Below are 144,179 nucleotides of genomic sequence, written 5' to 3' on the forward strand. Positions count from 1 at the left end.
CAATGCACTGCGATCTCGCAGTGCATTGAAGATCTTGCAGTGCATTATGGGGTGTTTACGCGGGCGCTTGAATTTCCCACAAACGCCCTATAATGTTCTAAATTCGATGAATGGGCAAACACCCAACTGGAACATTGGTCTCATCCCTAATCCCAAAGGCTGTTTTATTTTGAACATGTGACCAGCAGCAGAGGACTAGACACTCCTCCTGCTTATGTTTACCTGCAGACAGACTGGGAAGATCTGGGTCATATCACAGCTGTATATTGATTAGGTAAAAGGTATATATATATATATATATTATTTTTTTTTTTATTAAAATAATTACAGTGCCATCATTCATATACAGAAATAGAAGGGACAATGTGCATTAAATAGTGTGCATTTAGTATTACTTTAAGTTCTATTTACACGGTGTTGGGATGTGGCAGTTTCTGTAGCAAGCTGCTGTGCTGAAAAAAAGTAGTGCATGAACTACTTTTTTCAGCACACACTACCACAAAGTAATGGTGTGAACTGACATTCTAGGACAGTGTTTCATAACCTTTTTCCAGTCAAGGCACCCTTTAAAATTGTGCACAATTTCAAGGCACCCCACTCCAAAATTTAAAAAACAAAACTAGTTTTATATAATGCACCAACATCCACACGCGTAAGACACCCAACATTATTCTTACAAAGAATAACACTGGTACTGACTAGTATTCCAGCATTTCTTCTCCACCACACAGTGAATGTGACCAATGCTGGGGGGCAGGCCCATTGCAACAGGACAGGCAAACCAAACAATTGCTTGAGGCCCCAAGCTGGCCTGGGGCCCCATCAGGGCGGCCCTTGCCGCACAGCCACTTCCTATAAATGCTCCCTGTAGCATGGCAGAGCTCCTGTTCCTTCCTCCTGCAGTGTGGTACAGGAGATTCAGTTTCCTGTTCCAGGCCGGACTGACAGAAAGTGCACACACTGAGTGCTCACTTCCTTTCAGTCCAGCCAGCCGGGAACAGCTAACTCAATCTACTGGCGCGCTGTACGTGGTGGGGGGGGTAAAAAGAACACGGGGGGGCAGTCATCAAGACCTGTTGCTGCTGTTAGAAATCATGAGGCCCCGTACAGCCTTCCTGACAGGGCTTCCCAACCCCGCCTACACCCTCCCCCATCCCAGTGGAACAGCAGCACTGTTGACTTTATCCGCCTACACCCCAAAAATGAAAGCAAAATTCCCTCTTATGTTCTCACCTCCTGAGCCCCTCTGTTCACCTGATCACACTTTGAATGACAATTACTCAGTCATACAACACTGTACCCAAACAACATTTTTATAATTTTTTTCACACAAATAGAGCTTTCTTTTGGTGGTATTTAGTCGCCACTGAGTTTTTTTATTTCTTGCGATATAAGCACTCCACTTCATGGCCAACACTTCCTCGTTTCCCATAAATGCAGATTCCCCATCTTGTAGATTTTTTGTTATTACATTTTGTGGGAAGCCCTTCCTGTTTTTTTTTTTTTTTTAAGGTACCGCAGGCCACTGTTTTTTTTTACGGTACAGGTGATGAAAAAGGAGCCAAGCTGGTATAATAATTGTCCACATATAAATGATATACTTTTTTAAACAGGGGGTATGCCAGCTTCGAGACAATTTTCCCACTGGTTCCAATATATGTGGGGCACTCAGGGGGCTGGAGCTGGGGTTCTTTGCCTTCATAAATGCGAAAGGTGTACATTTATCCAATGGCTCTATCACAAAGTTTGTTTAGTTTTAACCCCTACTTGGCTCTCTTAATGGGAATATACTGTTTGAAGTGCAGCCGGCCAGTAAAGTGGATAAGGGATTCGTCCACACAAATGTTTTGGTCTGGGACAAACACTTCAGCAAATCTCTGGGAAAAAGAATTTATTAGGGGGCTTATTTTGTACAATTTGTTGTGGTTGGGAGGATCTCAGAGAGGACACTGCGAGTTATCATTAAAATGTAGGAAACGCATAATCATGTCATAGAATGTCCTGGACATGAAAGTAGAACAGGCATTGGCATGTGGTAAATAGGGTTGGTGGACCAGCACATTTGTAAGCCCCATATTAAAAGTAAGGCCCAAAAACAATTTGAATTAGTCTAGTGTGAGACATCGCCAATGGAACATACGGGCGAGGGTATATTGGGGTTGGAGGTAATAAATTGCTCTGCATAGAGATTTATTTGGTCCACCATATACTGCAGCAAATCTTCAGAGAAAAACAAATAAAAAGAATGTAATTGGGAAAAATTTGTAGCATTGGGCTGCACTCCTGGCTGAGCTGTGTAAGCCCTTGTACACACGGTCGGAGAATCTGTCGGAATGAGTCTTATCAGACCATGTCGTCAGATAATCCGACTGTGTGTGGTATGCATCGTACTGATTCCGTCCGAATCTCCGTCCGACCCAATTTTCCAACATGTTGGAAATATTTCCCGACCAACTGGGCCGGACGGACCTAATCCGATCATGTGTAGAGCATTTTGATCGGACCAAGTGCCACGCATGCTCAGATCAAATTCCTACATCAAAGCCATTGGCTACTAGCCTGAATGTAGTCCCATCGTAATGAAATTATGTCATCACGTTCTGAAAGATCCTATTTTTCGCCAACTTGGCCCGACCGTGTGTATGCAACAGTTTCGGACAAAATCCATCGGACTAAATCCGACGGGCAAAATCTGACGGGTTTGGTTGCCAAAATCTCCGACCGCGTGTACGTGGGCTAAGGGGGGATTATAGCGGACCATAAGCTGGCAGACAACCATAAGGGGTTTGCCAGGGCATCGGGAAGGTGTGACTGGGCCCGGATTCTTTGTGTTGGGTGTGTAATTCCAGTACTGGTAGACATGTGCATTCGTTTTCGTCCGAATGCATTTTCGTCTGAATTTCAGCTATTTTAGTTTTCGTTTTGACAAACGATAACGAAAGCACAAAATCCGAAAAACGAAAGATCCGACATAAATAAATGCTTTATTTTCGTTTTCATTGTTACAACAGTTCGATATAGAATAGGAGATTCGACATGACTCTGACAACAATCTGTGTCTATAGAACCTGTGGTCGAATGTGCTTAACCTTACCTCTATTAGTCCAAGATTATATAGAGAAAATATTCGACAGAGAAAAAAGATTTGACAGAGAGAAAAGATTCTGCAAGTTACTGTCCTAAAAAGTGTTTGGGGACCCGGGTCCTGCCCCAGGGGACATGTATCAATGCAAAAAAAAGTTTTAAAAACGGCAGTTTTTTCAGGAGCAGTGATTTTAATAATGATTAAAGTGAAACAATAAAAGTGTAATATTCCTTTAAATTTCGTAGGGGGGGTTGTCTATAGTATGCCTGTGAAGGGGCACATGTTTCCCGTGCTTAGAACTGTCCCTGCACAAAGTGTCATTTATGCAGGAAAAAAAGTCCTTTAAAATCACTCGCAGCTATTATGAATTGTCGGCTCCGTAATACAGAGAACACTCATTGAAAGTCATTGATAAATAAATAAATAAATAAATAAATAAAAAAGCGTGGGGGTCCCCCAAATTCAATTACCAGGCCCTTCAGGTCTGGTATGGATATTAAGGGGAACCCTGCCTCAAATTTAAGAAAAAATTTGACGTGGGGTTCCCCCTAAATATCCATAACCAGACCCTTCAGGTCTGGTATGGATATTAAGGGGAACCCCGCATCAAATAAAAAAAAAAATTGACGTGGGGTTCCCCCTAAAAATCCATACCAGACCCTTTATCCGAGCACGCAACCTGGCAGGCCGCAGGAAAAGAGGGGGGACGAGAGAGCGGCCCCCCCTCCCTCCTGAACCGTACCAGGCCACATGCCCTCAACATTGGGAGGATGCTTTGGGGGTCTGTGACCCCTCAAAGCACCTTGCCCCCATGTTGATGAGGACAAGGGCCTCATCCCCACAACCCTGGCCGGTGGTTGTGGAGGTCTGCGGGCGGGGGGCTTATCAGAATCTGGAAGCCCCCTTTAACAAGGGGACCCCCAGATCCCGCCCCCCCCCTGTTTGAAATGGTAAGGGGGTACAAAAGTACCCCTACCATTTCACAAAGAAAGTGTAAAAAATGGTTAAATAAAACAAACACACTTTTGAAAAATTCCTTTATTAAAAATAAAAAATAAAAAAAAGATTCCAGCGGCGGTAATCCACTCTTGCTATCCAGCGACGGACGGTCATCTCTCCAGCGATGTCTCATGTCATCCAGCGCAGCGAATCCTCCATCCTTCTTCTGTCTCCTCCACTGAGACGCTGCAGGCATTCCGGCGGCTGACGTTTCTTATATACGGAGGGCGGGGCCACCCGTCACCTGACCCCGCCCCCCTCTGACGCAAGGGGAAACCCGGGGTTCCCTGTGACGTAGGGGTGACCCGCACCCCTCTGATGTAACACAGGCAGGTTTCCGTTACATCAGAGGGGGGCGGGGTCACCCATACGTCACGGGGAACCCCGGGTTTCCCCTTGCGTCAGAGGGGGGCGGGGTCAGGTGACGGGTGGCCCTGCCCTCCGTATATAAGAAACGTCAGCCGCCGGAATGCCTGCAGTGTCTCCGTGGAGGAGACAGAAGAAGGATGGAGGATCGCTGCGCTGGATGAGATGAGACATCGCTGGAGAGATGATCGTCTGTCGCTGGACAGCAAGAGTGGATTACCGCCGCTGGAATCTTTTTTTTATTTTTTTATTTTTAATAAAGGAATTTTTCAAAAGTGTGTTTGTTTTATTTAACCATTTTTTACACTTTCTTTGTGAAATGGTAGGGGTACTTTTGTACCCCCTTACCATTTCAAACAGGGGGGGGGCGGGATCTGGGGGTCCCCTTGTTAAAGGGGGCTTCCAGATTCTGATAAGCCCCCCACCCGCAGACCTCCACAACCACCGGCCAGGGTTGTGGGGATGAGGCCCTTGTCCTCATCAACATGGGGACAAGGTGCTTTGAGGGGTCACGGACCCCCAAAGCATCCTCCCAATGTTGAGGGCATGTGGCCTGGTACGGTTCAGGAGGGAGGGGGGGCCGCTCTCTCGTCCCCCCCTCTTTTCCTGCGGCCTGCCAGGTTGCGTGCTCGGATAAAGGGTCTGGTATGGATTTTTAGGGGGAACCCCACGTCAATTTTTTTTTTAATTTGACGCGGGGTTCCCCTTAATATCCATACCAGACCTGAAGGGTCTGGTTATGGATATTTAGGGGGAACCCCGCGTCAAATTTTTTCTTAAATTTGAGGCAGCGTTCCCCTTAATATCCATACCAGACCTGAAGGGCCTGGTAATTGAATTTGGGGGACCCCCACGCTTTTTTTTTAATTTATTTATTAATTTTTTTATCAATGACTTTCAATGAGTGTGCTCTGTATTACGGAGCCGACAATTCATAATAGCTGCGAGTGATTTTAAAGGACTTTTTTTCCTGCATAAATGACACTTTGTGCAGGGACAGTTCTAAGCACGGGAAACATGTGCCCCTTCACAGGCATACTATAGACAACCCCCCCCTACGAAATTTAAAGGAATATTACACTTTTATTGTTTCACTTTAATCATTATTAAAATAACTGCTCCCGAAAAAATAGCCGTTTTTAAAACTTTTTTTTGCATTGATACATGTCCCCTGGGGCAGGACCCGGGTCCCCAAACACTTTTTAGGACAGTAACTTGCAAATTAGCCTTTAAAATTAGCACTTTAGATTTTGAACGTTGGAGTCCCATAGACTTTAATAGGGTTCCAAAGTATGCTATATAGTTAGCTCCGTCGAATCTTCTTTATACATTCGACAGACACCATAAGCCTTCCAAGACAGATTCGACCATAATTCATGTGGATTTTCGGACGAATGCAATTTTTGAACGAAAAACGAAATAAATAAAAACGAATTTCGGGAGTAACTAAATAAATTAAGTTTTCGGACGAAAACGAAATTCCGAAACAAAATATTTTACTCTGCACATGTCTAAGTACTGGTACTGGACTCCTCTCCTGGGGTCTGGCGCTGCTGGTGGTAGGCAGGTCTTGTGCTCTTGGTCCTGATCTCCTTATTTTTTTTAGTAGGGACAGTTTCCTCCGCTGTCTTGGACTCCACTACCCTCTACTGGCTTGTATTCCGAACCAGAATGGTACTGCTGGTATATGCCTCCTCAGGTGTGTAAATTATTTTGCCAATGATGACGGTACTGATGGCAGGCCTGTATGACGGTACTGATGGCAGTACTGATGGCGGGCCTGTGTGATGGTACTGCTGGTGGTACTGATAGGTCACTGATGGTGGGCCTGTGTGCTGGTACTGATGGCAGTACTGATGGCTGGCCTGTGTGACAGTACTGCTGCTGGTACTCACAGGTCTCTGATGGCGGGCCTGGGTGACTCTACTGATAGCAGTACTGATGGCGGGCCTGTGTGATGGTATTGTTGGTGGTACTGACAGGTCACTGATGGTGGGCCTGTGTGCCAGTACTGATGGCAGTACTGATGGAGGGCCTATGTGACAGTACTGCTGGTGGTACCCACAGGTCACTGATGGCGGGCCTTGGTGACTGTACTGAAGGCATTACTGATGGCGGGCCTGTGTGATGGTATTGCTGGTGGTACTGACAGGTCACTGATGGTGGGCCTGTGTGATGGTAATGATGGCAGTACTGATGATGGGCCTGTGTGGCAGATCCAGATGGGCTGTGACAGATCCAGATTGGCTGTGTGATAGCATACCTCCCAACATTTTGAGATGGGAATGAGGGACACCTACTAGCAAATGTATGTAGGCATAGGACACGCCCCCTGCCACACCCCCTTAAAGCAGAATTAAACAAAAAAAAGGTTAATTAAATACACAAGTGCTTTTTTTACCACTACTATTTCCTTATATTGGCTTTTAAAATGTATAAGTGCAGCAATTTAGAAATTGGATGAAAGGTTTAGCACTAGAAAACACTTTTTGAAAGATAAAAAGTGCATTTTATATACAACTATGTAGATCAAACCAAAATGAGGGACAAATGAGGAGGAATGAGGGACAGAGGGACATTGCTCCAAATCAGGGACAGTCCCTCGAATTCAGGGACAGTTAGGAGGTATGTGATAGTACTATGGTGATAGGTTCTCTTTAGGGGGCGTGTGGTGCACAATAAGGTGTAAAACGCTCAGACAGACAGTAATCACTCACTGATCTCCTGCTCTCTCCTCACACGATCGTTGTGTGAGGAGAAGAAGCAGGGATCAGATAGTAACCGATGTCTTGTTTACATTTGTGACCTGCTGTGATTGGACACAGCCGGTCAGATGGTAAACAGCCAATTTCATTGGCTGTTTACTGTGATCGGGATGGGCTATGTCTGAGGGACACGTGCCGTTCCAGATTGCCACGCTAGAAACGTATCCTGCTGGACATAATATGACGCCCAGTCAGGATAACGCAACCACTTCCCGCCCGTTATTTTGCTATATGGGGGGATTGGGGGGACATGAGGGGAATTTGGAGGGGGAGGGGATTTATGCTAGAAAGGGTGATTTGGAGGGGGAATTTGTACTAGGAGAGATTTGATAGAGGTAGATTTGTGTTAGGACAGGGGATTGGAGGGGGGGAGGGATTTGTGTTTGTAGGGGTGATTGGGGGATTTGTGCTAGGAAGGGAAGTTTTGGGGGGGGGGGGGTAGTGCTAGGAGAGGGGATATAGGGGGAATTTTTGCTGGGAGAGGGGAATTTGGAGGGGGGGGGGGATTTATGCTCAGAGGGAAAATTTGAGGGGTAGAAGATTTGTGCTAGAAGGAATGATTGGGGGGATTGATTTGTACTAGGAGGGTTAGATTTGTGTTAGGAAGAGGTTTGGGGTGGAATTTGTGGTAGTGGGGATGATTGGGGGATTTTTGCTAGGAAGGGAAGTTGGAGGGGGGTAGTGCTAGGAGAGGGGATATGGGGGGAATTTTAGCTGGGAGAGGGGGGATTTGGGGGGGGGGATTTATGCTCAGAGGGAAAATTTGAGGGGTAGAGGATTTGTGCTAGAAGAGGTGATTTGGAGGGGGAATTTGTACTAGGAGGGTAGATTTGTGTTAGGACAGGGATTGGAGGGGGGGTTTGTGTTTGTAGGAGCCGCTGCAGTTTTACTGTGGCAAGATGGCTCCCCTGTGCGAAACCACGTAACTATACATGGGCTCCTGGGGTCCGGATAGCGGGCGTGCGTGCCCACTGCACAGTGGAGGTGCCGATGCTCATGGCAAATGGTCGCAATGATCGCCGGCCACGAGCGATCGTGAGCTGGAGACACAGAACAGGGATGAGTGTGTGTAAACACACACTTCCCTGTTCTGTTTTGACAGGAGTAACAGATTGTGTGTTCTTATTAGCTAGGAACTACGATCTGTCACTTTCTGTAGTTAGTCCCTCCCCCTTCAGTTAGAATCACCTCCCAGGGAACACAGTTAAATCCTTCACCATTCCCTAGTGTTAACCCCTTCACTGGCAGTGACATTTTTACAGTAATCAATGCATTTTTAATCGCACTGATCGCTGTATTAATGCCAATGGTTCCAAACATGTGTCAAAATTGTCCGATGTGTCCGCCATAATTTCGCAGTCATGATAAAAATCTGAGATTGACGGCATTACTTGTAAAAGAAATATATATTAATAAAAATGCCATAAAGCTATTCCCTATTTTGTAAACGCTATAACTTTTGCGCAAACCAATCAATAATCGCTTATTGCAATTTTTTACCAAAAATATGTAGAAGAATACGTATCGGCCTAAACTAAAGAAAAAAGTTGCTTTTTTATATATTTTTGGGGGATATTTATCATAGCAAAAAGTAAAAAAATAATGTGATTTTTTTTGAATTGTCGCTCTTTTTTTGTTTATAGTGAAAAAAAAAAACCCGCAGAGGAGATTAAATACCACCAAAAGAAAGCTCTATTTGTGGGAAAAAAAGGACGTCAATTTTGTTTGGGTACAACGTCGCACGGCCACGCAATTGTCAGTTAAAGCGACGCAGTGCCGAATCACAAAAAGTGCTCTGGTCAGGAAGGGGGGAAAATTCTTCCGGGGCTGAAGTTGGTTAATGCTGGGAGATGGAAATTTGGGGAGGGAGAGGATTTGTGCTGGGAGGAGGGATCTGTACTGGGCCCCCAAAAAGCCTGGATCTTGTGATGCTCATTCAGAATTATTAGCCCCAAGTTCCAAGGCCTGGCGTTTGCTGGGAACTTGGGGCTATAAAGGGCCGGACTGCCCTGAGGCTGCTTTTTGGGGCTGATCCTGGGGGGCACGAGCTGTCTCTGAAGGGAAGGGGTGAGCGCTGCCGGTTTACACAGAGCAGGGAGCCCCTGCTTACCCAGCATCACACTGGTCCAATGCTGGGACGTGTGACGTCCATCATAGGAGCCAGTCCAGGAGGCAGGACTTTGTGTGACTGTGAACACTGGGTAAGTGGGATTTCCCTGCTCTGTGTAAACCAGTGGCTCTCCTCGCCCCATGTACTGGCAAGGCTGTGCTGATGGGCACTGGCAAGGCTGCGCTGATGGGCACAGGTATGAGGCTGCGTTGATGGGCACTGGTGAGGCTGCATTGATAGGCACTGGTGAGGCTGAGCTGATGGACACTGATCAGGCTGCTTTGATGGGCACAGATAAGGCTGAGCTGGTGTGCACAGTTTAGGCTGCATTGATAGAACTGATCAGGCTGCATTGATGGGCACTGATAAGGCTGTGTTGATGGGCATGGGTGAGGCTAAGCTAATGGGCACTGATCAGACTGCATTGATGGAGACAATTAAGGCTGATCTGATGGGCACTGATGAGGCTGCATTGATGGGCACTGGTGAGGCTGCATTGATGGGCATTGGTGAGGCTGTACTGATGGGAACTGATGAAGCTGCATTTATGGGCACTGATCAGGCTGCATTGATGGGCACAGGTAAGGCCGCACTGATGGGCACTGATCAGGCTGCATGGATGGGCACAGGTAAGGCTGAGCTGATGGGCACTTACTGATCAGGCTACATTGATGGGCACTGGTGAGTCTGCATTGATGGGCATTGGTGAGGCTGAGCTGATGGTCACTGATGAGGCTGCATTGATTGGCTCTGGTGAGGCTGAGCTGATGGGCACTGATCAGGCTGCATTGATGGGCACTAATAAAGCTGCATTGATGGACATTGGTGAGGCTGAGGTGAAGGGCACTGATGAGGCTGCATTGATGGGCTCTGGTGAGGCTGAGCTGATGGGAACTGATAAAGATGCATTGATGTGCATTGGTGAGCCAGGCAGCAACCAGCAAGTAAGCCTACCCAAGCCTACCCCCCCAGCTTGGGCTGGACTTACTTTAAAATCCAGCCCAAGCTGAAGGGCTGAAGCCCCTGGTCTTTTTCCCGCCTAGCAACACCCCTGGGGGAAAGTGTGAAGATTAGCGCTCACATTTTTTTGGAGGGGGTTTTTGCTGACATAATGCTCATACATTTTGAGGGAACATCTTCACCCTGGTCACTAGTTGACCTTGTCCCGGCACTGCATATGGTATAATTGGACCATTCAGCTCACGGGGGGGGGGGGTGCCCTTTCGACTATTTGCCTTGGGCGCTGAAGGACCTTGTCCTGCACTGCATAGAGTATGAACGGACCCTGCAGCCCATGGAGGAGCGCACCCTTTGGACTGTTCACCTTGGACGCTGAAGGACCCTTGTCTCGGCACTGCATACAGTATGAACAGACCATTCAGTCCATGAGGGGGGGGGGGGGTGCCCTTTGAACTGTTCAACTTGAACGCTAAAGGACCTTGTACCAGCACTGCATATGGTATGATTGGACCCTATAGCTCATAGGGGGGAGTGCGCCCTTTGGACTGCTCGCCTTGGACGCTAAAGGACCTTGACCCAGCCATCTGCTGGTAAGAAGTCAATGTTGTATTTCGGAGCTCCCCGCAGGAATTGGATAATATCATATTAACCTAGATTGGAGACATCAGACATTATCCATGAATATTTGTAAATCATGTAGGACATCCATACCTTGACCTGACACAGAAAAATGTGGAATAAACAGAACCGGCAATGATGTGCCATGAAAAGTGCTGGGAGTACATGTTTATTATGTGTGTGCAGGACTGGGTGCCCCCATGTGTACATATGTGTTCTATATATGACAGGAACATACACGCATCATTCTTCTCTTCCAGCCTAAAGACTCATTCAGTTTGTGCTGAGCAGCCGACTGATCCATTCCTCACGACAGGGGGGTGCAATGTTTCCTTCCCCGTGCAGTGTGATGTCATGATGCCGGAGATTGTAGATCTCCCCCTCCTATGGTAAAATAAATGAGGTGGGGGGAGTCGGGAGGTGCAGTGGGCGTCCTGGGAGGATTCCCCTGATATTAGTGTGTAGGCAGACAGTAGGGATCCCCCCGCCATCTGCACAGTGCCGAGTCCCGGCCAGTCTGTAAGCTGTACAATCCGCTCAACTGCTCCAGGGAAGAGATCTACACGGAGAGATAACGGGGCTGCAATCGGGACCGGCTGAGCGGGGGACTGGCACTCAGTGACAGCTCGGGATCACAGGCAGACCATTGTGTGTGTGTGTGTGTGCGGCATTGGAAGATCACACCTTGATCCGAGCACAGGACACAGCGATCAGGTAATCTAGAGGTAGGCATGGATCTGTCTGCTTCCTTATGACTAATCCACCACGGGGAATAGATCCCAGCACTTCTGTACGATCATTATCACCATCGTCATCAATGTGTGTGTGTGTGCGGGGATCTGGTGATGGATCCGATCACACTGTATACAGGTGAGGGCTGTCCAAGCCTCTCCCCAGCACCTGTCTGATCAGACCACTGAGTAGAGGGATAGCCAGCCTTCAACTCACCTGGGGCTCTGCATGACAAGGGTGTACTCCATTCTCCATCCTCTACCCATGGGATCATCCTGCATGCACATCTTATATAACATGAATTATGTAATATATAAATAAATAATATCTCATATCTCCATATGCATTAGGAAAAAAACAAACAAAAGAGGATTGCAATTTTTTTGGTGATATGCCAAGCCATGTATACGTCACCATTGAACCATGGATGCGGAAACGATATATGGCAATTGGCTTTTTTTTGATTGCATGTAGTACATTAGCAAAGGGAAGATCAGAAATTATTTGGAGAGGGGGGTGACGTCAATTATTTTATTTTTTTTGAAGGTAAGGGTTAATTGGTGAAATCTAGTGTTCAACCCTAACCAAGAATGAGTCATGACTGTCAGGTCTCCCCCCCCCCCTCCCCCACAGGATCCCCCTTTTTCCCGAAAGGGTCACATCTGCTGAGTTTGGTGTCCAGAGATAGTCTGCACATGCCAGCTGTGCTGAACAGCTGTACCAGACCTTGGGATAATCCGAGATCAGCCAGCCGGTAATGAGTTCTCCATCACACACAGGGAGGAGGTGACATGCCTGTGTTCAACACACCAGTATCTCAGGAGCAGGGGCTCATGCCCTATATCATGACCATGCCACCCTATATGTGACATCCCGCCCTTCTGATCAGGGTATGCCAAGGTTTAGAGGTTTGGTTTCCATGTGTAATATTTGGGAAGCTAGGCTTTTGTGTATATTTTGAGTCCTCCGCTTCCTTTTTAACATGGAACTGTAAAAAACACTCCATAGTCATAATCTCGATGAGTCCTCTACTTCATTTTTAACATGGAACTTTAAGAAAACTCCATAGTCATAATTTTGATGAGTCCTCTAGTTCGTTTTTAACATGGAACTATAAGAAAACTCCATAGTCATAATCTTGATGAGTCCTCTACTTTCCTTTTAACATGGACCTATAAGAAACCCTCCATAGTAATAATCTTGATGAGCCCTCTACTTCCTTTTTATCCATGTAACTGTAAGAAACACTCCATTAGTCATTGTCCTAGATCTGCATTTTTGATCACCAACAATGGTTAATTGAATGAAAGTTTCCAGACCACTTTTCCCAAAATGCTTGTATCTCTAAAGGTTGGTTAGGGCTTTTTCCCATTGTGGGGCTCCAGGTTCTCTTGTGTTATGTGACATGTTCTTGCTCTATATTGGTTTAGAAAGAAAACTCGATTTAAGTATGTTTTGTTAACTAAAAAATGTCCCTTGTATTACACTCAGCCTCCTCCAAATACATTTTTTTGCTGCTGTGATCTGACTTCTTGTTAGAGGGTGACTACATTGATTCTACATGGTCCCACTGTATGTATGAACGTAGCCACCCTCTCCTCCTTGTTTGATCCTCAATTGATGGACTACATGTCCACATGTACAACATGATCACAACTAACATGCACCGCTTGTTCCAAAAAAAGGGGGGGGGGAAGGGGTTTAGGAGCTCAAAGAGGCAGAAAAACACTGTATGGCTCAATGCACAGTTTAAAATCGCTGCTTCTACAGGAGTTTTGTATTTTTCCTGTAGAAGCAACTCAATGTTATCATATGTGTCCATACACATTAGGACGTTAAGAGGCATATTTTGAGTTCAACGTTTAGAGGCAGAAAAAAAACGTTCTGGTTTGCGTTTCTGATTGGAGCTTTCTAGCAAAAACACCTAACACCTAAAGAATAAAATGGCGGTCGTTGCAATACTTTCTATCACACTGTATTTGCGCAGCGGTCTTACAAGCACACTTTTTTTGGAAGAAATACACTTTTTTGAATTAAAAAATAAGACAACAGTAAAGTTAGGCCATTTTTTTAATATTGTGAAAGATAATGTTATGCCGCGTAAATTCATACCCAACATGTCACGCTTCAAAATTACGCCCTCTCATGGAATGTCACGGACAAATTTTTACCCTTAAAAATCTCCATAGGTGACATTTAAACAAACTCTACAGGTTTCATGTTTTGAGTTACAGAGGAGCTCTGGGGTTAGAATTATTGCTCTCACTCTACCTATCGTGGCCATACCTCACATGTGTGGTTTGAACACCGTTTTTATATGCGGGCGCTATTCACGTATGCGTTCGCTTTTGAAACGAGAGCTCGGCAGGACGGAGAGGTTTTTAAAAAAAAATAAAAAATTTCCCTATTTATTTTACCTTTTATTTTTACACTTCTTTTTTTTAAAAACAAAAATTCACTTTTATTCCTATTACAAGGAATGTAAACATCCCTTGTAATAAAGAAAAAGCTTGACAGGACCTCTTAAATATGAGATCTCAGACCTCATATTTACACTAAAATGCAAAAATATATAAATAATTGTAATTGAAAAAAATTAAAATAAATAAAAATGTCCCTTTAAGAGCTATGGGCAGAAGTGAAGTTTTGATGTCGCTTCCACCCTACAATGATATGCAATGCGTCTCCATACCAAGCCAGCAAGAGGACACGATCGCCTCCGCCGCTACCGATGGTTCCAGTAAGTGGCGGAGGGCATCGGAGCGTAGCGGGAGATAAAAGTGATTTTGCGGTGAATCCGCTGCAGAGACCACTTTTATCTTGAAGCGGACTGCCCGCTGAAGAAGAGGATACCAGAGTTATGGCAGCTAGCTACTGCCATAACAACGATATTCCTCTTCAAAATAGCGAAGTAAGGGCTGGTGGTCTGTAAGTGGTTAAAGAGACCCTGTCAGCATACCTCCCAACTGTCCCTGTCCCGGAGTCCAGGCAAATCAGGGCTGAATCCCGGAATGCCCGCAGCATGTGCGGGGTGTCCCAGTTCCGGTCAGGTCTCTAAAAGAGATCAGACCATCAAATCCCTGGCAGAAAGAAGCCATTATACTTACCTTTCCAGTGAAACTTGTGTCCTATCTCCTTCAGACAAGCTTTGCAAACTCTGTCAGGGTCTTCAGCATTAGAAACTTTCTGTTGGACGCCTATGTTCTTTATCATGTGACAATTTTCCATCCTCTGAGGGCCAGTTCACACCAGATGCAGTCCAGTGTGTTCATTTCTGCATCAGAAACACATAGACAGTAGGTTATATGTGTTCCAATGGCATAGCGAGCTCCCCACCAGGAAACCTTGGGAAAGAAACGTACTAGTTTTAGTAAACCAACCTCACAGGCTGCTGGAGATGATAGTATAACGGCTGTGCTCTACGGAACTGATGGCTTCTTTGTAGAGCTTACAGTCCCTAGAGCACTGGTGAATTTATTTCCTGCTAACACTAAACAACATTTGTTACAGGACACTATATTGACCATCAAGTGTAATGGTGACCATACACACTTCTATTTTATTATTCCATCGATATGCAATTTGATTAAAACTATTAAATCAGCAAACAGTTGAATAGACATAAATTCCTTTCCAATCAAGTTAGACTCAATTTAAAGCGGATTCAATCAAACTGTGTCCAAAGCCAGGGCAGGAAATGATTGATTGTTCTTCTTTGATCGGCATCACTGGGATGCTCCATTCATGAATTTGGTTGAAATTTGATCAATCAGATCATGAGATTGCACAGTGACAATAAAGATGTGATGGATAACTTACAATGGTATCTTTTAATTAACATTCAAAATCCACATCCTCGAGTGCGACATATCGATTGAATGGCTTGTCCACTATAGATCGGTTATTCCCAGGGCTCAGATAATAGGTTCAGGAACTCCCACCTTCTGAGTCAGCCTTCGTTTCTGCCCCCTACTTATCTCTGAGCTCTGTCCCTTGCTTCCACCTCCTACCTCCCAGTACCACCCCTTTTAGAGAATACAGAACCAACTTTGTGCTGCTAAATGATTTGCATAGCATTTGTTAATGACAACAAGGAAGACAGTAAAATAGATCCCCTTTTGTGAGCAATAATAGACCCCACCCCAGCAACAATAGACCACCAAGAAACAATAGAGCCCGCCCCAGCAACAATAGATCCCCGTATGCAACATTAGCTTACACCCCCCACACAACAAATAGACATCTCCCTCAACAATAGATCCCTCCCAGCAACAATAGACCACCCATGCAAAAATAGATGCCCATCAGCATCAACAGAACCTCCAGCACTCCTTTTCATTACATACATTTGTTGCTAGAAGTGCAGGAACGGCATTCCCCCCACATTCCTGCTAAAAAAAAAAAAAAGCCCTGATTATTCTTAACATCTAAATGTCTGTGTTTCTTTTTTTCTGGACATTATTATTTTAATACAAATGGTTTTGTTTTATAGAGCAGCGGTGTGTTAAAAAAAATAGATGTTAGATTCTGTAGCTATTGCTACATTCCTTGTTCTTTTATTTAAAACATTTCACAAATTGCTGATCATAATAATGTATCATGAGTTGTAGAAATAGTCTTTTTTAGCAGGGGTTCATTAAAATCCATAAAATGAATTTAAGAGTTGCTCTGGGGTTAAAAAGTAGAGATGAGCTTGGGCATCCTCAAAACTCACTGTGAAAATCTGATTCACACCCATGCAGGTTGCAGGTTGAAGTTTGCATATTCCAGATGCATTTTGCATTTTTCAATACACATTTTTGATCCATTGAAGTCTATGGAATCAAAAAAAAAACACAACCCGCTGGTCCCTGGCCCTTTCCATAAAACCCATAGGAAACCATGTTAAATAGACTGTAGTATGTTTCTGCAAAACTGAAAACGCACTAAAAAATGCATAGGTGTGAACAAGGCCCAAATGCATATCCCCCAACATATTTTTTTTTTCCAAATGCAGATCTCCCAACATTTTGAGATGGGAATGAGGGACACCTACTAGCAAACGTATGGAGGCATAGGACACACCCCCGTCACACCCCCTTAAAGGAAAATTAACCAAAAAAAAAAAAGGTTAATTAAAGAGGGAGTCCGCCGGGAGTCCGCGTTTTTTTTTTTTTTTAAAAGCCAGCAGCTACAAATACTGCAGCTGCTGACTTTTAAAATAGTGACACTTACCTGTCCAGCGCACCCACGATGTCGGCACCCGAAGCAGATCTCTCGATCGTCTCTCTGGTAATCAGGAAGTGGAGCCTTTCGGCTTCATTTCCCAGTTCCCTACTGCGCATGCGCGAGTCGCGCTGCGCAATAATGATGGACCCGCTGCCTATGGGATCTGTGTGTTTCCCAGCAGGAAGCGGGGGACTTTCGGAAAGGGGCGTAATCTACGCCCCTTTCCGCAGAGAGCTATCCTGGAAGTGGGTGCAGATACCTGTACTGTACAGGTACCTGCACCCCCCTCCCCCTGAAAGGTGCCAATTGTGGCGCCGGAGGGGGGGAGGATTCCAATGAGCGGAAGGTCCACTTTAGGGTGGACCTCCGCTTTAACCACTTCCTGCCCAGCCTATAACAGATTGACGGACGGGAAGTGGTTCTGTTATCCTAACTGGGCATCATATGAGGTTCAGTAGGATAACATATCGGCGCATGCCAATTGTGAGTGCGGAGTGTCAGTCTGACACAACGCATCTCCGATCGTGATAAGAAGCCTCTGACAGAGGCTTCTTATTACGTGATCAGCTGTGACCAATCACAGCTGATCATCGCGTGAACCAGGAAGTGCCGGTAAACTGTATTCCTCGGTTCGCGCTAACAGGGAGAGCCGATCAGCGGCTCTCCCTGTCAGAGGGGGGGGGGGGGTCTGTGCTGATAATTAGCACACTGATTATCAGCACAGCCCCCATTAAAGCCAATCGGTGCCCAGTCAGTGCCCCATCATAACCCCCGGCCAGTGCCCAATAAAGTTCCAGTCAGTGCCCATCATAGTGCCAGTCAATGTCCATCATTGTGCCAATCAGTACCCAGCATAAACACCTGTCAGTGCCACCTATCAGTGCTGCCTTCAGTGCCCATAAGTTGTTGCCTGTCAGTGTCCATCAGTGCTGCATATCAGTGCCACCTATCAGTACCCATCAATGCTGCATATCGGTGCTGCCTATCAGTGCCCATCAGTGCCACCTCATCAGTGCCGACTCGTCAGTGAAGGAGAAAACAACATTTTATAACAGAAACAATGAAAAACGTTTTTTCTTTCAAAAATGTTGGTCTTTTTTAGTTTGTTTAGCAAAAAATAAAAACGACCAAAAGAAAGCTCTATTTGTTGGAATAAAATGCTACAAATTTAGTTTGGGTACAGTGTTACATGACTGCGCAATTGTCATTCAAAGTGCGACAGCGCTGAAAGCTCAAAATTGTCCTGGCCAGGAAGGGGCGAAAGTGCCTGGTATTGAAGTGCTTAAATCCACAAGGGCTTTATTTTTACCACTACTATTCCTTTTTATATTGGCTTTTAAAATGTACAAATGCAGCAATTTGGAAGTTGGATGGAAGGTTTAGCACTGGGAAACACTTTTTGAAAGATAAAAAGTGCATTTTATACACAGCTATATAGATCAAACCAAAATGAGGGACAAATTAGGGGGACAGAGGGACATTGCCCCAAATCAGAGACAGTCCCTCAAAATCAGGGACAGTTGGGAGCTATGCAAATGGGAAATCCAGCAATTGTATTGAAAGGATCCAAAGATAAACACATCACAGTCCACAAAGACAAGAACAGACTAAAGCCCCATACACACTATCAGATTTTCTGATGATTTTTTTTCCTTCAGATTTACCAAAACCATTTAGTGCAAGGGCCTGCCTGATTGCATACAAATTGAAGCTCCTAAGGTTTGACCTCATATTATATGGTTTTGGTAAATCTGAAGGAAAAAATCAGCAGAAAATCTGATAGTGTGTATGGGGCTTAAGAAGCATTTCACGCTGATGGCTCTTAGGCCTGATTCACACCTATGCATTTTTAGTGCTTTTTGCCTTGATTTGCCTTGATTTGCACTGCAGTCAATTTAACATGGTTTCCTATGGAACACGTTCTGTAGTGCAAATATGCAAAAAGCACTAAAAATGCATAGGTGTGAATCCAGCCTAAAAGAGGAGCTCCAGCCTGGGTTCCCCCTAAGGCTGGATTCACACCTATGCATTTTTAGTGCTTTTTGCATTTTGCAGATTTGCACTACAGTCCATTTAACATGGTTTCCTATGGAACACGTTCTGTAGTGCAAATCTGCAAAATGCAAAAAGCACTAAAAATGCATAGGTGTGAATCCAGCCTAAAAGTAAAATACAGCAGCCACAAATACTGTAGCTGCTGACTTTTAATATTAGGGCACTTACTTGTCCAGGCATCCAGCGTTGTCTTCACTAGAGCCGATTCTTCAAACAGCTATCGGGGGCTGGCGCTGCCATCTTGGCACAGTAGCCGGTTTCATTTTGCGCATGCGAGAAGTGCGTTGTGCTTTGTGAATGGTCCACAGTCTTCTGGGACCTGTGAAGAGTCCCTGAAGGCTGTGGGTAAAGGAGCTGGGGCCGAACTTCTGGCTCAATTTTCCGGAGCGAATTGAGCTGGAAGTGGAAGCGGGTACTTGTCAAAATCAGGTTCCTCCCCCCCCCCCCCCACCACAAAAGGTTCCAAATGTGGCAGTGGAGAGTGGAGGTGGGGAGGCAGACAAGCGGAGGCTTGTCTGCCTCCCCTTTTAAGCTCCGCTTAAAGCCAGCCATAGATGGTTTGAATCTTGAAAGAACTTGGATACAAGCAGCTTGCTGGAGTGTTCTCCCAGCGGGGACAGCCTCCCACACCCCCTGTGTGTGTTGATGGGGGGAATCAAGCAAGGAACGAAATTTGCTCCATCTATGGCTGGATTTAGTCATAACAAATGATCCCATTGAGTGTGAAACCTTGAGCACCTTTAGCATAAAATGTGTCAACGTTTGCACTTGTCTTTGTGGGCTGTGATTTTTTTTATCTTTGGATCCTTTCAATAAAATTTATGGATTTCAGATTCAACAGTGTGCGATTGTCCACTCTCCTTTCCTGTCATTTCTATCTGAATTCCAAACTCGCCCTCCTCTTTTTTTTTTTTTTTTTTTTTTACTCCAATGAGCTGCAGGCTTTGTCATTCCTACATCACAGCTCACATAAACAAAGATGCAGCCTGCAGGCATGACATGACCTTTGGTTAGAGATGAGTTCAGAGGATGTCCAACCTCACCTCTACTAAAGTGGTTGAGAAAGCCTGTCTTAGACTCGATTCACATCTATGCATGTTGCTTTTGAGCGTTTTTCCGCAGTGGTTTTTGCTTTGTTTTCTCAGTGTTTGTAACCACGTTTTTCTGTGATTGCATTTTGCGATTTGTGTGTTTTTTTATTTTTTTTATTTACTGTATACAGCTGGTTGCTAAGAAGCAGGTTGGGAAGCTGGCTGCCACGTCCTTAACAACCTGCTGACAGCTGAATGTATGAAAAAAAAAAATTGCCTGCTAAAACAATTCACAAAAAAATGGTGTTGGGCCCCTCAACCGCATGCCCTCAACATGGGAGTGTGGGTGCTTTTGGGCAGAGGGGGGGGCCTCTTCTTGACAACCCTTGGCTGATGGCGGTCGGGGTCTGAGGGTGGGAGGCTTTTCGGAATCTGTAAGCCCCCTTTAACAAGGGGGGCCCTGAGATACCGCCCCCCCCCATGTGAATGGGTAGGGGTACATTGTATCCCTACCCATTCACCAAAAAAGCAGTGAAATGTAAAAAAACAAGAGCCGGTTTTTGACAAGTCCTTTATTTTAAAAAATAGCTCTGTCTTCACACGCCGCCGGCTTCTTCTGGTGCTGTCTCCTCCTGCAACGCTATCATCTTCCACACCGCCGGATACCCAATAAAAACAAAAAAGTCCGCTGTTGTCATATGTTGTCTTTCTCCATTGTGACGTTCCCCACTGTCTGACATCTCTTATGTAGTCATGGGGCGTGGCCATCCGATGATGTCACTGGAGAGCCCTCCCCCCTGTGACAGCAGCGGAGGAAGACGGCACAAGGAGAGACAGCGGCGGGAGAAGAAGGCTCGGGGAGAAGACAGAGCTATTTTTTTAATAAAGGACTTGTGAAAAACCGACTCTTGTTTTTTTTTTTTTTTTTTTTACATTTCACTGCTTTTTTGGTCACAGAAAGGGGGGCCAGGATCTGGGGGCCCCCTTGTTAAAGGGGGCTTCCAGATTCCGATAAGCCTCCTACCTGCAGACCCCAACAACCACTGGCAAGGGTTGTCGGGAAGAGGCCCTTGTCCCCATCAATATGGGGGCAAGGTGCTGTGGGGTGGGGAGAGTGCAGAGCTCGCCCTGCACCAGAGCACCCAACACCCCCATGCGGAGGGCATGCAGTCTCTTATGGTACCCCTCCCTTTCCTGACCTGCCGGCTTGCATGCTCGGATAAGGGCCTGGTATGGATTGGAGGGGGGGGGGGCACGCCAATTAAAAAAAATAATTGGTTTCCCCTCCAAATCCATACCAGACCGAAGCCATTTGTTTTGTTTTTTTGTTTTTTTTAGCACTTGCAGATTGCAACTGCACTTTGCAAAGTACACAGTCTATTTGCCCTCAGTAAATCAACTGCAACGTCTTAGTATGTCTGCACACTCACCTTTGGACAGCAGCATTGGCAATCTGGGAAGAGAGTAGTGTTAGATGGACTAGCAGAGTTATATGGACTTGACTAAAGCTGGCCATACACCATACAATTTTCTTATTCAATTTCCTTTAGATTTACCTTCAACTGTGTAGTACAAGGGCCTGCCTGATTGCACACAAACTGAAAGTGTTCAGATTTGACCTCATATTATATGGTTTTGGTAAATTTAAAGGAAATCTATAGAAGAAAATTGTATAATGTATGGCCAGCCTAAGACATTAAGCCCAGGTTCACACTGAGCTACGGGAATGAAGCCATGCGATTTCTGCTGAACTCGCACGATTTCACTCCTGCATGTCAGTCTCGATATCGGCCGCGATTTCAGAGACATCTCTGCAGGTTTCTACACAGATGTCAATGTAAATCGCATGCAGCCTGAAATCGCAAAAAAGTAGTACAGAAACTTCCTTTTGAAATTGGCGCAGCACCGCAGATGCGGCGTCGCAGCGATTAGGACGTTGCCATTGATGGCAATTGCTGCAGATTTGACATGTCAAATCTCTCCAGTGTGAACCAGGGCTAAATCTTAACTCCAGCTAGCACTTTGTGAGCAGTTAGGCTTGGTTCACACTTCTGTGATACGAGAGCCCTGCAAATCCACTGTGGGTTCCTGCATCGCACCCGACGCTCACGACAGTTCAAACTGCCATATGCGAACTGCGGGGAGTGTCAATACATTGTTAATGACACCCTCATTTCAGCTTGCAGATGCAAACTGACAGTTCAGACATGAATCGGATTGCGTAGGTGTGAACACCCATGCGATCCAATTCTGGTGCGGACCAAAAAAGGGTCCTGTGCGAGTTTGGTCCGAATGCGATGCAATTTCAGACATACTATCTGTGTGATCTATGTGATCTTGTACCACGCAGCAGTGTGAACCGGCCCTTACAGCTACAGTTTTCCTTTTTGGGATAAAGGTTTTTCTTGGAAGAATAAAGGTAATCATTGTAACTGATTATAACTGTAACTGGTACTTTTGCTGGACAGCTTAGTCTGGTAAAGGAAAAATAAGTCTTACGGATTGAATCAGCAAGTGAAAATAAAAGAAAATAAAATTTACTGCAGCCACCACATTTACGAATTGGTAAGCTGCAATATATTACGCTTTTTGGGGTTTAACACTGCTTTGAAAGAGTTGTAAAGGTAGAAGGTTTTTTATCTTAATGCATACTATGCATTAAGATAAAAAGCCCTCTGTTTGCAGCAGCCCCCCAACGCGTATCAGAGGTTTCTCTGTCCAGTGATGTCCACGAGTGTCTCAGCCATCCCAGATTCTTTTTCCTGACACAGCAGTGGCACCATTGGCTCCCGCTGCTGTCAATCAAAATCAGCTAGCCAATCAGAGAAGAGATGGGGCTGGGCCGGATCGGGGCTCTGTGTCTGAATGGCCACAGGGAGATGTGCCCCCATAGCAAGCTGCTTGTTGTGGGGGCACTGAATGGGGGGAGGGGCCAGGAGCACAAAAGAGGGACCTGAGAAGAGGAGGATCAGGGCTGCTCTGTGCAAATTCACTGCAACAGAGCAGGTAAGTTTAACAGTTTATTATTTTTTCTAAAAACGAGACTTTACAATCACTTTAAGGCTTCATATACATCTGCACATTCATGAAACGCACAAAAAGCAAACGTTGCACTCGTGGTGCCATTTATTGTTAACGGGGGGGGGGGGGGTTGGGTTGGGGGGAATCCTCCCTGCTGTGGTCATAGTATTCTGACAGTGGGAAGATGGGGAGACTCCTCCTGCTGTCAGAATACATACAGTTGTGCTCATAAGTTTACATACCCTGGCAGAATTTGATTTCTTGGCCATTTTTCAGAGAATATGAATAATAACACAAAAACATTTCTTTCACTCATGGTTGGTGTTTGGCTGAAGCCATTTATTATCAATCAATGGTGTTTACTTTTTTTAAATCATAATGGCAACAGAAACTACCCAAATTACCCTAATCAAAAGTTTACACACCCTGGTGATTTTGGCCTGATAACATGCACACAAGTTGCCACAAAGGGGTTTAAATGGCTATTAAAAAGTAACCATCCTTACCTGTGATCTGTTTGCTTGCAATTAGTGTGTGTATAAAAGGTCAATGAGTTTCTGGCAGACCCTTGCATCTTTCATCCAGTGCTGCACTGACGTTTCTGGATTCTGAGTCATGGGGGAAAGCAAAAGAATTGTCAAAGGATCTGCAGGGAAAAGGTAGTTGAACTGTATAAACCAGGAAAGGGATATAACAACATATCCAAGGAATTGGAAAATGAAGGGTTCTGTTGAAACCAAACCAAGGTCAGGTAGACCAACTAAAATTTCAGCCACAACTGCCAGGAAAATTTTTCTGGATGTAAAGAAAAACCCACAAATAACTTCAGGTGAAATACAGGACTCTCTGAAAACATGTGTTGTGGCTGTTTCAAGATGTACAATAAGAGGCACTTGAAGAAAGATGGGCTGCATGGTTGAGTCACCAGAAGAAAGCCATTACTGCGCAAATGCCACAATGTATCCTGCTTACAATACGGCAAACAGCACAGAGAGAAGCCTGAAGCATTCTGGCACAAAGTCATTTGGAGTGATGAGACCAAAATTTAGCTTTTTGGCAACAACCATAAACGCTACATTTGGAGAGGAGTAAACAAGGCCTATGATGAAAGGTACACCATTCCTACTGTGAAACACAGAGGTGGTTCGCTGATGTTTTGGGGATGTGTGAGCTACAAAGGCACAGGAACTTTGGTCAAAATTGATGTCAAGATGAATGCAGTATGTTATCAAAAAATACTGGAGGAACATTTGCATTCATCAGCCAGGAAAACTGCATGGGACGTGCTTGGACATTCTAACATGACAATGATCCAAAACAAAAGGGCCAAGTCGACCTGTCATTGGCTACAGCAGAATAAAGTGAAGGTTCTGGAGTGACCATCTCAGTCTCCTGACCTCCATATCATTGAGCCCCTCTGGGGAGATCTCAAATGTACAGTTCATTCAAGACAGCCAAAGAATTTACAGGAACTGGAGGCTTTTTGCCAAGAGGAATGGACAGCTTTACCATCTGAGAAGATAAAGAGCCTCATCCACAAATACCACAAAAGACTTCAAGCTATCATTGATGTTAAAGGGGGCAATACACGGTATTAAGAACTGGGGTATGCAAACTTTTGATCAGGGTCAGTTGGGTCGTTTCTGTTGCCATTATGGTTTAAAAAGAGTAAACACAGTTGATTGATAATAAATGGCTTAAGCCAAACACTAACTATGAGTGAAAGAAATGTTTTGTTTTATCATTCATATTCTCTGAAAATGGCCAAGAAATCATAAATTCTGCCAGGGTATATAAGCTGATTGAATGGCTAAAATCAGAAAGGGCAGTCAAACCGAAGTTGATCGGTAGATCAACCTCTGTTTAACGGCAGTGGTCCCTTTCACGCAGACGGACCATTTGTCTATTTTAAATCCGGATAAAAAACAGACAGCAGTGCATGTCTATGGACAAACGGATATAAAAGGATGATCATCTGTTTACTTCATCATCTGTCTGCATATGTTAAGGTCTATTTTTTTAAAAACAGATCATAGCTCTATTTTGGCTGTTAATTTGAGTCTTGTTTTTTTTTGTTTCTTTTTTTTTGTTTTGCAATAAGCAGCTAATAGAAGAAAAGTATGCTATGGGTAACCGATAAATGCTTCAGCACACAATGTAGTATGAATATACTCCATGGGATAATGAAGAGAAATCTAGTTAAAAATGATTTGTGGAATGGATGCCTTTTCTACCCCCTCCCCTGTAATTACAGCTTAGAACAATGCACACATTATCCACTAGGTGCTGTTTTGCGCATAATGCATTCAATTACTACAATTAACATTTGCTGAGCCTGTAGGGGATTACAGAGAAATGCTACGTTTTTTTTTTTTTTTTTTTTCTTTTTTAGATGTGCAGGTTAGTCAGTGTGTTTTATGTTTGTGTGTTTATCCAAATCTCTAATTGATGTCACGTAAAAAATTTTTTTACATTTCTGACAGCACAGCAATTAACATGTTTTAACTTGTCAATCTGCAGTTAACTTTCCATTTGTGCAGCCTAATGAGTATAGTTTGTCACATAGCTTATTATAGCTTTATCTGCTGCTGCTTTACATCAAAGACTGATCCCACTCTATTGGCATGGTAGTCTGATTCTGTGTGGAGTAAACATGATCATCTCAACAGATGTTCTATGAGAATCAGGGTTGGCGGCTTGGAAATTATTGTCCAGTCCTCCAGTGCAGTTTCTCAACTCCAGTCCTTGAGTACCCCCAACAGGTCATGTTTTAAGGCTTCCCATTATTTTTGCACAGTTTCACTACCGCAAATCCTGAAAACATGACCTGTTGGGGGTACTCCATTGGACACAGTGAAGACTAGTCTTTATTCAGCTTATACCCCCCCCCCTTTTTTTTTTTTTTTTTTTTTTTTTTTTTTTTTTTTAGTGGGGGGAGGGGAGAACTCTCATTGACAGTTTGCTGGTATGATTGAACCTCAACTAAGGTGGTCTCTGATACAACGGGAGTATTTATGTCTTGCTAAAGCTGCTAAAAAATTGATTTTGGAAAAGCATTTGGTGTTTCTAGCATCTGGACAGCTGCTGCTTATTATTTATCTTGGTTTCCATTCTGCATCTGATGCATTGCGAAAAAAAAAAAAAACCTTTTAAGCTCTATGAACACACAAAAAAAAAAAAAGAAAAGCTAGTTCACTTGGCAGAAAAAAAATGCTCATAAAGAGTGTTTTTGTAAATAGTTTAGGATAATTTAGCATTTTTTTCTGCCAGAAAGCTCCAATCAGTAACGCAAATCAGATGTTTTTTTTGTGCCTCTAAGGCAGGGATATGCAATTAGCAGACCTCCAGCTGTTGCAAAACTACAAGTGCCATCATGCCTCTGCCTCTGGGTGTCATGCTTGTGACTGTCAGAGTCTTGCTATGTCTCATGGAACTTGTAGTTCTGCAACAGCTGGAGGTCCACTAATTGCTCTAAGGCCTCATGCACACTGGACGTTATAAAAACGCCATTAGCAGTGAGTTTTTCAACATTTTTGCTATAACGTTTTTTAGCGTTAGTGCTGTTAATCGTTTTTTTTTGTTAATGGGATCAAAAACATTAAACGCTGGTGAGACACGTTTTTGAGCGCTGATCTGTGTTTTTTGACATTAGAGCGTCTCTACAGCTTAAAAACTCCTCTCAGAACCCAGTAGTCTTGGGTGTTTTTTACAACCAAAAATGCCCTAGCCAAAAACAGTTGATAACATGCATGGACACATAGGATAACATGCTGGCGAGTTCATTGACTGTAGAAAAAAAATGTCTGAAGCCAAAAACAGCAGCTGTAAAAATGTCCAGTGTGCATGGGCCCTAAACGTTGAGCTAAAATCTGCCTGTAATCATCCTAATGTGCATGGACACATAGGATAGCATTGAGCTGCTTCTACAAGCAGAACACAAATCTCATGTAGAAGCATCGATTCTTAAGCCAGTGTGCGCGGAACATTAAGACCCCTTTCACACTGGGGCGTCAGCAGTTAAGCAACACTAGTTTTAGCGGCGCTTTACCGCTGTTATAGTGGCACTTTTAACCCCCCCCAGAAGGGGTTAAAAAGAGTTTAAAAGCACCCGCTTGGTGCTGCTTTCAAACCGCTTTTCCCTTATATTCACCGACTAACACAGCTCCTCTCTTAGACCATTGGGTTGTTATGCCATCTTCAGGACAGGACTAGGCATTACATGTTAACTTGTGATAATAAAAACTAGAACTTTCTAGTTTTCTAGTTTTAGCAGTCCCTTAGGTAACAACCCCCCAGCTTGCCGTGCAGCCTCAGTTTTATTTTGCCTAGTGAAGAAGGACCTAGGAACCCTGCGGGCCCATTGGTCAGTGTTTTTTCTGCAGAAGCTTTGCTTTTTACGCAAGACTAAAGATCCTGTGATCTGCTATCAACAGCTGGCTGGGTGACAGGCTGGATACCCTTATCCTTGTAGACTCCCCAGCCTGGCCAGCGAGCATGTGCAGAGCAGAGCTACGCGCTGGGTCGGTCATGACATACCTCAGCTCCAGAGGTGGTCGGTGGGCTTTGATGCTCCGGGGCCCACATATGACCGGGCTACTAATGTCTGCGTCACAGTGTGCTGGGTCAACAGCCACCCCATGCTGATCGGAGAGTGGATCTGTGATAGAATGTCTCCCAGCTCTGCAGGACTGGTAAGTACAGCTCTCCCTGCCTCGGTGGGGCTGAGCAGCTGGGCATTCCCTGGGAGGTCGATTCGGGGGGCCCTTCGCTTCCCTCTCTTCTCTCCCTGTCCCTATCTTCCCTCCCCCTCCCTGTGAGGGATGCTGCTGAGCGGTGTGTGTGCCGTAGACAGGGGCTCTCACCTGGGGGGGACTGCACTGGCTGGCTGTGCCCTGATGTGTGTGTGTTTTTCTCCCTGGGGGGTGTCTGGTGGCTGTGTCTGTCAATCGCTGCAGCGATGTTCACCGCCATTTCTCTGTCACTGTCCCTCATGGTATACAGTGTTCGGCAGCCATCTTAGGTGAGGGCAGGAGCAGCATGCTCTCCTGTAGCTCGGCGGCCATTTTCCCTGTGTTTATGTCCTTTATACTGGACGCTCGGCAGCCATTTTCTTGAAGCCTGAGCAAGTTTTTGGTCAGTCCTAAGGAGCCGCATGCTTTCCTGTAGCTCGGCGGCCATTTTCCCTGTGTTTATGTCTTTCATATTGGACGCTCGGTGGCACTACTAGTTGGACAGCGCAGAACCAGTCAGGCTGGCGAGTCCTGCGGGAAAGAGCCCCTCGGCCAGCAGCTGATAGGAGGGTGGGACCATCACTGTCCTAAGTCCCCATCTGGTGGCAGACAGGGTAGGATCAGCATGGCTTCAGAAACTGGTGTTTCTTCCCCCCGAAATACAGGCAATTGCAACCGGTTCACATGCAGACTGTGCAGTGCCTCTGGACGCTTTGTCGGCGGTCCTCAATTTGTTCGTTGCCAAGAGGCGGTGCGTGGGTGCAAGGTGCTAAAAAGCGCCCCCTGCCCACATGTCATCCGGGGAGAGCTCTGACGCAGACACAGGCCCTGCTGAAGATATACTGATGATAGGGGTGCTAGAGCAAATATAAATATAAAAAAAAATGTGAAAATTTGATAATCAAATGGTATCTAAAATAATACACACCATATTACAAAACTGCAATAAACAACAAATTACAACCAAAATATAGTGAAAAAACAATAATAAATAAAGTCCCAGTTGGGTGATGACACTAAAAGGAAACAAAAAGACTTAAATAAATATAACTCCAAAGTCCAAAAACAGTGATTTTTTTCAGTGAAAAACTCCATCTGAATCCATAAATCAAAAGACTGCTGGAATCTTCTATAACGTAATGAAACGTCCCTTCACCAAAAACTTATGGACATAGAAACAACACCCCACTTGTGAAGATAAAGATGTCTTCTTACCAGATGCTGTTGACTACTTTAATTAAAAAGATAGTCAAATAGGCTTATGCAGGTTGATTCCCTGCTCACATGGAATAAGGTGGACCTCGTATGGACAGAAGCTTCTCCTCGTAGACAGATGCTGTTGACTACTTTAATTAAAAAGATAGTCAAATAGGCTTATGCAAGTTGATTCCCTGCTCACATGGAATAAGGTGGACCTCGTATGGACAGAAGCTTCTCCTCATAGACTCAGATAGGTCATAAAAAAAGCCAAACAAAAATCCATAGCGTAACACCGTTTAATAATAAAAATAAATTTAAAAAACATAAGGCCAAATGGCTGCTTACATATGTCGGTGCCCAACCTGGCACTGGGGCTGCTTGCTTAAAACAAACGTTTCGTAATGGATACGTAGTTCCTTGTGGTATAGGCGTGCGTTCCACCAAAGGACAGCCGATAACCAAGGACGACCGGAACTAAACGTAAACGAACGTGACTGGATACCGCCTCGACGTACGTTTCGTGTCAAACGAAACGTACGTCGAGGCGGTATCCAGTCACGTTCGTTTACGTTTAGTTCCGGTCGTCCTTGGTTATCGGCTGTCCTTTGGTGGAACGCACGCCTATACCACGAGGAACTACGTATCCATTACGAAACGTTTGTTTTAAGCAAGCAGCCCCAGTGCCAGGTTGGGCACCGACATATGTAAGCAGCCATTTGGCCTTATGTTTTTTAAATTTATTTTTATTATTAAACGGTGTTACGCTATGGATTTTTGTTTGGCTTTTTTTTATGACCTATCTGAGTCTATGAGGAGAAGCTTCTGTCCATACGAGGTCCACCTTATTCCATGTGAGCAGGGAATCAACCTGCATAAGCCTATTTGACTATCTTTTTAATTAAAGTAGTCAACAGCATCTGTCTATGAGGAGAAGCTTCTGTCCATACGAGGTCCACCTTATTCCATGTGAGCAGGGAATCAACCTGCATAAGCCTATTTGACTATCTTTTTAATTAAAGTAGTCAACAGCATCTGGTAAGAAGACATCTTTATCTTCACAAGTGGGGTGTTGTTTCTATGTCTATAAGTTTTTGGTGAAGGGACGTTTTCATTACGTTATAGAAGATTCCAGCAGTCTTTTGATTTATGGATTCAGAAGGAGTTTTTCACTGAAAAAATCACTGTTTTTGGACTTTGGAGTTATATTTATTTAAGTCTTTTTGTTTCCTTTTGATGTCATCACCCAACTGGGACTTTATTTATTATTGTTTTTTCACTATATTTTGGTTGTAATTTGTTGTTTATTGCAGTTTTGTAATATGGTGTGTATTATTATAGATACCATTTGATTATCAAATTTTCACTTTTTTTTTTGATATTTATATTTGCTCTAGCGCCCCTATCATCAGTATATCTTCAGCATGACAAGTTTTTTTCTTGTTCTTTTAGGGAGCAGCTATTAGTTGTTTGATTCAACATATTTGATTCACTGACTATTGGTCAATTTGATATCTTTTTTATTATTTTTTGTGGCGCGGAGTTTATTAGTTGCTGTGTATCAGCTACTTTTTTTCACAGGCCCTGCTGAGGCTGGTGACCCCCGCTCTGTCGTTGCAGATGACGCTGACCAGGACTGTTCTGATGGTGAGGATGAGTCCTTGCCCGGGTCTGTGCGCGACAAATCGCTTGTTGGAGCACTTATCACAGCCGTGTGTGATACCCTGAAGATTCAGGAGCCAGCAGATCCCTCTGCTGATGTAACGGCCCCTTTTGAGTCCCGTAAGCCAGCCGTTCATCTAAGGTGTTCCCCTATCTGACTTCTTTTGATAAGTTAATTTACAAGGAATGGGGTCGATTCTAAATGGACCTTTTCGGTCCCCAAGTACATGGCAGTGCGCTACCCCTTGAGGAGAGCCTTTTCAAAAAACGGTTGGCTCCTCCAGTCGTGGACCCCCAGTATCCAGGTTAAACTAAATAACCTTGATCCTGGTTGAGGGGACTCCTGCATTCAAGGACCCCACGGACAGGAAGGCCGAGGCAGTGGCTTGTTCCTTGTTTATGGTTGTGGGGTCAACCAGTGCGACCAGTACTGGCATTCGCACTTGTGTCGCAGACACTAACTGTGTGGGCAAACCTGTTGCACCGCGAATTGGGAGAACAGGCTTCTCCTGTCTGCGTGGGACTAGCAGACCAACTAGTGCAAGGCCTTAAGTATGTTTGTGACGCAGCCTTGGATACCCTCCCTCTGTTATCCAGGGCTTCAGTGTCAGCAGTGGTGCCGAGGCGCTTGATTTGGTTAAAATGCTGGTCTGCTGAGCAGGCATCCAAAAAAGCCCTGACGGATCTTCCCTTCCTTGGCGACCGGCTCTTTGGAGCCTCTTTGGATGACATTATTAAAAATGCCACAGGTGGTAAGAGTACTCTACTCCCACAGGCCAGGAAGGCTAAGGAGCCACACCATAGGCAATGGCCCTCCTTTTTCTACTCACAAACGGCTTTTTCGTCTGCCCGGGGCTTCGACCAAGCGCCCCCAGCCCGACAGGACAACTTCTGAAGGACCAAAGCGTCCCTGGAGCCTGCGAGCAAAAGTGCTACCGCATGAAGGTTTGCCCCCACCCGCAAAATGGGTGGGGGTTGCCTTCGGGAGTTTGCAGCCCGGTGGACCTCTCGGATGTCCGACCAATGGGTCTACGATCTGATTTCCTCCGGCTACAAGATAGAGTTTCTCTCTTGGCCGCAAAACAGATTCTTCCCCTCCAGCATACCCGTTCTCCCGGCTCGCCGGGTGGCCCTATTGGGTGCAGTAAAGGACCTGCTGAGTCACGGGGTGATTGTACCTGTTCCGGGTTCGGAACGCTTCCAGGGGTTCTACTCAAACCTAAGAGCCCTCAATCACTTTGTGAAAGTGCAGAGGTTCAGAATGGAATCAGTTCACTCAGTAGTCGCTGCACTCCATCAAGGGGACTCCGTGGCGTCCTTAGACATCCAGGATGCGTAACTGCACATAACCATATGACTTCGGCATCAGAGGTTTCTGCGATTTGCAGTTGGGGAAGCCCACTACCAGTTTGTGGCTCTCCCCTTTGGTTTGGCATCAGCCCCCCCGAGTCTTTACCAAGGTATTGGCTCCTGTTTTGGCGTTGCGACGGCAACGCTGGATCGCGATCGTGGGTTACCTAGACAATCTCCTCCTGAGAGCATATTCCATCTCAGAGTTAGAGGAGGATGTGGAGATCACCATGCAGACCCTGCAGGAATTTGGGTGGCTGTTGAACCTAAAAAAATTGGTGATCGTACCGACTCAGGGTTTGGAGTACCTAGACTTGCTGCTGGACTCCATGGAAGCGAGAGTGTTTCTCCCTTCAGACAAGCTGCAGACTCTCAGAGCCGTGGTAAAACTGTTGATGAACCGCAGGTGGTCGACGCTATGCTTCTGCATGCGAGTTCTGGGACTCATGGTGACCTCCTTCAAGGCAGTACCGTATGCCCAGTTTTACACCAGAGTCCTGCAGAAGGAGATTTTGACAAAATGGGACAAATCTCCGTTGTCCCTGGATTGGCAGATTCAGGTGAGCCAGTTAGTCAGGGATTCCCTGATCTGGTGGCTGAGGTCCCTGGCATTTCGGTCCAGAAAGTCTTTCCTACCTCTGAAATGGACAGTGATCACAACGGACGCCAGCCTGACCGGCTGGGGTGGAGTAATGGAAGTTCAGCCGACCCAGGGCCTCTGGGCGGGGGAGGAATCCAAGTTGCTGATCAATCTGCTCGAGCTGAGAGCGATCAGGATATGCCTCTCCACATCCTGTCAGACAACATCACGGATGTGGCATACGTCAATCACGTCGCTCACATCCTTCAGTGGGCTGAGTGACATGTACCGGCCCTGTCGGCCTTTTACATCCCCGGAGTGGAGAACTGGCAGGCGGACTATCTAAGTCACTAGTTGCTGGACCCAGGAGAATGGGCGTTGCATCCGGAGGTGTTAAGTCTACTGTGCTTGCAATGGGGCACACCAGACGTGGATCTTCTGGCCTCCCATCTCAATTGGAAGGTACCGAGATTCGTGATCAGGACGAGATCCATGGGCAGACGCGTCAGACACGCTGGTGGCTCCGTAGGAGCAGTACCAGATGATCTATGCCTTTCCTCTGCTGAAACTGTTACCACGTCTGCTCTGCAGAGTGGAGGCCGGGAGATCCCAGTAATACTAATTACCCCAGATTGGCCCCAACATCCCTGGTACGCAGACCTAGTGTGCCTGGTTGCGGACGCCCCATGGCGATTGCCATTAAGAGAAGACCTGTCTCAAGGTCGATTCTCCATCCTGTTTTACCATCGCTGATTTTAACAGCATGGCTATTGAGAGCCAGGTGTTGAGGAACCGGGGTCTTTCTGACTCGGTGATCCCAAATATGCTGAGAGCATGGAAATCTTCTTCTCGGAAGATATATCATCGTACCTGGAAGGTCTACATCTCCATGTGTGAGGAGAAAGGAAAATAGGTAATAGGTAATCTATTTTTATGATACATGTAAAGTGTGGACACTAAAGTACAGCCCGTATCAGAGAACGCAGAGTTAGGAGCAGGGCTGTCATGAGACTAGGGGACTGCAGAGATTGGCTGGAGCAGCTGGGGGCGGGGTCAGCACGAGGATGTGTGCGTGCTCTATGCCCCAGCATCAGTCGGAGAAAGAAAGTTACTGAGGAAGGATGGCGTCGTCACTGGGGGAGCTTGTGCACCAGCTACGGGCCGCGGCGGCGGCGAACGGGGAGCGGTGGCTACACGAACAGGTAGTGGCGGCTCTCGGGGAGGACCGGGACACCACGAGGACTGCGAGGGAAGGATCAGCCTGGGTGCGGAGCTCCCGCCCGCCGGCCCGATTCTCCCCTGAATCCCCCAGGGCTCCACCCATTCGCCATGTGGGGAACGCTGGCTCCGCCCCCACGAGCCGCCCGCGAAATGGCCAGCCAGGAGGGCAGAGGAGGCCTCTGGGCGCGGATGGGGGGGTGGGCGCAGCTCCGATAGGCCGGTCTGCCGCGAAGAGGATCCGGGCCCTTTGGCTGGTCCGGCGACGGCCTCTACCAGCACGGCGGTCTGCCGCGAAGAGGATCAGGGCCCTTCTAGTAGCGCAGCCGATGCGGGGGTGGGGCCACACCAGCGGAGGCAGAACGCAGATGCTGCAGGGACTGCGCACGTTGTGGATGACATGACTCTTGTGGGGCGGCGGCCGCCGCACCACAGTCTGCCAGCAGCTGAGGAGGCGGGAGCAAAAGGCCGGGGGAAGGTGGCGCAGAAGTCGGCGGCGGGGCGGAGAAGAGGACAGCCCAAGCGCACCTCGCCAGCAGCCCAGGCGGGGCCCCGTGGACGGATGTCGCCAGGGGATGTTGCAGCGACCCCGGACCGGTCGGAAGGCGAACTGTCGTCATCAGAGGAGGGGGGACCGAGTGGCGTTCCGTCAGCGGTCGGTGAAGGTTCGGCGGCTGGAGGTGATTCTTCCAGGTGGCCCAGTAAGTCAGCTTTTATTCAGGGGTCCTTGGGGCGGGTTGGTTGGGGGGGTCGGGTAGTGAGGGGGAGGAGGGTGCACTGGGGGTTGCCCGCGGCGGGGGGGACGCTGCCCCGTTTGCCCCGTTTGCCCCGCATCTGGCCCAGCGGGGGAGGGACCACATCCCGGCGGATGGGGGGCTAGCGGGCCTCCTGGTGGGACTCAAGGAACTAGTCGGCAGACTGGAGGCTGGGGGGGGCCAGGGATGGCGTGGGCCGCTCCGGGGGACCATGCCCAGGGTCCGGCGGGGCCTGCGGGCGCGCCACCGACAGTGGATGGGGGGGTGACAGCTGGGGCGACCCCGCCGGCTGCATCCGGGGCGGTCACGGTTCCAGGCGCGGGGGACCAGGTGGTGGCCGCCACACCGGCGGCACCATCGGGGGCCAAGGGGGAAAAAGCAGGGGACGCGGGCAAAAAACAGGACCTGGTCAGATTAGCGGACGCGGCGCGATGTGAGGTGTATGTGTGTTTTGAGGGGCCGCTGGGTGCGCATTTGAAACAAGAGGTTAGGGAAAAAATATGGAAAGGGGAATACGTGGAGATATTTTCACTGCTGCCCCTGGAAAAGTTCAATCTCGATAGGGTCAAGCCGGAGGACAACAAAGAGGACGAGGAGAAGAGACGGTACCGGTTGATCCCTCGGACCTTCCCGAATTGGCTGCAGGCGTTTGCGATTCTCGCCAGCGTGATAGGAGAGAAGAATCCGGAGCATTGTTCAGCTCTGTTTTGCTACTTTGCTACTACGTGATCGGGGAAGCGCACAGAGTCTACAGGGGATTGGCTTGCCTGCGGTATGATGAGCAGTTTCGGCAACGGAGGGCGATTTGACCTACTCTTCGCTGGGATCATAAGGATATCAGTTTGTGGATGTGCCTTATGTCGTCGGCGAGAACTACGAGTCAGTTTTTTCAGGGGGGGGCGGTGGATTAGGGGCTTCCAGTCAATCGGCTGCTAGAAAGAAGGGAGTCTGCTGGCAGTATAATGAAGGTAGTTGTAGGTTCGCAGGAAATTGTAAGTACAAGCACGAGTGCTCGGGTTGTGGGGGAGCACACCCAGTGTCTCACTGCTTCAAACAAGGAAAAGGCAGGGCTGGGGAGCCTTCAAACAAGAGGGAAGATGCCGGTGAGGCTGGAAAGGATGCGTCCTTTTCTAGATCGATATCCAGATAGGGAGGCAGCAGCGATCCTGGATTTGGGGTTTGCAGAGGGTTTTCGTATTCCGGCAGTCCTCGGGACGACCCCCCCCCCGGTGTCCAAGAATTTGTGGTCCGCCATGCTACATCCTGAAGTGGTTTCGGGGAAGCTGCGGAAGGAGGTGACATTGGGGAGGATCGAAGGCCCTTTCTCGGATATGCCCATGCCGGACCTTGTGGTATCGCCTTTGGGGGTGGTTCCTAAGAAGGAACCGGGTAAGTATCGTTTAATCCACCATCTGTCCTACCCGAAAGGGGGTTCAGTGAATGATCCCATCGACCCCCGGCTGAGCGCGGTTTCCTACATGTCCTTTGCGGCGGTGTTTTGGGTGAGGCGGTATGGCCGGGGGGCTTTGATGGCAAAAACGGATATTGAGGTGGCCTTTCGCTTGCTTCCGGTGCACTCCGAGAGTTTTCGGCTTTTGGGCTGCCGATGGCGGGAGGAGTACTATGTGGACCGGTGCCTGCCCATGGGATGCTCCATCTCGTGTGCGCTGTTCGAAAAATTCAGTTCTTTCGTGAAATGGGTGGTCAGAGACGTCACGGGAGTGAATTTGGTCATCCACTATCTCGATGATTTTTCTGTGCGTGGGTCCGGCCTTGTCGGCAATGTGCGCAGTACTTTTGACAACGCTGGAGTGGGTGGCATGGAGTTTCGGTATCCCACTGGCCCTGGAGAAGACCGAAAGGCCGACGACGGTGATCAGTTTTTTAGGCATCGTATTGGATTCGGAGGCGATGGAGTGTCGCTTGCCGGAGGACAAGTTGGAAGCGCTGAAGGCGGAGATACGTGGGTTGGTGGGCCTGCGGAAGGTGCAGCTCAGGACTCTTCAGTCTGTGCTGGGAAAATTGATTTTGCATGCAGGATAATACCCATGGGTAGGGTCTTCAGTAGGAGGCTAGTGGCCAGTACAGGGGGGGGGGGGTGGATTCCCCGAGACACTTTGTGAGTCTGTCGAGGGATCATCGGGAGGATTTACGGATTTGGCATGTGTTCTTAGAACGTTTCAACGGTCGGGCACTATGGATGGCCAGGCCGGTGAGCAACTTTGATTTGGAACTTTACACGGATGCGGCGGGGTCCACGGGTTTCGGGGCCTATTTCCAAGGAAAGTGGAGTGCGGGCCCATGGCCCGCTTCATGGAAAGGTGGAGGGTTGCTGCAGAACATGGTGCTGTTGGAGCTCTTTCCAGTGGTACTGGCGGTGGAACTTTGGGGGGAATTCTTCCGGGATCGGAAGGTTCGCTTCCATGGGGACAATTTGGGTGTGGTGCAGGTCCTTAACCGGGTGTCGGCGGCGTCGCCGCCGGTGGTTAGACTGCTGAGACATTTGGTACTGCGATGCATGCAATTGAACATCTTTATACATGCGGTGCACTTACCTGGGGTGGAGAATGTTGTGGCTGACGCACTGTCTCGCTTTCAGTGGGACAGGTTCCGGGAGCTGGCGCCGTCGGCGGACGCTCATGGGGCACCCTGCCCAGAGGAATTGTGGAGGATTGCGTTGGACAAGCCTCCGACTGGATCAGACGGTCGGTGAGTGGGGGCACTTGGTCGGCGTATGAGAAAACATGGGCGGAATGGGAGGCTTTGGGGTTACAGGTGGGGGCGGACGTGCGAGACAGGCGGCTGATGGTGATGTATTTTGTGTCCCGGAACATGGAGCAGGGGGTTTCAGTTCCCCGAATGGGGCAGAAATTGGCCGGTTTGGCTTTTTGGTTAAAACTGAAAGGGGAGCAAGACTTCACCAAAGATTTTTGGGTAAGGCAGGCTATGAAGGGCTATAGGAAGGGGAGACAGATGAAGGATGACAGGAGACCGGTGTCTTTCGAGTTGTTGGGTAGACTTTGTAGTCGGTTGGGGGTCGTGTGTTTTTCGGATTACGAAAGAGTGTTATTCAAGGCCGCGTTTGTGTTGGCGTTTTTTGGTGCTTTTCGGATAGGGGAATTGGTCAGCCCTTCTAAGAAAGGGCCGGGGGGTTTGTTTTTTGATGAGGTATACTGTGGGGATGACCGAGTGCGCATGCGGATACGGAGATCAAAGACTGATCAGGAGGGCAAAGGGAAGGAAGTTGTGGTGTTCACGATTCCTGAGTGCAAGCTTTGCCCGGTCTTGGTTTTGAGGGAATTTTTGAACTCTCGGCCGGATAGTCCGGGCCCATTGTTGATACATGGGAATGGGGAGTTTGTATCGAGATACCAGTTTATAGGGGTTTTTCGGAAGTGCCTGAAGGCATTGGGTTTGGAAGGGGAAAGGTTTTCCTCACACTCTTTCAGGATTGGGGCTGCAACGGAGGCGGTAAGGTGGGGTTTGGACGAGGAGGCGGTTAAGAGGATTGGCCACTGGGAGTCTCGGAGGTTTAAATCTTATGTGAGGCCTGAGTTGGTGGGTGTTTAGCCAGGGGGCTAGGGGACGTGTTGGCATGGGTTTGTGTGACACATGTACAGTTACTGTGTTTTACTTTCTTTCAGGTGCAGCGCCAGGCTTGGTCTGGAATCATGGGCCATTTATACGTCTGCTGGGGAGCCAGGAGGGGTGATGTTAGGCCAGAGGGCAGACAGTTGGGGATATCCAGACTTGAGGCGTGTGTGAAATGGTTTGGGTTTCCAGGCATGCTATGGAGCAGGATGGTGCACGAAGTGTGCCGTTTTGCGGGGTTTGACAGGGCCCCGGATGTTTTCGTTTTACATGTAGGGGGCAATGATTTGGGCCTCCGCACCAAGTTGGATGTTACGCGGGTCATCAAGTATAATTTCTTGCGACTGCGGGCGGCCTTCCCCAACATGATTATAGTGTGCTCAGACATTATAGCCAGGACCAAGTGGAGGTTTGCCAGGTTAGTGGACAAAATTAACAAGGCCCGTAGAAAAATTAATCAAGAGGTTAGCCGTTTTGTGGTGCGCAATGGGGGGTTGGCGGTCAGGCATTTGGAGTTGGAGGTGGAGACGTGGCGGTACCTAAAAGAGGATGGTGTGCACCTCAATGATGTGGGCACTGATATGTGGGCTTTGGGCATACAGGATGGGGTGGAGCGTGCCTTGAGGGTGTGGCGGTGCTCACAAGGATAAGGTGTTATCCTTGCTTGCGGTGGCGGGTGTTGGTCGATGCAGGTACAGGAAGATAACCCCTCCCCACAGAGAAGTTGATGCGGGGCCCATTGGAGATATGGGCTCGTTGCTGATATGCCATATAGTGAGGGTTTATATGGCAGCTGGTGAATGGGTGCACTGCGGTAAAAGAGTTGGGTGTCTTTGAGCTAGCATGTCAGCTTGAGGCCTAGTTACAGGAATATTACCGCAGTGCTTGTTTTGGATCGATATGCTAATGGTGTGGGAGGGGGAATTTCCTGCAGATGACCAACGCGCTCAGGGTTTGAAGTTAAATGATGTTTTTGTTGATGTTTTTGTTACATGTTAAATTATTATTTTGATTAATAAAGAGGCTGTTACAGCCACCAAATACTCCAAAAAGGAAGGTGTGGTCTCCTTTTAATGGGAAGGGGCAAGGTATGGAGTTGGGTGGTTGGTACAACAGCTTAGCTACATCAGTCATACTATAGTCATGAGTAATATGCTTAAAGTGTGTGTACCTAAATTTAAATATAATGGTAAAGAATAGTACACATGGGCCAAATGTCAGGCGGCTTCTGCCAGTTCCATAGAAACCGGGCGACATTTGGCCTGTGTGTACTGCAGCCTGTGTGTACTACAGCCGGTCAAACAGAATCCTGCTATTCGACCAGCTTCTCTCGAAGGGGCATGACCAAATAAGGTCTCCCCTGCTGTGCACAATAGCACAGCAGGGGAGAATGCTGTACTAACATTGGATTGGTTAGTACAGGGGCTTAGACCTGAGCTGGCAGTTTTTTTTTTTTTTTTTTTCCATTCAGCACGTTGGGTTGAACAAAAAAATAAATTGTATTGTGTACTAGGTTTTAGTCATGTAAAACCATCTATATTTAAAAATGTTGATAAAAAGTGGAATAAAGTGTCAATAAAAAAATTCTGTGCAACCATAAATATATGCAATATAGTGCCAATAAACAATTCTGTGCAACCATAAATATATGAATCAGTCCATAACAAGTAAACAGTCTCCTGTTGGTTTTTCAGGTGGACCCGACTGAACCACCCATTGTTCTCTATGGGGAGGCAAATGTAAATGGACATGTAGCCGTTTACACCAGCCTACATCTGATCCAATCCGTTCCGCCAATCGGATTGGATTACAGTCGGATGGAAACAAACAGTTTGTTTTCATCCGACTGTCCAATAGAGCACAGCGGGCTGTGTCTGTGTCCGCTCTGCATTAGTGGAGTGGACATGAACCTGTCATCCACCTGTTCAGGGGTGATCAGCAAAGGATCCATGCTAAGCATGCGTATCCCTGCGAAGAGATCCCTGCTGAGCAGGCAGATCTGCCTAATGGAGTCCGCTCCATGTGAAAGGGGCCTAGATCTGTATCTGTAGTGCATGTGCAAACCTTAAAGAGGAAGTAAACTCCAATCTTTAAATTTTACTTATAGGTAAGCCTATAATAAGGGTTACTAAAAGTAATGCAAATATCTCTGTTTAGGAGATATTTAGTGTACATGCAGCCAGTGACATCACTGGCGCATGCGCTCTAAAGGAACGGACACCAGTGCCATTCCTTCAGAGCACTTTGTCGTGACCATGTGGGAGTGATGTCATCGGGGCTTCGGGCCAGTCACAGAGCCGGAGTCTGTGAACCCGGAAGCAAGACAGGTGAAGATGGAAGCTGTCTCAGGCTTCGTTTTCAGGTAAGTTTCACATAATATGCTAGTATGTGATGTATACTAGCACATTATGCTTTTGTCTTGCAGGTAAGAAAAAAAAGAAAGTGCAACTGCTTTAATACCATAAATAACAACATGTTAGTAGATTTTTACTTCAGGAGTATATGAGGGTGTTTGTCAAATCTAGAGAAATGCTTAAATAATGCATTACAAACTAACCACTTACCGACCTTTATGTACATTTACGTCGGCAGTTTGAAGATGGATATCTCGGTAACGGCAGCAGCTGCTGCCACAACCGAGGTATCCATCTTTAGAGCCAGGGATTCTATTTACGATAATGGTGGTCTCTATGGCAGATTCGCAGCAAGATCACCATTATCAGCGGCGGGAGAGGTGCCACCCCCTCTCGCCACTCTCCCGCGCCCTTCGCCGCTTACCGGAGCCGTCGTGGCAGCGGAGGCGATCGGGACCTTTTCGTGTCTGTGTATGGAGACGAGTGAAGGGAATATGGCCCCCACCTGTCTCCATAACATAGGAGGGCGGAAGCGACATCAAAACGTCACTTCCACCAATACCTCTTAAAGCGGAGCTCCACCTGAATTCCTACTCCTATGCCTATGTGATGATCTGGTTCCCTAATCGCTGGATATCCCCCTTACCTTGCTGCTGTCTTGTTCTCTTATTTTAAATCTCCTTCTCCTGGAGATTCCGGAAAGGGGCGGTGCTGCTGCGGATATGGGCGGGGCTTCAGCGGCAGGTCAGCTCTTCCTGTCGGCCGCACGGGCTCCTGGGATCGTTTTTTAAATTTCCCAGGAGTCTGTTCGGCGCCCAGGAGATCCGAGATTATACGGGCGGTGCATGCTGGGATAGCACAGTGTCCCGGAAGGCAATGCCTGTGGGCTTCACATGCCCACAGGCAAAATGGAAAACGTCAGACGTTTTTATAAATGCTGTCTAAGGCCGCGTACACACGGGCGGACTGTTCGCCCAACTAAGTTCGTCAAACAATCCGAAAAACAGTCCGCTCAAAATTTGCATGAACGGACTTGACCACACACGATGAACGAACAGTCCGCTGAAAGCGTGCACGATGACATCTACAGCACGTACGACGGGACTAGAAAAACGACGTCCTATACACTGCAATGCAACCTTCGGCCGTGTAAACCCTTTCTGAGCATGCGCGATACTTAGTCCGTCCAACTTGCCTACACACGAGCGGACTGTCCGCTGAAACCAAGTTTGGACGGACAAAACCAAGTTTGAACGGACTGTCTTACGGAAATTCCGTAAGACTTTGTTCGTCAGACTGTCCGCTGAAACAGTCCGCTGAAGCCCACACACGAGCGGACTGTCCACTGAAACACTGTTCAGCGGACTAAGTTGGGCGAACAGTCCGCCCGTGTGTACGCGGCCTTAGACAGGAAAACCTCAGCAAGACACTTTTGGAAAAAATAAAAGTAAGTGACATAATTTGAAAACATAATTATTGCAATTAGGACGAAAAAAAAAAAACGCCGGTGGAACCCCGCTTTAAAGGCACATTTTTCTGTTATCATTTTTTCAAATTACTTTTCTTTTTTTTTTTTTTTTTTTTTGCATTTTTGTGTAAATATGAGATCTAAGGACTTTTTGACCCCAGATCTCATATTTAAGAGGACCTGTAATAGGAATAAAAGTGACCCAATTTAACATAAAAATAAATAAATAAAAAACTGTGAAAAAATAAATAAAATTAAGTAAAATAAATAAGAATTTTTTTTTTTAACGCGCCCCGTCCCGGAGGGTAAACGTTTGACACCATTCCACGAGCGGGCGCAATTTTGAAGTGTGACGTGTTGGGTATCAATTTACTTGGCGTACCATTATCTCATTATCTTTTACAATATAAAAAAAAAATGGACTAACTTTACTGTTGTCTTATTTTTTTTTATTCAACAAAGTGATTTTTTTTTCCCAAAAAAAGTGTGCTTGTAAGCCCCTGTACACACGGTCGGACATTCTGCCAACCAAATCCGTTGGATTTTGTCCGACGGATTTTGTCCGACGGATCTTGTCCGAAACTTGCATACACACGGTCGGACAAAGTTGTCGTAAAATCCAACCTTTCAGAATGTGATGACGTAATTTCGTTACGATGGGACTACGTTCAGGCTAGTAGCCAATAGCTTTGATGTAGGAATTTGATCTGAGCATGCGTGGCACTTTGTCCAATCGGAATTCTCTACACATGATCGGAGTATGCCCGATCGGACCAGTTTGTCAGAAAATATTTCCAGCAAGTTGGAAAATTTGGTCCGACGGATATTCCGACGGAATCAGTCCGATGCATACCACACACAGTCGGATTATCCGACAACACGGTCCGATAGGAGACATTCCGACGGTGTACAAGGGCTTAGACCTCTGTGCACATACGGTGTGAAAAAAAGTATTGCAATGACCACCATTTTATTCTCTAGGGTGTTAGAAAAAAAAACAATATATAATGTTTGGGGGTTCTAAGTAATTTTCTAGCAAAAAAAACTGTTTTGAACATGTAAACACCTAAATTCCAAAACGAGCCTAGTCCTTAAGTGGTTAACTAAAACCATTCGATTTTAATTGACTAAAATGTACTGGAGATTTTAGTTGACTGGAATACAATTAAGACAATACAATTCAGATGTCTAAATGGCATACTATGTCAAGGCTATTGACTAAGTTGACATTTTATGTCAAATTTAACACTGTTTGCAGACCAATGGCTGTCTTCTGGTAGGTTAGATCTCTTATCCTCCACAAAAAAAAAAAAAAAAAGCAGATATTTTCTACATTTTTTGGTGTAGAGGTTTTCTTTTATATCTATCTGTTTTTATGAAATTGCTTTACTTACTGTGTTTTTCTGCCTCCTTGTAGAGTCCTCCATGAGATCCCAAATCTCTTCTCTCCCTCCCACTTCCATTTGTTTGGAAAAAGCTGTGCACGTTAGTTGTGCTCATGTGTACTGCTATATGCACACTACAAATCCCATAAGCCATAGTACCTAGTTCATCTCTAGAGCAAGCAAGAGAGGGTGGCTATGTTCCTACATATGGTGGGACCATGGAAAGTGAGCGTAGTGAGCGTAGCCACCCTCTAACAGGAAGTTAGGTCACAAAAGCAAAAAATAAATAAAAATGGAAAGAGGTGCTATAAAAAGATGCTTTTTTTTTTATATATAGTTGAGAATAGAATTGTTTAAAAACAGAATTTAGTGTCACTTTAAGAAAATCCCCACTAAATATTTATGTGTTCCCATTTGCACAGCATACCTGAAAATAATTAAAAAAAATATATACAGGTGCATCTCATAAAATTAGAACATCATCAAAAAATGTATTTATTTCAGTAATTCAATTCAAAAAGTGAAACGCATCTCTTTTATATAGATGCGTTCCACACAGTGATATACATTATTTCAAGCATTTCTTTCTTTTACTTTTGATGATAATAGCTTACAGCTAGTGAAAACCCAAAATTCGGAAAATTCTCTGAAAATTTGAATATTACATAAGACCAATTAAAAAAATTTTTAATACAGAAATGTTGGCTTGCATTTCACGGACTATAGAAAATGTTACATTTAATTTGGAATCAAGGTCCCAGAGTCTGCAGGAAGAGTGGAGAGGCACAGAATCCAGGTTGCATGAGGTCCAGTACTTCATACTTCCCTCTGCTGACCAGTTTTATGGAGATACTGATTTCATTTTCCAGCAGGACTTGGCACCTGCCCACACTGCCAAAAGTACCAATACCTGATTTAGGCTGGGTTCACACCTATGTGAATTGGATGAGGGTTTCCGCACATACAAGGAGGATGTGACCGGCTCTCTATGAAGCTGGTTCACATGTCTCCGGGGCGGCTGTGGGGCACACTGCACAGAAGCGCTGTGTGTCTTTGCCTCCATTTCAGGGCCGAATTCAGGCACACATTCTGCCCTGATTTGTCCCCGAAACGGAGAACAGGGACGGACAGAGTTGCTGTGCAATCCGCGGCCGGTTTAGGTGTGAACCGAGCCTTAATGATCATGGTATCGCTGTTCTTGATTGGTCAGCAAACTGGCCTGACCTAAACCCCATAGAGAATCTGTGGGGTATTGTTAAGAGGAAGATGAGCGACACCAGGCCCAACAATGCAGAGGAGCTGAAAGCCACTATCAAAGCAACCTGGGCTTCCATAACGCTTCAGCAGTGCCACATGGTGATCGCCTCCATGCCATGCTGCATTGATGCTGTAATTCATGCAAAAGGAGCCCCAACCAAGTATTGAGTGCATATTATACTGCACATGGACATACTTTTCAGTAAGCCAACATTTCTGTATTAAAAATCCTTATGTACTATTCAAATTTTCTGAGATACTGAATTTGGGGTTTTCACTAACTGTAAGTCATAATCGTCAAAAATTTTAAGAAAGAAATGCTTGAAATAAATCACTCTGTGTGTAACACATCTATGTAAAATACGAGTTTCACTTTTTAATTGAATTACTGAAATAAATTTTAACATTTTGATGATATTGTAATTTTATGAGATGCACCTGTATATTTACCTTTCTAGTTATCTCTTTGGAGTAGGATTATAAACAGAACTGCATTCTGAACAATTTAGAGCCAGTTTCCCCATAATACAATACAGAATCCCAACTATGAGATCTTTAACTCTTTGTTAAGATATGGGTTGATCTGGTGCAGCTGTGCAAAGAAAACAATCCGCTTCCAGGTTTTAATTGAACAAGCTGAAGGCTACAGGTATCATCCAGATATATTTTATTCCTATTACAAGGGACGTTTACATTTCTTGTGATAGGAATAAAAGTGATCAAAAATAAATTAATTAAAGGGACAGTGTAAAAAATAAAAATAAATGTAGAGCGCCCTCGTCCTCTTGTGGTGTGAGGGATCGCCGCAAACATCAGAGAGCAATAATTCTAGCACTAGACCTCCTCTGTAACTCTAAACTGGTATTCCACGAGCAAGTACAATTTTAAAGCATGACATATCTATTTATTTGGCGTAACATCATCTTTTATATTGCACAAAAAAATGGGTTATATATTGTTGTTTTTTTTTTTTTGCATTAAAATTCATTAACTAGTTCAGATCCACGCTATAGCCAAATGACGGCTACAGCAGGGACCTGCTTTGCCGGGAGTACGTGTATTGACGTAGTGGCCCGCGCATGCCCTGTGATCAGTAAATCTATGGGACCCACTGGATCAAAGATCGGAGTATCCCGACCCCTTACCACATGATCAGCTGTCAGCCAATGACAATGATAAAAACAGCCGATCACCGGCGGCTGTGATAGGAACATCGGTCCCAATCAAGGACATTGCCCCAAGCTCCCTAAGCTGGCCACCTGCCAGTGCGACCTAGCAGTACACAACTATGCCGCCTACCAGTGCCCACATTGCCACCTATCAGTACCCACAATCAGTGCCTCGCCAACAGTGCTGCCCACCAGTGTCACCTACCAGTGCCACCTATCAGTGCCATCAGTGGTTCCTATCAGTGCCATCTTATCAATGGCCATCAGTGCCGCCTTGTCTGTCCCCATCAGTGCCGACTTATCTGTGCCTATCAGTGCCGCCTTAACCGTGCCCACCAGTGCAGCCTCATCAGCCCATATTAATGAAGGAGAAAGATTACCTGTTTGCAAAATTTTATAACAAACTATGAAACATAATTTTATTTTTTTTACCAAATTTTCAATTTTTTTTGTTTGTTTAGCAAACAATAAAAACCCCAGCTGTGATTAAATACCACCAAAAGAAAGCTCTATTTGTGTGAAAAAAAATGATAAAAACTTAATTTGGGTATAATGTTGTATGACCACACAATTGTCATTCAAAGTGCGTCAATGCTGAAAGCTGAAAATTGGTCTGGGCAGGAAGGGGGGTTTAAGTGCCCATTAAGCAAGTGGTTAAAGTGTATTTGCTCATAAAAAAATTGCGTTTGAAAAATCGCGCAAATACCATGTGACATAACAAATTGCAACGATCACCATTTTATTCTGTTTGGGGGTTTGGAGTGATTTTTTATGAAAAAAAAAATACTGATTTTACATGTAGGCGAAAAATGTCAGAATTGGCCTGGATGCAAACAAATTAAATCGTTTAAACTAAAAGTCCTACCTATAGGCAGGCGCTACAAGAGGTCTTCTTTTTAGGGCCTGTTCACAACGCTGCGTGGTGCGAGATCACCTGTGATTTGCACAGCACTGCAAATCACATGTGATGTCCGTACAATGTGATTTTAGCCATACAGATAGCATGGTGATAGGAGACAAAAGAGTGACAGAAAGATTAGCTCTTCACTGTGCTGCTTCTCCTTTTACTGTCCAGTCGTAGGCTGGATTCACACCTATGCATTTCTAGTGCTTTTTGCATTTTTCAGATTTGCACTACAGAACGTGTTCCATAGAAAACAATGTTAAATGGACTGTGGTGCAAAATGCAAAAAGCACTAAAACTGCATAGATATGAATCTAGCCTTAAGGCCCGTACACACGATATGAAAATGGGATGGAAAAATTTGTACAATGAGCTGTCTGACAATTTTCGGATCGTTAGTATGGTTCTTTTCGACATACGATTTTTGCTTTTTCGTCAGACAAAAGCTGGATGTGCAGACTATAAAATTGTTGTTGGATGTGAACTCAATGTCTGATTTTCATCTCATTAGTACAGTTTTCATGTGGAAAAAAATCATAAGACCAACACTCAGAAATGAAAGAATACATACAAAACTATTCAACACATTACATCACTTCTGATGTTGTATTCTGTCGTACGAAATTTTTCGTATTGTGTTTAACCTCTTCACTTTCGACATGAGACTAGCATGCCACAAAAAAAGAAAACAGACGTTTGATCGTCTAAAAATCTAAGTGTGTGTACGAGGCTTTAGACTGGAGAACAGGTCCAGGACAACCTGAGCTCAGGGGAAATGGGTTGAATGATACTGGCCATTTAACAGAGGACATCTAGTGGCAGCAAAAAAGTACCACGCTGGAAAACTCTGGACTGAAGGTGAATATTGCAGCAAAAGCCGATTTTGTTATTTTATGTGTTAATGGGATACAGTGGGGCAAAAAAGTGTTTAGTCAGCCACCAATTGTGCAAGTTCTCTCACTTAAAAAGATGAGGTATACCTATGATGACAATTACAGGCCTCTCTCAACTCAACTCTCTCAAATCACATTGTCTGATTTAGAAAGAATGTATTTGCAAATTATGGTGGAAAATAAGTATTTTGTCAATATCAAAAGTTCATCTCAATACTTTGTTTTATATCCTTTGTTGGCAATGACAGAGGTCAAACGTTTTCTGTAAGTCTTCACAACGTTGTCACACACTGTTGCTGGTATGTTGGCCCATTCCTCCATGCAGATCTACTCTAGAGCAGTGATGTTTTGGGGCTGTCGCTGGGCAACATGGACTTTCAACTCCCTCCAAAGGTTTTCTATGGGGTTGAGATCTGGAGACTGGCTAGGCCACTCCAGGACCTTGAAATGCTTCTTACGAAGCCACTCCTTCGTTGCCCGGGCGGTGTGTTTGGGTTCATTGTCATGCTAAAAGACCCAGCCACGTTTCATCTTCGATGCCCTTGCTGATGGGAGGAGGTTTGCACTCAAAATCTCACGATACATGGCCCCATTCATTCTTTCATGTACACGGATCAGTCCTCCTGTTGCCTTTGCAGAGAAACAGCCCCAAAGCATGATATTGCCACCCCCATGCTTCACAGTATGCATGGTGTTCTTTGGTTGCAACTCAGCATTCTCTCTCCTCCAAACACGACGAGTTGTGTTTCTACCAAGTTCTACTTTGGTTTCATCTGACCATATGACATTCTCCCAATCCTCTTCTGGATCATCCAAATGCTCTCTAGCAAACCTCAGATGGGCCCGGACATGTTCTAGCTTAAGCAGCGGGACATGTCTGGCACTGCAGGATCTGAGTCCCCGGTGGTGTAGCGTGTTACTGATGGTAGCCTTTGTTACATTGGTCCCAGCTCTCTGCAGGTCATTCACTAGGTCCCCCCGTGTGGTTCTGGGATTTTTGCTCACCGTTCTTGTGATCATTTTGACCCCACGGGGTGAGATCTTGCGTGGAGCCCCAGATCGAGGGAGATTATCAGTGGTCTTGTATGTCTTCCATTTTCTAATTATTGCTCCCACAGTTGATTTCTTCAAACCAAGCTGCTTGCCTATTGCAGATTCAGTCTTCCCAGCCTGGTACAGGTCTACAATTTTATTTCTGGTGTCCTTCGACAACTCTTTGGGCTTCACCATAGTGGAGTTTGGAGTGTGACTGTTTGAGGTTGTGGACACAAGTGTCTTTTAGGCTGGGTTCACACTGCTGCGGGGGGAGATCCGGATGTGATTCGCACCGCACTGCAGTGCAAATCACATCCGATCTCCGTAGCGATGCGAGTTCATCCATACAGATAGTATGGCTGAATTCGCATCGGTCCCGCAGCAAACTCGCACAGGACCCTTTTTTTGGTCCGCAGCAGAATCGGATCGCATGGAGGTTCACACCATGCGATCCGATTCCTGTGCGAGTGTGCAGATCGCACTCAATATGCGGATGGATCTGGGGGTGTCATTAACATTTCATTGACACTCCCAGCCGTTCGCATAGGGCAGTGTGAACTGCCGGCGGGAGTCATGCGATGCGGGAAAACGCCGCGGATTTGCGGCGTTCCCGCATCGCTGTGGTGTGAACCCAGCCTTATACTGATAACAAGTTCAAACAGGTGCCATTAATACAGGTAATGAGTGGAGGACAGAGGAGCCTAGGTAACCAAATACTTATTTTCCACCACAATTTGCAAATAAATTCTTTCAAAAATCAGACAATGTGATTGTCTGGATTTGTTCCCACATTTTGTCTCTCATAGTTGAAATAAACCTATGATGACAATTACAGGCCTCTCATCTGTTTAAGTGAGAGAACTTGCACAATTGGTGGCTGACTAAATACTTTTTTGCCCCACTGTATTCGATTTTTTTTAATTTTGGACTTATTTTACCACAAGATTCATGCACATATCAGTATTTTGAAAAAATAGATACATTTTTGTACTGGTCTCTAGGGAGGCTGAAGTCAGCTTTGTGGGATGGGGAGGGAAGGGGGCTTTTCAGGACCTCCTGGCTTGCACCAAAGATGAGTTGCTCACAATGAATTGTACATGAACACAACTTGTGCGACACAGAAACTTGTGTTAATTGGGAAAGGTTTTTTTTTTTTGGGCAGTTTGTCTAATTGATCCAGTTAAAAGTATAGATATGGCCAGGCTATAGAGATTTACATGTTCTTTCAAGCTTTAGGCTGGGTTCACATTGCAGCGATGCGGGAACGCTGCGAATCCGCTGCGGGTTCCCGCATCGCATGCCTCCCGGCGGCAGTTCACACTGCCCTATGCGAACTGCTGGGAATGTCAGTGAAACATTAATGACACCCCCAGATCAGTTCGCATATCGCAGTGCAATCTGCAAACTCGGACAGAAATCGGATCGCATGGTGTGAACACCCATGCAATCCGATTCTGCTGCGGACCAAAAAAAGGGTCCTGTGCGAGCTTGGGCCAGATGCGATGCAAATTCAGCCATACTATCTGTATGGCTGAACTCACATCGCACAGAGATCGGATGTGATTTGCACTGCAGTGCGGTGCGAATCACATCCAATTTCATCACCGCTGCAGTGTGAACCCAGTCTTAAGACTGCTTTCACACTGCGGGAGCATTGGCAGTAAAGCGCCGCTCGTTTTAGTGGCGCTTTTCGTCCGCTAGCGGGGCTTCTTGCAGGACTTTTTTTCCCATCTTGCAAGAGCACCGCCTCAGTGTGAAAGCACTCAGGCTTTCACACTGGGGAGGCATGAAAGGCAGTTTTCAGGCGCTATTTTTAGTGCTAAAACGCCTGAAAACTGCCTCAGTGTGAAAGTGGTCTTAATGCACTTTAAAGTAAGCCCTTAGTAACCTTTGTTGCTGCAGTTATTTTGAAGTAGTTCATCCTCAAAGTTCACAGCAGGCGCACTTGAGTCATTTAATTTTATTTCACTCCCTGCGCTGACTAGGCAGCCATTCAGTCTTCTCATCTCTAATGTAGACATGTGGAGCAGATGCTGTGGATAAGAGCAGCAGGGTGAACTGAGCCACTGAGAGGTGGGTGGACATCTATAGCATGTCTGTCTTAAACTCAAAGATGATTTGCTCTACAATGCCTGCAGCTAGAGGAGGTCAGTGAAGGCTTGTTCTAAAGTGGATGTTAGGCTACTTTCACACTGGGGTGTTGGCGGTACCGTCATTTTGTCAGGACTTTTTGGCCGATATCAGGGTGCTTTTAACCCCCCGCTGACGAAGGAAAAAGGGTTAAGTACACCCGCAAAACACTGCTGCCCATTAATTTACACCGCTCCTACAGTGCCTCAAAGATGCGACTTGCAGACTTTTTTTGGCATCCTGCTAGCGCACCGCTCCAGTGTGAAAGCACTCGGGCTTTCACATTGGAGTGAGAGGAAAGGCACTTTGCAGGTGCTATTTTTAGCACTATGGCACCTGTAAAGCGAGTCAGTGTGAAAGCAGGTTAAACCGCAGTTTTTTTTTTGTTTGTTTTTTTAGGACCTGCAAGGTAAAGGCATAATGTGCTAGTATGCATCTCATACTAGCACATTATGTGAAACTTACCTAAAAACAAAGCCCTCAAGTGATGTGGCGTAATCACTGGAGGCAGCATCCATCTTCACCCAGTCTTTCTTCTGGGTCCACGGACTCCGGCTCTGTGACAGCCCGGAGTTGCAGTGACATCACTCCCGCGCATGTGCGGGAGAGCCACCATTTGTTCTTGTGGACCCTTGAGGCTGCTATTCATACATACCATACACTGTTATAATTTCAGAAACTGTCTGAAAATAAAAGAGGGTGGCCGTGCCAATCAGCTGCAGGCACTGTTCAGGTATTCTGACAGCCAGAGCGTGCAGCTTTCAAAATAATATCAAGCTTTCATGTCCTAGCAGGGAGATTTGTCTATCTATGCCATCAATTAAGGTATGGCCAGCTTTAACTATTATTACTGTACTAAATGAGCCACTAACCTGATAAAAGCATCCAGCCAAGGAAGCATCTGGCCAGGGCACCGTGTCTGAATGGATAGATGGACCTGCGGCTCGGCTTGGGTGCCCCCATAGCAAGCTGCTTGCTGTGGGGGCACTCAACAGGAGGTAGGGGTCAGGAGTGCCAAAGCGGGACCCAAGAAGAAGAGGATCCAGGCTGCTCTGTGCAAAACCAACTGCACAGAAGAGGTAAGTATGATTTGTTTGTAACATCTTTTTTTTTTCTATAAAAATGACAATCACTTTAAGCATTTGAAACCACCATTTTGTTTCTTTTAATTGCATGCTATAAATTTTTGCATTTACATCAGCACATTTAATATACAAAATCAGTAGTGTATGGTAGTAGCTGAAAGGTGCACATATCTGAATCCTTTTTTTTTGTTTTTTTGTTTTTTTAAGCTCCATACACACAATCAGAAATTCTGCCAGAAATGTCGGATGTGAGGTTTTGGTCAGAAATTCTGACCCAGTGTATGCTCCATTGGACTTTTTCTGGCAGAATTCCATCCAGCAAAAGATTGAGAGCAGATTCTCTATTTTCCAGTCCGAAAAAGTTCAGATCGTCTGCACAAATTCCAACGTGCAAAATTCCTACGCATGCTCGGAAACAATTTGACGCATGCTCTGAAGCATTGAACTTCATTTTCTCAGCTCGTTGTAGTGTTGTACGTCACCACGTTCTTGATGGTCGAAAGTTCAGAGAACTTTTGTGTGACCGTGTGTATGCAAGCCAAGCTTGAGTGGAATTCCATCAGAAAAAATTGGATGTTTTTTCTGACGGAAAACCTGCTCCTGTGTACGGGGCATAAGAGTTTACTTTTTTTTTTTTTTTTAAGAAAGAAAATCCATTTAAAAACATTTACAGCAATAATGAATAAAACAAAAGTTGGCTCATACAGAATGGTACATCTGCATCTCTGTATTGAAAAAGTTCAGAACCAAATTACATCTGAAGATGTTTTAGCTAGGGTCATTGTTAAACATTTTTTGATAGGTCAACTTATTTATTTTATTATTTTAAACAGGTATTTATATAACACAGACAATATAGGCAGGGCATCATACATTGTACATTCACATTAATCCCTGCCCTCAAGGAGCTCACAAGCTCACCCTCAAGGAGCTTTCAGTCCATGGTCCATATCTGCATATTTATACTAGGGCTAATTTAGACAAGAGCTAATTAACCTACCAGTATGGCTTTGGAGACTGGGAGGAAACCGCGGTAGTCAGAGGAAACCTATACAAGCACAGGGAGAACATGCAAACTCTATGGAGATAGTGTCCTAGCTGGAATTTGAACCCGGGCCCTAGCTTCATTTTATCTGACAGTAGGTACCAGTTATAATACCAAACATGAATTAGAAGCATGGGCAAAAACAGAATTTTTTCTTAACTGGCTTTTATGTACGTGTTGTGAAAGGAACGAGGCAAACTCAGAATACTGTATATAATCTGCGGCCAGAGTAGCTCAGTGCAGTTACACCCTATAGGCTGTCCTCTATTATCTTCCATTTCTTTTGACTGCAATTCATTTGAGCAGCTTTTGCCTCCTGTCCACAGCTGTCTGTCATTGAAACCTTGGACTGAGCTGTCTATTAAGGGATGAACGATTGTTCTGAGTCATTCAGCCCTTTGTGTAAATTTCATCTTGATCTATTCACAGCAGGCTTTTCTCAACATGTACCAGGGAGGGAGAACAATGAATGGGACTGACAGTGCCACCTGCTGGGTGGATAGAGGACTTTAGAATGTTCATATGAAATATTTTCTATTTACACATAAAAAAAAAAGTAACTTGCTTTTAAAAATGCTATTTTTTTAACATTTCTGACAATAACAAATAAAACAAGAAAATATGTACAAATATTCAAAACCACTATACATCTTCTTTAATACAGTATACAGTGCATCTGGAAAGTATTGACAGCGCTTCACTTTTTACACATTTTGTTATGTTACAGCCTTATTCCAAAATGGATTAAATTCATTTTTTTCCTCATAATTCTACAAACAATACCCCATAATTACCATGTGAAAGAAGTTTGCTTGAAATCTTTGCAAATTTATTAAAAATAAAATAAAAAAAATACCATGTACATAAGTATTCACAAAAATTGAGATCAGGTGCATCCTGTTTCCGCTGATCATACCTGACCTCCTAAAAAAAAAAAAAAAAAAAAAAAAGATTAAATTATGTAGGTAGGCAGATGAGACACATTACACCGACCATGGAGAATTCATTTTAAAAAAAAGCAATGATTGGTTAAATCAGCTAGTGTGAATAGTGGTCGAAATCCCCTTATGTGAATGTGAATCACCATAATGCTGTATCCAACTTATGCTGCTGAAATCTTATAACTCAAGGAAAATAACTAAGTGTACTGCAAATATGATATGTACACACACACACCAGAAATATAGATTTTGTTTATGTTGTATAGATCATATATCACATTTGTAGCACACTTATACACACACACAACCTGTTTTCTCGCTGGAATAAACTCTGGAAGTTTTTCTGACGGTGTTCCCCTGAAACTGTCGTGCGTACACACGATCACACTAAAGTCCGATCGTCAACAATGCAGTGACGTACAACATGTACAACGGGACTAGAAAATGGAATTTCATTAGCCAGTAGCCAATAGCTTCCATCTCGTACTTCCTTCAGAGCGTGCGTCGTTTTTGCTCTGTCGGAACAGCATACAGACGAGCGGTTTTCCCAATAGGAATTAGTTCCGTCGGAAATATTTAGAACATGTTCTATTTCTAGGTCCGTCAGAATTTTTGTAAAAAAAAAAAAACTCAGATGAGGCATACACACGATGGGAATATACGATGAAAAGCTTCTGTCTGACTTTTTCTGTCAGACATTCTGCTCGTGTGTACGCAGCATAAGTTGTCTCCATTTAGCTATATAGCATTAGTAGGCTAGGTTTCCACTATTGCGACCCCAAAGTCACGTGATTTAGTGTGCGACTTTACAGTTCGATTTTTGATGCGATTTCATGCAACCATGCAAAAGCAAGTCACTCCGAAGTCAGAACAAAGTAGTACAAAAAACTTTTTTGGAGTCGCACCAATTAGAACGGGGACCGTTGCAATACATGGATTTTGGCTTGTCACCTGTGTGAAGTCGCATAACAACGCGCAGTAGTGGAAACGGAGCCTTAAGGTTTCAGCGGCATAAGTTGGATACAGCATTCTGGTGATTCACATTCACATAGGGGGTTTGCACCACTATTCACATGTTCGTTTTTTTAAGGCAGCGTTACACTGTTTGGTGTTTTTTGGTTCCCTTGGGTGTAGGAACACACCTATACCAACTGCAAGAATTCGGGGTCTCCTAGACAACTACACTATATTGTCAAAATTTATTGGGACTTTATACGCACATGAACTTTAATGGCATCCACACCTTAGTCTGTAGAGTTCAGTGTTGAGTTGGCCCACCCTTTGCAGCTATAACAGCTTCAACTTTTCTGGGAAGATTGTCCACAAGGTTTAGAAGTGTATCTGTGGAATGTTTGACCAGAAGCGCATTTGTGAGGTCAGGCACTGATGTAGACTAGAAGGCCTGGCTCGCGGTATTCACTCTAATTCATCCCAAAGCTGTTCTATCAGGCTGAGGTCCACCCCAAACTCGCTCATCCATGTCTTTATGTACCTTGCTTTGTGCACTGTTGGAACGGGAAGGGGACATCTCCAAACTGTTCTCACAAAGGTGGGAGCATGAAATTGTCCAAAATGTTTGATTGTGCCATTCTGTTATGACCTACAGTTACAGAATATTAAACCCTATAAGAAATAAAAGGCTTGCGTTTTGCCTGCTCACTCATGTTTTCTTTAAAAATGGTACGTAATATAGATTACCTATTCTCCAAGGGTATGCAAACTTTTGAGCACAACTGTAGACTAATATTTTAAAGGAAACTGCAGGTAAATAGTTCACCGATCATATATATAGGAAACCTTGTTCACATTTAATCCATTGTTGTATCTTTTCTGAATTTTCTATAACCATTTCTACTTTTTGTCCCTGTGCAGGAGATGGGTAAGCAAAACAGCAAGCTGCGCCCAGAGATGCTACAAGACCTGCGTGAAAATACAGAGTTCTCAGATCATGAGTTACAGGAGTGGTATAAAGGTTTTCTAAAAGACTGTCCATCTGGCATTCTCAATGTCGAAGAGTTTAAGAAGATCTATGCCAATTTTTTCCCATATGGGGATGCCTCTAAGTTTGCTGAGCATGTTTTTCGTACATTTGACACCAACGGTGATGGGACCATAGATTTTCGGGAGTTTATCATTGCTCTGAGCGTCACCTCCAGGGGGAAGTTAGAGCAGAAACTAAAGTGGGCGTTCAGTATGTACGATCTAGATGGGAATGGATACATCAGTCGGGAGGAAATGCTGGAGATTGTACAGGTAAACGGGAATTTAGAAACATTTTATGCAAATGTAAAACTGAGCGGAACTTGATTGATTTAGCCCCGGTTCACACTTAAGCGTTGCAAATTCGGTGTGAACTTAAAGTGTTACGCGGTGGAAATTCTCATTGTGAATTCTGCCTGTCATGTGTGATTTGATTGCTAATTAGTAAAGGGGGTGGTCACATGTGTGATTTTTTTTTTTATTTTCTATCAAATCTCTAGGTAAAAAAAACAAAAAAACCTCTTGACTGTGAATTTAATCCGGTTCTATAGAAGTCTATGGAGCTGAAATTCGCACCGGACTAAACTCACGGGACTTTTTTTTATTTTTTTTTAACCGGATAAAATTTGTACCACATATATGTGAACAGCCTTCATTGGGAATAATGCTTATTTACTGACTGTATCTCTAGGCAAAAAAAAAAGTTTATTTTATTTATTTTTTCATGTATTTATGTATTTATTTATTTGTACCATTATCACAGAGAAAGGAATTAAAGTGGAAGTAAACCCAAATTTTTTTTTATTTTTTGTCTGGCACAATATAGAGTATGGGATTTTGTGCCCAGTCTTGCCACAAAGAGTTAATCCAGCTCTGAGCAATCCTCATATCTTTTTTCAGTGAAGTAAAACAGACAAACTGTGAAAACTTTGTCCTTTCTTCCCCCTTGCTTTGAATTACAGGTGATGTACATATCTCGTGCAATAGCCTAAGACATACATTATTTTTTAATTCCCATCCCCACTCCTTTCTTCAGCAGCTCTGCAAGGATTGGCTTTCCACACCTCAGCATGATTTGGCATGCTGAAGTCATGTGGGGACTTTTCTGGGTTTTGACTGGATGTTAGTGATCATAGCAGACGTTCAGTGTAAGAAATACACAGGAGAAAATGCATGTTGATAAGGGGAGTGTAGAGGTGGGCGGGGAGTCTACTGACATCATGACTCCACCCACCAAGCCCTGGAAAACAGACCCATCCACAAAATATTCAGTTTTTCGTGTCTCATAGCAGACAGAGGGGAGATGTTTGACAGATAAGTATACATGCAACCAATATTGCAGTCGTTTAGAAGGGATGAGAGTGGCTTTACATCCACTTTAAGGGAAAATCCAAAACTTTACAGTTGTCCCCATAACAATCTTCTAATGGGGACACTTGTTCTGGTGACAACAGTCATTTTGAGCATTTTCCACTAACTCAATGTCTCCAAAACAGGATATGGAGGGAAATTTTCACAATGGTATACAGTGGTGTGAAAAAGTGTTTGCCCCCTTCCTCATTTCCTGTTCCTTTGCATGTTTGTCACACTTAAGTGTTTCGGAACATCAAACCAATTTAAACAATAGTCAAGGACAACACAAGTAAACACAAAATGCAATTTGTAAATGAAGGTGTTTATTATTAAAGGTGAAAAAAAATCCAAACCATCATGGCCCTGTGTGAAAAAGTGATTGCCCCCTAAACCTAATAACTGGTTGGGCCACCCTTAGCAGCAACAACTGCAACCAAGCGTTTGCGATAACGTGCAATGAGGCTTTTACAGCGTCCTGGAGGAATTTTGGCCCACTCATCTTTGCAGAATTGTCCTAATTCAGTTACATTAGAGGGTTTTCGAGCATGAACGGCCTTTTTAAGGTCATACCACAACATCTCAATAGGATTCAGGTCAGGACTTTGGCTAGGCCACTCCAAAGTCTTCATTTTGTTTTTCTTCAGCCATTCGGTGGTGGACTTGCTGGTGTGTTTAGGATCATTGTCCTGCTGCAGAACCCAAGTTCGTTTCAGCTTGAGTACACGAACAGATGGTCGGACATTCTCCTTCAGGATCTCTTGGTAGACAGCAGAATTCATAGTTCCTTTTATCACGGCAAGTCTTCCAGGTCCTGAAGCAGCAAAACAGCCCCAGACCATCACACTACCACCACCATATTTTACTGTTGGTATAATGTTCTTTTTATGAAATGCAGTGTTCCTTCTACGCCAGATATACTTGGATACACACCTTCCAAAGAGTTCCACTTTTGTCTCATCGGTCCACAGAATGTTGTCCCAAAAGTCTTGGGGATCATCAAGATGTGTTGTGGAGAAATTGAGACGAGCTTTGATGTTCTTTTTGCTCAGCAGTGGTTTTCTCCTTGGAACTCTGCCATGCAGGCCATTTTTGCCCAGTCTTTTCCTGATGGTGGAGGCATGAACGCTGACCTTAACTGAGGCAAGTGAGGCCTGCAGTTCCTTGGACGTTGTTGTGGGGTCTTTTGTGACCTCTTGGATGAGTCGTCGCTGCGCTCTTGGGGTAATTTTGGGCGGCCGGCCACTCCTGGGAAGGTTCACCACTGTTCCATGTCTTCGCCATTTGTGGATAATGGCTCTCACTGTGGTTCGCTGGATTCCCAAAGCTTTGGAAATGGCTTTATAACCCTTTCCAGACTGATAGATCTCAATTACTTTCTTTCTCAATTGTTCCTGAATTTCTTTGGGTCTCGGCATGATGTGTAGCTTTTAAGGATCTTCTGGTGGACCTTACTGTGTCAAGCAGCTCCTATTTAAGTGATGCCTTGATTGTGAACAGGTGTGGCAAAATTCAGGCCTGGGTGTGGCTAGAGAAATTGAACTCAGGTGTGGACAACCACAGTTATAGTATGTTTTAACAAGGGGGGCAATCACTTTTTCACACAGGGCCATGATGGTTTGGATTTTTTTTCACCTTTAATAATAAACACCTTCATTTACAAATTGCATTTTGTGTTTACTTGTGTTGTCCTTGACTATTGTTTAAATTGGTTTGATGTTCCGAAACACTTAAGTGTGACAAACATGCAAAGGAACAGGAAATGAGGAAGGGGGCAAACACTTTTTCACACCACTGTACCAAAAAAAAAAATCTGATCAAACTGCTTTTTTACTGTAGAGGATTAACCCCTTAGGTTTCACAGTGAGCATTCTTTACTGCATATACACACTGATTTTACTGTTGTGGGTTTAGAAACACTTTAAGACATCAACATATCAGAGATGTTTTTCTTTTTTAGAGATATTTGTGCTGTTTCTTGCAGTTGCTAAACTTCTCCTTACATGTGATCAGAACTGAGGTTTTCTTTTCAGTGTTTGTACCCTCTTGTTCGCCCACATCTTTAAAAAAAAAAAAAAAAAAAAAAGCTATTTTTTTTTTATATATTGTTTATAGCATATGTGCAACCTTCTGACAAGAATGTCATTGCAGCAGAAGCTGTTCCAGGCCTTTAAATAATTACCTTGCTATAGCTAATCTCCATGTATTCCAGGTCTGTTAAGTAGGGTACAGACCTCTGTTTCTATGAATATAAAATGAAAATGGTGCAACTGCTTGAGTAATATGTTCTTTTTAGTTAGGCAGAACAATTTCGTTTTCTGAAACATCAAGACAGAAGCACTGGTATAATTTTTCCACCCCCTTTTCCCTTGGCCATTCACAGAATGTTATGTATTCTGTGAACTAGTCACTCTGTACATGGTGTTCTGTGAATGGCAAAGGGGAGATGGGGTGGATAAACAACATGAACACTTCTGTGTTTGAGAGCTGCAGCTCCCGCATCTGCAGTGAACCATATATATATTGGGAGCAGTAATGTTCTGTATATAGAACAGTAGTGATTTTAAAGGACAGATCAGTGATCTGACCATGGCAGGGGTAACATTTGTAGAACTGAAAAAAAAAAAAAACTGTCTTGAGTTCTGCTTTAATTAATAAATCACTAATATGGTGTGTAATGTTAGTGAGGTTCTTTTTTTTTTTTTTTTTTTTTTTTTTATGGAGCACTTTCCAGACACAGGGTCAGGGGTTGTGCAGCCTCATAGGACAGTCAGAGGAGAATGAAAACTCCTCCTGCAAGCTTTAACCAGACACTGATAGAGTCACAAGACTGCTATATACTTCTGATGAGAAATATTTACTAAAATAATTGCATTTCCATATTTTGTGTGCTGTGGAAGACCCATTATAGTGAATGCAGGGTCCTGGGTTTAGTAACACTTTCAGTGTAAGTACCTGAAGTTGAGTTAGTTTCAGCCTCTTACAATCTCTTATACAACAACATGCATACTGGAAGAGGGAGGGAGCCAATCAAATGTACTACATGTGCTAACAAGGCTGTTTCACTATCCAATCAACAGGCTGGGGTGGACAAAGGACACTATCGTATGACCTCCCTGGTCTATAACTATAACAGACAAAAGGATGCCATATGCCTGACTGTGCTGTGTGGCAGAGCTGTGTAAATCTAAAAATGATATGAATTTAAATACACGTAAACCAGTTTACAGGAAAAGGATGGTCGGCACTCAGAATGCCATCCAAAATTGTATTTCTTAAATCCATGTACAAAGCTGTAAAACAGCCCAATGCGTTCTGGACGTTATGTCCAAAACGCGTAGGATATTTTGCAGCTTTGTATATGCATTTTATAAAGAAATACTATTTTGGATGTCATCCTGAGTGCCGACGATCCAGCTTTAAAGGGGTTGATAAGCCACTTTAACCTGTATACACCATCAGCATTGCCTCCTAGTGTAGTATCCCGCTATATATGTGATTTATAAATATAAATGCTGCAAATACCTAATTTCATTGCCGAGATTGTGATCACATGACCAGCCAGCTTTCACCTTTCCTCCTCTGAGAGATGCAGTGGGCGAGGCTGAGATTCTCCTGCTGACCTCAGTCTGGAAGGAAGGACAAGAGGAGAGAACTGGCTGGTCATGTGATCGTAATCTTGGCTCTTAAATTAGGTATTTACTGCATTTATATTTATAAATCATTCACAGAGGGGGACACTGCAATAGGAGCAGTGCTGATGGTGTATACAGGTTAGTGTTATGAGAACAGAGGGGGAGGGACGTCTCGCACACAGACAGGAAGGGGAGGGGGAAGGAGGGCACAGGAGCAGAGAGGAGAGCAGGCTGCTGATGACAGGGGCACGTAAACTGACCACGGTGTCAGGGCTCAGCAGCCATGATACACTGGTCAGTTTACAGAGGGGTTGGGAGAAACTGGCAGCATCAGCCAGGTTTTTTAGGTGTTACAGGGGGCCAAATGACACAGGACAAGCATTGTGTCATATAACATAACATGCTTTAAAGAAGCTGGATCCATTTTATTTTTTTTGGGTTAACAAACACTTTAAAGTGGTTGTAAAACCTTAGCCTATAATAAGGCTTACCTGTAACTACCCTGGATATCTCCTAAACCTGAACGGTTTAAGAGATATCCCCTGTATTTGCATGCCAACATCATCGGCACATGCAAACTGAAGCAACGGCACGTACGTGCCGTTGCTTCAGTGAGTGTGCCGTTACTGGGGGCTCCCAGCGCCAGAGCCCGCGATACCTGGAAGTAACCCCCCGGGAGCGATGTCGGCCTCCGGAGCGGTGTACGAGGATGACTGCAGGGGCTTCGATCTTAAGTAAGTAATTCATTATGCCTTTGTCTTGCAGGTTTTTGTTTTTGTCCTAGGGTTTACAACCACTTTAAGGCTCGGTTCACACTGGTGCAATGCAGGAACCACCGCAATTCCTGTGCATCTGACTCGCAGGCAGTTCACACTGACATCTATAAAGTTTATTGCACCCTCAAATCGTTTCGCAGATCGCAGTGTGGAATCAAAGCACATGGGTCATGCAATCCGATTCCAGTGCGGACCAAAAAAGGGTCATGCGCTATTTTGGTGCAAATGCGATGCAATTACAGCCATACAAACTGTATGGCTGAATTCAAATAGCACAGACATCAGATTTGATGTGCACAGCAATGCAATGCCAATCACATATGATGTCTGGCATTGCATATATGTGAACCCAGCCTAAAAAAAACATCTAAACATGATGGGTAACAAAGTATAGTCAATAGCTGAATTCAGCAATGAAAGGGCTTTCAGTTAATGTGTACATTTCCTTTGCTGCAGAGATGTATTCTTTCTGATAAGGAGGGCATTTGATGTCTGATTTTTGACTGAGTTCCCATGCATTTTTTTTCAGGCAATTTATAAAATGGTTTCCTCTGTAATGAAGATGCCAGAGGACGAGTCCACGCCAGAGAAACGCACAGAGAAAATCTTCCGACAGATGGACACAAATAATGATGGTAAGATGGGAACATGTTTGAGTAATTTATTCTTTTCTCCATGACTTAATGAGCTATGTTTTGTATTTATGATTGCCACGTTGTAGATTTTCTGTGGTTTGCCCCCAAGTTTGGTTAAAATACCACTTTTGCTTACCTTTTTATCTGTGTTGCTTATCGTTCTAGGTAAATTATCGCTGGAGGAGTTCATTAAAGGTGCCAAAAGTGACCCATCTATTGTGCGGTTACTGCAGTGTGACCCCAGCACAGCATCACAGTTCTGAAGCTGTCTGCAGCCTGGGAACCATCCAATTCATCTAGTGGCTGTGCCTCGCCTCTGCACAGCGGCCTGTCCCAGAATCCTTTTGGGCATTAGATGGACTTGAAAGCACTGCCAGTCAATCAGCCCACTTCCTACCCCCTATTTATTACTATAAAACTTGTATTATGTTTATTGTATGGAGTAACCATGGATTGCATGGAGATTTGGGGCACAGGGGTGGGTAGGGCATAATAAAGTGTCTAAAGGGACCAGATGCACATTGAAATAGTAAGAGATGCTACGAAATAGAGTAAGTGACCACCAACTGCCCCGCTTTGATATATACTTCGTGGCAGTGAGTTAAGGTGGTCTTCACTGAAGTGGGCAAAAGTGGAACTGGTTGCACTAAAGCAGGGAGTAACTATGCACGCTATATTTAATTTATTTATTAGGGGATGAGAGAGATGGTAGTAGTCTATTATGTTGTTTAGATATGCACTTTCCTTTGTATCCTTCTTCCTTCATTTCATTAGAGGGAACCCCTTGACCTAGTACCCTTCTGTTCTGGGTGGGGGATTTGCATATAATTAGACCCTACTTCGTTTTTATTATAACTGAATCGGCTCTTAATACTTGTAACTTTTCATTCATACTTTCCATCCATGCATATTATTGCCAGGTATATTATTTGTATGTATATTATGTGTGCATCCTTACAGCAATAGAATGAAGAAACCTAGCTGCACTAAAAGTTGCTTCTATAGGAAAGAATATTTTTTAATAGTATTGATGTGTTTTTATTATACTAACTGCCTGTCACTAAAAACAAAGTAATGTTATATAAAGAGATAACATAAGATCAGGTGTCTTTAGATTCTCCAATGGTTTAAATGAGTGCTTCCATATCGCTGTATAATTTTATATGCTCAGTAACATGTGAATGCTCCCCATACCTGTGAAAAAGTGGTGATTCATTAGGATTGGCATTTGTCTGTTCTGTCTTGCGTGATCATTCATTCACTTTGCAGGCATTGATGATTAGGTATGATATATTTGGGTCATGTATGAACTGTTCATAATTTCTCCTGCATTTTTGAATTGGTATTGCAGAATTCTGCAACAGCCACCACATACTAGTGAGGTTGAGGCTCAGCGGGCACAGGGCAAGGCTTTGCACGATTATGATAGGTCACATTTCATTTGTGTTTGGGGGTCTGACTTCTTTACATCAGCTAGAGGCTGCTGCAAAGGTGTTGCACAGTGACACTCCCATTAATGAAGACACTTGTATTCATGTGTCAGTCAGTGCTACAGGCTGTGCTAGTAAAATTGCAATTGTAAGATGCAGCATTTTCATACAGGAGCTTGACTATAAAGAGAGCAAATCTTGACCACCAGTATTTCTTTAGTGTGTCCTAATAAAGCATCTTACATTTTCATAATGCATCCTGACAGTTTGTCAGTAAATGCTTCTGTTATTAAGGGGTGTAACCACTGTGCTATTTGGTTACTCATACAGTGCATCTGGAAAATATTTACAGAGCTTATTCCACATTTTCTTATGTTACAGCCTTATTCCAAAATGGATTAAATTCATGATTTTCCTCAAAATTCTACAAACAATACCCCCATAATGACAATGTGAAAGAAGTTTGTTTGAAATCTTTGCAAATTTATTAAAAATAACAAAATGAAAAAAATCACATGTACATAAGTATTTACAGCCTTTGCCTTGACACTCAAAATTAGAGGTCGACCGATATATCGGCCGATATTTGGCATTTTTTAATTAAATCCGCATCGGCCGATTGTGCCGATAAAAAAGCCGATTACATGTTCAGCGGGACTTGCAAAAGTCGTCTGTAATAGAAGTCAATTTAAGTTGCCTGAAGACACCAGTGAAGGACTTTCCTCCTCTCTGGGCAGGCTGCCAAGAGAAAGATCAAAGAGATACAATGTTTCTTCTTCAATGGACTGAACTCTGTGTGTAGAAGTTCTCAGTTTAACCATTTAAAGACTAAATCTTTTCTGACACTTGTTGCTTACAAGTAAAAATCCTGTATTTTCTGCTAGAAAATCACTCAGAACCCCCAAAAATTATATATATATTTTTTAGCAGAGACCCTAGGGAATAAAATAGCGGTTGTTGCAATATTTTATGTGACGCTGTATTTGCGCAGAGGTCTTTTTTCAACATCCTGCCAGCGCATCTCCTCAGTGTGAAAGCACTCAGGCTTTCACACAGACTGCAGGGGAGCCGTTTTGAAGGCAATTTACAGGCATTATTTTTAGCCCAAAATCGCCTGAAAAACACCTCAGTGTGAAAGGTGTCCAACTTAGATTTTATGAGATGAAGGGAAAATAAAAAAAAATCGGCCTAACATATCGGCCCAAAAAAATCGGCATCATATATCGGCCATCGGCCGCCGCAATTTCTAAATATCGGCATCGGCCAGAGAAAAACCCATATCGGTCGACCTCTACTCAAAATTGAGCTCAGGTGCATCCTGTTTCCACTGAACATCTTTGAGGTGTTTCAACAAATCGATTGGAATCCATCTGTGGTAAATTCAGTTGATTGGACATGATTTGGAAAGGCACACACCTGTCTCTATAAAGGTCCCACAGTTAACGGTGCATGTCAGAGCACATACCAAGCAATGAAGTCCATGGAATTGTCTCTAGACCTCCAAGACAGGATTCTATGAAGGCACATATCTGGGAATGGGTACAGAAAAATGTCTGCAGCATTGAAGGTCCCAATGAGCACAGTGGCCTCCATCATCCGTAAATAGAAGACGTTTAAAACCACCAGGACTCATCCTAGAGCAGGCCACCCGGCCAAACTGAGCGATCGGAGAGAAGGGCCTTAGGGAGATGACCAAAAACCCAATGGTCACTCTGACAGAGCACCAGCATTTCTCTGTGGAGAGAGAACATTCCAGAAGAACAACCATCTCTGCAGCACTCCACCAATCAGGCTGTGGGGGTGTTGTTCAACGGCAGGAACGGGGAAACTAGTCAGGATTGAGGGATAGATGACTGCAACAATGTACAGAGACATCCTTGATGAAAACCTGCTCCAGAGTGCTCTGGACCTCAGACTGGGGCGAAGGTTCATCTTCCAACAGGACAATGACCCTAAGCACACAGCCAAGATAACAAAGGAGTGGCTGCGGGACAACTCTGAATGTCCTTGAGTGGCCTAGCCAGAGCCCAGACTTCAACCTGATTGAACATCTCTGGAGAGATCTGAAAATGGCTGTGCATGGATGCTCCCCATACAACCTGATGGCACTTGAGAGGTCCTGCAAAGGAGAATGGGTGAAACTGCCCAAAAATAGGTGTGCCAAGCTTGTAGCATCATACGCAAAAAGATTTGAGGCCGTAATTGGTGCCAAAGGTATTTCAACAAAGTATTGAGCAAAGGCTGTGAATTCTTATGTACATGTGGTTTATTTTTTTTTTTAAACTTGCAGATTTCAAACAAACTTCTTTCACGTTATGCATTATGGGGTATTGTTCGTAGAATTTTTAGGAAAATAATGAATTTTTATCAATTTTGGAATAAGGCTGTAACATAACGAAAACATGAAGCACTGTGAATACTTTCTGGATGCACTGTAAATAAAGAGTACAGTAAGGCCGGTCATAGGTGGATCCTGGGGCCACGAGTTCCAGGAAAGAAAATCACTTGAACCCCTCCTGAGGAGCCATTTTGTTCTCCTGGTGGGGGAAGCCCCATTAGGAGAACACAGTGATTATTGCTAGTGGCTAGCAATAATAGCATGTAAAATCTAACAGGCTGGTTTTACCCAAGTTAATCGATCAACTTGGGTACACTTAGCCTGCCCATACATGGTTCGAATCCATCTACGGCAGGCTTAACTTGTAACAACAAATTCTAAATCAGCTTTTAGGATTCTGATTTTCTGGGTGGCAGTTATGGAATAAGGATGCAGAAAGCACATATCATTAGCACTTCAGCAGTTAATTCGGCTATCTAGATACACGATTTGAGCAGGCAGCCTTGAAACCCTGATACTATGTATGTAATGCACAATACAGTCTTGGAGCATTTGGACATTTTTTTCTTATTATTCAGTCTTAACATTATTTACATTTCTTGGGCAATAGAGAATTTGCTGAAAAGTAACAATAATGCGTGGATGGCATTGTTCACATTGTTTTTTTTGTTTTGTTTTTTTCATAAAAAAAGTTAAAAAATTTGTTGTATATTTTCTGGAGTTTTTCTTGAGCCACATGAACAATGAATGATTGTTTGTTTTTAGTCTTTGTATAACCACGTGAAAGAAGGCCGAACATCTCTGCCAGCTATAACCTTTTGAGGATATACACAAAGCTATGAAGGGCACTACTATATTGAGTACTATTATGTTGGTCATATTCGGTTGTGAATAATATGGACCCACATATAACAGCCTGTTGACTTGGTTTTGTTTTGTTAAGTGCCCATTTGACCATTGGGAGTCTGCTCCATGCACAGCTGACCTCTGCAAAGTAAGGGCCCTTTCACACTTACAGTTTGCAGTAATGTATGCATCATTTTTTTTTTTTTTTTTTTACAGAGATTTATACACATCTTTGTACATTTTATACATGCATTTATGTGCGCTTTTGTGCCTTTTAAATGTGTTCTTTTTGTGATATATTATTCAAAGTAAGGGGGGAACATTGAATATTGGTATTGAAATTTTCCATGGTGAAGATGTGTTAGAAAAAGGAAAAAAAAAAAACGCACAAAAATGCATGACACCTGTTTTTACGAATTTAACAGTAATTTTCCATGAATGCTTATTCGATGATTACGGTTATAGGGCAGAATATGACCGCCTATGTAACAGCACTCTGGTCTAACCATAAATCTAGGCCTGAATACTGCCACATTATGGATGGGGAATTGTCACCCAACCACTCAGATGGTAGGTATTTAGGTGACTTCTGCAACAGAAGCAGCAGCAGGGGAGGTAAGTATCACTGGGTCAATAAGGAGGTCCTCTTCTCGCAGACACTGTCAGCGTGCCCTATTTAGGCAAAGTGACAGTGTCTCTTTTGTGTTTGTGAACAAAAATGCTACATGGCATATTTTTAAAATATTCTAAGTAGGAGCGCATAGGTGCAAACCAACCACATGGTTCTCAATGGGATTTTTACCTAAACTGCTTTTTAATGCAGTAAACCTATTTTTTTACTAGAGGAAAAACAAACAAGTGTGAACGGACCCTGAGGCTGTGAAAAAACATAAATGGTATGTGCTGAGGTCAAAGGCTGAACCTTGTATATCTGCAATACACAAAACCTGCTCTCTAAGTGAGGCTGGCTTAGTGCAAAAATTATGTTATTGGTAATTTTTTTATCACTGTAAAGTCCCCAAAAAAGGGGGAACACTGTTTTTTCTATAACAAATAAAGCCTTGTATCCATGTCTAAATGTTGTATTGCTTCAGTTACCATGCACATTTCTCATCTGATGGTTACTATAACATCAAGTTGCTTTTGGAGTGCAACATAATCTTGAAAGCACAGTAATTATAAGCACATCCAAGCATCATGATGGTGAAACAGTTTCTTCTGGTGCTGGGGTATTTACACTGCTTGATTTTGACATAGGACCCTGGTGCCCAACCTGTAATTTACTAAAACTTGGGCAGTTGTGCATAGTAACCCCAATCAGCTTCTAAGTTCAGCTTGTTCAGTTAAGCTTTGAAAATAAAAGCTAATAGGTGATTGGTTGCCATAAACAGCTGCTCTAGATACTGGTTGTTTCATTCTTAACGTCCACCTCACTTTGCGGCCCTCGGGCCCCAGCCGTCAGTAGACATTGTTTTCTTTGCCTAGCAACTTGCTCAGTGCCAGTTAAGGAAAATATTAATTATATTGGTTTCTACTATAGAAATAAATTGGCTGCTGTCATACTTTAATCCTTTTTCTGTGCAGACCATTCATTCTTGCTTCTATTTTTATTATGTAGCTTTTTAAATGTAAGCATTTTCCATGTCTCTATACAAATCTGTAGTATATCTTTAGTCTTGGAATTGTAGCATTACCTGTAGTCATGGGCGTCCGCAGAACTTTTTTTTTAGGGGGGGGGGGCATCATTTTAGGGTTACTCATGCACAGCCCCTTTTCAACAATGTCATTATCACATTATCATGGTCAGAGTCTGCAGACACAGTACAGTCCTTAGGATAAGTAATGGATAATGGCCAACAGACCCTCTTATCAGACCCAGCGAAACTACAGCAGTGATCCCTCCGGCTGGACGATCGCTCACTCTTGGTTCCCCCTGGGGGCCACTCTGGTCAGTAGTTTAGTATGTCATTACCCTGGTAGTGGCTCAGCCTTTCTCTCCCTGGTGGCGCTGGACAGTGTGGCTCTCTCTCTGGTGGCGCTGGGCAGTGTGGCTCTTTCTCTGGCTTCCGCCCAGCACACTCCTCATTCTTTGTCCTGTAGCACTCTTCCTCAGCTTTTTTCCAGGCTGCAGTCTCTCAATCTCTCTCTCTTGATAGAGCTGTAGCCTCCTCCCTGAGGAAAATGGGGCTGCCAATCTTTGGGACTACATGTCTCATGATGCTCTCCTCTCCTAGTCTCCTTTGATTGGCCCTCAGTTATGGCCAGTAGGGAAGGAGCGGGCAGGAAGCTGGGCAGAGAACTAGAGTTCTCTGCAGGACTGAGGAGGGAAAAGAGCCAAAGTCCCACTACACTGATGAGGTGCTTGACAGCACCTTGATGGTGTCACCCCACTAGCGGGTGGCACCCGTGTGAGGGCTGTCCGCACCTCAATAGCGACGCAACTCTGCTGAATTCAAGATCCGATCCCTGATTCCAGGGTGGGGCACTTGACCCCCCTTGCCCCTACCTGCGAACGCCCATGCCTGTAGTTGCTGTTTTTGACCATCTCCTAAAGTACGTCCAGTCTTTGACCATAGCCTTGCATATACAGAACATTATATGCAACCTTTTGGGGATGTTAGAGGCCCCATAGAACAAGTAGTTGACCACCACTGACATAGTAGGTGAATGGTCCTAGCACACAGATGAGAATATAGCAGGATAGGGATTGAGGGGAAAGTTAAGTGTTCAGACCATAGATTAGGGGTTAATTGTTGGGAGAATAGGAAACCATGCAACACTGGGTGCCTGATCAACCAGTCACCAGATCTTGTGAGAGTCCTTGCATGGAGTTTCCACATGACTTTTTCCTTTTACTCCACTGGATGAACAGGCTGATGGGGGAGCTAAAAAAAAGGGGGGGGGGGATTAAGTGACTGTGTTAAAGCGGAGGTCCACCCTAAAGTGGACCTTCCGCTCATTGGAATCCTCCCCCCCTCTGGCGCCACAATTGGCACCTTTCAGGGGGGAGGGGGGTGCAGGTAACTGTACAGTACAGGTATCTGCACCCACTTCCGGGATAGCTCTCTGCGGAAAGGGGCGTAGATTACGCCCCTTTCCGAAAGTCCCCCGCTGCCTGCTGGGAAACACACAGATCCCAGAGGCAGCGGGTCCATCCTTATTGCGCAGCGCGACTCGCGCATGCGCAGTAGGGAACGGGGAAATTAAGTCGAAAGGCTCCACTTCCTGATTCCCATACCCAAGATGGCGGCGGCAGCACCCGAGACGCGATCGAGAGATCGGCTTCGGGTGCCGACATCGTGGGTGCGCTGGACAGGTAAGTGTCACTATTTTAAAAGTCAGCAGCTGCAGTATTTGTAGCTGCTGGCTTTAAAAAAAAAAAAAACGCGCACTCCCGGCGGACTCCCACTTTAACCTGAAGCTTGCATTTTTATGGTGAGGGGCATTAGGGCTAAGGAACAGTTTAAGATTTATTGTTGAGGGCTATTTTTTCACTTCACGGAAGCTGCAGAGTTATTTGTTCTTGTTGGGCGACCCACACCCTCAAGTCTACTAGTGTAAAGACAAATGGATTAAGCTTTTCTTTTTATAGTAACAATACTGTTGCGATATGTAAGATTCTGAGTTTTGCTGCACATGTTCTCTGATAGGTCTTCAAGTGTTCAAAGCAAAGCGAAGTTTAGAGCCTTGATATGAGAAATATTTTGTCCAGCTGGTACCTGAGTATTAAACTCTTTCAGTGTAGCTGCCTGAAGCATTCAGCCCTTCTTGCTCTGTTCTGCTTTCTTCTTCCACAGAAAAGTGGATTCTGACCTATAGAAAAATGTCACAAGACAAATTGGAAATTACAAGGAGGTTAATGATGTATCCCACAATTTCAAGCAATGCACATATTAAGGCATAGAATAGTGGAGGCCAGGACACTGCAGAATTTAGGGGATTTAATTTTTGCAACTTACCAAAATATCAATGTACCAAATATACAGTATGTAGAGTCCCCAAAATGTCAGGCCAGTTGAAATGTTTGTGCCTCACACAAAAAAGTAATTTTAAAGGTTCTCTTCACATTCCAGGTGCCTTTTACCCCCCACCGCTACCTAATAGGACTGCTTTAGTTTTGGATAAATTATAGAGAAATTAGAACTTCTGTGTCTGTTTCTATGATAAGCGGGGGAGATTTCCCTTTTTTTTTTACCTTCCTTTCTGAGACACAACAGCACTTGAAAGAGTACTTTCATAGTATTTAAAAATCCCTCTGCTTCACAGGTTAATCTGGGCTCTGCGTGTTATGCTATTGTTTTTTTTAAACTACTGCCGGATTGCACCATTGGGGATCCACTGTGTATTTAGATTTACTTGTCAACTGTAAAGACCACTAAATAAGAGAAGGGAGAACTTGCTTTTGACTACTCCCAGCATCTCCTGCACCCCTAACCTCTACACTAGCTGAATTTGTCCAGAAATATTAAGAAGTAGACATAGATTGTAAATTCTGAGGAGTAGCACAGCCCCCCATCTCTCTACCCCCCCCCCCCAACCTTGCAGCTCAAGGCACAGGCCCATGAGTGACTTATGCTAAATACAGCTCTGCACAGAATGTTGTAATTTAGTTCAGCAAAGTCTGGCCAGAATTAGAAATAGACTTGGAAGACTTAACATTAATAAGTCACCGGGACCAGATGGCTTAAGGAACTCAGTTAAGTAATTTCCAGACCATTGTTCCTATTTTTTATGAACGGTCTACTGACTGGAATGGTACCAGCTGATTGGCAGCCAAGATATATCCCTGGGAATTACAGACCAGTTAGCCTAACATCACTTGTATGCAAGTTCTTTAAGGGGATGATAAGGGACTATATCATTACCATCATTAGCAGTAATCAGCATGGATTCATTAAGAATCGTTATTGCCAAACCAATCTATTAACCTTCTATGAGAAGGTGAGCTGTGACCTAGATAAAGGAAGGCCCGTAGACGTGGTGTATCTGGATTTTGCAAAAGCATTTGATACAGTTCCCCATAAACATTTACTGTACAAAGTAATGTCTGGTGGCAAGGATCATAGGGTGAGTACTTGGATTGAAAACTGGCTACAGGGGCGAGCTCAGAGGGTAGTGATATGAGGAGTACTCGGAATGGTCCAGGGTGGAAAGTGGGGTCCCACAGGGTTCTGCCCTGGGACCAAACTTATTTAATTTATTCATAAACAACCTAGAGGATGGGATAAACAGCTCAATCTCTGTATTTGCGGACAATGCTAAGCTGGGCAATAACTTCTCCACAGGACGTCAAAACCTTGCAAGATCTGAAAAAATGAATGCGGTGGGCAACTAGATGGCAAATGAGGTTTAATGTAGAAAAATTTAAAATATTCCATTTGGGTGGAAAAAATATGAATGGGGGAATCTAGGATGGAAAAGGACCTGGGGGTCCTAGTACATGACAGGCTCAGCAATGGCATACAATTCCAGGCTGCTGCAAGCAAAACAAACAGAATATTGGCATGCATTACAAAGGGGATTAACTCCAGCGATAAAATTATAATTCTCCCACTCTACAAGACACTGGCCCAGCCATACCTGGAGTATGCCTTCCAGTTCTGGGCACCAGACCTCAGGAAGGACGTGCTGGAACTGGAGAGAGTCCAGAGAAGGGCAACAAAACTAATAAAAGGACTGGAGGACTTTAGTTATGAGGAAAGGTTGCGAGCACTGAACTTATTCTCTCTGGAGAAGAGACGCTTGAGAGGGGATATGATTTCAATGTACAAATACCATACTGGTGACCCCACAATATGGATAAAAATTTTCCGCAAAAGGGAATTTAATAAGATATGCGGCCATTCACTAAAATTAGAAGAAAAACGGTTTAACCTTAAACTAAGTAGAGAGTCCTTTACTGTAAGAGTGGTAAGGATGTGGAATTCTCTTCCACAGGCAGTTGTTCCAGCAAGGAGCATCAATAATTTCAAAAAACTATTCGATAAGCACCCGTACGACCACAACATACAGGGATATACAATGTAATACTGACATAAAATCACACACATAAGTTGGACTTGTGTCTTTTTTCAACCTTGCCTACCATGTAACTATGTAACTAAGATGTGCGTCATCTACTAGTCAGTGCTTTAAAGTGGGGGTCTCCAAACTAGCCCTCAAGTTGTTCGGGAACTTCAATTCCCATCATGCCTAGTCATGTCTGTGAATGTCAGAGTTTTACAATGCCTCATGGGACGTGTAGTTCCGCAACAGCTGGAGGGCATAGTTTGGAGATCCCTGCTTTATAGGGAATGTTTAGTTCCGGCGTCCCTTAAACTTTTTTACACAATAGGAAATATTATCACCTACAGGAGGATTGGATATTGGCAAATATAAAACTGTAATCCAGAACAGGATAACTCCTCCCATTATTAGCATGCCTGAGATTTATAGCAAAGCAGTAATGACAGCATGATCATAAACTCAGAGGGATTGAAGCCACGTCCCTCAATGGGCTGCAAGAAAAGTAAGTACAAAAATATAATTTCCTTATCCATTAAGGGACACAAGAAATCTTAACCTTATGGTGGAAAGGAGTGGCCTATGCTTGCTAATAAGTGGTCCATCCTGTGTTAAAAATGGGAATCAGCCTTTCTGGAGTAAGCAGTGGTTGAAACATAGACTCTTATAGCCCAAGTCTGAAATCAGACAATGGAGGGAAAGTTCCTAATGGTGAACTGAAGCCAGACAAAGGGACAGGAGATCAATGTTCTGGTTGAAAGGCAAAAATTACTTTAGACAAGAAGGAAGTCCTGGTCCTCAACTCTTTCTCCCTATGCAAAACCAGAAACCGTTTCTTGTAGGATAAGAACACCACTTCAGACACTTGCTTCAAAGAGGTGATGGCTACAAGAAACACCACCTTGTGGATGAAAGTGGAGAGAGAAATATGTCTCTAATGTGTTTGAGCAGCAGTTTCGAAAAGGGCAGAAGGAACAAGATTCAAATTCTGTGGAGTCACACTGGAGTGGACGGAGGGAGCTGCAGGGAAGAATTTGTTCCATGAAGAAACACTTGGGGTCGATGCTTCGAGACTCACACCAAGTGAAATCTGTTTTTCATGTCTAATGCTAGACCTTATGAGTAGTATCTTTCCTTTTAGCACTGTAAAGCCGCGTACACACGCGGGGACTGTTCGCTCAACTTTGTCCGTCAAACAGTTTCAGCGGACAGTCCGCTCAAAATTAGCATGGACGGACTTGCCCACACACGACGAACGAACAGTCCGCTGAAACCGTGCGCGATGACGTGAACGGCACGTACGACGGGACTAGAAAACGACGTCCTATACACTGCAATGCAACCTTCGGCGTGTAAATTCTTTCTGAGCATGCGCGAGACTTAGTTTGACGAACAAGCCTACACACGGGCGGACTGTCCGCTCAAACCAAGTTTCAGCGGACAGTTTTTCGGAATTTCCGAAAAACCTTGTTCGTCAGACTGTCCGCTGAAACTGTCCGCTGAAAGCCCACACACGAGCGGACTGTCCGCCCAAACACTGTTGAGCGGACAAAGTTGAGCGAACAGTCCCCGCGTGTGTACGCGGCCTAAGAATAACCGTTCCCCCTGTTCCTTAAAACCTGGGATTCAACTGCCATACCATTAAACACCACATCCACCTGGGCCAGTCTGACACAATAAGGATCACACGAATGCCTTCCAGTTTTGATCCTGGAAAGCAGATGAGGAAGAGTGTAGTGATTTCCATGGAGCCACCCGAGCACCCACTGCTTTGGCTAGAGAATTCCTGTACCTGGAGACAAACCTATCAAGTTTTTTTTATTAAACATGGAGGCCAGAAAGTCTACATCTAGTGTCCCCAAACTGTGAAACAAGTCCTGGAACACCTCTAGATGTTGGAACCACTTCCCCTGATTTAAACACTGCTGGCTGAGGAAGTCTACCTGCCAACCGTTTATGCCTGTAATTACACAGCTAACAAAGCTGGAATGTGAAGTTCTGCCATGGAAAGCTTCCAGTCTACCTCTTGCCTTCCTGGTTCCTTCCTTATGCTTGATTCTGAATGATTCCAGATTAGATGACCTTCCATTATTATTATTCAGGATTTATTTAGCACCAACAGTTTACACTGTGCTTTACAATATAAAGGAAGACAGTACGATTACAATACAGTTTAACACAGAAAGAATAGGAGGACCCTGCTCATGGAGCTTACAATCTAAAGGGACGAGGAGGTGGTACAAAAGGTAAGGGGATGATCTGATGCAGGTGGCTTAAAGGTTCTGTATACTCATATAACATGTCACTGCCTTGCATACAGTATACAGTTCCACCCTCTTAAAATGCTATATACATTTACAGTATGTCTTGAAAAACCATCCTTGCCATTGATCAGTGATCCACCAAATCTATACAATTTACCCATGAATTATATGATGTCCACTTACTTTCTTTTTCTTGTTGGTGCACATGTGAACATCCATCAGTCTTAGTACTGTCACATAACAGCGTGCACTGAAAACAATTTCAATGGTATCAAGTATAATAGCCATCACCCAAAGACACAGCGTTGTACTCTGCAAAGTGAAAGAGGTCATACAATTTATTATTATACTATGGATGATAAGCCAGATAGTTGTGTACAATAATTATCTGCTCAGAAAGATGTACAGTTATAAGAGCAGCTTATAAATTAACAGTATGATGTGCTTTACCCCCACAGCAACTATTACATAATTCAAAATTGATACCAAGTTAAGGGTAATGACACTAGCCATTAAAGTGTGTCTAAGGATAAAAACAAGGTAACGAATGGTTAAAACCCATGTGAGGTGTTTTTCTGCTGCCTGTGCCTCACTGAGATTTTGCTTCTTTTTCTGTCTCAAGACACCATAACAAGTGAGAGCATCCCCCCCCAAAGTATAATGAATTCTCTCATAGACAGCTGTCGTCATGAAGATATATCTCTTTTAGAATATTTTACCTCTATTCCACTTCTAATAACTTTAATAACCACATTTTTTGACAGCGGGACAAAGAGAGCGGGTGAATCTCCCCATTGGGTAAACAGATAGCAAAGAAAACACAACAGAGGTTCTAACTCTATACAAAACAATAAATAGAAAGTCAAAAGGTAAAAAGGTAGTGGTGCGCGGTACTATAGTGAAGAATCTAGTTAAAACAGGTTTAATATATTCAATAGGTACTCAAAAGATTAGAAGATAAATGTAATATCGTCTCCACTACAGGAAATAAATGGAACGTAGAAAAAGAAAAGACAATATATGTATATAAAAAATATATATATATATGTATATATAGTGAGGGACCCTCACTCCTATGCGTAGTAGTATTTTGAGTGGTAGACAAATGGATAAGAAAAACAATTAATGATAAATAAGACTGGTGGTCCCAATGTGTCTACCACTCAAAATACTACTACGCATAGGAGTGAGGGTCCCTCACTATATATACATATATATATATTTTTTATATACATATATTGTCTTTTCTTTTTCTACGTTCCATTTATTACCTGTAGTGGAGACGATATTACATTTATCTTCTAATCTTTTGAGTACCTATTGAATATATTAAACCTGTTTTAACTAGATTCTTCACTATAGTACCGCGCACCACTACCTTTTTACCTTTTGTCTTCTCCAATTGGAGGTTCAAGTACCCCATTTCAGTGTGTGCAGCGGTGCAACAATTAGATTACTCTTTGATTAGGCGCAGGAATATTCTCTTTTATAATAAATAGAAAGTGTTTTCAAGATTTGCAAAGATGTGTGGCAAATTTTTAATGTGGAATGCCAAGTTGCTGCAAACTCTCCCATTCAATCTCATTAAAAATTGATTTTGGCAAAAAAAAACAAAAGAAACAGGCATTCTGGAGGCAGCAGTATCGCCACAGATTGAACAAGCAAGAGGAGAAAGAACAAGTGTGAACTTAAAGCCTAACTCCATGTTTACTGTGCGCTTAAATAATATTTGGTTTGAGTAACGCTAGTCCAGGTGAACTATTTCCTTCACTAACAGGAGCACTTACTGAGAGCACTGTATAATCTGTATGTAGCATCTGCTATGTCCAATAATGCTGTGTTCTGGCAGCAGGACAGAGACGTCCCTTCCCTTCCTGTTCCTGCTCAGCCATTCACAGGAAGCTTTGTATTCTATGAATGAATACAAAGCTTCCTCTGGCTGAGGCAGAGTAAATGTTGTCACGATCTCTCACTCAGTCAGAGAAAGCTTTGAATTCTTTCATAGAATACAAAGCTTCCTGTGAAAGGTTGAGTAGCGCTAAGCCCAACTTGAGTTTTGTCCCAGGAGTAGAACAGGAAGTCTCCATTCCCACTGCCAGACCGCATGTATACTGTATGTAGTTGATACACTTGGCCCAAACAAAAAGGCACAGTGAACACAGAGTTAGGCTTTAGTCTAAAAATCCTGCTCACCTCATGGGACCCAAGGAGTGGAGCTAAGCATACCACCACATCTGAGATCTAGCGTAAAGGACTGCAATGCGACTCCTAAGCTTAAGCAAGGGACGAGGGCACCAGAACAGTATTTTCAGCAGAGATCACTTACAGGCTTTCAAGAGTGGATTCTGCCCCAAGATCTTCATGACAATGTAATCTAAAGGCAGTAGTTCAGTGTGTGTGTGTATTTTATATATATATATATATATATATATATATATATATATATATATATATATATGTATGATATTGTGACGTTATAAAAGATGAGATAATTGACAGATGTTATGTTTCACCTAGCATACGTTCATGTGCAGGAAACTAAGATGGAATCCGGTTTGGGTTTTACCAGCCACCTTAGCAGGGTTGGTTACAGACCAGATTTTAAGGTCCACTTGTGTCCATCAACAAGTGGTATAAGTTAAGCAGGACTGGAGCAAAGAATTGCTCTTGGCCTGGGACTCGGGAAGCCAAATAACTGAGAGAGCTGCTTGTGGGAACTCTGCTTTGTAAGAGAAAAGGTTTGCAAGATCGTTGTTTTGTGGGTGACTGGGAGAAGCTTTGAACCGTGAGTTAGGAACCTGCAAATGTTCAGTTAGAGCCTGGATGGCAAGGATTTTTTTTTCTGTTTTTGTTATTTTTATGCAACCCATAAAAATAAACCTGGCTATAAGTCAGACTTTAAGAAAACCTGCTGTGTGGACTACCCTTTTCCCATGGAAGGTGATTCCCCCTTGAGCTAATCCCTGCCAAAACATATACATATATACACACAGTACTGTGCAAAAGTTTTAGGCAGGTATGAAGAAAATGCTGTAAATTAAGAATGCTTTCAGAAATAGAAGTGTTAATAGTTTATTTTTTTATCAATTAACCAAATGGAAAGTAAATGAACAGAAGAGACATCCCAATGAAATCAATATTAGGTGTGACCACCCTTTGCCTTCAAAACAGCATCAATTATTCTAGGTACAGTTGTGAAGGAGCTCATTAGTCCACTTCCTATGTTTTCTGAACCCCAGTTCCTATGCGTTTTTTTTTTTTTTGCATAAATCGCTTAGCCTAGTTTCCATGTCAAAAGGTATGGATTCTTCCATGAAGACCTCTTCTGGCTAGCCTTCTCTGCACAGTAGATGGGTGTATCTGGGTCCCACTAGTTTCTGCCAATTTTGTGCTGATGGCATTGCTGGACATGTTCCAGTATTGAAGGGAAGTAAGCATGATGTGCCTTTCATCTGCTATGTTAAGTCTACTTGGCCAACCACTGCACTTACGGTCCTCAACGTGGCCCGTTTCTTTGTGCTTCTTCAAAAGAGCTTGAACAGTACATCCTAAAGCCCCAGTCTGCTTTGAAATCTTTGCCTGGGAGAGACCTTGCTGATGCAGCTTAACTACCCGTTGTGTCTTTTAGCTGTGCTCAGTCTTGTCATGGTAAATGACCTGTGACATAAAACTGTCTTCCACAACCTCACCTTAGTAGCAGAGCTTGGCTGTTCCTCACCCAGTTTTAAGCTTCCTACACAGCTCTTTCTGTTTCAGGTAATGACTGTACTTCAACCTACATATGAAATTGATGATCATTAACAACTGCTTGATATAATTGGTTAATCATACACCTGACTCTATTCCTACAATATCCCTGAATTTGTGCAATTGTACAAAGCATGCAAGTGTAAGAATCGATACTGGTTTGAAGCCGGAGGGTAGTCGCACCAAATATTGAATTGATTTTGATTTTTCTTCTGTTCACTCACTTTGCATTTTGTAAATGATAAAAATAAACAACTGAATTATATATTTTGAAATCATTCTTACTTTACAGCATTTCTTCACACCTGCCTAAAACTTTTGCACAGTATTGTACACAGTGTAATTAATATATATATATATATATGTATGTATGTATGTATGTATGTGTGTGTGTGTGTGTGTGTGTGTGTGTGTGTGTGTGTGTGTATATATATATATATATATATATATATATAATATAATTTATACTGTATTAAGGTGAGACTTGATGGATAAGATCATGTCATATTTTGTGTCTGCTGCTTACATATGAAGTCTGTTGTCTGACTAAATGCCTTGAAGTAAGGCAGCTTTCACACTGCTCTGTTGAAAAAATGCATATGTATTTTTGATGCGTTATTTTATTTTTTTCCAATAGTTTCAGAGTAAACATAACAAGCTCACGACTTGCCCACACAGGGACGGAGATAAACAGTCACATGTAAGAACAAGTACAAATAAGCAATTTATAATGTTAAATCAGCAAAGGACTAGCCAAAACTAAGGAGGACCAGTAGGAAAGTCAAAGCAAACATTGCTATCTTTGCCAAGCTGTCCTCTAAGGGGTGACAATCCCCAATATCAAGTATCATCTAGTAAGAGAAAGGAAGAACAAAGAATTAGACAGGAGGAGAGAGGTTTAATGCGGCTTTTTAACCACTTGCCGACCAGCGCACGACGATGTACGTCGACAGAATGGCACAGGCAGGCAAATGGGCGTACATGTACGTCCCTTTAAATTTGCTGCCCTGCTATCGGGAGCGCGCCGCCGGCGGCGCGCTCCCGCGCTGGTCGGGACCTCTGTGAGTCCGGTCGCGGGACCCGCGGACTCGATCGCCGCGGGCATCCCCGCGATCGTCTCACGGAGTGGCCAAATGAAGAAATGCCGTTGTAAACAGTATTTCTTCATTCTGCCTAGCAACTAGTGACGCTGATCTCTGCTCCATGTGATTGGAGCAGAGATCAGTGTTCACTAAATGAAAGCCCAACCCCCCACAATTAGTAACACACCCCTAGGAACACTTAACCCCTACACTGCCACCCACTGGTTAACCCCTTCACTGCCAGTGTCATTTACACAGGAATCACTGCATTTGTATAGCAGTGATTACTGTATAAATGACAATGGTCCCAAAAATTTGTCAAAAATGTCCGATGGGTCCCCCACAATGTCGCAGCCACAATAAAAATCGCTGATCGCCGCCATTACTAGTAAAAAAAAATAATAAAAAACTATTAATAAAAATGCTATAAAACTATCCCTATTTTGTAAACGTTATAACTTTTGCGCACACCAATCAATAATCGCTTATTGCGATTTTTTTTACCAAACATATGTAGAAGAATACGTATCGGCCTAAACTGAGGGAAAAAATTTTTTTTATTTTTGGGGGATATTTATTATAACAAAAAGTAAAAAAGAATGCGTTTTTTTCAAAATTGTCGCTCTATTTTTTTTATAGCGCAAAAAAAAACGCAGGGGTGATCAAATACCACCAAAAGAAAACTCTATTTGTGGGAAAAAAAGGGCGTCAATTTTGTTTGGGAGCCACGTCGCACGACCGCGCAATTGTCAGTTAAAGCGACGCAGTGCCGAATCGCAAAAAGTGGTCTGGTCTTTGACCAGCAAATTGGTCCGGTCTGAAAGTGGTTAATGTGCTTCTGGTGTGTTTTTTTTTGGTTGCCTGACTCTCGGTATGCACCTATGAAACATGGCCACGTGACCCAAAAAATTCACCAATGGAGAGCTGCGTTTTTGGTGCATTTTTGAAAAGCACAACAAAGATGCAGCAAGCAGGACTTCTAAAAACTGACCGGTGTGAGGGGTCCCATTGGATCTAAAGGGATGTATTTTTCATTTTCTTTTGCTTATCTGAAAAACTGATCAAACACTGGTCAGTGTGAAAGGGCCCTTAGTTGTTATGCTTTGGAAACCCAGCATGCTTTGCACAAGCAATACAATAACATGCACTCTGTATATATATAAAAATTGAAAACTGATTTAGACTATGGTATGCAAGTAGAGTTATGTTTAATTCATTTTAATTTACTGCAATGCATTAAAAATGTAATTCTTTTAAGCAGACCATAGCTTATAGCTTACATAGATTCTTGTGGGATCGAAAGGACATTCATAGGAAATCTGGATAAGTTGTAGGTTGGTGAATGTACATGAAGACAGCAGTGTGCGACCTTGATTAGCCACAGTCATAATCACCGACACAGCAATGGCTACAGTGCAGGCAGCAGACAGCACCACATTAATTATACTAAGAAGCACTGTTGCCCAACGCTGTAAGACAAAACACAAGATCAGTAGTAATATACATAGACACATATACAATTAGAATAAATATTTAGTGCGGCATTAAAAAGGCAGCATAACAGCAGCTATTTCATCCATTGTCAATATTATCCTAAGGTAATACGTTCTTGCTTACCAGTGTAGCTTGTTTGAGGTATCGTGAAAGAACAATAGCAACTATTCCACAGGATATACTCTAGGGAGAGAGAAGAGAAAAAAACTGTGATAAACATTACTTGTATAAAATTCTTATAAAATAATAAAACTTTTATATGTACTGTGTATACATATAGAGAGCTGATGTCTTTTGGCAGATGAACCAGATATAAAGTAAGGCACCTTGCACCTAAATATCTTAAAGCGGGAGTAAACACTGTTTCAAAAAACACTTACATTCCCGGCATGCCGGAAATGCTAACTTTCACATTGGTTGTGCTCTCAACCAAACTTTCAAACCATCCAATGGCTGGTTTCATAACTGATCACATGTGCATCATTATGGCAGTTGAAGAATCATTAGAAGCCAAGATGGCAGCTTCCTTGACTGAAAACGATAGAAGGGTTTACTTCCACTTTAAGGCTTACAAACCTGGCCTAGCATTAAATCCCAGTGTTTTTAAGCACCTGGGGAGTCACAGGTAGTGCATACAGCTGGTCATCGAAGTGCATGGCTGCATGAGGCTGTACCCGGGTAAACAGAGTTGATTTTGGAGTAAACACATGCATGCGGGTGTGGTGTATTCCCCAAAAGCAGAAATTCTGCATTTGGTGGAATTTGGCATATGTACATGCATATGTTTACACCGATGAACCATAGGATTAAATTCTTTGGTCGGCTGTATATTTCACCTGTGGCTCCCTGGAATGGCTATGCATATTTTTAGGCCTTCAAATGCCCATGTGCTTTTAGCCTAGCTGCTGGAATTGTTGTGTTGGCATTTCTGTCACTAACCTCACACACTACGTGCTCAAAGAATTGACTTTGTAGAGAAATGTGTGCGTTCTATAAAGAGCATCTCTCCAAAGTAAGGGAAATCCCTGGTAGTCTGGTGGTCACAATTTTAGATTTTCTGTTACTCTCATTGGATGGAAGGCTACTCTGACTGGCAAAGTCACATGAATGCCATTTTAACCACTTGTGGACCGCCCATCGTAGATATACCGCAGCAGGGCCTAGTACATGATCTGACATTTCTGGGTCTGGGGCACGCACGTGGCTGCCGCCGGCCAGCTCTCGCTGTGATCACACACAGCGGCAGCCCAGTGGTGGGTACCTCGGACTCAATGACTGCCGGCACCCGGAGTGTTGAACGCTCTGGTGCGTTAGCAGCACATTCTTTTGAATGGGCTGCCTTAACACAAAGCAAAAAGATACCAAAGTGGAAATGGGACCTAAATCAGCTCAATACATTCCAGATGCATCAAAACAAGGTGTGAAAAATTGTTTTCATTAACCACATCAATACTGGGCACTTTCACCCCCTTCCAATTTTCAACTTTCAGCGCTCTAGCACTTTCAGTGACAATTGCTCGGTTATGCAATGCTTTATCCAAATTAAATTTTTTCACACAAATAGTGCTTTCTTTTGGTGGTATTTATTCACGACTTTTGCCATATAAGGGAAAAAATAGCAGAAATTTAGAAAAAAAACAATATTTTCTTCTTTCTATTTTAAAAGAAATCCAATAAAATCGAATTCTGTCATAAATTTAAGCCAACATGTATTCTGCTACATGTTTTTGGTAAAAAAAAAAATCCTGTGTATAATAATTGGTTCGTGTGATCATGCACAGATGTACACAAATGATTATGAACATGATGTCCCTGGAGTTCCTGTTGGAAAAACCTGAGAGCCAAGAAGGTGGCTCTCAGCCCTCTCCAATTGGAGGACATCCCCGTGTCCCTGAAACTCCAAGATCCTTGGGCCAGACCTTTCTCCAGGTGTGCTCCCCAACCCGTGCCGCTTGCGTCCGTTGTGACGACCTTGGACACTGGAAGTACCCATTCTAGCCCCTGAGATAGATATGCTGCTCTTCACCACCACAGGGACCTCTTTAATTTTATTGGAATGAGAACCGTAAAATCCAGAGAACTCTGGGTACGATCCCAAACATCCAGAATGAAAAGCTGCAGGGGGCAGAAGTGTGCTCCCACCCACCTTACCACTGGAAGGGCGGACGTCAGCAGACCCAAGGCTGACATGACCTTTCTTATAGAGATTTGTTGATTGCTTTGTAGGACTGCCAAAGCCTTGTCTACTTTGCAAATTTTCTCCTCTGGGAGAAAGACTCGCTGCTGTACCCTAGGAACGTCACTCTCTGCGATGGAACCAGGTTGGATTTCTGCAAATTTAAGAGCCATCCCAATTGTTCCAAAATATTTCTTGCTACCTGCAAATCTTGAACCAGCTGCACCGGTGAAGACGCTAACAGGAGCAGGTCGTCCAGGTATGCTACCATTGAGATTCCCCTGAGTTGCAGAAAAGCCAGAGCCCACCATAAATTTGGTGAATATCCGGGGGGGGGGGGGGAAGAGGATAGCCCAAAGGGGAGGGTTCAAAACTGAAGATGTACTACTTCTGACCCTGACTTCACTGCCAACCTGAGGAATCTCTGGCTGTCCTCGGCAATTGGAATGTGCAGATAGGCGTCCCTTGGATCTATGGACGCCATGAAGCAATTTGGAGGCAGCAGTGTTTTCATGGAAAAATTGGAATCCATCCGGAACCTTTTGTAACAGATTGACAGATTCAAAGGTTTCAGGTTCAGGATAAGCCTGAACTTCCCTGAAGGCTTTCTGACCACAAAAACGTGGGAATAGAAACCTCTGCCTATCTCCCCAGGAGGAACCCGTGACACTACATCCTGCTGCTCCAAATCCTTCAGAGAAGTCAGAAGGTCTGCCGCCTTCTCTGCACACCTAGGTAGATCCATGATTAACAACCTGTGAGGGTGGGGGGGGGGGACTTGAGAACAGCAGTCTGTACCCCCTCCTTATAATGCCTAGTATAAAAGGATTGGAGGTAACCGACTCCCACTGTGGGAGGAAAGCCCCCAGTCTTCCTCCCACCGGGGTTAACTTGTCATTGGGACTGCTCAGGAGGGCGAAAAATCGCTCCCCCATGCCCTCTGCCCTTGTTGGTCCAGAATTTTTTCTGGGACTCTGTCCTCGGAAAGTTAAACTTCCTTTGTGGGCGAGTCTTCTTTTTCGATTTTTCCCCTACTTTTTTCTTTGAGGAAAAAGCCTTCTTTTTATCCGCTGTCCGATCAAGGACAGCCTCCAGGTCTGGACCGAACAGTAAATCCCCTGTGAAGGGAATACCACAAAGCTTGATCTTTGAAGCATTGTCCCCTTGCCATGTTTTTAATCAAAGTGCCTTTCTAGCTGAATTAGCCAAGGCAGAGGATCTAGCAGATATGTGGACCGACTCTGCTGACGCATCCGCTATGTATGCGACTCCTTTTAAAAGCATTGGGAAGGAGGAAAGAATTGTTTCTTTTGCGGCCCCTGCCTCAATATGGGCTTTTATATGAGTCAACCAATGCTCCAGGTTACATGCCACCACTGTGATAGCCATGGCAGGCTTAAGATTGCTTAAAGAAGAATCCCAAGATTTCTTGAGGAGAGAGTCCATCCTCTTGTCAATAGGGTCGGCTAGCATACCCATATCTTCAAAAGCCAAATCTGTCCTTCTGGATACCTGAGAGAAGGCTGCATCCAGTCTAGGAGATTTGTTCTACACAGCAGATTCATCCTCTGAAAAAGGGAATCTGCGTTTCAATGCTCTAGAAAAGAAAGGCTTCCTCTCTGGGTCTCGCCGTTCCTTCCTAATGGAGTCTACCAGAACTTCATGCGCTGTGAAGACCCTTCTCTTCGTTTCTCCGAGACCTTCATACATCTGGTCATGCAGAGACTGGGATTTTTTCTCCTCTCGGATACCCAATGTAGTGTGAATAGCTCCCAGGAGCTCTTCTACTTCCTCCAAGGAGAGCTTGTAACTGGAGGACTCACCATCCACTTTCTCTCCCTCTGACTCAGAGTCTGAGGATTCACTGTCATGATCATCCTCTAGTGTTGTTCTGCTACCCCCAGGTAACCCTTTATTAGCAGAGGGACCTGCCAAGGGGCCAGGTGTGACATCCTGTTCTGCTGGCAGAGGACTAGCTGGGGGCTGTATAGGCTGAAAATTCTCAAAGCCTTAAAAGACTGAAAAGTGCTGGAGAGCTCTTTAACAGAAGCCACCAGACTAGAACTTTGTTCCTCAGCATGATCCCTGACTAAGCCCTCAATGCAATTCCTGCATAACACTTTCCCCCAGGATTCCTCTAACACACTTCTACATAAGGGGCACTTCTTCTTGGACCCGTGTGAGAGCTTAGATTTTTCCATGGACTTGTCCTGTAACGACAAAAAAACCCCACCAGCGTCAACCCCTGCAGGCAAAAAATTAACACCAGACCGACACCAGGAGTGCACCCTCCCAGGACCAACCACCACCAGGGTCCCAGACATGCAACTCCTCTACTCCCACCAAGGAGGGGAGATAACACGTGAAGTTAAACAGGAAGAAGTAAGGGAACACCACCCCAGGGTTCCACTTACCTTAGAATGGCTGGTGCTGGCATCACCCGAAACCGAATGGGAACCATCAGTCTCAGACTGATCAGTCTCAGACATCCCTTCGGTCTGAACGGTCGATTTGCCACAAACTGCTCCACTTAGCTGTCGTTACAGCATGAATGGGGCAGACACCAGCCTTTGCGCCATTCGGGTGAACCGGATGTGACCTCTCCCGTCAGAAAAGTCGTGGCACGCCATCCGACCCAGCGTTGCGCCCACACAAACAAGGGAGAGACACGGACACTTCCAGTGAACACCTTCCCCAGGCAGCACCAAAATGAACGTCCCAGGCCTCCGCTTTCCCCAAGGAAGGATGGGACGCGCCAGATACTGCAGGTAACGGACTCCCCAGCCCTGCTGCAATGTATGAGATACCTCAATCTCTCCAGACATCCCTTCGGCCAGAACGAACATTCCGCCTTTGGGATAACACTGGACTCAGCCTCCCCAGCTGATCTAAACCCAGGTTCCTAGCGATGTCTCCTCGCCGGAGAAAAAAAAAAAAACTGAAGGGCTAGAGGGAAGAAATTGGTTTTGAAGATCTGGTGGAGGTGGTGTTTCCTGAGAAGGGAGGAGCCGAGGTCTCAAGTGTGCTGTCCTGAAAGATGAAAGAGGGAAAAAATGTTGCGGCTGGAACAACGCTTTAAGTTATTTTTTTTGTTTTCTGGCTGGAGAATGGGCAGTCCAATATAGGTACCTTTACACATGCATAGTATGTATGTAACATATATTTATAAATGTTTTGGTATTGATAGGTGCTATACAGTGAGTGCAGCTGTCAATTGTTTTTTCAGCTGATTACTCTTTTCCATATGTATGCAACATAGCAATAACTGGCTGTACAGACATACTTCCACTACATTTTATATTAAAGGATACATTTTCTGAGAGAAATATGGGGGCCATTTTCATAGTTGTATAGCTGTGAGTAATTAACCCAGAACAAGCGTGAGATGAGGACTTCTACCTTTATTTTGGCTTTCCTTATCTCCATGCTTGTTCCCTGCCAGTTGCAAAGCGTTACAGCAAAGTACTCTGATCAAAAGCAAAGATTTAATTGCATGCAAAGATTAGTAGGTTTATAAAATCAACAAGAGGCACCCACAGACCTGTTTGCTTTAAGTCCTACAGGGCCACGCAAGACCTGGTAGCCGTGGCTTATATTCCAAGGTGGATGTTCTGGCTGATTTCTCTAGTGACAGATGAGAACAGGTAGCTAACATTTTCAGAAGGACATCAATTTCCTCCTCATTGAATTGAATCTCCCCTTCAGTCCATAATGAATTCTGCTGCCAGACTTGTCCACTTTATCAACTGTTCAGTGCCTGCTACCCCTCTGTCAATCCCTTCATTGGCTGCCACTCACCCAACAAATTAAATTCAAAATACTAACAAAAACTTACAAAGCCATCCACAGCCTGGCTACCAGCTACATCACTAACCTAGCCTCAAAATACTAAAGCATTCTGTTCCTCCCTCCCAAGACCTCCTGCTCTCTAGCTTATAATTTCCTCCCGTTCTCGCCTCCAGGATTTTTCCTGAGACTCTCCCATCCTATGGAACTCCCTATCTCAATCTCAATCCAGCTATTTTCTACTCTGTCCACTTTTACGTGATCCCTGAAAACCCCCCATCTATTCAGAGAAGTCTACCTAACCGCCACCTAACAACTGAATTTCCACTTTCCATCATCAGCTCATCTCTCACAGTTATTACCATTTGTATCACTTGACCCTCCCTTTTAGTTGTAAGCTCTAACGGGCCTTGTGATTCCTCCTGTATTGAATTGTATTGTAACTGTTCTGCCTGTCCTCATATTGTAAAGTGCTGCACAAACTATTGATGCTATATAAATCCTGTATAATAATCAGCAGTGCCAACCCCTGTAGGAAAAGCCAATCCCCAGACGCAAAATCTTTAATTTACATATATATTGAATAGCCATGAGATGATGTGATGTAGTGACATCACCAAATCAAATTACAAATCTCCTGAAACTAGCAGTCAGAAGCAGCAGTGTCTTAGATTTCACAGATCTCTACAGATATACAGCTACAGGGCTTGAAAAAGTATTCACACCCCTTGAAATTTTCCACATTTTGTCATGTTACAACCAAAAACGTAAATGTATTTTATTGGGATTTTATGTGATAAACCAACACAAAGTGGCACATAATTGTGAAGTGGAATGAAAATGGTAAATGATTTTCATATTTTTTTTACAAATAAATATCTGGAAAATGTGGCGTGAAGTTGTATTCAGCCCCCCTGAGTCAATACTTTGTAGAACCACATTTTGATGCAATTACAGCTGCAAGACATTTTGGGTATGGCTCTACAAGCTTTATACATCTAGAGAGAGATATTTTTGCTCATACTGCTTAGCAAAATAGCTCAAGCTCTGTAAGATTGGATGGAGAGTGTCTAAACAGCAATTTTCAAGTCTTGCCACAAATATGCTTTGTTCTAAACCATTCCATTGTAGCTCTGGCTGTATGTTTAGGGTCATTGTCCTGCTGGAGGGTGAACCTCTGCCCAGTCTCAACTCTTTTGCAGACAACAGGTTTTCTTCTAAGATTAACGTGTGCTTGGCTCCATCCATCTTCCCATTAACTCTGACTAGCTTCCCTGTCCCTGCTGAAGAAAAGCATCCCCACAACAGGATGCTGCCACCACCATGTTTCACGTTTGGGATGGTGTGTTCAGGGTGATGTGCAGTGTTTGTTTTCCACCACACATAGCATTTTACTTTTATGCAAAAAATTTCAATTTTGGTCTCATTTGATCAGAGCACCTTCTTCTACATGTTTGTTGTGTCCCCCACATGGCTTCCCGCAAACTGCAAACGGGACTTATTATGGCTTTCTTTCAACAATGGCTTTCTTCTTGCCACTCTTCCATAAAGGCCAGATTTGTGGAGTTATAGTAATAGTTGTCCTGTGGACAGATTCTCCCAGCTGAGCTGTGGATCTCTGAAGCTTCACCAGTTACCATTGGTCTCTTGGTTGCTTCTCTGATTAGTAGTCTCCTTGCCCAGGCCTGTCAGTTTAGGTTGAGGGCCATGTCTTGGTAGGTTTGCAGTTGTGCCATACTGATGGATTGAACAGTGCTCTGTGAGATTTTTAAAGCTTGGGATATTTTCTTATAACCTAACCCTGCTTTAAACTTCTCCACAACGTTATCCCTGACCTGTCTGGTGTGATCCTTGGCCTTCATGATGATGTTTGTTCACTAAGGTTCTCTAACAAACCTCCAAGGGCTTCACAGAAAAGCTGTATTTATACTGAGATTTAGTTACACATAGGTGGACTCTATTTACTAATTAGGTGACTTCTGAAGGCAATTGGTTCCACTAGATTTTAGTTAGGGGTATCAGAGTAAAGGGGACTAAATTCAAGTGCACGCCACACTTTCCATATATTTATTTGTAAAAAAATTGAAAACCATTTGTCATTTTCCTTCCACTTTATAATTATGTACCACTTTGTGTTGGTCTATCACATAAAATCCCAATAAAATACATTTACGTTTTTGGTTGTAACATGAGAAAACGTGGAACATTTCAAGGGGTATGAATACTTTTTAAAGGCACTGTATAAGACAGTAGTTACAAAAGTGTCATGGTACCCTCACATACTAGGGAGTACACTGCTATTTTTCATGAGATATTCAAGTCAAAAAGGTACATACAGATTACTTATTAGGCTTTCTTGTATAGTCTTTTTTTCACTTTTACTTACAGGTAAACCTATAATAAGGCTTACCTGTAGGTAAAAAAAGATATCTCCTAAACCTGTATGGTTTAGGAGATATTCCCCTAGCAATGAGCCGCTGATTGCAGCGGCGCATGCGCACAGGGGTTTCTCAGCTGGAAGCTCGGCAGACACCAGACCCTGCCGGAAAGAAATCTCTCGCGAGTGACGATATTGCCGCTCCGCCCACTCACAGCGCCGGAGCCGCGATTTCCGGAAGACACGCTGAGGGAATGTGTCAGGTCCCTCGGCGTGTATCGGCCTCATTCTAAGGTAAGTATTTCATAATGAGCTAGTATGCGGTGCATACTAGCTCCTTATGCCTTTTCCCTTGCAGGTATGAAAAAAAATAATAATAATTCAGCGGGTTTACTACCACTTTAATGTTCCCTACAGGCGGTCCCCTAGTTACAAACATCGAATTTACAAATGACTTCTACTTACAAACGGAAGGAGACAACAGGAAGTGAGAGGAAATCTACCCCTAGGAAGGGAAATTCACTCTTGTAATGCCGAGTACACACGATCGGTTTGTCTGTCAGAATAAACTCTGACTTTTTTTTGGATGGAGTTCCGACGGAGTTCCGCTGAAATGGACTTGCCTACATACGATCACACCAAGGTTCGTTTGTTTAGAATGCGATAACGTACGACGGGACTAGAAAAGGAAGTTCAATAGCCAGTAGCCAATAGCTGCCCTTGCGTCGTTTTTGGTCCGTTGGAATAGCATACAGACAAACGGTTTTCCCGATAGGAATTGATTCCCTCAGAAAGTTTTAAAACATGTTCTATTTCTAGGTCCCTCAGAATTTTCAAAAGAAAAAGTCAGATGAAGCACACACACGATCGGAATATCCGATGGAATGATTCCGTCAGACCTTTTCTGCCGGAAAGTCCGACCATGTGTACGCGACATAACAGTTATTATGGTGTCTACACTGATGCTTTATCACCAAGATTTGTTTCCACAACAACCCAAAATTTTCAAAATCCAACTGTCATTGGGACAGAACGGGAGATGAAATCTTCTGAACAGGGGCACAGACAGCAAAACAAACATTACAGGGATGTTAACCCTTCCCTATGCTATAGAAAAAGCTTAAAAATCGTTTTTTTGGCTGGAGCTACACTTAAAAAAATTACCTGTTCCAACTTACAAACAGATTCAACTTAAGAACAAACCTACAGACCCTATCTTGTTTGTAACCCAGGGTATTACATAGCTAATCTTCCCTTTTTGAGTTCAGGTCCATTTTAAAGCTGAACTCGAGGCAGTATAGAAGTATTATAAGATATTAAGATATCATTAAAACACTAGATGATGAAAGGGCTTTTAATGATGTCTCCTAGACATGGTTAAAACAGGTATTAAAGCATATGAGCTTCACAGGTAACTTATTGTTAATGCTCTACAATACTCCTCAAATCTATATTTCCACTCTATTGGATTATTCCCCACTGTAAAAAGGGAAGAGACAAGGTTATGCTCTTCCTTTTTCAGCCTCAGCTGGACATACCCAACATAATTTCCCATAAAAATGTTGTTTGTGTCCTTCTGAGGATTGTATGTAAATCTCAATAATGAGGGATTGTTTCTCTCCAAAGAGGTGCCTGGCGTGTTAAAGGATGGGTTGTCTCAGTGTAGATTCAAGATACAATCGGACGCTATCACCTATCTAGGCATTGTTATTCCCTAGGAAATATCAGTAATAGAAACTTTGGTCCTGCTATTGCCAAAATTGAAAGGGAACTGTCTACCATGGACAGGTGCCAATAGATCAAAATGTTCCGTTTTATTTAATTAATATAGCCCATGCCCATCTGCCTTTCCTGCTGAAACATAAGGATGTACAGAGGCTTTTTGGACCTTTATTCGCAAAGGGAAAAAGGCCCAAATCTCTCTAGGTAAACTCAGCATCTTCATGCTGCAAATAAGTAATTTTCCCAAATATCCAGCTGTACAATTTGGCAAGCTTAGCCTGACATGTGAGGGACTGGATTAACAATACTGTACCTATTTTTAAACAATTACCGCACTACAGTTAACGATGCCCTGGTCATTGCTAGTGACCTTGCATACCGCCATGTGTCATTTTCTTAACTATATTATGAAAGACATGTTACTTAGATAAACCATTATAGTTTGGAGTAAACTAAAAAGCTATTTTGACTACTGTGGGTGCCCTCAATCATAATGCCCTTTATCTCTTCTATATATTGTAAAAGCATATCAAATTTGGACAGTAAAACTCATACTAGATGTCTCATGACCTTTCCTCAGATCTCTCATTTTGCGTTTTCTGACTGCAACTTTGGAACACCTGGCAACTTTTCCTTAACAGACTAAGCTAGACAACGTTGCCTCCTTCAGCAAAGGAAATCATTATAAGAATTGTATATTTATCCAAAGTCTCATAGGTCAGGACACAAACTGTCCACCTCTCCTGACATTCAAAATGGCACATATGTTGGGCAAGCCCTTGGAGGATACTGTGAACATAATATAAATAGGTGGAATGCTATAAAACATGCAAAAATTCACAAGAAGTGGAGTGAGATTCAGCTCAAAATTGTACATAGGGCCTATGAAGCCTTTAATATGCACCTTAGAATTGACTCCAGGGTTGGATAACTGACTGCCCAAAGATCAAACTATCTTTGCCTAACCTGGTCCACCATAAGTGACAATGTTTGGTCATAGCAGCATTTTGGAAGAGTGCTGTTGATTATTTAAACAAGGTAATCAATAAATATAGGGTCCCCCCCTTAAGATGTGACTATTAAATCATATAGAGCAATCTCAGGGAGACCAAACTTCCCATCTGATGGGATGGAAGCACATATGTATATTAGACATTAAAATGTGCATCTTAAATAGATGGTTACAATCTGTCTCCCATACCTTATCTGATATTAGAACTCTGCTATATAATTAAATGCCTATGAATCAAATACATAAGTCTACAGAAGGATAAGCATATTGAGCAATTTTTCAGGGTTTGGACTAACTTTATTATAACAGAATCTTCAGCAGAGCAATTACAAGATATATGTTCAGTCACACAACTTGGTATGCCTTTGAAAAAATGTGGTATGCCTTTGACGAACTCTGGGCAAGCTAGAAGTATTTTGGGGTAAGTAGTCTTGCTGGACAGAGCTCCCAACTGTCCCTTATTTAGAGAGAGTGCCGGTTCACATTGGGATGACTTGTCAGGCGACTTAGCCACCTGACAAGTCGTGTCCTGTTCTCTACAATGGAACCGTTCTAATCGGAGCAAGACAAGTTGTTCCGACTTAGAAAAAGGTTCCTGTACGACTTTGGGGGCGACTTGAGGCAACTTTCATTGACTTCTATAGAAAAGTCATTTTGCAAGTTGCTGCATCGGTCGTGTCCAGGTCGCCTGAGGCAAGTCATGCTGCCTCAGTGTGAACCAACACAGACTGTATGCATTTTGAGGCCAAAGCCCCCTGTCCCTCTGACAGCCTCAGGTGTCCCCCTTTTTGGTCTGATATGTATATCTCCATACAATATATACTTTTGTTATGCTGCACTAAATGTTTTATCCAACCTCTATGTTACTGCATTTGCTATTTTGAAAAGCCAATATAAAAAGTAGAAAAAAAAGTTCAAAAAAGTACTTGTGTAGTTTAGCCAGTCATGTTCTGCATATTAGAGTTTTGTGGTCACTGTAAAAGGGTCTGTGGCAGGGACGTTTCCTTTGCCTAAATATTATACGCTAAAAGGTATCCCAATTCAACATTTCAGAACGTTGGGATGTATACATATGGATGTGTAAAAACAGTTAAGAGTCAGAAAATCTGAAGACTTCCCTAGAATACTGTGCACCAGGGCTGCTTAGGGACAGAAATTAGGGTGTAGTAGGGGAATCATATTGTTACTAGCCTTTGACGAGGATGGTTATTTCTTGGTGCTTTTTGCACTGCAATATGATATTTCTTTCAAAGAGCTCAAATTAGTGTTTGTATCCTTTTATCTGTACTATCCATTTTGTCTATTTATATGTATAAAGCACACACTGCAATTAAAGAGTTTTTAATAAAAATGTACATGTATTACATTTTTATATATATATATATATATATATATATATATATATATATATATATATATTTATACACACACAGTATATAGAAAGAGTTTGTTTACACCCAATGTAATCTGATTCGCAATCCAGATATAAGGATATTTCATGCCTACTTCTAGAGTGGATGCTTTGTGCAGCTGAATGATGTAATTTGCTTGCTTCATGTACTTACTATAGTAAAAATGTATTTATATGCCAGGACTGCTTATCATGCTTTAAACAACACATGCCTGTGGCTACATGAGTGCCAATGTAACATTTTATCACTACCCTGCTCTTTGTATACTTTTTCCATTTATCTTTTGTATGACTCATTTTACCCATTAAAACATTAATGAAGTGGTATGATATAGAGGGATGAGTTCTTTTTGAGTGGGGGCAGACTGGCCATTCTGGTACTGCCTGGAGGGCCCGGGTCAGTAGGGGGTCCATGAGAGGCTCAGTCCGCCCCTCCTACCCATCCCTGCTGAGGGTTGATGCAGCACTGGGAGAGGACTCATGCGCTGGCTGGGATGAGAGCAATGGTGCAGCCACGGAGGTGATTGCAGCCGCAGCCACTTCGGCCACCTCTCCCCCTGGGTAATTCAGCTGAGGGGTGGGGCCAGTATCCACATTCCTGCAATGTGGGACAGCCAGCGCGGAGCTGGAGGTGTGCTGGAGAGTGCACTGCAGAGCTGACTGGTCTCAGAGATGGTAGCAAACCTGTGTGCAGCACAGCAGCAGGTTAGTTACTGACCATTCAGGCACCCGGGCTCTTATTTGTTCCCTTTTGGTCTGTTAAATGTACTATTGAACATGTTTTCTAATATCTGTTCAACAAGTGCAAAAAACAAAACATACCTGTTCATCCATCTTGAAATTGTATGAGCTGATAACTTCCTGTACGCTCTGCCTCTATTAATCAGCATTGTTCTCTGCTACTTCAGTGGACTACAAAACATGTCCCCCAGTCGTGGAGAAAAGAGGGAGGTGCTATGTTGTCCTAACACACTCCCTTTCATGGGGGGGGGGCAACACTGTTCAGTACCATTGTCACCCTAGGACAGGAAATTAAAGGCTGAATTATCAGGTTAAAGTAAATGTGGCTTTTGAGAAGCATCTAGTACAAACAAACATTCATATCAATGAGAGGTATTTTTTAAATTGTATTAGTTAAGAGTGCTACGAACTGCCAGCATAGTACCATCAGGATCTGACAGTCTTTATAAAATCCTAACATAGGTCTTCTATTGCATCTCAAAATGATTCTAATAACATCCACTGATCATGCCCTGAGGAAGAGGGGGGCCTTAAAATACGTTAGCTATATTTGATGCTCTCAACCAATAAACATTTCACAAAGACCTCTGAGTGATATGAACTTTTGTACTAGGCACATCTTACCGGATCTAACGAATACCTATTATGCCGCGTACACACAACCGGACTTTCCAGCTGAATAGGTCAGACAGAATCATTCCGTTGGATATTCCGATCGTGTGTGGGATAATCCGATCATTTTTCTTTAAACAATTCAGACTGACCTAGAAATAGAACAGGTTTCAAATCTGTCCGACAGACTCAATTCCTATTGGGAAAACCGTTCATCTGTATGCTGGTCCAACGGACCAAATATGACGCAAGGGCAGCTATTGGCTACTGGCTATTGAACTTCCTTTTCTACTCCCGTCATACGTCACCACGTTCAAAATGAATGGACTTTCGAACTGACTTTATCCGTGCGTGTGTGGGCAAGTCCGTTCGTTCAGAAGTCCGTCATAACTGCGTTGAAAGTCTGTCGGGAAGACCACCAGACCTTTTCTGCCGGAAAGTCTGGTCGTGTGCACGTGGCATTAGCCTGAATGATTTGTGGCCAGGAAATTTGGGGGGACCTACCACCTGTCCTTATGTACCACCTAATATCTATTTTTATATGGAATAAATTGAAAATTATGTGAGATCTAATGTTAAAACCACTTGATCTTACTGGATCTAACGAATATCTATTAGCCTGAATTATTTCTGTTCAGAAAACTGCATGTGGGGGGACTAATCTGTCCTTATGTACTACCTAATATCTCTAATTGTACATGGAATATCTCTGAAATGATGTGAGATCTAACATTAAAACCACTTGATCTTACCAGATCTAACAAATATCTATTAGCCTGAATGATTTTTTGCCAGAAAATGTGATAATGGGGGGACAACCCCCCATTAATCACTTAAGTCTCCAATTATGTGAGATCTAGCATTAAACCACTTGATCTTACCAGATCTAACAAATAGCTTCCAAAATAGCTGTTTGGTAAATTTTTTGATAAGGTTTAGCCCCCCCCCCCCCCCAGCAAATAACTGTTAATATTGATTCTTCTGTGTGAGATCTAACACAAACAACGTTTGATCTAACCTGATCTAACAAAGATCTAACAAACTGCATAAGATTTTCTAAAAAAATTGATATGGGGGCTAACCCAGGAGCAGGTTGGGAACCCAGCCTGCTTTCCTCTAATGATCGGACTTATCCTGACAGACCCCTCTGCACAGCCTTTCACTGGGAAGCTCAGTGTCCATCTGCTTCTCCTCCCCCAGCTCTTATGCAGCTGAGAACAGAGGGAACAGAGGGAATGTGATCACTTATAAAAAAGGGAACATTTATAATGTTTTTAATCTATACACAAATGGTTTGCTTTTTATTTATATTTCAAACTGAATGAATTGTTTTCCAAGGTGATCGTTTACAACCACTTTAAGCACCTGGGAACACAAGGCAGCAGCAGCAATCAATCTAATAATTCCTATGAACAGGACTTTATTTACACAGTGCAGCAAGATTAAAGGAGTAGTTAACAGGATGTGATAACTTATTTTTTCTTTCTCCCCTATTCTGCCCTATGAAAGCACTGTAGGAGAGAAGGTTACAGGAGATGTTTACATGACTCTTTAGGTCTCCTGCACTTGGGGCTGTTTAGCTGCAGTGCTTACCTTCCACTGCTTCAGGCCATAAAATGGCGATACAACTCAGGACAAAGTTTGGCCGCAGCCTGCAACAGATTTTGATAGGCTGTCTGCAGCCCGGCTGGACACTGTACCTGTCCCTCAAGGGCGTACTAGAGTGGGGAGTAACGCACTGGAGCTTCGGTGCCCATCTGAAATGGGTCTAGTTCAGGAAACATCTGTCTCTTCTCATTTGCTAGAAAAAGAAAGCGGTAATAGCTTTCTAGTACACAGCATTATATACACTGCCTTGAAAAAGTATTCATGACATTATGTTATGTTACAACCAAAAACGTAAATGCATTTATTGAGATTTTATGTGTTAGACTAACACAAAGTGGCACATAATTGTGAAGTGGAAGCAAAATAATAAATGGTTTTCAAATTTTTTACAAATAAATATCTGAAAAATGTGGCGTGCATTTGTATTCAGCCCTCAGAGTCGATACTTTGTAGAACCACCTTTCACTGCAATTAGTTACAATTCCATTGTAGCTCTTTCTGTATGTTTAGGGTTGCTGTCCTGCTGGAAGGTGAACCTCCACCCCAGTCTCAAGTCTTTTGCAGACTCTAAAAGGTTTTCTTCTAAGATTGTCCTGTATTTGGCTTCATCCATCTTCCAATCAACTGTGACCAGTTTCCCTGTCCCTGCTGAAGAAAAGCATCCCCACAACATGATGCTGCCCCCACCATATTTCACAGTGGGGATGGCGTGTTGTGTTCAGGTTGATGCGCAGTGTTAGTTTTCTGCCACACATAGCATTTTGCTTTTAGGCCAACAAGTTCAATTTTGGTCTCATCTGACCAGAGCACCTTCTTCCACATGTTTGCTGTGTCCCCAGCATGGCTTCCCACAAACTGCAAACGGGACTTCTTATGGCTTTCTTTTAACAATGGCTTTCCTCTTGCCACTCTCCCATAAAGGCCAGATTTGTGGAGTGTACGACTAATAGTTTTCCTGCGGATAGATTCTTCCACCTGAGCTGTGGTTCTCTGCAGCTATTCCAAAGTTACCATGGACCCCTTGGCTGCTTCTCCGATAAATGCTTTCCTTGCCCAGCCTGTCAGTTTAGGTGGACGGCCATGTCTTGGTAGATTTGCAGTTGTGCCATACGCTTTCGATTTTCCATTGATGGATTGAACAGTGCTCTGTGAGATGTTCAAAGCTTGAGATATTTTTTTATAACCTAACCCTGCTTTAAACTTCTCCACAACTTTATCCCTGTCCTGTCTGGTTTGTTTCACAGAACAGCTGTGTTTATACTGAGATTAAATTACACACGTGGGCTCTATTTACTAATTAGGTGACTTCTGAGGGCAATTGGTTCCACTAGATTTTAGTTAGGGGTATCGGAGTAAAGGAGGCTGAATACAAATGCATGCCACGCTTTTCAGATATTTATTTGTAAAACATTTAGGAAACCATTTAGCATTTTCCTGCCACTTCATGATTATATGCCACTTTGTGTTTTGGTCTATCACATAAAAAATCTCAATAAAATACATTTACATTTTTGGTTGTAACGTGACAAAATGTGGAAAATTTCCAGGGGTAGGAATACTTTTTCAAGGAACTGTAGTACAATCAGTGTTGGTATAATCAAACCATGCATACCAAAATATATGTACAAATTTGTGCACTTACCACAATCGCAGTTGTCACAGCGATGATGTTGGTCAAGGAATATTGTAGGGAATTACGTCCAACGTGTCTCAGCACTAATCCATGTACAATAGCCCCCACAATAAAATTCAGGTGTCCAACCACAATCAGTGCAAGACCAACTTTCATCAGGATCTTTCCATATTGGGAACTATCCAGGGCTTCTGTTAAGAAAGGTAAACAAAAGTAACACATACATAAGAGTATATAGATTAAAATGAAGTACAACTTTATAAAAAATTCTTAAAAATACTTTTCAGTTCTGATTTCTATCACATATTGCCTAAAGATATAGATGTGATTTTCTTCTACTGTCAGGTCAAATATAATTTAAGAGGGTAATGATATGTAATAATTGAGTTATCCCATCTGAATATTATGGATAAAACACATTTATGGAACTGTAATGCCCTGTACACACGGTCGGACATTCCGACGAAAAAATCTGTCTGATTTTTTCCGATGGATTGTGGCCCAAACTTGTCTTGCATACACACAAGCGCACAAAGTTGTTGGAAAATCTAATCGTTCAGAACGAGGTGATGTAAAACACGTACAACGGGATTATAAAGGGGCCAGTAGCCAATTGTTTTGTCTCATAATTTATTCTGAGCATGCGTGGCACTTTCTGCATCAGAATTGTCTACACACGATCGGAATTTGTTGTCGGAAAATTTTAGATCCTGCTCTCAAACTGTGTGTCGGAAATTCCGGTGGAAAAAGTCAGATGGAGCCCACACATGATCGTAATTTCCGAAAACACAGTCCAATCGGACATTTTCCGTCGGAAAGTCCGATGTGTGTACAGGGCATAACATGTTTACAGTCTTTGTTATTTATTGAACCAATCAGTTTCAGAAGCACATTTTTGGATTTCTTCTGGCGCTGATTGCTACAAGTGTCTACAATTGCACAAAAGCATAGATGTTATTCACCATGGAGTTGTGACACCATCTGTACTTCCATTTGAAAGGATGGAAGTATGACCTAAACATTTTGAGTTACAATTGGTGTCCACCTTTCCCATTTTGGAAAGGTGTGAGTATGACATATGGCAAGTTTTTATATCACACCTTGAAAAATGTGGTATTTAGACCCAGTTTAGTAGCAGCTACTCTACAGCCATGCTATGTTCTATATAAAACTTAACAAAAAATAATTGTGTATAGATCACAAATGCCAGAATTACTTTACAAGACAAAATCATATTGTCTGATAGAAAATCTATAACCATTACTAGAATTGATGTATAAATTATATGAATAATAAGTATGTAGGCAGGTGTACTTTAGCCTTCCTGCACAGGTGGTGCTGTTTCGGCAGATGTTATGCTGAGGAAAGGGAGGTCAAGTGGACCTCTGGTTCCTCTGAGGTCTCCATAGGTGTCATCAGGGAAGCAGCCATCTGATTGGATGCTGCTGCACTGAATGACCTCCGTGGCCATCTTTAGTTACATAGTTATATAGTAGGCGAGGTTGAAAAAAGACACAAGTACATCAAGTACAACCTATGTGTGTGATTTTATGTCAGTATTACATTGAATATCCCTGTACGTTGTGGTCGTCCAGGTGCTTATCTAATCATTTTTTGAAATTATCGATAATCCCAGCAGAAACCACTGTCTGTGGAAGGGAATTCCACACCCTTACCGCTCTTACAGTAAATAACCATCTACGCAGTTTAAGGTTAAACCGCTTTTCTTCTAATTTTAGTGAATGGCCGCATGTCTTATTAAATTCCCTCGCACAGAAAAGTTTTATCCCTATTGCGTCACCAGTATGGTTAGTAATCTATAAAAATGGGGTATCCAGCGCTACCTAATATTGGAGAAAAAGATCACCGTTGTTTCCAACAAACCGGGCGTCACTTCAATTCAATAAATTTGTTAGTATACGTTAACGTTTCTGTGTCAATTATGGGTGTTCTAATTATCACGTTCCTAAAGTATAAAATCAATAAATTGTGAAAAAAGCCTCTAGATGCCCATAGAAAACGCTTTAGTGTAAGAAAAGGTGCAAAATAATAATATGATACCTAATGCGACTGGTATTTAAAATCGCATAGGTACTATTATATGTTGAATTTCTCCAAAACACTGATAAACTAGTACAATCAAATGATAAAATTGTAAAGTGCAAATATGTGGAAAAAACACACAGTATGGCTATAATATCTATAACCATATACTCCAAACCTCATGCATATAATAGTGCAAAATTACCAAGTGAAAAGAGAGAGCATCCCATATGGATGTGTGTACGTAGGATATACAGTGCCTTGCGAAAGTATTCGGCCCTCTTGAACTTTTCAACCTTTTGCCACATTTCAGGCTTCAAACATAAAGATATAAAATTTTAATTTTTTGTGAAGAATCACCAACAAGTGGGACATAATTGTGAAGTGGAACGAAATCTATTGGATATTTTAAACTTTTTTAGCAAATAAAAAACTGAAAAGTGGTGCGTGCAAAATTATTCGGCCCCTTTACTTTCAGTTCAGCAAACTCACTCCAGAAGTTTAGCGAGGATCTCTTAATGATCCAATGTTGTCCTAAATGACTGATGGTGATAAATAGAATCCACCTGTGTGTAATCAAGTCTCTGTATAAATGCACCTGCTCTGTGATAGTCTCAGGGTTCTGTTGAAAGCGCAGAGAGCATCATGAAGACCAAGGAACACATCAGGCAGGTCCGTAATACTGTTGTGGAGAAGTTTAAAGCCGGATTTGGATACAAAAAGATTTCCCAAGCTTTAAACATCCCAAGGAGCCCTGTGCAAGCGATCATTTTGAAATGGAAGGAGTATCAGACCACTGCAAATCTACCGAGACCTGGCCGTCCCTCTAAACTTTCAGCTCAGACAAGGAGAAGACTGATCAGAGATGCAGCCAAGAGGCTCATAATCACTCTGGATGAACTGCAGAGAACTACAGCTGAGGTGGCAGAGTCTGTCCATAGGACAACAATCAGTCGTACACTGCACAAATCTGGCCTTTATGGAAGAGTGGCAAGAAGAAAGCCATTTTTCAAAGATATCCATAAAAATTCTCGTCTAAAGTTTGCCACAAGCCACCTGGGAGACACACCAAACATGTGGAAGAAGGTGCTCTGGTCAGATGAAACCAAAATCAAACTTTTTGCCCACAATGCAAAACGATATGTTTGGCGTAAAAGCAACACAGCTCATCACCCTCAACACACCACTGTCAAACATGGTGGTGGCAGCATCATGGTTTGGGCCTGCTTTTCTTCAGCAGGGACAGGGAAGATGGTTAAAATTGAGGGGAAGATGGATGCAGCCAAATACAGGACCATTCTGGATGAAAACCTGTTGGAGTCTGCAAAAGACCTGAAACTGGGACGGAGATTTATCTTCCAACAAGACAATGATCCCAAACATACAGCAAAATCTACGAAGGAATGGTTCACAAATAAACGTATCCAGGTGTTAGAATGGCCAAGTCAAAGTCCAGACCTGAATCCAATCGAGAATCTGTGGAAAGAGCTGAAAAATGCTGTTCACAAACGCTCTCCATCCAACCTCACTGAGCTCGAGCTGTTTTGCAAGGAAGAATGGGCAAGAATTTCAGTCTCTCGATGTGCAAAACTGATAGAGACATACCCCAAGCGACTTGCAGCTGTAATCGCAGCAAAAGGTAGCTCTACAAAGTATTAACGCAAGGGGGCTGAATAATTTTGCACGCCCCACTTTTCATTTTTTTATTAGTTAAAAAAGTTTCAAAAATCCAATAGATTTCGTTCCACTTCACAATTGTGTCCCACTTGTTGGTGATTCTTCACAAAAAATAAAAATGTTATATCTTTATGTTTGAAGCCTGAAATGTGGCAAAAGGTTGAAAAGTTCAAGGGGCCAAATACTTTTGCAAGGCACTGTATATCAAAAAAAAATATTTCATAAACAAAGAAATGTAACTTATGTGCATAAAACAAAAACAAAAAAAAAAAAATGAAACATTAAAAAACGAAAAAAGCAAAAAGTCTTTAGTGTCCACAAATGAAAAATGAAAAAAGTCCTCAGTTGTGCAAATCCAGCAAGAAAAAAGTGACTTTAGTGCTTGGAATATATTCTTCAGGTGACTGCGTGCTCCCCCACAAGGTTCCCCACTCACCAGAAAGATACACCCCTGCAGGGGTACTGTGCCATTAAATTGGCATTTATGCGATTCCACCTCTCAAGCCCATATGCGATATGGTTCTTCGTATTCAGAGAAAATCCAGTTTATTCCAGAGAGATACACCCCTACAGGGGTACCATGCCTTTTAATCAGCTTTTATGGGGCTTCAGCTCTCAGGCTCAGATGTGATATCCAGAAAAAATCTGATTTATTCCAGTCCTCAAATGCTGGGGCTGCTTCAATGATTTTTCCTTTATTTTCACCTGGTAATCTGGCCAGTAACACACTTCCTGTCTTTGGGTGTTACCACTATTTGTACATTAACCAGTTGCCGCCCGCTGGCCGTCATATGACGGCCAGGTGGCGCGGCTCTCGTTCTGAGAGGGCATCATATGACGGCTCCCATTTAAACGGGGAATGCACGCAATCGTGCATGAACATGCCTGTTCCTTCGGTGGTGACGTGTCACGGAGACACCGCTCGCCACGAGGGGTGTGAACAGCCATTGGGCATGGCTGTTTAACACGTGATCGGCTGTGATGAAGTCACGGCCGATCACAGGTGCTACCACCCCACTTTGCACGGCGCATGTGCGCGATCGGGAGCTCGCTGCCCATACACGTCGGTGAAGGCGTGTTCCTGGGAACACTGCTTGTCACCAACGGTGGTAAACAGCTATTGGCTGGCGGCTGTTTACCGCGTGATCGGCTGTGATCCTTTCACAGTTGATCACTAAATGTAAACAAACTGCAATAACAAGATGTTACCGGGTTCTCCTCCTCACACACCAATCGTGTGTGAGGTGGAAGAGGAAAGACCTACAGGGGTGTGCTGATATAGGCACTCCAGACAAGCTGTTATGGGACCAATTCATGGAAGGGGTGAGCATTAGCCCTGTCCAGCGGGCCCTGCAGGAACGAGTTAGGTCTCACCCTTGCCTCACTTTCAGTGATGTGGTGGTGGAAGTGGTGGACCAAGAACAGGAGGATGAGAAAGCCACTATTGCAGTGACAAAGAAAAACGAGCCAATATACTTTACAGAGGAGGTTTTAATTCCTTGGCCGTTGTTGAGCCTGCAAACAGCCATACAGGAGCTGACAAAAAATATGGCTTCCATGCCTTAGGAAATTACTACAGTCAAGCAGGAGTTGGTCCATTTCTCTAAGGACCTGAGATGCTGGCAGTGTGGCCACTACCGGCCAGGGCCACCGATAGAAATCATGGGGCCCCGTACAGCCTACCTGATGGAGCTCTCTTCAGCCTGGCCCCTCCCCAGACCCTGCCTTAAAAATTTCCTTTTTTCCCCACAAATAGCGCTTCCTTTTGGTGATATTTGATCAAGTCAGTTTTTTTTTACTTTTTGCGCTATAAACAAAATAAGACCAACAATTTTGAGAAAAAAAAACAATATTTTTTACTTTCTGCTATAAAAAAGTAAAAAAAATAATATCTTCATCAATTTAGGCCAATATGTATTCTGTTACATGCTTTTGGTAAAAAAATAAAAAAATAAATCCCAATAAGCGTATATTGATTGGTTTGTACAATCTAGTATCAACTATGGTGGAATTTTTATTTATTTTTACTAGTAATGGAGGTGATCAGTGACTTATAGCAGGACTGCGATATTGAAGCGGACAAATCAGACACCTAACTGACACTTTTGATGCATTTATGGGGACCAGTGTCACTGTACTGATGACACTGGCTGGGAAAGGGTTAACATTTAGGCAATCAGAGGGTTAAATATGTGCCTAAACAAGTGTTTTCTTACTGAGGGGGAGGTGATTTTACTAATGGAAGGCATAGATCCTTGTCCCTGTTTTACATGAACACAGGATCAATGTCTTCCATATGGTCTACAGACAGAAAGGCGATCTGCCTTGTTTACATAGGCAGACTGCCGTTCTGTTGGTGTACTGAATGATTGGTGGGTACCAGAATACATCGAGTCCGCCGGACTTGCCGATTCCCGAAAACACAGGATCACGTATATATACACACACATGATCCTGCGCAGCATGACCGCCATGTAGCAGTAAATCTGCTATGGAGTGGTCAGCAACTAGTTAAGATCATCAGCATTATGATAACACACAGGCAGCAGGTGCTCTATCATGGCTGAAACTGTCACACTGTGTCACATGACATGGCTGTTGGGTGCTGACCTTGTTAACATTTTACTAATAAGTTAGCAGGAGCAGGGGTGTGTAATTCAGAAAGGCATTTTTTTTTATATTCTGCATTCTGTCTTTTTGATTGGGTGGGGCCCCCCTGCTGAGCTGAGGATGCCGGGCCCAGTACAACAGGGCCGGTTGTACTGGCTTATCAGTGGCCCTTCTACCGGTACCCGACTAGGAGACATGGCTGCCCTGAGAATAAGAGTACCTCTCGTCAACTGTTAAACTAGAGGTTCCTGGGACGGAGGGACAATCACCATGAACATCACACCAATGTCCTACAAGGCAAGAATCCTTATTTGCCCTGAGCTCTGTGGTCACTGCCCTAGTGAATGATCAGATGGTCCCTTGCCTTATAGACTCTGGGTTTGAAGTTACCATCATGGAGTATGATTTCTACGTGCAGCAGTTTGGGACCCGGGACCAGCAGGACCTGTCATGGCTGTCTCTGAAAACAGCCAACAACTTGCCCATTGTGGTGGAAGGTGTCACCTGGGTGATGGTTCAGGTGTTTCACCAGGTGGTGGAGCAATGGCTGTGGTCACAGTTACCCGCAGTTTTGTGGATTCCTTGGTAACCATTATCCTGAGTATGAATTTTCTGAAAGACAGGAGTCAAGAAGTTCCGTGGGTACAAACAAGGGTGTGGCTTGCAGGCTTTATGGCTCAATGTGATCAAGGCCTACGGCAGAGAAGGTAGACAGTATACAAAACGAGAGGGTGTCACCCATACACCCAAAAGCTACTGATGGCCACCCATCAAGACGTTATCTGGTCATTACCTATTGGATCCCACAGGACGCTCCAAGGGGCTACCATTATGATAGGATCTTGTAGAGTCCTCAAGGTTTCAGGAGAATGGTTAATGATCCATACCCTGTCAAAAGCCCATTGGGGTAGGGTGCTGGTCCATCTAGTTAACCTGGGAACCAACCCCTATTCCGCTACCGAAGTGCATGGTAATAGTGGACTTCTACGTTGTACCCAGGCGCTATCCCAACCAGTGGTAAAACCGATCTGTGCTCCTTTGCAAGCCACTATGTCCTCCCTGCACGTTGATCAATACCAACAGTTGTTAGACCAATTGGCCATCCCCTTCCAGTAACATCTGCTGTCCCAAGAGGGTCTCCTCCATTAGCTGCTGGAAAAGCACTTGCAAGTCCTGAAGACTATGGATGTACTGAAGGTATAGACCATTCCATACACACAGAGAGTACCTGTGACAATTTAAAAATAATTTGTTAATAAAGAAACCGGAGGTTATTAGGAACAACTCTATGTCACTGGTTGCTAGGTTGCTGTCAACTACACAACATCACTGGTTGCTAGGATGCTGTCGCTACACAGCATGCTAGCAACCAGTGATGCTATGTAGCATGACAGCCTCCCAGTAACCAGTGATGCTGTGCAGCCATGGAGCTTAACATGCACTAAGCATGGAGTTAGTACTGCTCCCCTTCCTTTTCCCACTATGCCTCCATGTGATAAACATATTTCCCGTTTAAGAGGAATGACATGATTGCATTAGTTTTCTCCTACACTCTTCGAGGAAGCTTACATAAAAAAAAGAAGAAAAAAAAAACAACTGAGGACAATTAGGCAAATGTCATCATATGATTGATTAAAAAAGCCCCTAGACACAGCAGACATGGTTACCAAAACAAGCCAAGGAGGACCCCCAGAGGCATGAGATCATACAAAGTCACAGAAAGCAACAGTGGTTCTAAACTCTCACCACTCCAAAAGCCAAGGTTAAATATGTAAATGTTTTGTGTTTGGGTACACTTTAAATACTCCCACATAGAATGAACGTCATATGCTCTGATTGGTTGATTTATTGAATATTTCCTTCATGTGTCATAGCCATAGTTACACCACACCCGAAGGTGATTATATATTTAAATACCTATCACGTAGCTTCTTGCTCTTGAATTAATTAGACCTGTCCCAAAAATGAACACACAACACTGCTGAATCAGGTTCAGTTCCACTAAGTAAATGGTGATGTATTCTGGGAGATCTGTCTGATACACTACACTTACACATACAAATATAAAGTGTAGCGCTAGGAGGGTAATAAATATGTGCAACAAATGCCAAATCCTGAATGGTGTAGTATTTGTCCACTTTCAATGAGCTTAAAATACAGCATAAAAAAATCACGTGATAAAATAAAAAGCAATACGGGGTGCAGAAAATGGGGCAATAGAAGACTTTGCGGTCAAAACGTGTAGGGCCAGCATTTTCTGCCCCCCGTATTGCTTTTTATTTTATCATGTGATTTTTTTATGCTGTATAATCATTTTGTATGGTGGTTTTTAAACTTTTTTTCAATAAACCTTCATTGGTTGACCTATACTATGTGGAGCGCCTCCGTATCTTTTTTCCCCTAACTCTGACGAGTTACCTTGGAGGAATCCTTGCAAGATCGACTTCCGATTGTCCATCCCCCTTTCAGCCGCCAGTTTAGAAGCGTGGATCCTGACTGTAGTAGATGTGGATTTAACCCTATTGCGGAAGAAACCATTCAGCCGGATATCCACCATCTCTGGCTACCATAGCCTTCCAAGCTCGTATGACGCAATGTTGTATGGCAGAAGAGTACCCACCCTCTTGTCTGCATGCTGTAGCAATTTGATACAAGATCTACTGTGTGTGAAAATTGGTGCTAGAAGACATAGCTCATTGAAAGTGGACAAATACTAGTGGACATTTATTTTTGGGTCACTGTTGTCACCTTTTTCTTTTAAACACCATTCAGGATTTGGCATTTGTTGCACATATTTATTACCCTCCTAGCGCTACACTTTATATTTGCTTTTGAACTTTTTTTGTTTGTGTGTCAGCAGCTTTATTCTGTATATTTACACATTGGGTGCACATATCTCACATATGTTTAGTATTGTATGTATTTGGTTTAGCGCAGTGTTTTTCCCTTACCCACATGATACACTACACTGTTTTGACAAGATAGGCAGGGAATCATTCTGTCAGTCTGTCCGAATATTTCATTCAGTGAGAGCGTATCTGGAGGCTGTGTGGTTGGTTTGGGTTAATATTCATGACTTCCTATCACGCATACCACTATGTCAGCATTTTCTAATCCTCTGAACAGCAGCAGCAGCAGGCTAAGATCAGGAGGGCAGTTCTAGGAGTCAATCCAATGTATTATATAAAAGTACATATGTGCTGACAAGGAACATACTGACAGGAGAAGAGAGCAGAATGCCAGTGGGATGGACTGCGAATGCTCAATTGCCGTCCAGTCGCAGCATGAAGTAAAGGAGATGACCTATCTTTATTTCACATCTGCAGTAGAAAAAAGTCAGGTAATCAGACTGGCTATCCTGTCTGGCAAAGCTGTATAAATCTCTTGACTGCATAAACACAAATATAAACCTTTTGGCAGGTGAAACAGCTCTTTGTCTGGAGTTTTATATTAGCATCTGATTATTTCTGGCACTGTAAACTTTAAGATTGGATTTTTTTTTTTTAATTGGCCACACATTCGAGGTGGATGAGGGAATCCCCCCTGTTGTGCTATTGTTTTTAGCAGTGCGACTCCTCCGCTGACAGAATACACTAGTATGCAGGTTGAACTGTGTTTAGGTATAGTGAATCAGCGACTGGCCAAGGCTGGGAAAAGGATTGAATATTACAAGCTCAGTTCCCAGGATAGTGGTCCTAGCCAGCCCACCTGTGCTATAAAAAGGCTTAGGTTCTCCAGGTCCAGCGGGTTCTAGACTGCCTGTGAACGGAATCGTATGATGCTGCTAAGGACACCTGGGTTTTCGGAAGTCATCCAGCCATGGACAATGCCATTATGGAGTCTGGCCTCATGGAGGGTTGCCTAGTTACATTAACCGTTATGAGCCTGGTCTGAAGTTATTTAAAGGGGTGCATGTGGGTTCCGACGTATTAAAAAAACCACGGTCTGTACAGTGTGCTTAATATTTTGGGGGAGCAGCAAACCAATACAACCCCCCCGCGAGAGATGAATGGGAAGGCGCCGATCACCAACCCCTCCCCCGCAAGAGAGACAGATGTGAAGGCAGTGATCAGAGGCCTCCTTACCTTAGGAGGCACTTGATAAGGATCCGGGGTAGCGCTGCTGCTCCTCGCTCCAGCTACTCCTCGCTCCGGGGCTGTTGCTTCTCCTCCCTGCTAAACAGGAAGTGGGTCCTGAGACCCGATTGGCCGGAAGTCTTAAGGCACCCGGCCAATCGGGTCTCAGGACCCACATCCTGATTGGCCAGGAGGAGAATCAACAAGACAATAGTGAATATTAATTCGCTATTGTCACACAACTGGGCGGGCTCAGGGTGCAGAGCCCCTCCCCCCTTTTTTTAAGCCTTTTTTTTAAGCCTCAGGCTCTAATCATGTGCTTCAAAAAAAAAAACTAAAATCCATACGTCTTGCCGGTAGATCCTCCCTGGGAGGAGTTGACGTGCTGACGTCACCGTGTACTACATCTCAGTGGACTCGTGTCTCATGTACATATTTGCTATTCCTCTTCCTATTTTTGTAAGTGTATCTTGTTTTTATCTAATTAAACATGTATTAGATGGTATCACACTATGGTGAGTCCCCTTGTTTTTTGGCTCATAATAACGTTCCTCCTGGTCCTGACGAGATTGATCATCTGCTAAACACCTGGTGGACCCTCTGGAGATTGCTGCCCATTTAGGACACAGATTTGAGATTGGAGCATTCCAGCAATACAGGCCCAGTCTGGGTTGCAAGTTACAAGCTAATTTAGCTTTCTAGTTGGTAAGCATGCATTTCACCTGTCGTCGCACCTTGCCTACAGTGGTGGATTGTTCACTGAATATTTTTTGGGGACATATTCTTCACTGTCGTTTATTTTCACTTAGCGGTTGCATCTAGGGTGGTGATTTTTAAATTGGACACTTCCTTTTTGGACATGTTTTATTTACTTGGATTTTTCACATTAATTTATTATTTATTCTATTGATGGATTGATATTTATAGTAATAATTATATTTAATTATATTATTCACTCATTCTGTTTACTGGGAGGTTTATATCTCTCTTTCACTTAGCGCTGCTACATTTTTGTCCAATTTGTATGTGTATCTCACTTTTTAGTGCCTGCTTTTTTACTTTATTTGTATTTGGTTTAGTATGTTATTTTCACTGTTTACATTTGATGGGTCCTGGTGGGCTTCATTTGATGGATGCCCCATTAAAAAGTTGGGGTATACATGGGTAGGGCGAAGGGGGTGGAGTCAGAGGTGGAGCGGCAAAATGAGGTTTCGCCTAGGGTGTCAAAAACCCTTGCACAAGACCCTAGTATGGACTGTTTTTATAGTGGAATTCCAGGTTTAAAATAATCTTAAAACTGCTCTCACCCCCCCCCCCCCCCCCCCTTTTAACACCAATACTATCTATCTTGTGAAAGAAAGATACATATACACACCCATTTTCAGGCTTCTCCAGTTTGATCACATGATCTGCCCTGTGTCAACCAGCATTGGCTAAAGGGAAGAGGGGAGACCCTTCAAATAACAGCTGGAGTCCCTAAACGGTAACATCATTCATAGGCTTACTATGGGCCAACCATTATCAGTGCTCCCTCCTCTCCCCTGAAGCTGTTGCTAGCTTATAGAGAAGAGTGGATCGCATGACCAGACTGGGGCAGCCTGAGAATAGGTAAGTATAAAGATCTTTCTTCCACAGAATAGTTAGTATGAGTGTTAGAAACCCACTTTAAACGTATATAACTGCTTGTTAGGAAAATACTTTAACCACTTACCAACGGTGCTGTAGCCATCATTCTGCTATAGTGTGGTTGTCCAGCCCTGGGAGGGTGTCTAATTATGTCCTGCCATAACCACCCCACCCCATGCCCTCGGGTGTGCATCATGCACTCTGTAATTTCTGTGTCCTTCGCATGGATTCACAGATCAAAGTAAAGGGCCAGTCACAGCGGCCCTTTACCATGTGATAGGCTGTGTCCAATCATAGCTCATCACATGTAAACAAATGCCGGTTATCGGCATTTCCTTTCCTCAGAGCTTATTGTCTAAGGAAAGTAAAGCTGATGACTGGCAATCCTGTGACGGGGGACATTTAAATGGATAATCACGGCACTGATCATCAGTACCAATCAGTATCCATCAGTGCAGCATATCAGTGTTCATAAGTGCAGCATATCAGTGCAGCCTCATCAGTGCCTAGCCTCATCAGCTGCATGACTGCACAACTGTCATTAAAAATGTGACAGTACTGAAAGCTGAAAATTGGCCTGGACAAGAGGGGGGTGAAAGTGCCCAGTGGGAAAATGGTTATAAATTAATATCTATTACTTGAAAATATACCCATCTTAAAAAAAAAACGATATGACACTGGTGGCCTTCTTCTAAAAATATTAGTTCCCTGAATGTGATCAGCTTCACTTCACACACAGCTCAGGGTTCACAACAATCATGTCAGGATCAGCATGACAGCCAGGTAATTGCCATTCTTAGAAAGATAGTTCTTCTTTGACAGGCTACATTTCCTTTGGATAGATGAAGAGTCAATTTGGCAAAATTATGTATGAATCATCGGCTGATATAAGTTCAGTATACAGTATGTGTGCTTGGTGGGACTAGTTAGTGGTAAAGAGTATTTTCTAAAGTTACAGGGTTGCAATGATATTTAACTTTAAAGCAAACAGATTGTAATTATTAACAATCTGTTCTGTTCAAGGCCATGACTGTTAACTAATGGGATATTTGTTCAACTGCCATCTGCACAGGGATAGGTTTCCTAAGAGAATGCTTTACATCCCTAGATATTACAAATGGTAGCAATATGGATCGATGACATTTAATGACTTAGTTATCAGGTTTTATACATTGTAAACGCACATACTATTTATTCCTGAACATATACAGTATATACAGAGAGTTTTGAACTGATGCTGCCCAAGGTACTGTAAATAAATATAATCTGAATCTATCAGCTTGTAAGATCTAAGGTACAATCAATCTTCTGGTCTCCTGTTATATTCAGGTTGTTATTAATATATGTATATATATATATATATATATATATATATATATATATATATATATTATATATATATATTGCTACTGCATATCCTACTGTAAAGTGGTATTGAATATAAATAATAACAAACTCGGTATGCAACTATAACAAGCTCATCCCCTTTTGTTACAGCACTTCACTAATGTTTTAATGGGAAAAATGAGTCTAACAAAAAACTAAATGGAAAGAGTAAACAAAGAGTACAGTAATGGTAAAGGGTTTACATTGCCCTGAGAATAATTCCGCCACAGGCGCGTGTTAAGTTTAATGCTCGATAAGTACTACCAGACACATAAACACTCTTTCATTGTAGTAGGTACATCAAGCAGACATTTTGCCTCATTCAGTTGGACAAAACATCTCTAGCAATAGATTTGCAGCAAGAATATGCACATCACGGTCTTTATTTAAAAAAATGAAATAAAATTTCACAAAATCCATATCAGATCCTTATCCGAGCATGCAGCCTGGCAGGCCAGGAAAGGGGGGGGGGGGGACGAGCGCGTGCCCCCCGCCTAAACCATACCAGACCACATGCCCTCAACATGTAGGGGTGCTTTGAGGCAGTGGAGGTCCCCCCACCAGAACACACCGGTCAGCACTCTCAGCAAATAGCTCACACAGAGCTCAGCAGTATGGCATGCCCCTGGTCAGTACTTCAACCAACATCCCTGATCAGGGAAGGCAGATTAGTACAGGTAAAAGGAGAAGTATGGCCGACGCTTTTTTGCCTATACTTCTCCTGTAGGTCACCGGAGTGCAGTTTGTTCTGCACTCCTGTGACCTATTTTCAGCCAACAGTGGGCTAAAGCCCACTGTCAGCCGATAACACGGAGTCTGTGCAGACTCCATATGGTCCATATGGTCAGGATCCACTCATATGCCTGGACCAGCAGGTGGCTCAGCCTCTTGGCAATCCCCTGAGAGCCTAGCCCAGCACCTCCCGTCAACTCCACAGCCTAGAGCACCAGTGAGTGCTGGAGGGGCAGGGCAGAGAGCTGGTGACTGACAGGGGAGATATGAGTGATCAGCAGTGTTTGATCACTCGGTTCTTACTGCAGATGAGAAGAGCTTGGCTCTATGGCTTGGCTCAAGACTACATTTGTAAATGAGTGCCAGATGCATTACAGGACACATCAATGGCGTACCTTTTCATTTATCTGTTTTCCATTTATAGATTGTTTGTTTTTCATTCAAAGGTAGCATGGCCCTGTGATGGCCCCTGACTGATGATGATGAAAGATGAATAAAGTGCAGTCATCCAAATGATGTGGATAATCTTCTTCTGATTGTTCAGAGGCTGCCAGCACACACACTTCAACTACTCCATGCATACTGACTCAGTGACCAGTCTTTTCAAGTTTTATTGCTGAGTAGGGCATGGGACGATCAGATAGCGCCCTCTTCATTAAAAGATGTACTTATCTTCACTGTCCTGAAGCACTTTCTGGCCACTGAGACTGGAAGGGAAAGACCAGATTAGGGGTTGTTACAAAATCTGTACCCCATAAAACTACAGAATCTCTTTGCAACCCAAATTTCACCTGTAGCAGTAAACAGTCTTTTATTCAACATGCTAAGGCATACCTTCCCAGACCTAGCTTCCAGATGAAGTTTCAGAGGTATTTCTATAGTTGCAGGTAGGGCTCCTAGGACGATGGTTCAACAACAGCAATTGAACTCGCAGCACACCCTTCAGAGATTGCAGCTTTCCCAGCTGGCAAACCTCCTAGACTAGGCGTGTAGGATTGTGGTCTAAAACAAAAAATAAAAAAACAAGCTAGGCCCCAATAAGGCTTCTGGGCCTAGTAGCAACTTCTCAGGCCTTAGCCTTAGGCAAGAGAACTAGCACATGACCTCCCCAAATATGCACACCCTCTCCCATCATGCCCCAGTGGCCTGCACCTCCAACTGGGAAGGCTGAGGGAAATATGAATATTCATAACTGCCAGGGAAACCTCATACTATAGCAGTGACACCAGTGAGACCTATTGGCAACTGTGAGAGATCAGTACCCCACAGAGCTTAGGGAGAAACTAAATGCATGACTATACAAATAAAACTGGGTTGACTGCCACCCAGCCAAAAACTAAATTGCATAGGACAGGTCCCCTGGCTTTATTAACCCCTTGCTATACTGGAAGATTATGGCAGCAGTGGTTGGGGGGGATTGGAGAAGGAAGTTTTCAACTAAAACAGAAGACAGCAGCACAATTGACACATCAATTTGAAAGTCAGCAATGTCTCTTGTACTGATTCTTTTTACTAAACCTAGGTGTTAAATATCTTGCAAGTACAGAAAAAAAAAACATATCGACCTGCCAGAAATGCACTCAGATCTCATGCATTGTTAGTGGATTAAGTGTAGTCAGCCCTGCCTGTGTCTTTTGCTAAACTACTCAATCACTCCTACCATCACATTTCTACAAGGTGAAAGCTAATCATACTATAGTCCAAGATAAGAACTGGGAGGGCTAAATAGCCTCTTTGAGATATCATGGGAAGTGTACACAGGACATCTGAATTTCTCACCAGATAAACCGATTTTTTTTTCTACTTATCAGATATAACAAAATGCTTCCAATGGTATATTTAGCAGACTAAAAATTAGGAACTAAGAAAATTTAATTGTTAGGGTTTACATATACTGTCCTGTCCACTATCAAACCTCCCTCACTCTTCTCCTGAATAAAATGCCTTCTGTCATACCTTACACAATTCTCTTCTGCACATACTGCCTCCTGTTATACCTTTAAGACACCTCTGCTGCACATACTGCTTATGGTCAACCTTCACGCTCCCCACCTGTACGTATTGCCCACTGTTGTTAAAGCCACACTCTTCTCCTGCACATAATTCCCCACATACACCCCTCCCCTGCACATACTGCCTGCTGTCATAGATTCTGCTCCCTCCACTTGCCTATATTGCCTCCTGGCATATATTCTACATTCCTCTCCTGCATATATTGCCTCCCATCATACCATCTCCAATCCTCTCCTGTACATGCTGCCCTGCATACATCTCTTCTGCATCATATTGTCATCTCTGCACTCCTCTCTTGCACATTCTGCCCCTTGCCATGCCCACCACACTTCTCCCCTTCTCCTTTCATACCCTACATTCCTGCACATACTACTTGTTGTCATACCCATCATGCTCCTGTCCTGCATTCTGTCCCTTGAAAAAGTATTCATACCCCTTGCATTTTTTCCACATTTTGTCATGTTACAACCAAAAACATAAATGTATTTTATTGGGATTTTATGTGATAGACCAACACAAAGTGGTACATAATCATGAAGTGGAAGGAAAATGATAAATGGTTTTCAAAATTGTTTACACATAAATATGTGAAAAGTGTGGCTTGCATTTATATTCACCCCCGAGTCAATACTTTGTAGAACCGCATTTCCCTGCAATTACAGCTGCAAGTCATTTTGGGTATGTCTCTACCAGCTTTGCACATCTAGAGGCTGAAACTTTTGCGCATTCTTCTTTTTTGCGAAATAGCTCAAGCTCTGTCAGATTGGATAGAGAGCCTCTGTGAACAGCAAATTTCAAGTCTTGCCACAGATTCCCAATTGGATTTAGGTCTGGACTTTGACTGGGCCATTCTAACACATGAATATGCTTTGATCTAAACCATTCCCATTGTAGCTCTGGCTGTATGTTTAGGGTTGTTGTCCTGCTGGAAGGTGAACCTCCACCCCAGTTTCAAGTCTTTTGCAGACTCAAACAGGTTATCTTCTAAGATTGCCCTGTATTTGGCAACATCCATCTTCCCATCAACTCTGACCAGCTTCCCTGTCCCTGCTGAAGAAAAGCATCCCCACAACATGATGCTGCCAGCACCATGTTTCACAGTGGGGATGGTGTGTTCAGGGTGATGTACAGTGTTAGTTTTCTGCCACACATAGTGTTTTCCTTTTAGGCCAAAGAGTTCACTTTTGGTCTCATCTGACCAGAACACCTTCTTCCACATGTTTGCTGTGTCCGCCACATGGCTTCTTGCAAACAGCAAACTGAACATCTTATTGCTTTCTTTCAACAATGGCTTTCTGCTTGCCAACTAATAGTTGTCCTGTGGACCGATTTTCCCACTTGAGTTGTGGATCTGTGCAGCTCCTCCAGAGTTATCATGGGCCTCTTGGCGGCTTCTCTGATTAATGCTCTCCTTGCCCGGCCTGTCAGTTTAGGTGGATGGCCATGTCTTGGTAGGTTTGCAGTTTTGCCATACTCTTTCCATTTTTGGGATGATGGATTTAACAGTGCTCTGTTCAAGCTTGGGATATTTTTTTTTGATAACCTAACCCTGCTTTAGACTTCCCTGACCTGTTAGGGGGGGGGGGGGGGTTCCTTGGCCCTCATGATGCTGTTTGTTTAGTAAAGTTCTCTAACAAACCTCTGAGGGCTTCACAGAACAGCTGTATTTATACTGAGATTAAATTGCACACAGTTGGACTCTATTTACTAATTAGGTGACTTCTGAAGGCAATTGGTTCCATTAGATTTTAGTTAGGGGTATCAGAGTAAAGTGGGCTCAATACAAATGCACGCCACACTTTTCAGATACTTGTTTGTAAAAAAATTGAAAACCATTTATCATTTTCCTCCCACTTCATAATTATGTGCTTCTTTTTGTTGGTTTATCACATAAAATCCTAACAAAATACATTTACGTGCTTGGTTGTAACATGACAAAATGTGGAAAATTTCAAGGGGTATGAATAATTTTTCGAGGCACTGTATACCTCCCCCCTGTGGTGGGTGGCATTTTTTTGGGGGTGCGGCAAACAATGCACCCACATTGTTACTCGCACCCTCCCCCTGTCAGTCAGTTGATCAGCCTTGCACTTAGCCCATCAAGCAGGCAGCGCTCCTCTCTGGGCGAGGGGCGGTGGCTTCTCGTGTGTCTCCTCACGGCGGCTGTGCTTCTCCTCCCTCCTCCTCCTAGGTGGCCAATAGGATAGCCTGTCCTTTCAGCCAATTGGGTGACGGATCTCAGGACCTACTTCCTGATTGGCCGGGAGGAGAATCAGTGTGACAATAGTGAATATTCATTCATTATTGTCACACAACTGGGTGGGCTCAGGGCGCAGAGCTCTGTTCCCAGAGCCCACCCCTTTTTTGAAGCCTATTAGATCCCTTTCACACCACACAGCTCATAGCGTCGGCAGTAAAACGTCGCTATTTTTAGTGGCATTTTACCGCCGGCTAGCGGCCGAGAAAGGGTTAAACCCGCTGGCAATATGCCGCAATAGCGGCGTTTTGCCGGCGGTATTACAGCGATGCCCCATTGAATTCAATGGGGAGCAGCGGTGGAGGAGCAGTAAACACACCGCTCCTTCACTGCTCCAAAGAAGCTGCTGGCAGGACTTTTCCTGACGTCCTGCCAGCGCATCGCTGCAGTGTGAAAGCCCTCGGGGCTTTCACACTACAGACAATGGTGCAGCAGTTTTAGGGCGGATTGCAGGCACTATTTCTAAACGCTACAGCGCCTGCAAAACGCCCTTGGTGTGAAAGGGGTCTTAGAGCTTCTGGCTCTAATCACATGCTTAAAAAAAAAAAAAAAAAACATTGGAATCCATGCATCTGGTGCCCCACATGTAGATTAGGGGGCCGGATTTATGGATGGGGGGGCACCCCTAATGGACGGCCCTCCACTGCCTCCCCCTGTCATACCTTTCACTCCTGCACATACTGCCTGTTGTCATACCCCCCCCCCACACTCCTCTCCTGCATATATTGCCCATGGTCATGCACTCTTTTGCTGCACATACTGTCCCCTATCATACCTTCCATAATACTCTCCTGCATGCACTGCCCTCTAAGACACTTCTTTAGCATTGTTTGTTATATGCCTAACCTTTCCCCATTCTAAAATGGGCACATTTTTGTCAGTAATTAAAATACCATATTCTTTACTTGGTATGCTGCCTGACTGTATAAAACAAGTAAAATAGACAGGGCTGCAACTGGGCCTAAAGTAATACTTCAGTCATTTTTTCATCTTTCCATCCATTAAATCTTCTGCCCTTGTTTTAACTTTGGATAGTAAAACATTTTTATTCTGCCAGTAAATACCTTATACAGCCCACTTCCTGTTTGTTGTCTGGTAAAAAGCCTAGGCTTATGACTTCATGCACAGCTCTCTCTCACTCTCCTGAGAGTTTGCCAGGAAGGAAGGAAGGGGGGGGGGGGTGAGTCATAAGAGGGCCAATGAGAGCTGCAGGTGTGTGTCTGTGTAAATTCAGGAAGTGAATAGGTAGCAACTTCAGCTGCCCACAGTTAAAATGGTTGCAGCCAGACTCAGTGGAGGGAGATTTCTTCAACATATTTGGCAAGTATGGAAAATAATATGCAAAGCAGTTGGAGGGAAGCTTCAGAATAGCAAAGATGTTTTTATTACAAATTATGTGAGTAGACAGCAGTTTCTCTTTAAGTGCACTTTAAACACAACACATTCTGCAAATAGGGAATATTTATAAAATAGTTTTACTGCCCCTTAAGGTTCCTGTATAGTGTACACATTTAGATGACAGTCTCTTTATTTTTTTTCATTTAAAAATAGTCTGGGCAATGATCTAATGTAGAGAGCACTTTCAGACAACACAGGTTGGCGGTCATAAGTTTACAACCTGATTGTGCAATCTCTGTACAATTTCTTTTATATATAACAAAACAATGGAAAAATCTAAACAATCCATTCATTTATTTTCAAATCAGGCAGGCGCATACACTACATGATCTGTGTTAAATCTAAAGGAGATTGCACAAACAGATTGTATAGTGTAAGGTCAGCCATAGCTTTAGCAAACCTTTTCCAATCAGTACTATACAGTACCTCCTCCTTAACTGGCACTGAATAAGACGGTGTCACTCTGACTGTACCAGGGAGATGACCTGCCCAGCACAGATGCCTGACGGTCAGATCCAGTCAGCGCATTTTAACAGTTTACCTTGTCTATGCTTAGCGTTTCTCAACTCCAGTCCTCAAGGCGCCTCCGACAGGTCATGTTTTCAGGTTTTCCATTATTTTGCACAGATGATTTGATCAGTTTCCCTGCCTTAGTAATTACCACAGCCGTTTCATCTGAGGGAAATCCTGAAAACATGACCCGTTGGGGCGCCTTGAGGACTGGTGTTGAGAAACATTGATCTATATTGGCAGATTTTTTTTACAGAGTTTATAGAGAGCAAGGAATAATGAGAAATATATAGGAAGGCCGATACCCTCTTGACCTGTCACCCTTATTAACCCCTTCGCCTGCATGTGATGCTTCTGCATGGGCACCAATAACCACCAAGCCAAAGGCAAATCCTGGGCTTGTTAATGTTAAAGCGAAACATCCAATTAGGGGTAAAGCAGATTAAAAAGCAGAAAGTAAAGCAGAGTAAAATAAATAAATAAAACAAGACGCAGTATACGTGTTACAGTGCAATTATCATAAGTATGTGTGTGGGAGTGTAACCTAACATATTTATATCACATTCCTCTCTTCATTCTATCTCATTAAATCAGCATTAATAGATGATGATGTCATTATTAATAAAAGGGCAACTTACTGGGTCCACACATGGCTTTTGTTGGTGTTTTCTCACAGTTTTCTCTTCGAATCCATGTCCCTTGTTTCTAAATTTCTCTCGGCAGAATCCACTATGGGCGGCTCCAAATTCCAACCAGTCAGACTGGTTTGTAGGCTCCACCTGGAATCTGGCTTCTCAGCACAGCAGGATGTCTCTGTGATATCAGTAGTAGTGACAATACCGACCATTACAATTCTAATGAAATAGGCCAATGGGGAGTAGAAAAAGCACTCTTCCATGAAATTGGATGTTGCAAGTATTTACAAAGCAAAAACATTTTGTCCTCATTATAGCCTCATTCACATTGGTATTAGGAATAGGCATTTAGGGGGAATGTTTTCACCACTGCCTGAATGCCTGGCAAACACAGCCTACAATGTATAGATGGACAGCGGACAGAGCTGTTCACATTTAAAAAAAGCTTGTAGCGTTTGCGTTGCTTCGTGGCAGTGTGCGGCAAACAAAACACTAAATACAGTGTCTGGGAGGCATTGAAGCTTGTTAACTGCTTTTATTTAAGTGTGTGGTAATCCACTGTAAATGTGCCTGTAGATTTTATGTCGCATGCACAGCATGTTTGACAAGTGTTTATAAAATATCAGTGAGGTAAAAAAAAAAACAATGCTGGTGGAATAAAATATCCTAGAATACACTGCTAAATGATAGAGGAGATCATAGGTTGTAAAAAGTCACCTCGTTACTTATTTACTATTTTTATTTTTTTTTATTCTTTACTTACTAGTAATTCCATAACCTAATTAACCTTCAGCTCTGGAACAATTGTGCAATCGTGCGACACTGTACCCAAATAAAATTGATCCCTTTTTTTCCCCACAAATAGAGCTTTCTTTTAGTGGTATTTGATCACCTCTGATTTTAATTTTTTTGCGCTATAAACAAAAAAAGACCTAAAAAAAACAAACAATTTTTTTACTTTCTGCTATAAAACACATCCAATAAAAAAAGTGTAAAAAATCGGATTTCTTCATCAATTTAGGCCAATATGTATTCTGCTACATGTTTTTGTTAAAAAAAAAAAAAAAATCTGAATAAGCGCATATTGATTTGTTTGCGCAAAAGTTATAGCGTCTACAAAGTATGGGATATTTTTATGGAATGTTTATTTATTTCATTTCCTTTACTAGTATTGGAGGCAATCAGTGAATTATAACCGGAATGCAACATCGCGGTGGACAAATTAGACACTAAGTGACACTTTTGATACTTTTTTGGGGCCCAATACAGTGATCAGTGTTAAAAAATATGCACGGTCTCTTTACTGAAACTGGCAGGGAAGGGGTTAACATCAGGAGCGATCAAAGGGTTAAATGTGTTCCTAGAGAGTGCTTTGTAACTGTGTGGGGGGTGCTTTAACTGTGGGAAGCCAGAGATCCGTGTTCCTGTTTAGCAGAAACAGATTCTCTGTCTATCCCTACTAACAGAACGGTGATCTGCCTTGTTTACATAGGCAGGCTGCCGTTCTGACTCTGTCGGGAACAATCGTGGGTCCTTACAGACATGGGGTCTGCCGGACTCATTGATTGGCTTCCACTGTGTCCAATCACAGCAGGAGCGGATCACTGCCAGTGCGCATCCATGCTTTAGACCCGGAAGTGCAAAATCATGTACCTGTATGCGATTTAGCTCAGAGGAGCCACCGCCCTGCAGTACATGTACATGTGTCAGTCAGCAAGAGGTTAATTAGTATATAATTTATGTACTTACACATTTATATAAACAATATAATTTGTATAAATGAATTCCTATATAATTAATATTATTTATTTAACCACTTGAGACCCGCGCTATAGCCGAATGACGGCTACAGCGCGGACCTCCTTTGCCGGGACTACGTCTATTGACGTCGTCCCTTGCACGAGCGGCCTGCACGCCCTGTGATCGGCGAGTCTATGAGACTCGCCTGATCACTGATCCGAGCAAGGGGTCAATCCCGACCCCTTATCACATGATCAGCTGTCAGCCAATGACAGCTGATCATGTGATACAACAAAGCCGGTAATCGGCTATTATTCCTCCTCGCGCTGACAGCGCGAGGAGAAAAAAAAGAGCCGATCACCGGTGGCCGTGATCGGGACATCAGTCCCCATCACGTCCAGCCCTGCCAGTGCCCACCTGCCCCCTGCCAGTGCCACCTCATTAAAAAATAAGTGCCCCCGTCAGTGCCACCCAGCAGTGCCCATAGTGCCACCCAGCAGTGCCACCCAGCAGTGCCCACAGTGCCACCCAGCAGTGCCCACAATCTGCCTCAACAAAGGTGCTGCACCCCAGTGCCACATATCCGTGCCCATCAGTGTCATCTACCAGTGCCCATCAGTGCCGCCCATCAGTGCCACCTATCAGAGCCACCTATCAGTGCCCATCAGTCCCATCTATCAGTGGTACCTATCAGTGCCCCTTAGTGCCACCCATCCGTGCCACCCATCCGTGCCATCTTATCTGTGCCCATCTTTGCACATCAGTGCCGCCTTATCTGTGCCCATCGGTGCCGCCTTATCTGTGCCTCTTAGTGCCGCCTTAACTATGCCTATCAGTGCCCACCAGTGCAGCCTATCAGTGCCCACCAATGCAGCCTATCAGTGCCCACCAATGCAGCCTATCAGTGCCCACCAGTGCAGCCTATCAGTGCCGCCTCATCAGCGCACTTCAATGAAGGAGAAAAATGACCTGTTTGCAAAATTTTATAACAAACTATTAAACATTATTTATTTTTTTGCATCTTTTTTTGTTTGTTTAGCAAAAAATAAAACTCCCAGCTGTAATTAAATACCACCAAAAGAAAGCTCTATTTGTGGGAAAAAAATGATAAAAATTTCATTTGGGTACAGTGTTGTATGCCCGCGCAATTGTCATTCAAAGTGCATCAGCGCTGAAAGCTGAAAATTAGTCTGGGCAGGAGGGGGGTTTAAGTGCCCAGTAAGCAAGTGGTTAATGACATTATTGTAACAGAATTCATTTTGCAAAATCTACCCTAGGAGTAGGCCTCCAAAGTTAACCTGACCATATACGGTTTTGACTCTTCGCCGGCTCAGCAGGAACCAGGCGAGATTAAAAGTATGAGCAGGCTGAATATACCCAAGTTGATTGTTCGATTAACTTGAGTACTACCAGCCTACCGGATTTTACATGTGATTATTTATAGCAGCTGTTATAGCCACTAGCAATAATCACTGTGTTCTTCTGGCGGGAACAGCTCTGTTGGAGGGATTCTCACCTCAACACTGACTGTGTTGAGGAGGGAATCAAGCAATTTTCTTTCCTTCCACCCATGGTTGCAGGAAAGAAAATTACCCTTCCCCCTTTTTAAATCAAAAGACATCTCTTGGAGGGCATCTGGGGTGCGTTGTTTGACGTGCTTTAAACATAACAAAAACATGCCTTAACACTATAGACATGTTGGTTCACATTACTGTCAGCTCAGTATTTTTAGTAAGTGTGAAGTTAGCCTAAAAACAGCAGAGGGATGATGCAAAACGTTCCTATAGGGCCCCTTCACATCTCTTTAATGTGTTGTAGTGCATTGCTGGATGATAATAATGAGCAGTATTTTATGCACAATGAACAGTATTTTATTATAAGTTTTGCATTAAAATAGGCCACAGAACAGATATTTTTCTTTTTTTTTTCTTCAATGTACTTTACCACAGTACAAAAATTTCTTCTGTGGGCTGTGATGATCTGCAATGAACATGCATTGAGGTAACTTTGTAAATGGGTGGAAGTGGAATGCACGAGCATGCTTCATATGTAATGCCTAAGCCAACCTTAAGAAACGAAACTCTTAAAGCAGTATTAAACCCAAACATGTATTTATTTTTATTATACTGTAGCTTACCAGTTCTTAGATGTGATGGCTACATTCGTTTTCTTTAAAGGGGTTGTAAAGACAATTTTTTTTTTCAATAACAAACATGTTATACTTACCTCCACTGTGCAGCTAGTTTTGCAGAGTGGCCCCGAGCCTGGTCTTCTGGGGTCCCTCAGCGGCTGTCTCAGCTCCTCCCCGCAAGAACTAACCACCTTCATGCGAGATCTCTCGCACGGTGGTTAGTTCTTGCGGCCACGCTTCTGTGATACGGCCAGCGGCTATAGCCGCTCACTGTATCTCTCGGCCCCGCCCCCTGGTGCACTGTGTCATTGGATGTGATTGACAGCAGCACGAGGCAATGGCTGCGCTGCTTTCAATCCATACACTCTAGCCAATCAACGGCCAGGCTGAGTGGCGAAGAGGACATCCAGGGCGAGCGCAAGTGAACGGGCTCAGGTAAGTAAAACGGGGGGGCTGGGGGGGCCGGTATTGTCGGATGCATTAAGGTGAAAAAACGCAAACTATTACAACCTCTTTAGTGTTTTCTTTATTTACTTTATTTTCATCTGGTGATCCAGCCAGTAAGCCTGTTATTTTTTAACTGCCAGAACAGGAGGCAGTTAGAGGGTTGAAAAGACCATGTATCATTGACAGGGGCTCATATAATGATCAGCTTTTATTAATTTATGTAAAATCTTTATCCCAAAAGGAAAAAAAAAAACACTGTTTCTGTAACTGATGCCCTGTACACACGACCGGTTTTCCCGTCGGAATAAACTCTGAAGGTTATTCTGCCGGAATTCCACTGAAACTGTCTTGCGTACACACGATCACATCAAAGTCTGATCGTCAAGAACACGGTGACGTACAGCACGTATGACGGGACTAGAAAAAGGAAGTTCAATAGCCAGTAGCCCATGGCTTCCATCTCATACTTGCTTCAGAGCATGCGTCGTTTTTGGTCCGTCGGAACAGCATACAGACGAGCAGTTTTCCCCATAGGAATTGGTTCCATCGGAAATATTTAGAACACGTTCTATTTCTAAGTCCGTCAGAATTTTCAAAAAGAAAGTCAGATGAGGCCCACACACGATCGGAATATACGCTGAAAAGCTTCCATCTGACTTTTTATGTCGGACATTCCACTCGTGTGTACACGGCATAAGTATTAGCAGGAGCTCTGCTTTTTTGCAGTTTTTTCCCCTTGAATTAAATCATTTAATTGAGTATTAATTGTGTCCCTCTGGATATGCCTCATAAAAGCCATAGTCTTTGTATTATGTGCAATCTTGTATATGGTGTTGACATAATCCTACATTCAGAAAGTTTTTCAAAGCTCCAGACTTGAAGATCTGCCTTTCTGTGGGTCTTTCTATAATGTATTTTAGGCTTCTTACTCATAGTTAATGACAGAAAAAATTAGCAAGCATCTTGCATACATTTTCAACCTGTGTAGTACAACCCTTTGCAAAAGAAAATTAAAGAAATGATTAATTTTATTGTTAACCAACAGTTTAACACATTACACAGTCTTATTATAAACCATTGTTAGCGTGAGATGGTTTTTGAGATGGTTTTTGTTTTTGTTTTTTGTCCATGAGTTTTAGAATGGTCCATCTGGTTGATGCCAGAAAAATTAATTATGTTTCTGATGTTTAGAGCAGCGTTTTTCAACCTTTTTTCAATCAAGGCACAATATTGAGGCACCCTTTAAACATTATGGACAGTCTGAATGCACCCTTTAAAAAGTATGGAAAGTCTCAATGCACCCTTTAAAAATTATGGACATTCTTGATGCACCCTTTAAAAATTGACAGTTTTGAGGCACCCTTTATAAATTATGGACAATCTTGAGGCACCTTTTAAAAACTATGGTCAATTTCAAGGGACCCTTTAAAAATTGTGGACAGTTTAGAGGCACCCCATTCTAAAATGTAAAAACGATTCTAATAGCTTTACATAATTCAGCAACATTCACAAGTCCAAGTAGGACACTCAACATTAGAGGTGATTTATTCTTCCAAAGCAAATACAATTTTGCAAACTGGTACTAATATTCAAGTGTTTCTCTTCTCCCTCAGTTTTTCTCAATCACTCAGCTAATGTGACCCCAACGCTGATGGACAGGGGTAGGAGAGGGTCAAATGAGGAAGCTATGCAGGCAACTGACATCCTCCTTATCACCTGATGATGCCATTGGTCATTAGGATGCTGGCAGCTAGAAGGATGTAATGGTGCACAATGAAAACCTGTGGTTTAGTGCAGTGGTTCTCAACCTTAGTCCTCAAGTAACCCCAACAGGCCATGTTTTGGGAATTTTTCTTAGATAAAATAGCTGTCTAAAATACTAAGCCATTGACTCTGATTTAAAGCACCTGTGCAAGATAAAGGAAAACTTGGCCTGTTGGGGGTACTTGAGGACTGAGGTTGAGAACCACTGGCTTAATGTAACAATTTTTGGCCAATTTTTTGTAATTTTACCAAGGTACCCCTGAAGAAATTTCAAGGCATCCTGGTTGAAAAGGGCTAGTTTAGAGAACCCTGGTGATAGTACCCTCTAGTGCCATCTAAGGAGGAAGTTCTAGTTCTTTTCTGGCCATCCTAGCCACAAGTCATTGAGATATGGTTTTCCAAAATAGGTTGTTGACAGGGCACCTACACCACATGTGGTAGTATGATCCTTCTTCTTTGCAGCTTTTAGTCTGACAGAAAGTCCATGTCATTCTACCATTGCTTACATATGCTGTGGTTTACCTGTGTATAAAGAAATATTTCTATGTGAGGGTCTCTTCTCTGTACTGGAGTGCTTAGTTTTTTGTAGCCATTGCCATCTGAAAGTCTAAATTTCAAAACTAATAGGAACTAGTTTGTATTTGTTCTATAATGCCCCCGATTTTCCGTCAGAAAAAACTTGGATGGTTTTTCTGACGGAAATTCAGCTCAAGCTTGGCTTGCATACACATGATCACACAAAAGTTTGCTGAACTTTCAACCATCAAGAATGCAGCGATGTACAACACTACGACGAGCCAAGAAAATAAAGTTCAATGCTTCCGTGCATGCGTTGAATTGTTTCCGAGCATTCCTAGGAATTTTGCGCATCTGAATTTGAACAGACGATGAGAATATTTTGCGACCGAAAAATTGTGAACCTGCTCTCAATCTTTTGCTGGCCAAAATTCTGCCAGCAAAAGTCTGATGGAGCATACACACGATTGCATTTTCAGAACAAAAACACTCATCTGGCTTTTGCTGGCGGAATTTCCGATCGTGTGTATGGGGCATAAGACTAGAAGAAATCTAGCTGTTTTACTGACTGTAGGAGCAAAGTGTTTTATTATTTGTAAACCTAAGATGAAGTGGTTCTACGCTAAAGGGTTTTTTTTACCTTAAAGAGCAACTCCCCTGGGTGATCTTTGTACATTGCAAGGATTTTAACAAACTTTGTTGCAGATTTCTACCTTTTGTTGTTCTGAAGAAATAACTTTTTTTGTCTGTGACCATGTGATTTCTCTTTGAGACTATGACACCAAAACTAAAATCTGATTTGCATCTTTTTTTTTCTTTTCAATATCATTTTATTAAGTATATTAAGGATAGGCAGGTCACCAAAAACACCCCAGAGGCAGTTCTTTGGATTCATAATGTTTGGCAGACCTAGTGCAGAGGAAATAAAGGAACCATATCTATCAAGAAGTCCTGGACCACTGGGCAGGTCCAGTAGCAGTGTATGAAATCAGCAGTTTGGCCACATCCTCTAAAACATTCAGCGGAGAGGGACAACCCCATTTTATATAACTTGGCAGGAGTAAGGTGGGAGTGGTGAAAGAGCTCAAGTTGTATAATGTGTTCCCTAGAAGATATGACTGAGGACTTATACGTTTCGCTAAATTCAGACCAGTTGGCCTCAGAGAGAGAAATGTCCAGGGAGGTCTACTTTGTCTGAGCAACCCGGAATCTAGGGTTAGACCCCATACACACCATTAGATTTTCTGCAGATTTTTGTCTTCAGATTTACCAAAACCATATAATATGAATTTGTATGCAATCAGGCAGGCCCTTGCACTACATGTAATAATAGTGTGTATGGGACCTAACAGTTTGTGGTGAAGGCAGCATAATATGGAGATAAATTTGTGGGATCTGGTTGTCTTAATATTTTCTCCAGTGAAGGCACTCTAATTGGATTATCCAGAGAACCAAATTGTGCAAGGACAGCAATGTCGGAGCTGGTAGTAGTAAAACAGGTAAGTACGTGGTAGGTCAAAGTCTGCATGCAACCGAGTATAAAGTCTCCCTGATCGCTCCTGACCAGTTTTGCAACCACATCGGTCAGACGGTTGGCCATTACTTTAGCTAGGATCTTAACATCGACATTGATGAGAGAAATGGCCAGGGAGATTTCTTCAACAGAAAGAGGCTCCTCCAGTACCTTGCCTGCATCAGGTGACAGGGAGGGAAGCGATATATCTGCTAGGTATTTGCTTAATTGGGTTTCAGAGTAGTGTGCTCTGGTAGTATAGATTTCTTTGTAAAGGCCTCCACAATTCTTTGTTTAGAAAGGCCTCCACAATATGCTGGGGATGTCACTAATCTGACCTTGAGGAGTCAAGATTTGAGGAATAGATACAGGGGAGTATTCTGGCCTCGTTAAATAGGCTAGTAAACGTCCAGCCTTGTTTCCATGTTCAAATGTTTTTTGGGCAATATGTAGCATACGTTTTTGCGCAAGGTCCAGGAAACGGAGCTCATACTCTCTGCGGCTATGTAACCACATATTTCCTGTATCTATTTTACTCTTCCAACATTTTTCCTATTAATATACCCCCCTCCCTCCTTCCCTCCCTTTATATCTTTACAACCCCCCCTCCCCCTCTCAAGTGTATATATTTGTGCTTTTAACCTTCAATGTAACATACTTGTGTTGTAATGTGTTGTAGTAATTCTAATACCTTTATTAGCCTCTACCCTACCCGCACCCAGTTCCCATCCCCCCCCCCCCCCCTTCTCTACTCCCTTTTCCTAATGTGTTTTAGACTGGGGTATGCATCTCTACTAACCAATCTCGCCAGTTTCTGTTAAACTCTTTTAGGTTATTTCGTTTTGCATATACCGCTCTCTCCTTACATAGATATTCGTTTACAGCGCTCACCCAATCCTCTATTGTAGGAGCTAGATTTGATTGCCATCTTCTAGCAATCATTCTTCTAGCTTGAAATAGGCATCTTAGAATTACGATAGTTACTCCCTTTCTCTCTGCTTTCTCGTCTCTATATCCCAGGATACACACTATGGGGTTTGATTCTATTACCGTCCTAAAGACTCTGCTTAGTGTTTCTACCACTCCTTCCCAATATCTAAATAATTTAGGACATTTCCAGAGCATATGTATTAAATTTCCTGTCCCCCCACACCTAGGACAGCAATCGTCTGCTCTCTTACCAAATCTAAATAATCTCTGGGGGGTATAATAAGCTCTATTAATTACCATCAAGTGAGATATCTTATGGGGGGGAGAGACTGAGACTTTTGGACATGCCTCTAGAATATTTTTCCACTGCGCTCGTGTTATATTACCTATGTCTTGCTCCCATTTCCCTTTCTCAACCCTCCCTTTCTTCTCACAATTAATCTGTGCACCCAACTGGGCATAAAATTTAGATATTAATCCTTTAGTGGGTCCTACTTGTGCTACTAGATGTAACAGGGACAGTTCTTCCCATGTTGATACTACGTTTCCAAGCTGGGTCTTTAAAGCGTGCCTTACTTGTATATAAGCATAAAACGACTTTTGTGGTAACTTAAATTCTTTTTGTAATTGCTCAAAAGATTTAAAACCCCTACCTCCATATAGCTGACTCAACCTTACAATACCACATTTTTCCCATTCTACAATTTTTCCAACCCGCCATATTTCTTGTAGCTTCTTATTATTCCAAAGGGGTGTAAACTTTGTTATTTTACTGTATCCCATTTTTTTTTTAACTATATCCCATAGTTTTATCATCATTTTTACTGTGGGGCATCTATACTGGAATGAATCCGCTTCCAGGGTCTCAATCAACGTTCTATGCGGGGAGCCTATTAATACTAATATCCCGTTTGGGGTTCCACCATTCACCTCTTCTATTCCCCCTAACTGTTGTAATTGGGATGACCAAAAATAGCACTCCGGGTGGGGGACTGCGAAACCACCTTCCTCTCCCGGTAGCTGGAGCATCCGCAACCTCAATCTAGCCTGTCCTCCCTTCCATATTAATTCCCTAAACAGCATCTCGATCTTATTAAACCAACATCTATTAATCCATATAGGGGAATTATGCAATATGTATAAAAGTTGGGGCATCCATATCATTTTTATCAGGTTGCATCTACCGGCCACCGAGAGAGGCATTCTCTTCCATATAGCAATTTTTTGTTTAAACTTAACCACTAATAGGACTAGATTATAATTTATATACTGGTTAGGATCCCTTGTCAGGGTTACTCCCAGATATTTCAGCTTATCTACTGTTGCCATTTGGGGGATTCCCAGGGCTGTTTGTTGACCAGTTGGGTCTAACGGAAGACATTCCGACTTTTCCCAACTAATCTCCAGTCCTGTGAAGCCTCCAAACCCTTGCACCAATCCTATTGCCTTTGGCAGTGAGTGCCTCATATCCCCCAGAAATAACAGGATATCATCTGCATAGAGAGAGATTTTTTCCTCCCCCGTTTTTCTCAAAAATCCAACTATTTCCCGGTTTGCTCTGATTGCACATGCCAAAGGCTCTATAGCCAACACAAAGAGCAGGGGCGACAATGGGCACCCCTGCCTCGTCCCTCTCCCCAGCTCTATTTTATCAGAGAACTCGTTATTAATTTTTAATCTAGCGCTAGGTTTATCGTATAGCATCCTAATCCATCCTATAAAAAAAGGACCCAGGCCAAATTTCTCCAAGACTTTCCATATATATCCCCATTCTACACTATCGAATGCTTTCATTACGTCCAATGCCACAACTGCCCCCGGGGTATCATTATCCGTTGGGATCTGAAGATTCAAGAACGCTCTTCTAATATTTATACTAGTTGACCTATTGGCAATGAACCCTGTTTGGTCCGTATGGACTAATCTTGCTATAACTCGATTAAGCCTAATCGCTAGAACCTTGGCCAGTATCTTTGTATCAGTGCACAAGAGAGAGATTGGTCTATATGCTGCTACATCTAGTGAGTCCTTTCCTTCTTTGTACAGCAAGATTATAACTGCCTCCATCATTGATGGTGGCAGTTTACCCTCCCCATATGCTCCTCTTAACATCTCCAGAAGCTCAGGAAGCAGTATCTCACCATAGTTTTTATAAACTTCAATCGGTAGCCCATCTGGCCCAGGCGATTTCTGATTTGGCATACTCGCAACTGCTTCCTGAAGTTCCTTCAGAGTTATAGGGGCTTCCAGTTCTTCTCTTTCTTCTTGTGTCAGACATGGTACCTCTAGGTGGCCTAAAAATGTTTCCATCTGCTCATCCATCCCCACTTTTTGTGCAGTATAAAGTTTTTTATAATATCCTCCAAATACTTGACATATATTCCCAGTTTCCGTTATAACTTCTCCCCCCTCTACTCACCCCTCTACTATATGTCGAGTAAACAGAATGGTATTGAGATTGGTATTTTCTACTCTGCAACCGGTATATTGTATCTCTATTTAAATGAGTCTCCTGCAGACATAACAACCCTGCTCCATATCCCTCCAACCTTGAAAGCACCGCTTTTTGTTTCACCTGCGTCCCCAGGCCCCTCACATTCCAGGAGCCTACCTTAATTTTTCCATCCTGCATTAACACCAATAGATGAAAAAGGGAAGTGAAACAGGATGGAGAGAGGATACGATGAACAGTCTTATGAAAACACTGCTAGGATCCACTCCCACCCTTTTAATTAAATTATACCAACCTCCCCTATTATTAAACCACAGTATAACAATAAATTTCCCAAACATCATCATTATTTCATATATTATGTGTCTCTTAACGTGAATTATACTATATAATTGTTTATTACCATTTTTCCCCGTGAAACCAACAGATTTTCCTTGTTTTTTACCACCCCATATTTTACCACCCCTAACTTTGTATCCTTTCTTTATTTGGATTATCTCCTGAACTTCTTCTAGTGCAAACATATATTTTTTTCCCACCCAAAATGTTGGAAGAGTAAAAAGAGTCAAGGAGGGGTAAAGGGGGTTATAGTACTGTCTAGATAATGTTTTCATTTTCCTTTTTTTCTGTTCTTCTTATTAAATTATACTCGTTGTATGGATGTATACTTATTGCCCCCTTCTTCCTGGCACTTTAAAACCCAGACTCCTGGTTGGAAGGAATATGTAATGAACTGTTGGCAATTTTATTTGAAAAAGGTGTTTTGTATAGTCTGAAAATTTAATAAAGATTAAAGTAAAAAAAAAAACATATTTCCTGTATCTGAGTCAGGGTTATGAACATAAGCAGATTCTGCTGCTAGCATGGCAGTTTCTAATTTCTCAATACGCTGTTGGGTATTCTTATACAAAACATAAAAGTGCCCCGCAGGGTAGTCTTAAAAGCCTCCCATTCTGTTAATGGGTCAACTGTGCCCAAATTAGTGTTCCAATAATTGACAATACCCAGGCATGCACTCCCCCGTACCACCTCATCCTCCAACCACTGGGAATTCAGGCACCAAATAGCGGGACCCGAGCTGGGGAGGAGGAGGTCCACAGAAAGGGGAGCATGGTCTGATACACCTCTAGGTAAATAAGACACCTTTGAAACAATAGGAAGTGTAACATCTGTGGCAAACGCCAGTTCTATACGAGACATGGCATGGAAGGAATCAGAATGGCAGGAGTACTGGCAGACATCTGGGTGCTTCTATCGCCATATCTCAGTGAGGCCATACACCTGTACCGAATCGGTAAACGAAGGGAAGGATCTACCATCACCCCCCAACCGGTCCACAGCTGGGTTTAAAACAGCATTGAAGGTCTACGAAGAGCAGGGGGCTTGGGGGCCTAGACAGGAGCATACAGGCCTGTACTGGCCATCGGGACTACCGGGAGATTCTCGGTGGGGTGATTGACTCAGTGGGCCACTGGGCTGGTTGTCAGTTTGAGTTCTATTGTGTTTTTTATTTTTAACGCTGGCGGCGGCCGCGGCTCCGCTACAACACCTGGGCCGGCACACAAGCACCACCCCCTGGTGAAGCTGCCACTCACTCCCCTAACCTTACTGGCAGCCTCCTTGTCCCAGCGCCGTGATGTCAAAAACAGCCGGAGGGTGGAGGTGGCCCGGGGATATGGGAGGAGCGCAAGCTTAGCTGCTTGGCCTGGGAGTAAAGAGAAAGCGCCGCCGAGGAGGAACGAGGAATGAGAACATTGCTCCACAGCTCCAGGACTCCACTCCAGACAGCAGCACAGACAGGGTCAGGGTCCAGGGACAAAGAAATCCATCACCTCACCAGTGTCATCAAGTAAGCACTAAATAAGATAATCAACTAAAAGCTGCATGGCATGTCTGTGATATCTCTAATATGCAGCATGGTGGGGGGAGGGGTAAATGTACTGCCACTGTCCATGGTAATTGATTAATAATTTAATATCACTGTCCACGGTAATTGATTAATAATTTATTGTCACTGGTCACGGTAATTGATTAATAATTTATTGTCACTGGTCACGATAACTCATTAATAATTTATTGTCATTGGTCAAGGTATTTGATAAATAATTTATTGTCACTGTCCACGGTAATTGATTAATAATTTATTGTCACTGTCCACGGTAATTGATTAATAACTTATTGTCACTGTCACTGTCCATTATTAATTGATTAATGATTAATAATTTAATATCACTGTCCACGGTAATTGATTAATAATTTATTGTCACTGTCCACGGTAATTGATTAATAATTTATTGTCACTGGTCATGGTAATTGATTAATAATTTATTGTCACTGGTCACGGTAATTGATTAATAATTTATTGTCACTGGTCACGGTAATTGATTAATAATTTAATATCACTGTCCACGGTAATTGATTACGGTAATAATTTATTGTCACTGTCCATTATTAATTGATTAATAATTGATTAATAATTTAATATCACTGTTCACGGTAATTGATTAATCATTTACTGTCACTGGTCACGGTAATTGATTAATAATTTATTGTCACTGTCCACGGTAATTGATTAATAGTTTATTGTCACTGGTCACGGTAATTGATTAATAATTTAATGTCACTGGTCACGATAACTGATTAATAATTTATTGTCACTGGTCATGGTAATTGATTAATAATTTATTGTCACTGTCCATGGTAATTGATTAATAATAAAAAAAATTGCGCAATTGCGTATAGTTTATATACTGTTTTTGTGTGTGTTTGCAAAATAAAAGTGAGCTGGTCTGGATGAAGTCCAGGGCCAAATTTTTGTCCCAGTCCAGCCCTGGGAGCATAAGGGACAATTTGGAGTGTAGGTCTGGGGAGAACAGGGGAGGGATATAAACATTTACCAATGTGAAAGTCACAGAGACAATATGTAGTGTAAGTATAACAAATCTCCCATCAGGGTCAGTCTTGACCTGTAAAATCTCCGCTGGACCGCTTTTGGGGAATTTAAACCTCTAGTATTCCAAGAGATTATCTTTAACGGCTTAGACATATTAAATCAAGTAGTGTATAACAACTACAGTAAGGATGCAGAGCATAAGGAAAACACTGCAGGCCGTGCCACCCAAAACATAAAGTAAGAGTGTGTGAGACTAAATATAAAAGAAAAGTTAAATCAATGAAAAAACAATGTAAAAATCCAGCCAAAGGCGACAGACCAGAGAAAGTCCAGAAAAAGGTCAACCCTCCCCACTTGGCCATCCCAAACATAGCGAGCCTTGGACCCCTTTAAAAAAAAAAACACTCAACCGAGTCCCGTGGCCTCACCACCAACTGGTATGGGGGTTTTACTAAATCCGTAAGGGCTCTTGACAATGGAAGAGGTGTCCTGATGTAGGATAGAAGTTCACTGCAAAACAAGGGGAGGACACAGAATGACAGTGGCCCATACCACAGTGGCCCAGGAGGTGGGCCGGTGAGGATTACATAGAAAGCAGGCCTGAGGTCTAATTCCAGGCACAATAGGGTGATGCAGGTCATCGAAGAAGAACAGTAACCTTTTACAGGGCAGGTAAGTAACCAGGATAGGAACAGTGTGCATAGATATGGTAGTCTCTGTATGCAGATTGGGAAATCTCAGGATATTCAGGAGAAAGTCAGAGAGAAACTCCAGGTATCAGTAGCCAGGGTTAGTTGCATCTGCGTTTGGGTGTAGCTTCAAAGTGGTCATTCAACCAGGCCAAAGCTTCTTTTGGACTCGTATAGAAATGGGCTCTACCATCATGAATGATACACAGCTTAGCAGGGAAGAGCATAGCTTACTGTAATCCTTTGGTGCGCTGGTATTGGACTTCAGCCGAGAAGTCAGGATAGACAGAGATAGTATTGTCATTATATTTGAGTGGTCCTTTTTCCTTGGCAAGATGAAGAATGGTGACTTGTCTTGGAAATTAAGAATCCGCGCAATGAGGGAGCATGGAGGGGCTCCTGAGGGAAGAGGGTGGGGAGTAGTGCGTTGTGAACGTTCGATGACAAAGGAGGAAAAGGGTGAATCGTTATCAAAAATATCCCATAGCCAGGAGTAGAGAAACCGTTCTGGGTGGGAGCCTTCCGAACGTTCGGGAACCCCCCAAAGCAGAGGTTATTCCCGCGGGAACTGTTTTCCAGATCATCTAGTTTGACTCAAAGGGTCACTAGCTCATCAGCAGTCAGTGGCGGCTGGTGTTTTTTTTGGGGGGGTGGCAAAGTACTCTCTGCGACCTGAGCCCACCCTATATTGAAGCCTATTAGAACCTCTGGCTCTAATAGGTGCTTCAAAAAAAATGACCCCTCCACATTGAAATCCATGTTCCGGTGTCCTGAAAGGGGCTGGACACATGGATAGGGAAGGTGGGCCGCCTCTGTCTGTCGTGATACTCATTGTGGCAGTTAAGGGGTGCACTGTATCTTCCAAGAAGCTAATGCATTCCTCAGTTGTCCCGGTTCTATCACGCAATTTCTGAACATCCTCCTTCAATAGGGAGAAATTTAATACAAACGGTTTCCATTTAGGCAGTGAGAGAGACCTTGTAATCCTGTATAGCAAGCATGATATTTGCCAGCGTGGGTTCAGCCTGAGGAGGATCAGTGTCCTAGCCATTCTCCATACATGGAAGGGAACTCTGAGGTGATAGAGTGTCTGTTTATGTAGAGAAACTAGCAGCGGTTGAGTCAATCAGCCACATTGCAGAGTCCTGGGCAGAGGAAGGTGAAGGCTGCAGTGCATCTGATGGCATGACCTAGGCCTCGGCGCCATCTACCTTAGCGTCATCTGATTTGTATCTTGGTGCAGACTTCTGGGAGGGAGCCAATCACACAAGCAGGAAATTACATTTCTGGTGGGCAAACTGTACACCATCTGTGTACAGAACACCTCCAGGTAGCCATATTGCATTGCATTTTACAGAAAATGACAGAGCTGCAGGTGGCCTCCCACCTCACTAAGGAAATCAGGGAGCTCGGCTCCCGCACCAATGACCTGGAGGACAAGATGGATGCCGCCACTACTGTCCTGGAGAACCATGAACAGGACGTTTCTGACATTAAAAAAAAGCAGGATGTGGCCCTATTATGCCTGGAGGATTTTGAGAGCAGAGCTCGTAGGGGTAATCTGTGCCTGCGGGGCATCCCCGAGATGGTCGCAGACCTCACCTCCACTGCCACGGCTCTGTTCCAGGAACTCGTCCTAGCTATCCCCATCCACAGGCTGGAATTTGACTGGGCGCTCAGCCCCATGAAATCCAAGGGACCACCTCGGGACATCATCAAGTTTACCTACTACCGCACCAAGGAAAACCTCCTGCGTGCCGCCCGGGACAAATCCAACCTTATGTTTCAGGGGCACCACTATCAAGTCTTTGTGGATCTTTCCCAGACCACGATCGTGAAGAGGAGACAGATGAAGCTCTACACCTCAGCCCTGCAGTCACACAAAATTTGGTGCCATTCGGGTTTCCCCTTCAAGCTTTTATTTCCATACAATGTCCACAGCCACACGCTGACCTTGTCAGATGAAGCACAGTACGTCCAGTCTCTCCAGCTGCTACCAACTGGTAAAGTCGTACCAAGCCCTGACCTCTGAAACCGTGAGTCCTATCCTTTTCCTCTTTTTTTTGGTCTCTCGGACCGTCCTCTTTTTTTGCCTGCCATCCCCCATGAGTGATGGCAGGATCAGACTCTTTCCCTCTTACACCCTCCTCCCACTGCAAACGATAATGATATATGACTTTTTCCTATTTGCATAAGTCCACTAATGGTCGTAATCTAGTCAGGTTGTGTGTCCCCCCTCCCTACCCCCAGCCTGCCTGGACCCAGTCTGCTGTTGCAGGCTTCAATGTCAGTCCATGTTTGTAATTGTCCTCTACTACACCTAACCACTCACCTCCTGCAGCGTTAAGCATGCTAAACGACTACCTCTAAAGCCCCGTACACACGATCAGAAATTCGGCCAGCAAAAGACAGATGAGATCTTTTGGTCGGAAAATGCGACCGTGTGTATGCTCCATCGGACTTTTGCTGGCCGAATTCCCACCAGAAAAAGATTGAGAGCATGTTCTTAATTTTTCGGTTCAGAAATTCAGATCAGCTGTAGCAATTCCGACGCACAAAATTCCTACACATACTCGGAAACAATTTGACGCATGCTTGGAAGCATTGAACTTAAATTTTCTCGGCTCATCGTAGTGTTGTACGTCACTGCGTTCTTAATGGTCAAAATTTCAGCAAACTTTTGTGTAACCGTGTGTATGCAAGCCAAGCTTGAGCGGAATTCCGTTGGAAAAACCATCCAAGTTATTTTCTGATGGAAACGCTGGTTGGCTGGGGGTTAGTCTGACTATATGATTTGCATCTTAAGGGATGTTTATCCACTATGTTTTTACTGTTATAAGGTAATTTTGAGTTGAAAGTTCATGTTGCACTTAATTGCTGTAACTAATTTTCAGGCTGATAATTAATGCCCATCTACCAGGCTCGCTCCGCCCTTTTAGTCCAAGCACCTTTTATAGCTGTTTCAGCTGATACACCCTGGATTTTGTTTTTATTAGTTTACTCTGACTCTCCGGGTGCCTACTTCTCGATGGCGCCTATGCCTGGTGGCTGGCTCCAGGAGACCCCTTGATGGACTTTATGGCTGACCCCCTTGGCCAGCTGGCTGAGGACTAGCATAACTATATGATCTGAATCTCAGGGGTTGTTTATCCTAAATGTTTATTACTGTTATAGGACAGTTTTGTGTTAAAAGTTCAAGTAGCAGTTTCTCACTGTAACTCATTCTCAGGCTGATTGTTAGTGCCCGTGTACCTTGTTTTGCCCCTTTAGTCTGGGGCTTCTTCTATAGTTGGCTCGGTTATCTCCCCCCACCCCCCTCTTTTTGCTGTATTTTGAGCTATCATGACCTAGAATGGCCATGTGTCCGGCGGTCAAGCCCCACCCCCCTCTTTTCTTGTACTCTCCCCTATCTTTATCTTCTCTCAGTCCCTCAGCCTGGAAATCCACTAAAGTCGTTGACCAGGGTTCCTGTTGAACTTGGCTACCGCTGCTGAACTGCATCACAAGAGCTTTCATCTCCTCGCTAGGGCCCAATCTCTGCTGAAGTTTTACTCCCACAATATCCATGGTTTTAATTCACCAGTAAAATGGTCTAAGGTGTTTCATCACCTAAAATCTAACCGCATTGTGCTTGCAAGAGACAAGGTTTTCCTCCTCTTCTGCTCCAAAATTTGTTTCCTCTCACTTCCCTACTTTTTATCTGGCTTCTGTCCCCGAGAAGCAGAGAGGGGTTCTAATTGCCTTTATACGCACACCTCCTATTCTCGTGCTCCAAGGAAATAGCAGACCCAACAGGTAGATATTACTCCAGGGCACTTTAAATGAACAGAACATAACCCTGGTTGGCTACTATGCCCCCAACCGCTTTCAACACAAGTTTTTCTCCCACCTCCTCAAAGTAGTTTCCCAACATAGCTCCATAACCCTTATGCTGATGGGTGACACAAATGTAGCTCTGGACTCCTCGATGGACAGGAAATGCGCAACCGCATCCTCCCCCTCCCATGACCCGGTCGTGGAGGAACAAATCAGATCCCTTGTGCAATCCCACGGCTTGGTGGATGCCTGGAGGGAGCTCCATCTCCACCTTATACTCCAGCCCACATGATAGCTTCTGTAGGATCAATCAGGTTTCCATTCCTCTACGCTTCATTTCCAACATTCATAAAATTACGATCCCCTGTTCGGCGTGGTAGGATCATGACCTGATCGTCTTTCTGCTCACCCTCTCAGGTCTGACCTGCCCTACTTTTCTGTGGCGATTAAATGACTCGCTCCTTACATATCAAGATGCCCTCCTCAAAATCTATACACGCTTTCAAAATTTCTTTGGGGAAAATGTAGGCTCCATGCCATCGCCCATCTCTCTATGGGAGGCCCATAGTGGGTACCATGCGAGGCCATGGTATACAATTAGCTTCCTCCCGAAGACACCACAGAGAAAAGCAGACCCAGGAACTTATAGCTCTTCTGGCCTCCGCCGACGCAGAGTGGAAATCCCACCCCATGCTGCTGAAGACTAGAGACACCTTTTCAGCTGAATTAGACTTATTGGCCTCTGACGGAGCTGAGAGGGCCCTGCAGTGGACTAAGCACAAACTTTATGCCTGTGCAAATAAACCGGGTGCAATGCTTGCCAAGAAACTCAATGCCGCAGCTTGCGGCCATAAACCTATCCGCCTCCGTTCTGCCAATGTGGACCTCACCTCAGATCCGGACAAAGTCACTGCAGCCCTGGCAGACTTTCTGGCCTCACTTTGTAGCAAACCTTCCCCCCTCCTTCTTAATCTCGCAGATTACTTCCGCAATCTTCATCTTCCTCCTCTTTCTTCGGCAGCCTGCATGACTATCAATGCTGACATCACTGAATTGGAGGTGGCTCAAGCCATCAATGGCATTCAGTTGCAAAGGCTCCGGGCCCAGATGGCTTCACCGGACTATATTTTCGCAAGTTTTCTCCCCTCTTGCTTTTCATCTGACGGCCTACTTTAACTGCATGAAACAAGGTGCACTGCCCTCCCCAGACTCATTACGGGCTCACATCTCCATGATTCCCAAGACTACCGAGGAGGCCCTTTGAACCCTAGGCGTTTCGCCCAATTTCTTCTCTGAAGATGTGAAAATGTTATGGAAAATCTTGTGCTCCCGCATCAATGAGTACTTGCGCTCCTTGATTCATAGAGACCAGGTTGGTTTTATACCTGGCCGTCAGGCGGGGGACAATGTCCGGAAAGTTGTCCACTTGATCACCTTACTGCAACAATGCAAAATCCCTGGTTTTTATTTTTGCTTGACATATATAAAGCCTTTGATACCCTCTTGTGGGACTATTTGCGATACGTGTTACAGCGTTGGGGTTTTGGAGACTCAAACCTTCTGACAGCGCCCTCATGATAAACAGTCTGAAATTATGGGATTCAATACGGTATTCGGGCAAACTTATGTCCCCATTCCTGCTGCTACTCCCCCTCTTGAATAACCCTATGTTCCCACCTGGCTTGGAACAACCTCACATTTTCTCGTGGTGGCCTGCCAATGGATTTTCACAGGTCCGTCACTTTCTTGGCTCCTGTGCACCCCAAGTGGTCCTCGATCCAAGAGACCCACGAAGCACTGCCAGCCAAACTCTGTATTCAGCTGCAACACTGGATCACTAACCTCGACTAAAACGCGACTCCAGATCACTCCCAAAGTCAGGGTCTGTGATCAGCCTCCAGTACAAAAGAGTCAGCGCTGAGCTCAGCCCTACCTTCCTCTGAGCTGGCCGATCAGCTGTCGGCTAATTGCCAGCTCCTATCTCTCCACAGTGACTCCCCCGTTGATGATATCCTTCTTGTCAGTCCTGCCTACTTAAGAGGTCCACCCCAGATGATCTCTGCCTTCGCCTTAGTCAACATCACAAAGACCATCTCCTGCGTTCCTGGTAAAGATTTGCTTGGCTGACATTTCTTCTGGCTCCAGATCCTGCTTGCTGTTCCACTACGCTGATCTCTGGCTTCCTGACTTTCTGGCTTGTCTGACTATCCATTCCGCTTACCGAACTTTGGCTATGTTTGACTACGTTTGTTCTATTTACTTTTATTATTAAACAAGTGTGATTTAACTGTACTTCTGTCTCGGTCTGATTCATGGTTTCTGACAGTAGGCAAAGGCCATGAATTCAGAAGATGCAGTCAATCCACTTGTTGGTAATATTTTTTCCAGATTAGATGAGCAGGATCGCCATGGTGTTATAAATGCTCCTGTGTCACACGGCTTACCTGGAATCTCCCACTGTAGCTGCTCTGGTACAACCTGCTCCACTTCGAGTATTGCCTCTACAAGAGGTATGTCTGGTTCCGCTCCACTTCCCTAGCAATTTGGGGGCCATCCAGTCCAATGCAGAGGGTTTCTCAACCAGGCTGAGATATACTTTGAGATGCTGCCTCAGGCATTTCCCACGGACAGAAGTAAAGTAGGTTTTGTTATATCTTTGCTTTCTGAGAGAGTCTTGGCCTGGACAAACCCTCTATGGGAGACGCAAAAACCTGTTGTCTTGAGTTAGCCTGAGTTTGTGGCTTCTTTTAAAAGGGTATTTGACATTCCTGCATGCTCCGCTTCTGCTGCCAAGTGCCTCATGTCTATCAGAGTATGAGAACTGTTGCCGATTATGCCATTGAATTCTGTACTCTGGCGGCAGAGGTTGCTTGTAACAATGAGGCCCTCATGGCTGCTTTTTCTCATGGTCTCTCGGATACCATCAAGGATGAGATAGCAGCCCAAGATATACCTACTGAGCTGGAGAAGTTGATCACGTTTGCCATCCTCATTGACTCCAGACTTAGAGAAAGACTCTCTTTTGGAACGCTTGTGGCGGCTTGTACATTTGTCTCCGAGCTTTGCAGTCCCACCCTTGCCTCTATCACCTCCAATGCCTCCGAGTACCGAGTCGGTCAGTGAAGGTGAACCCATAGACTTAGGCTACACGCGTCTCTCTGCAGATGAGAGAACCCTTAGGAGGAGGGAGAGATTGTGCCTTTATTGTGGCCAGGTAGGTCACTACCTGTCTAGGAAATGCCTGAACCTTGAGGTCCTGTCACAGACAGACCTTTAGGTGGTGTTTCATCCCCAGTTATCCAGAAGGATAAGCCCCTGGTTTTGGTTACCCTTTCTTAGGCTGAGTCGTCCATTGAGCTACAGGCTCTAATAGACTCTGGGGCTGCAGGCCTATTCATTGATGCTGCCTTTGTATCAAAGCACTCGATTCTGCTGCAGCTGCGTTGCACTCCACTTGCCATTGAGGCTCTTGATGGGAGACCCCTACAGCCTGCTCATGTGACTGATGAGACTGTTCCATTGTCCATAGTCGTAGGGGCTGTTCACCATGAGATAATCCAATTCTGCTTGTTCGTTATCTTTGGTTATAGAGGCATAACCCCTCTTGATTGGCTCCGTGCTGAGGTTGATGCTTCCGAGACTAAAGAGCGCTATGCATCCTTGTGGGTACTTTTCCATTAAATTGTTACCTGCAGAGTGCAATTAAGAGATTGGTGACAGCTGTTAGTGATCATTTTAGTCCTGAAAGAATGGAGACATCTCCTGGAAGGTACCATTGTGCCGGTTCTCTTTCTTACGGACCATAAGAATCTCACATTCTTGTCTGAGGCTAAACGCCTCTCTCCCAGAAGGGAGTGATGGGCTCTCTTCTTGTCAAGTTTCAATTACATTGTCTCATTCTTACCGGTATTAAGAATGTAAGGGCTGACGCTTTGTCAATTGCTGCTGCTCAGGTCCATGCTCCTTCTGAGAAACCTTGTGACTGCTGCTTCGTCCCAGAGAGCCTCCCTACTGCCGTGCTGCAGACTTACCATTCTCCCAAGGCTGCTGGCCGCCCTGGGAAGAATCAACTCTTTTGGGCCATTTCCCAACAATTGTGGTGGCCTAGTCTACGTGCTGATGTAAGCGCCTTCGTAGCTGCCTGTTCCATGTGTGCTTAGAGTAAGACTCCACCTTCCAGTGGGCCTCCTACAACCCATACCCAATGGAGAGAGGCCATGGACCCACCAGGGATTTCATTGTGGAGTTACCCAACTCCCAGGGCAACACAGTTATGCTTATGGTGGTTGACCGGTTCTCAAAAATGTCTCATTGTATTCCACTTAAGAAGCTGCCCACATCTAAGGAACTGGCTTCCATAGTTTGCTCAGGAGATCTTTCGTTTACATGGGCTACCCAAGGTGATTGTCTCGAACAGGGGTAGTCAGTTTGTGTCCCGGTTCTAGCGAACCTTTTGTGCACAGTTGGGAATACAGCTTACTCTCTCCTCTGCGTATTACCCGCAGTCTAATGGGTCCGCAGAACGAGCCAACCAGTCCTTGGAGCAATGCCTACATTGTATATTTCTGACCATAACAACTGGTCAGACCTCTTACTGTGGGTGGAGTTTGCTCACAATAGTGCCTGAAGTCTGCTTCCAGATTGTTCCTGTTTATGGCGAAATTTGGTTTCCAACCTTCCATGTTGCCTGACTCATTTGTTTACAGAGTATTCCTGCATTAGAGGAGCAGCTCTGTTGTCTTCGTTCCACTTGGGCACAAGTCCAGGAGGCTTTGCGACACGCTAATGTTAGGTACAGACTCCATGCTGACCGCAGACGCCTGCCTGTGCCTTCCTACCAGGTTTGTGCCAGGGTCGGGCTGTCATCCTGCAACCACTGACTGTGTTTCCTCTCTGAAGTTTGCACCTCGGTTTATTGGGCCTTTCCGTATTCTTTGCAGGATTAACCCAGTGGCATTAGACCTTCCTTCTAATATGTGTATCTCAAATGTATTTCATGTCTCCTTTGATCTGAAACTGCTTTATCACCTCAGTGCCACGTCCTCACCCTGTACAGGTTGAGAACCATGAAGAGTATGAAGTACAGTCCATTGTTGACTCCCGTAGGTTCCATGGGCACATACAGTACCTGGTGAATTGGAAAGGGTACGGTTTGGAGGAACGCTCTTGGGTCTCATTAAGAGTCAGAAAGAATTCTTCCAATGATTTTGAGGTGCCAGCCCATGGGAGGACATTGTCAATGTACCTAGCCCACAAAACCAAATGTGGGTGAGCCAGGGCATAGACGATATCCTCCTCCCACTTGGCCAAGTGGGAAGAGGATAACGTCTATGGCCTGGCCCACCTGCATTTGGTTTTGTGGGCTAGGTACAGTGACGACGTCCTCCTCCTATGGACTGGCACCTCAGAATCATTGGAAGAATTCTTTCTGAATCTTAATGATAATGATCGAGGTATTGTTTTAACTTACCAATCCAGTTCTTCCAGAATTAACTTTTTGGATCTTGCGATCGGAACAACATTTCATACTGAGTACCCACTTTAAACCTACTGATAGGAATAGGTTTATACCTACAGACAGTTGCCACCACAAATCGTGGTTGAGCTCAGTTCCTAAAAGCCAGTTTCTGCGGCTTTGAAGAAACTGCACTGACACTGCCACTTTCAAGTCCCAAGCCAACACCTTGAGGGAGAGATTCCCCGACAAAGGTTATGATCAGGCCGACATAGATAGAGATCTTTCTACAGTTCTAAATACCAATCGAGTTTCATTGCTGGCAGACAAACCTCAGTGAGAAGGTGAGGATAACTTTAAATGGTCATTCCTTACTGGGTTCTCAACCCAATACAAACAGATCAAAGACATTTTTGAGCGGCACTGGGGAATTTTGAGGAATGACGAAATACTTGGTCCTATTCTACCTGAGACCCAAGGTCATTTACCGGGGTGCACCCTCACTTAAAAGCA

At 43.7% G+C, this 144,179-nt stretch overlaps 2 protein-coding genes across 4 annotated transcripts; one reads left to right on the forward strand and one right to left on the reverse strand.

The window, feature by feature from the left end:
• The first annotated feature begins 11,357 nt into the window (after nucleotides 1-11,357).
• Nucleotides 11,358-67,767, forward strand: HPCA (hippocalcin). 2 transcript variants are annotated; one of them, XM_077482033.1, is made up of 4 exons: nucleotides 11,358-11,628; nucleotides 55,572-55,952; nucleotides 61,970-62,075; nucleotides 62,241-67,767. In XM_077482033.1, the coding sequence occupies exons 2-4, from the start codon at nucleotides 55,575-55,577 to the stop codon at nucleotides 62,336-62,338; spliced, it is 582 nt and encodes a 193-aa protein (XP_077338159.1). In that variant the 5' UTR covers nucleotides 11,358-11,628; nucleotides 55,572-55,574; the 3' UTR covers nucleotides 62,339-67,767. The 2 variants fall into 2 exon arrangements, with proteins under 2 accessions (XP_077338159.1, XP_077338158.1); XM_077482032.1 differs by having other exon boundaries at nucleotides 11,360-11,617.
• Nucleotides 51,762-119,475, reverse strand: TMEM54 (transmembrane protein 54). Of its 2 annotated transcripts, none has more exons than XM_077482030.1 (7): nucleotides 119,324-119,475; nucleotides 98,367-98,548; nucleotides 81,403-81,462; nucleotides 81,066-81,254; nucleotides 75,140-75,268; nucleotides 70,409-70,502; nucleotides 51,762-53,682 (listed from the first exon to the last, which is right to left on the reverse strand). In XM_077482030.1, exons 1-6 carry the CDS (start codon nucleotides 119,334-119,336, stop codon nucleotides 70,416-70,418), a joined length of 660 nt encoding a protein of 219 aa, XP_077338156.1. In that variant the 5' UTR covers nucleotides 119,337-119,475; the 3' UTR covers nucleotides 51,762-53,682; nucleotides 70,409-70,415. The 2 variants fall into 2 exon arrangements, with proteins under 2 accessions (XP_077338156.1, XP_077338157.1); XM_077482031.1 differs by lacking the exon at nucleotides 51,762-53,682 and adding an exon at nucleotides 59,248-59,271.
• Nucleotides 119,476-144,179: the final 24,704 nt, after the last annotated feature.

Source organism: Lithobates pipiens, unplaced genomic scaffold (genome assembly GCF_037356315.1).
Source record: "Lithobates pipiens isolate NorthernLeopardFrog02 unplaced genomic scaffold, aLitPip1_a1.2 Scaffold_16, whole genome shotgun sequence".
Lineage (NCBI taxonomy): Eukaryota > Metazoa > Chordata > Amphibia > Anura > Ranidae > Lithobates > Lithobates pipiens.

Bases quoted from the DNA above. Each gene is read 5' to 3' on its own strand.
- HPCA (XM_077482033.1), top strand. From the start codon at position 55,575: ATGGGTAAGCAAAACAGCAAGCTGCGCCCAGAGATGCTACAAGACCTG. The intron at 55,953-61,969 runs GTAAACGGGAAT...ATTTTTTTTCAG, and splicing joins AAATGCTGGAGATTGTACAG to GCAATTTATAAAATGGTTTC. The intron at 62,076-62,240 runs GTAAGATGGGAA...TTATCGTTCTAG, and splicing joins GATGGACACAAATAATGATG to GTAAATTATCGCTGGAGGAG.
- TMEM54 (XM_077482030.1), bottom strand. The intron at 75,269-81,065 runs GTAAGCTATAAG...TTCACTTTGCAG, and splicing joins TCGATCCCACAAGAATCTAT to AGTACAACGCTGTGTCTTTG. The intron at 70,503-75,139 runs GTAAGTGGACAT...ATTTTTCTATAG, and splicing joins GCACCAACAAGAAAAAGAAA to GTCAGAATCCACTTTTCTGT.